The sequence below is a fragment of the Rhea pennata genome, chromosome 16 (assembly GCF_028389875.1).
Source record: "Rhea pennata isolate bPtePen1 chromosome 16, bPtePen1.pri, whole genome shotgun sequence".
NCBI classification, from domain to species: Eukaryota; Metazoa; Chordata; class Aves; order Rheiformes; family Rheidae; genus Rhea; species Rhea pennata.
This window is the reverse complement of record NC_084678.1, coordinates 6,155,901-6,300,079: the sequence shown is the minus strand read 5'-3', so window position 1 is coordinate 6,300,079 and position 144,179 is coordinate 6,155,901. Positions and strand designations below refer to the sequence as shown.

Below are 144,179 nucleotides of genomic sequence, written 5' to 3'. Positions count from 1 at the left end.
CCCAGCAGCACAGGGCTGATGAGAATAATCATTGTCAAGGCAGAAAATTACAAAATATCTCACTGGCACCACCAATTCTGTCAAATGTTGAGTTTACCAATGCTTACTGAGGGGTTGGGCAGGGGAGGGGATGTGGATTTTAACTTACTACTATTTTCTGTGAATGTGACACACCTGTTCCTGAGCAGGTACCAGGATTACGTGATGTTCATCCAATGCGTGTTCAAAGATCAATACCTGTTGCTCATATGCATGCTAAGGTTATAGAAAGGAATGGTTCACCTTCAAAGTGATTGCTAGGGCTTGTAAAATAAAAGTACACATACTCTTTGCCATGTAAATATGTTTGATATTTTCATCCTGTGATCAACCATGTCTTATCAATACTGTCATACTATGCTGGAAAGATGTTCTGAAGCTGGGATCCAAACCGCAGTGCTCACAGCTGCAAAGAGCAGCTCTGCAGGTGAATCCAACCTCAGGCTCAGGCAAAGGGAGCGCATGCCCTATCCAAAGCTGCTCTCACAGTTTGCGCACTTCATGCTGCAGCAGCAGGAATATCCCTGAACACTGTGCCATGGCGCTGAACAACTCGATGGAAAAGCCTGGGATAATCTGTGGCCTCTCTTTCTAAACTTTTTCATTACTGTTTGATGCACTGTAGCTTATGCAAGATGGAGAATAGTTTTATTCCAGCTGTATAAAGAAATAGAAGGAAGCATATAAATTAATAAGGGCTAGCAATACATGTTACAGTTCACTGTAAAAGCTACTCCTGGGGCAGTCAGTGCAAAAACACTAGACTCAGGGGCAAAGAGAACAGTCTGGTAGGACAAATCCAAGCTCTGAACCCTGTGTAATTCAGTGTCTTTAGCAGCCTGAGTAGATGCTGAATTTCATTATCCCTTCAAATTGCTGCAGGTTTGTTCAAAGGCATTTTCTCTTGCCGGTAGGGCCACATGAAAAGAACCAGCACGTTCATGTCTGACAATGATGTTAACCACCTTTGGAGCAGCAGAAACAACTGCCCCAGCCAAGCAGTGCCATCTGCCAGCCTTAGAGATACAGGAATCGCTGTGCTTCTGCAGACACCTGCCAACCCGGATCCATCTTCTTCTGCCTCCCCTCCAGGTGAAACTCTGATTCAGCATCTTAAACAAAACCACAAAACCTGCTTGTCAGTCTGGGAGCTCTCTTGTCTCTCCTTTCCCTCTGCACAAGACTCTACATGCAACAATCCTGCTGCCTCAGAGGGCTGCAGAGAAGGAGCAGGGTACTTTCAGTAACAGTCTCACCTGACACTGGCTGGTGTTTGAGAAACTGCTGGGCTTTGGCTTGCTTGCAGAAAGCAGTTGATGCTCCTGAGGCTTGGCAAAGCTGTTCAGACTTGCACTCCTAGGGAGCTCTTTTCAGTGCATCCTGGGCTTTGTCATCTAGACAGAACCTTATTGGCAAGTTTGTTGTGTTTTACAAGCAGAAGTCTGGGGGTTTGTTCCTACCCATTTTTTTTTTCATTTAATTTAATTGTTATCTTATTTTTGCTCAATGGCTTGAAGCAACAGTGTGGTAGAAACACAGTAAAAAAATAGTCCTGAGTCCAATTATTGTTCCAACTAGAGATGCTGGAGCCTTCCCAACCCCAAACTTTCCCTGGCCCCTGGGGAATCCTCTCTTTGATGGGGGTGGGGGGAGGTATGAATGAGAACTTTTTAGCAGACTAGAGTTGGCCTGAATTCTTCCTCAATTTCATATAACCTTTGCTGAATTTTTTATTCATGCCTGACTCATTCTATTCCTTGGATTTCAAAAGAAAGGCAAAAGGGCTTGCCATCCTTCCTAATAAAATGAAAAATCCTGGAAAAGCATTGTAGATATAAAGTGGCCAAGATTAACTTAACCTCTATGTCCTCCCTGCTATCCATTGAAAAAACACCCCAGAATAAGCATTAACCCACAACTTGATATTTAATTCTTTTTCTTATCTGGGTGGCTGCAGTGGCTGAAAACAAACCTCCCAATATCCCTGAATTTTCAGCTTGGATCTGAACTTTACCATTGCAATCTCTCTTTCCTCCATCATAAGGCTGCATCTAATAAAAACAAATTTTGCACCTGATGAATCTAGAGCCACTGGCATTTGAGTAACTGCTTCCAGAGTTACTTCCCAAACACAGGTCCAGAGGTCAACCTAAAACTTAATTTATCCTCTTCTGACCTTAATCTAGGTCAGTTTAAAGAGACTGTATGTGGTAGCTCTTGCTAATATGTGCTAGAAGTTACAGAAGCAGGGAGAACCTTCAGCCCCATCTACATCCAGCACCTGGCTAGAGATACACTGGGTCTAGAGCAGCCCTATAAGTAGCCACTTCTTACACCTTTCTTTCCCCACAGCTTTGCAGCTGTCAGATTTACTCTTTGGCTGTATGCAGAAATGATGACTCCCCTCGCATATGGCACTCCTCCACGCGTAGCAATGGTATGGGCAAACTATAGCAGGAGCCTGTTCAGGAGAGGCAAAGCTTAATAACATGTCATCTTAGGTCAACTGGCTGAATTCATTGCTCTCTTACTCCTACCACACCAGGAGTCATCTGTGGCTATGGGTTTCCCCAGAGAAGTAAATACTGGATTAAATACTACCGAGACATTGTTTCTGGCTCTTTGCAGACTCAAGTATATGCCAACGCCTAAGGTTCAGGTCCCGATTGCAGCTTGCAGGGAGGGAAGATGTTACTTCTGAATAACTGAAACTTAGTGTTCCGAGTTACATACATCATTCCCACCACTCTAATCCTGGGTATGGCTAGCTATGTAGTGCTTCCGCTTTGATCTCTCCTTTTAAGAGTCTCCATCTCCACAAGGAATTCTTTCCATATTAATTGCGTGTAGAGTCTATTCATTGTCTAGCAGTTTTCCAGTTCAGGTTCTGCATATTTTGGGTGATAATGGATCCCATGAAGTTTCCACGATAAACACAGTGACTAGTCAACCCTGTGGGACTGGAACCTTGTTAAATGGTTCTCTACAGCCCAAACCTGAACCTAGAATATTTGATTTGGACAGGAGCATGGATTTAAAATCTTAGCTTAAAAATAATGCACTCAAGAGCTCAGCCCAAACATCCCCTCATGAGACTACCTGTCACAATTGTGCTACAGTTTGGTTTATCACTGATCCACCTCAGCGTGCTACTAAATTTTGGTCTCCCACTCATGAGGCACTTTCTTCTCATTCACTTGATTTGTTTCTCTCAGAGAATGTCTTTATTTAACAGCTGTCACCAAGTCAATGTGAGGTGGAGCAGGGCTGTTTGGGGGAGAGGGTCATATTCTGCCTGGCCTGCTTGGGGGCTGCAGTGGTACACTGGCAGGACTTGATGGGAAAACTGTAGCCTGGTGACTTTGATCCTGCTGCCTCTTCTTCTGTCTTCCTTGTGGAGCCTGGTGTCTGACTAGTTGGAAAGGAATAAGACGTTGACAATGTTGACAGCGGCTGGAGCTCTGTTTCCTTTTTCAGTTGTTGGTGACTAATTGCAGCCCTCAGTAGCGAGCGTTTGTAATCAGTGAGCTGCACTTTTCAAGGGCTCTTCTGATCCTTCTACTGTTCTCACTGCAAAATACCTCCTGGATGGAGTTACTTAATCTGGGTTATATATGAACGCACACTTCTGCTCCCTTGGAGTCACCACTCCGTATTTTCTTTCGTATCCTCCCTTCCTTCTCTCCTTCCCGCATGTCTTGTTATACCTTGTTTATACATGCCTAAATCATGCTTTAAATAACAGCTGTCTCATTCTTTGCTTCATCTCATACGCAGCTAATTATTTTCAATTTATTGATTTTCCACATGGAGATTAATGGGTTATTCAGCTCTCAACGCCTGTATCTACACAGCTGTGAGTTAAAGCATGGTAATGGTCAGCTGGAGTTTATGCGGCTGATCACCTTTTCGATGAACTTGTATACCAAACTAAAGGGATTATTTTTTCCTTCCTACTCATTATAAAAAACCAACAAGTTTCAGACTCTTGCCAGTGAGTAATCACATTTCACAGGGAATAAAAAATAATAAATAAAAAATTGATAAGTTTACAATAAGAAAATTGTTACCATGTGTCTCTTCTGTTTCACCAAGACATTTAATTGCCCTGGCTAATGTGTTCTGGGTGTGAAAGAGCCAGGCACAATGGAAAAGTGCCACTGCAGACGTGTGGGTGGTGGGGGGTCAGGAGCTCCTCCATGAAATCCCCCGTGAAAGGCCCCATTCAGTCCCATCACTGTGCCACAGCTTGCTCTGACGCGTGGTGCTGCTGCATCAGTCTGTGACACCATGCTGAAACCAGATAGAAATGAAGCCAGTTACAAACTTTCCAACCTTTCTGTGTTTTTTTTTTCCTAGCCAAAATCGTCTCAGCAAGCCAGCATACAGCACAGCAGCTGCATCACACAACCAGTGCTCGCTGCACTCTAGGATAGGAGCAAGAAGCGTTGGCTTCACTACTGATGAAAACGTACCATGGAAACATAAACTTTCAGTATGGAACATTGACTCTGATCTTACTGGCCTATCTGACCATGAGATCTCATGGAATTATGCTAATTTAATGTATATTTGGGCCACATATATATATACCATTAGCTAATGATTTGGTGGCAAAAAAACATGTATTTTTTAATGTTTTTAATCTCTTCTATTGGAAGTTTTCACACGCTTCTATTTTGCCAGATCAAATGCTAATGAGATCAGACTTTAACTGAAAGACAGCAATTGCCAGTGGGCTTGGGGGAGAGCAGGGGAGAAATGGGAATGAGTGCCTCGAAGTGCAATCAGCAGTCAAAGTAAAAATAAACAGATTCATTGGCACGCTGGTTACTATTTATCAACCCTGTGCTGAATATCTCTGCTTTCCTGGAGCCTATCAAAATGGTAGCCCTAATTCTCTGCCTCATTAGGATCTTTTGGCATACTCAGCTTGCTGGGCCCTGAACTGGATTTATAGTTTGTAGCTAAGTGCTGCAGATTTCACTAATTTCAGGGTCTGTTCAAAATGTTCCCAAAGTCAACCACTTGTTGAGGTACGGGTTGAGATGGTCCGCTTCAAAAAATCTGGTCTCTGCAGCTATATCTTCCTTTAAACCTCTGACATTAACTTTCATCCTTATTCATATCAAAGCAAAACCTGCTTTCTGGACTTGCCCATTATCTTGTCAAGACCAGATGGATTTAGTTTAGTTTTGGTCAACAGGTTCCTCCCAGATCTACCACTTTTTTTTTTTTTTTTTTTTTTTTTTGAATATTGCTCAAAAAAAGCCTGTGTTGTCACAGGTAGGGCAAGTTATAATGACTGCCTCCCAGTTACAGAGAACCACTGGTAAGATTTGACTGGGATGGCTTTAGAAAATAGTGACCAGGATTCAGTTTTGTAACAGAGATTCAGTAACGAGGGGCTCGGTGGCACAGAGAACTCAGGATCTCTGAGAACCTGGAGTCCCTCTGACCTGAGAAATACAGCTGAACAGGAAGACAGAATTAGGCACAGGCTAGAGACTTGGGGGGGTTGTTTTGTTTTGTTTAATCAGCATAAAAAGGGGTGGTGGGTAGGCTGAAATGTGTCCAGCTATTACTCATTCCTCCAGCCTGCCCAGTGTTAATCTCCAACACAAATTAACCTCAGTCATGTTCCTCTTCCCTCTCTTAGACACACGGTTTCCCAAGCCATGTTGCCCTAACACTTCCTAGCCACCTGGAATAAATTTAGCCTGCCCAAGGAAAAAGAGTGCAACATGGCAGCCTTTGGATGAAGGAGAAAGCGTGTCTCTTGCTGACTGCAGCCTCTTGTGGGTCACTGCAGAGAATGTGTGTCCCTCTCCTGTTATGGCTTTTGTTGAAAATGGCTCAAGGTACAAAAAAAAAAAAAAAAAAAAAAAAAAAAAGAAAAGAAAAAAGAAACATCCTGTTAGGCTAGGAACGGATAAGTGTGGGTAAGGTAGCGTGGGCAGGAAGGCATGCAAGCATCTGGTTTGAATAGCTTCATGCATGCAGTATCAGCCAACTTTCTGTAGGTTTCACGGTTGTTGGTTTTTTTATCCCAGAGCTCTGGAGCACTGGTGGACCCCACCCACGCCATGCCTCCCAGGAAGGCTGCAGTAAAGCTCATCGAAAGGGGACAGCCTCCCCTGCTTACAGGAACTACTGAGGCTGGAAATGACTCTGAAAAGCCTGGACACACTCAGAAAGGTCAAGTGTCTCCTGTGACAGGCAGGAGGACTCAGAGCCCTGATGAACTTCTGATGGGAAAGCAACATGTGAGAAGACAGGCAGTCGAGTGGCCTTCAGGATGCACATTCCTAAACGTCACTTAGCCATACAACCTGCGAGGGTGGAAAAGTGGGCAGATGGAGAAATAATATTTTCATTGAAAATTCTCTACCTCTCAAATATTTCCTGTCAGGTTCCTTCCAAGGAGGGCCGAAGTGAGGGAGGAGGGAGGGGGCCGAGGTAGGATGTGTGGCAGTGGATACAAGTTTGTGATTCCTCAGATCTCTCCATTTTGAGAACATTTAACTCAATCCTTTTTTTTTTTTTTTTTTTTTTTTTTTCCTCCCTGAGAAAAGGATCATGCTAAGCATTACTGGAGCCGGAGGCAGTTTGGGAAGTGAAATAAACACCTGACTGTTCAATGTTAAAGGTTTACTCAACCAAAAATAAAAATAGTTCTGGTTTCCTCCACGAAGCTCTAGAATTACGTTCATCAGTGCACACGAGCTGGAGGTTTGCACAGGGGGAGTCTTGAAAGGTCGAAACTCTTTAGAGGGAAAATTTGGAGGCAACAGAACAGGCCTCCCTCTGTCCTGCAAGAGCCATTCTACGACTGAGAAAGAGCTGCAGCTGTTTTCTTGGTGCAATCTAAAAATAAATGCCCTCCTCCCTTATTAGCTGCTCATATCAGTTTCATGGGTGCCATCGCAGATCAAAGATGGAAAGTGCAATAGGCCACAGTCTCAAGGGCAGACATTGTCCCCTTCACACCATCTCCGGGGCAAAAGGGAGCTGTACTGCAACAGACAGCAGGAAATATTAGGGTTTCAGGGTGAAGTGCCAGTGACCTCTGGGGATTTTGGAACTGCAAGTGGGAAGCAAACCCCAGAACTTGGCAGCGTCAACATGCTCCATCAGAGGTTGCCTGCACAGCAGGAGTGGGGAGCAGCCCCTGTAACCAGCTTAGAGGAACGGTAGTGTAAACTCAGTGACATTAGGAATGCTCATCAGCTTCTCCCACAAATAAAAGATTTTTTTTGCTATAGCTCTGTCCATGGAGTTGAAGACGTATTACTCTAGATGATCTGTACTTCAGAGAGCTACACTGGAGCAACAAAAAGTTGCAGTATGTGCAAAATTATCCTGCTTGCATGACACCTACGAAACTCAAGATGGAAGATGCAGTGTATTAAGAAAGATGTTTACTGGGGTTGACCATATATGCCACATATATTTGCAATATGCTTCATTCTGTCAGGTCATCCACAGATGGACTAGGAAATATCATTTAACATGTATGAAATAGAGTGGATTCTTTCCCTGTGCAGTAAATGCCTGTTGATTCCCAAAGCCTGCCAACTTGCAAACTAGCGCAGAAGGGCTATATGTGGGCTAAACTACAATAACTATTGCAGTGTCCTGTATAGCCATTCTTATTCCAAATATCAAAATAAATCAAGCAAACTGCAATAAGACCACTCATTCTGGACAATTTTACATTGTGGGGGGAAGTATCACTAATGGGAGTCAAACTGGCATCTCTATTCAAGTTGGCTATTGCTAACAGCTTGCTGAAAAAGTCCACACCATTCCCTTTCTGAGCTGAGCTGAAGCAAATCCATGGAATCCAAAATTATTCAGGACTCCTAGACAGATAAGCTGAAAGTTGAATTGGAAATAAAAGACTCCCAAACTTTCATTTGGTCTTGGGAGACGGGAAGTCCAGAGGAGAAATAAATACCCAGTCGGAGCCAAGGTAACAAACAAAGCTAGATTAGCATACAACTGTTCTCGCTAAAATGAAATTTGCTGTAGTTAACCAGAAAGTTTTAAGGTAAGAAATTACAGAACAATTTGGGCAACAAGAAATGAAAGCCACCTGTTTAAAGTTAGCCTTTAACCTATTCCCTCTGCCTTCCCTCTTGCTTTCTCTCTCTTTCAAATTCTCCCAGTATCTCTGCTTTCCATAGAAGCAAATCTTCCCCAGGGAAAGTCAATTCTGAAGGCAATTTTCCAAAAACCATTTGGCAGAATTGGCCGGTACTTCAACTGCAAACATGAAAAGGCATTTATTCCACTAACTCAAACGTAGTTTGGAAGAGACATTACTGAACTTGTTTTAGGAATATACTTTGACTGCATCAGTTTTATTGCTTCTTGTATAAATGTCAAACTCAATTTGCCTCAAAGCATTAAAAAAAAAAAAAAAAAAAAACAAAGTACATCGTGATATATATATTATATACAAAAACTGGGAGGAAAAGAAGGGTTATCTCCATGGTTAAGTCAAGCCCATACAATGTTTATTGTGCCCATCGTGTGCACTGAGCATTTCAGTAGCAGTAAGAAAAAACAGGGTGTATGATCCTAGTATACAGTATACTGTGTGTGCAAGATTGTTAAGATGGCCAGATGATATAGGAGCCTGAAGAGCTGACATTTCTTACCTTTTCAAGTGCTTAATTTTGCAAACTAAACTTCTTCCTTTTCATTTCTTAAAAAGGTTGCTTTTCTGTTTGTAGCTTGTGGTAACTCTGTCCTTTGTGCACCATCAGCAGCATTTAACCTTGCACTGTTAGCACATCAGCAGATCATTTGAGATCCAGGATACCCAGCAGCAAAGAATTTTTTTTCTTGGAAGAGGGAGGGAGAAAAGGGCAAGTCTTCTAAATTACTATTTCAATCAGTACCTATTGCCAAATTTTCTAGAAAGAAGTGAATTGGCTATTTCAAAACACTTTATCTCAGCAAACTACAGTTGGAATTTCTTGGGGGCTAAGGAAAAAAGCAGATCTTTAATCCAAAGGTTATCCTGCTGCTGAATTTCAAAGACTTGCTACAGACAATTCAGGAGACAGAGCTTCCAGGGGAAAAGATTGCAGAATCTTTTATGATAAATAAAAAGCAATAAGCAACTGAAATAATCCAATTTCTACCATTTTGCTAAACCATATAATTTGCAGCTACCTTAAGTTTTAAGACAGCCAACATACTAGGTGCTGCCATTTGTAAAATATTACTGTGGCCATATTAGCTTTTGCAATGCTTTGATTTGCTTTTTAAGGTCTGATCCTGCAAAAACTTGACTTCCCTCATGTGAGTAGGTGCAATAGCATCAGCAGTGCTGCTTATCTACATAAAGTTAATGTCTTGCACAATTATTTGCAGGATCAAGACATAAGACTAGAAATGCAATTACTTTGTGAGTTAAAAAAAGAAAATGCTCCTTGGAATGGTAGGTGAGATTCTCCAGTGGAGTAAATGATATAAGACCCATTGAATTCAATGGAGCTATCCTGATTCACACCCGCTGATATGGCCCATTAATTTTAGTGTATGAAAATGAATCTCCGCTCTAAAAATACCAATTAGTAATAAGCTTTGAGAAAGAGGAAAAATCAATTTAAATTCATTTTATGTAATGCACATTTTCTGTTGCTATTTTAGTTAAATTATTATTATTCATAATAATGGTAGGCCAATAGGTGCTGTCACCCTAGGAATTTGCAGCTGTGATGGGCAGTATAAAAGTTAGCATTAGGGAAATTTCAGAAGAGTCCATCAGCTTCATACAACTGTCATTATTACGATTTGGATTAGGATAGCGTGTACATTTTCCCCCAGAAATCTCAGCCCTACAGTGCTGAGCACAGACTGAGAGATCACACAAGTCCAGAACAATTTCCAGTCTAACTACAAAAACTGGGCAGAGAGCAAGAGGGGAAACTGAGTCAAACAGAGTCTCCATAAGTAACTGCAGCTGAAGTCAATCTCAAGCCTCCTGACTTGCAGCCAGGTGCACGGTTCAACATGTTAGGCTGACCCTCAGGAAGGCAAGATTTTTTAAAATACATGTGCAAAAGTGACTATGTGCTTTGGCCAGTTTCAGCATTCAGGCTGCCCTGAGACAAGCATGCAAGGAAGCTCCTGTGCGAACACACAGCTCTGCAGGCATTGAAACACCCATTGATGCGTGGGGTTATCTGCATGTTTGTTTTGCTGCTGTTCAGCACTGATCCTTCATACTTCCATGCAAAAACTGTCACAGTCCTGCGCCTGAAAGTCAACTGTTGTCTCCGTGCGTTGCTATTCAGCACTGACATTGCACGAGCAGAGCCCTTCGGGGTAAGTGGCAGTCAACAAAGATTTGAAGCTGGTTTCCGCCTATTCCAAGCAATCTTAAGATAGTAATGAAACATAGTCATAGCTAGATGACTCACTGCTACTCATAATGCAAAAACTAAAATGAAAGAAAAAAAAGGTTTTGGTTCCTACAGTGCATAACTGAACTGTGGAACTCACAGCCACAGGACATTGCAAAAGTCAAAAGTAGAGGTGGGTCCAAAAGCAATTAAACTATCCCAGAGGAAAAATACAGAAAAGCTATGAGATATTATTGTCTCTACCTACAGATGATGTTGAGGAGAGCAACGCTGACTGACCTCCTTCTGCTCAACCTATCCTCAGCAATGCACAGGGGAATGCGGAGCATGTCAGGTCTTCAGTTCGCCTTAGTAAGGCTGAATTCCAGCTCACAGATCGGTTTCTGCCCCAATCCCAGTGATTGATATCCAAATCCTAGTGCTTCACCAGTGATTTAAGAAATTTAAATCTGTAGATGTTGAAATATTTAAATTTTTTAAGATGAGGGAAAAAAAACAGATCATGTGAATACACGAACATAGATGTTGAGATCTTTCAGAGACTGCTTTAGAAAGCTACTCAGCATCTACAAGTGCATTAACATTACAGAGTTAAGCATGTTTAACACCCCTCAGGATGACATTAAAATCATATTATAACAGCCGAGAACACAGGGTCCGGATGACTGCAAGCTGCTTCATGTAACCGGGCAGCTGCTCAGACCCTGATACGAGACATGGAAGACTGCTATTTTCATCCAACCTTTAGCAGCTGAGAGATCAACAGCAGCAGTTCACAAAGGTAAGATGTCCTCAGGACATGAGCTCCTTTCCTCCCTGAGCCTCCTCTCCTACCAGCCCTGGTTAATATTTCACCTTGTTGCGCGGTTATAAATGTCTCTCAGTGGCAGAGAGAGAGTGAGAGGAAAAAGAAAAAAAAATAGCATTTCTTCCTCTAAGAACCCTATCGACAGGCAGATCCTGTGGATTCCTCCTAGTACAGCTGTCTTTGAACTGAGGACTTCTTAAGAGAAGTTGAGGCATTTCCTAGGGTTTTACTTTTTTTTCCCTAAATTGATTGCAGAATTTTTAAACAAGGTTGGCGCCTCTGATCTTTTTCTCAGCAGTTGAAAAATCAGTTTTTCCCCCCACAACTTGTTCTACACAAACCAAGTATTGGAAAAATTAAAGGGGAAAGGACAGCAGCACCATTTGCAGAGCCAACCTGAAATGAAATGAGGAACATTCTTGTTGCTTTGTGAGCAATCAAATAACCAAAAGGGCTTTGATCCAGCTTGGGGCTTATAATATTTGTGGATTAAGGATAACTGCAAAAGTTTGCTCTAGATTTTGATCTGAATATTGGACACTCCTAAAGATCATTAGTCCACACTGTTTGGTTCAGATCCCCGCCTGTGCAATACAGATTAGTCACTTCTTGTGCACAGCCTGTATTTTTCCAAGTGCTGAACAAAGAAGTGTTATTTGTAGCTTTCCACTTTTCTTCAGTATACATTCTGTGTACTGTCCTGCAGCCTTTTACTGTAAGGATCTTATCGTCACCTGTCACAAGATAATTTGCTTTCAATGAACTGTAAGGATTTATGCCGTGCCTGGACCTGGTGCAGCATTTTTAATGCCAGAGCGCATCTAGAGTCACACGCAGGGACAATACGTTGCTGCAGGCACAGCCCCCTTCCCAGCTGGGGAGACGCAGAGGAGTATGGCTGTGAGACATAGAGGACCTGTATGGATGAAATGATGATCAGCTGGACCCCTGCAGGACCAAACATTTTCTGAGTTTTCTAAAGAAAGAGTGGTTAAAGGTATCATCCCACACACAAAGTTTAATTTGGGGCTGTGCTGTTGGGCTGTTTCTAGCTGGTAGAAAATACAAAAATGCCAAGAACCGTAAGAAGATCAATTCTTAAGAAACCTCCGCCCTTCTTAAAATTCGCAAAGTGCTAAAAATCTGTACAAAAGCATACTCTACTGAGATTCCCAAAATCAGTTTGGCAGGCTGGGGCCAGTCTGATAAAGCAAGGGTTAGCATCCAAGTACTTAGATGGCTTCTCACTCCAGTCCTTCTGAGGCACTTGCACCATCTACCCAATCACATTTATTTCACACTCAACCTTTCCAAATAATGCTGGAACCAGAAAGTTATTTATGTGACCAGCTTAATTGAAAGAGCATTTGCTGTCAGTGATCAAATAAACTGTTATTGATCTTCAGCATTGGAGGCTACTCACATGGAGCTTTCTGGTATGTATTTTTCATTAAGACACTTTTCGGAAAAAAAATCAGAATGCAAATGCAGCAAGAAAATCAAGCGGTTTGACAGTCGATCCAGAAAAAAGAAACAATGTAAAGAATAAATAGCAACAAATCTTCCTTCCAAAACACCACCAAAGATGGCCGCAAAATATAAGGGCCTCAATATACACAACATCCTGCTCCCTACACTTAGTAAGACAAAAATGCTTAAATTGCAGAGGAGTTGCTTGGGCCTCTCTTTGGGCCAACAGAGCTGAGTCTCGGGAAGAAAAAGGTGCAGTGCCCAATGGTGTTTTAGTTCTGTACTTTGCTGAAGCATACTTTCAGCATGTTCTGGGACATGCTACTTATTCTTATCCCTCATGTTTTCCGTATAGGTGGGCACCGTTATTCTTAACCCGTTTAGAAGTTTAAATCTGATCTTCAAAAGTTACTCAGTCTCCTAAGTCAGCTAGGGTGGGCAACAATAAATGGCATAATCCCTCGAAGATGAAAAAAAATCTGTGTTTCTAGGACTCATTTTCTTCTCTGTAAAAATGAGGAATAAATTTGTCCCTTGCTTTGAAATGGTGATTCAAAGAAAAGATGCAATGAAAAACGTGAAGAGCTCAGATACTATAGCAGCAGGGTGATGGCTGCTCTGTCTATTTAGTTAAACAGAAAAGAGCCAGGGAACAAAGTCCTAAGCCTGAGGCCAAGGGGCACAGGCCAGCTTGCACCCACACTGAAGTTAAGGCTGTGATAGCAGGTTGCCTTGCAGTGGCCCAAATGCAGCCAGGCATTGGGAGACAGACCTTGCTTTGATCCAGCAAGGCACTTCACTATTTAAAGGGAGGTTAAGGATATGTCTCATCTACCACTAATCCTGTGACAAATCTACTGCTTACATCATGTCTGGGAGATAGGGAAATGCTTATCTCAATTTTACAGCTGAGAACTGAGGCTCGTGTTTTGTTCCGATTTACTTCTCTAAACTCAGTGTGACTGAGATGAGTCTAGGAATGTCTGAATGTGAGTTATCTTCTCAGGATACCAAACATCTGAACTAACTTATATCCTGTAACAGCTTATTCTATTTTGTACTTGGGCAAAATATATCTTAAATTTATATACTTAAGATTATGAAGAAATCGAAGGCAGAAGTCAGCCCACTGTACGAAAAAACAGCATGAGCACTCTTCGCTCTCAAACTGTGAAAGCATTCACAAAACTGGAGAGATTATAATCTCATTCTTACATCCTTCTTAGGCTGAAAATTCACCAGACTGCAGAAGGGATGCGATCTTGTCATTCTTTTTCCCCCTATCTTTAAGTAAGTAGTGCCTTATTTGAACTTTATTTTTCATCTGGATCTTTACAGTCTCTTAGATCACGATACCTTGTATTTTCCTCACTGTGCTATAAAAAAGGGAGATTAATCATGAATACACTCTCAGACTACAGTCATTTTACTGATAGAATTACATAGCCCTAAAATATAGGGCTTATAATGGAAATAGTAACACAGTCTTGACTACTGCAGCCCTGCTCTAATATCACTGAACTTCTTTTGAGGGTGAAGCTTTGCCTCAGGAACCTTAATTATCTGATGTGGTCAATTACTCCAAGATAATGATGATTTTATCAGGTATTACTGCTCAAATATTTTATGATAGACAGGCTATTTAATTGCATTCCTGACCTACCAAAATGCTTACAGATGACTCAATTAAACACTAAGAGGGAAGGGAGGAAGGGAGGGACAACACTTAAAAACCCTTGCTTATAGTTCATCTCAGGAATTTTCTTCTTGAAACTCCTGCCCTCCATCCATCCAGCCATGCCTTCACCCATCCATCCATTTGAGCAAGTTCCATGTGTTGCCTAACTGAGAATTCTGGATAAATGAGCTTCATACTAATTTACAAATGGGAAAGTATGTCCAGGCTCTCTCCTGCTGAGGGACCGAGCAGCATTAGTGTGCTGCGCCTTAATCCTCAGTGGATTAGCAAAGTCATTTTAATATCCCCGAGTGTTCCAGTGTATACGAGCACGGTGAAATGAACTTTCTCCCACATTCAGGTAAAACAGACTCCATAAAGCAATGGTGAAATGTCTCTGTTAAAGCCGCCTCTGGGGATAACCTCAACTTCTGTGAACCAAATTCCCCCTTCCGACACGCAGGTGCAACCCACACTGAAGCCGATGGGCTGGGCCACCTTGGCCTCCATCAGTCAGGGAGTTCCTGGAGCTGGCCTGACGCGTGCCAGGCAGGCGAAGGTGGCCCCCCAGGCAAGACCTGCTTTAATTGGCATCTGCGCTTCAGGGGTCCTACCGGGCTGTTTCCTAGGCGCAAAGCTGCCACGTCTTAAGGATGCTCTGGCTGCAAAGGAAGCACTCGTCCGCCCGGGCCAGCCTCTGCCCCGGCTGCTCCCGCACGGGCAGCGCGGAGCATTGGCGAGCGCGGGAAGCTCCTCACGGTTTCCACCATAAGGGGACCAAGGGGTGTGTGTGTGTGGGGGGGGGGGGGCCGGGTTGCGAGGGGAGTCACTTGCCTAGCAATCAGTTTGCTCCTGATTAAACAGGATCTGCACACAAGATTTTGAGGATAGATTATTTCCCTGCTGCTTACAATAAAGTTACTGTAGCATTTTCAGCAATTGCGTTAAGGACTCGGCCAAAGGCTCAGACAACAACGGCAGGCCTGTCCCTCATTTCAGCAGCTTGCTGGAATTTCTATTGCATTTCTCCACAAAGGTCCGTTTGTCTTTCCACATTGGAAATAAAATGTATTGTTGCAGTCCTGTTGCAGAAACTGGCACCAAATTCTCCTGGGTAAGAATGTGGTTACCCACTATTGCATCAGGCAAACAGAAGTAAGAGATGGCATTATACGGGTTTTACTGCGAGACACTTTTCATGAGAAAATTATTTCCATTTTATGGGGTTTCACAACATAATTTTCATGGGCGGCATTTTGATCATTTTCTGTTATGCTTTCAGCCTCACCAATACTCTTTTCAGTCACATTCCAAAGCACAGCATCCACAAATATTCCCGAATATATCCTAAATTGCCCAGGAAGGAAACAATTTTCCTATCTGAAATTAGCACAAAATATGATTCTGAAATGTCAAATTTTAGCAAACCAAAATGTTGCAAAAATTGGTTTGGATAAGTCAAAACAGTTCAGTTTGACTGTTCAAAAATTACTATCATTAGTTTTCATATCAAGATGAAAAGTCATATTGAAATTTCTGTAATTCTTTCATTATTAAGAAGAGTGACAACTAACAGTCAAAGGAAACAGAAAAGAGCAGTAAAATCTTAAGCACCAGGTATTGAACCATTATTTATGTTCAATATTACCTAAGGAAGGAACAAATTTTAGTAAGTGAAACAGTGAACTGGTGCCAGAAAGCACGAGCACTGTACAAACCATATGTGACAACAGCATTGACCCAAAGAATTTCCTACTGAAAATGCCCTTTTTTTACTGCCCACACAGAGCTCCTAACAGGCACTAAGCTGTGCTTCTGAAACATAAACAACCAGTGACTTTTCACTAATTGACTATTTTAGTAAAAGTGTATTGCCAGAAATTTCTGTTTATGAAACTCAGGGCAGGTCACACATCATTGATTTCTTGCCCTGTGCTACAGTGTTTGCAGATGAAACCATTTTGCAGAGCCTTCAGGGTTGGACTTGTAGGTTAACTTTCCTTTCTATTTATTAAACAGGCTATGAGGTGGCGGCTCACTCAAATCGGTGCCTGCTGAGATTGCTATGACCACAGCAGCGATGCAGGAGAGCTGGGCAGGAGACAGTCGTACGGTCCCTGAGCAGCGCAGGCGCTCGCACCCCGAGGCACTGCGGCCCCCGCGGGGAGGCATTCCTCGCGCGCACACCTCCTCCACCTGCTCCCCTCGCAAAACTGGACCCCTCTGAGCCACAACGCGTTTTTTTTTGCACCAGGTTCCATACAACAAGCACTTCATCCAAATATTGCAAATCAAATTTTTCTGCCTGCAATGATTTAGTTCCTTCCTATAGCACATACATATTTCAAAGTTACCACTTAATACAATTATAGTTCATTTAGCCAGCAATTACAGTAATAGGAAGACTGGCAACCACTGTCATTCGGACTGTGGAAAATCAATGTTGCACAGAAGTACTTTTATTCATCCTATGGAGTGCCTCCTTAGTTAGATGCACGTACTCTGGAGTCACAGGGAAAATTTAAGATCACTCTGGTTTTTATTTTTTTTTAGTTACCCATATATTATTTGGTTTCCAGACAGAAACATAGTGAATTCTCACTGAGATCTCATCCAACCTGTTTAAGTCTGTGATTCTACGAATTATCCACTCTGTTCTTTCAGCAGATGCATTTTCTCTAGCATTTCACCTGACAGAGGACCTTTGACAATCCAGTTATTGGAAGCAACTCAAAATCTGGTTGTCCATATGCAGTGAAATACAAACTTTTGACTTTTGCCTAAGCCTTTTGTACAATATTTGCTTTTACTCCAGATTTCATAAACTTATGTCCAGGAAAGCATTTAAATAGGTGTTTCAGTTAATCCTTATTTTAACAGAGTTCTAAAGAATCTACACAAACATATGGCTACAGTTAAGCAAATGTGCACTAGACAGGAATGAAGTGCTGAATTACAGATGTAGTGCTTCCAAAAGAAAGCTAAGACTATAACCATGTCTCCAGAGTTTTAAATTCTCTCTCTCAGTCACTTAACCATACTCCAACAAACCTACTTTGGACTGATGGTTTAAATAGCTGTTATATTTGCATTTCATTATGTGAATGTCCTAAAAAATTAAGACTCACGTAAGATTTGTAATTGTAGCTGGAATATTTATTCCCCAAAAGGAGGTGACTAGCAATGGGAGGATCCCTTTGTTGTTCCAAAAAACTGCTTAAATCACTGCCATTACTACAAACAGTTGGTTCAGCAAGGAGAATAATGATGTTTTTGCATGGTGCCAAACTTTTGCTGCAGAAGAGCCTCTTGGCAGCAGATCCACTTGATTCAATGAGCATTACTGAATTTTCTCGTTGATCTGTTCATCTCTGCATGGTGCCATCTTTTGACAGTGTTACATTATAGTACCTTGTTCTTATGATGAATTATTTTAATCCATCATCAGAGCACACTCTTGCTCTAATGATGGATTAGTGTTATGCATCATCAGGGTGAGGAACATTGATAATGGACCGCAGGAGCCTCCACTGACAGTGGAAAAATCTGCCAGAAGAATTAATTTGCTCTGCACCAAATTGAAACCAGATATAAAGGTATGACTACATCCCACAACAAAAATTCCATGCAGGAAAACCAGTTTCCAGTGTTGATTTGGGGGAGGAAGAAAGATGGAGACATGTGGTCACCTAGCCAAACTACAAAGGAGGGCCTGGTCCAGGTAGCATGGATGCTGCAGTGCTGCAGCAGCCTTCACTCGTGCTATCAGAGCAAATCATTTTGGAGTGGACAAAGAGGAGGACGCAGAGACCTAGATTCATTGGAGTTATGGAGGGACCTCAAAGCTTCAGGAGGTAGGTGTAAATATCCCACATCACATTCTGTTCTCCTAGAGCCAAACTGCAGTGATTCAGCTGCCTTCTGGATCCCCCAAAGCCTGGTTCAGATGCACGGGAAACTAACTCCAGGAGGAGCAGAACTACCAACACAACAGAGTGCAGCAAAATGCAGGTCCTGTGCTAAATAACAATAAACCACTTTACAAGTACAAATATACATTTTAATCTCTGAATATTAAGACAGTTATTTGGCTTCAATCATCACTTCCTTCACCTTCAATTATTAGTATAAAAAATGGCAGGATATGTCTCGTGTATTATTGAAAAGTAGTGCAGTTGGTAGCATGTTTTTCTTCTAATTCATGGCTGTATCTATTCTACCATACCTCATGGAAAAACTGTGATGATAATGATCAAAAGAACATCAGACAACAAAGAAAACACACAGCAAATTGAACAGAATATCATCCACATTCAAGTAAATCCATGATACAGAACATTAAACAATACTGGCATCATCAGAGCTTGGGCTCAGCACAGCCTGTAACTTCAGCGGTTGAGGGGAATCAATGTATTGGCAACTGGTGTTGTGCTACACATCCTAACATGTCCTGGAACTATATAAGTTCCTACAGATCATTCTCAAATGGAGAATTTTCCTCACTAGGAGAGGGAAAGCTACCAAGCTCAAATAGTGAGCTTGAATTTTTCAAACATCCCTATTTATGTGATCAGCAAGGTGATTCTGGTTTCAGCCATCTGCCTTTTTCTCTAAAAACTGTCATACTGGCTCTCAATGCTAGCGCATCTATATCATCATTTTTTCAAACATTTTTTTCTACAGAAGGTGCAAGAAATTTTATAAACAAGCAGTGATGGAGTAAACTGCTATAATTTGACAAATTATAGGGCTAATATCTGAAGAAAGGCATCTGTTTGTTGCTAGCTGGGCAGGCAGTATGAGATGCTGGTAGAAGATTCAAGCAGGACAAGTCTCAGCACACAATTCAGGCTGCAGACACTAATGCAAGAAAAGAAAAGAAAGAAAATGAATCAATAGTACTCGCATGACAGCTGAGCTCCTAGAGTCTCTCTCAGTCAGCATCTCCTGGACATCTGAACTAAACCTATTCTGAAGGTGTCTAAACTTTTGTACCACAGCTAATAATACAAAACTTAACTTGATAGCACTTTTCTCACTCTTGGCCTGACCAGCATTTCCCTTGCTGCAGTGCACAGTTTAATCAGGCTCATGTTTTGTTAGGGAAGCAAGTCCATCTCGACAGGAGACACTTACTGAGGAGCTGTTTATCTGAGCTCTCTGCTCTCCGAAGCACACAGGTAAATACTGCAGCTGTGAGAGCAGACTGAAGATGCTACTCAGTGTCAGGAAAGGCAGGCATCTGAGAAAGGCAAGACAGATAGGGAAGAGCAGCACATGGACCGGCTGACATGGGACTGAAAAAGGGAAAGAAGAGCATGTGCGCTCATGGCTACCTTCCAAATACAGCTCAGTGGAAGTCACCGGGCTGAGCAGCAGCAAGGGAGCTGAGATTGATTCCTCAAGAGCATTGGGGAAAAATGGAGATTTCAAATGCAAAACCACTTGCACTGCTGTTAGAGAAAATATTGTCCCAGAGACTTACTTCTCATTGTGCCTAATGAATTTTTACACCACTCAGAGGTCACTCCTCTTTCACATTTGAGCAAGACGAGAACTATGCTTTTCTGCAGAACACCTGCACTGACACTACTGAGGCTGTCTACCCACAAATAACTGAACAAGTAGTGCATTGTTAATTAATTATTTAAGCGTTATTACATGTAGGTAACAGAAAATGAACAATTCCTCTTAATATAATGCCCTCAGTCAGTCACACAAGTATGCATCCAGCATGGATTTTATAACTTAAAGTAATGGGCTCCTAGTTGGTTTTACCAAAGTGCTCAACACTGGACGACTTGTGCTGCCATTGGAGTCTGATAAATCTCCTACTTGCTCTTTCAAGGGAAAGAGTAAGGCTGAATAGAGAACATTTGAGATGCCACTCGCCCACTTCCTCTGCACCACAAAAATAAAGAATATGTAAGGAAAGCGGTTATTTGCAGGGTGGAAAAGATTTCATAAGCTCTGATAGATGAAATTGATTCATTAAATTTGTTGACAGAATGGTGACTTCATTGTGGTTTGTGGAAGCTTCGTACAGGGAAAAAGAACAGTACATGCCCAAGTTAAAAGATAAAAGATCAAACCAGTGGTTGTGCATTAAAGCTAAAGATTTGCAATAGTTTTGGTGGAAGGAAGGCTTTGTTCTCATTAACTACCTTCAGCACATAGTCCAGTCAGCCCACTGAGCTTGCTGGAAATGGGGAAATTGATGCAAAACACAGCTCTACCCACACTGCTTGTCCCAAGCAGATGTTGCAGGATCTGGAGCTGCTTATGACACTGAGACCCTTCTCATCAGCTTTGCTGACCTTCACATCAGGTTTATGTCTCATTGGTGTGTGTTTATCCTGTGCTACTATTGAGTTGTGCAGAGAATGATCCCAGGCAGTTACCAGGACATTCAACTAATTATTCATGTAAGATACTGATGGACAGTTGGTCTAGGAACTAAACTTCTTGACATATATAATAATAATTAATGTATTTTCCAGTGCAGCTTCTGAAGAACAAGTCTGAGTATATCTCCTACCTGGCATCTCACCTGTGGTTACCTCTCCTTTAGAGTGGGTCTCAATGCTGCATTTGACCTGACAGCTGGAGAGGATCCAGACTGAGATGCAAATGTGAAGCGGAGCATGACACACAGCTACAGGTTTCTCCTGACTTCTGACTGAAACCTCTCTGCCAGTCATCCAGGGAATATACCGTAATGGCTGTGATTTATTGCTGTGTTATCATGCCTGTCTGCCTCATTGCAGACTCGGAATTTTACTGGGCAGCTTGTCCTATGGTGTCTGCTAACCAATTACTGTGGTCTGCAAAGAAGCCTGAAGTACTTTGCCAAACACTGCTAACAAACTGGGAAAGAGCCGGAGCAGAGCTTCAGGTTGCCTTAAGGAAATTCCAGTGAGCTGTTTTCACTTTATTGGCTAGTTTATAGTATGAACTGGAAATTATCTTGAAGAGTTTTACTCTACACAAGGCTAAACTCCCCTTTAAAGAGTGCGCCATGCTAGACTACTACATATGAACTTGCCTCCATCCAAGGACTGCTGAACTTAGTAGGAGCCTTTCAGATGACAACAGTGAGCACAGGACTCAGTCCACAGTCTAGAACCAAATACATCAGAAAAAAATGCAAAAAATCCTGTATTCCTCTTCCTTATAAAGAATTTAAAATTTGTGCGAAAAAACAGAGTGAACGAGGGCCTGCATGACAAGGATGACAAGTACCTGTTCCTGCATTCTTCTGAAAAATGACAACTTACACGATAAAATAATCAATAGTGCTTTGTGCAAGTCCTCTGCTCCAAAATGAACGTGTCATAAATCTGTGTGGTATGCTTCATTATACAATTACTATTTTCTCTCGGGGCCAGCTTGCGGTCCAAAGAGGAATGACCTGGAGTCAGTCTGCAGAAGTGACCACCGGCCACTCTCACTCAGCTAAAAATTTTCCTTTCATCTTGCTCATTTCTCCTGCCTGTTAAAGGACTTCACCTGTAGTCCTGCTGCTTTACAGGACATGGCTGGTATCAGCACAAAACTGAACCAGACTGGGAGCCCTGTCCTCTGAGACAGCTGCTTGGAGACTGCAGAGCAACCCTGTTCACCCACCCATGCATACATGCACACACGGTCTCTACTTTTCCACGCAGGGCAGTCTTCTCCAAAGTTTTTTTCCAGGTTGTAAAAGACCAGTTCCATAAAGGAATGGCTTAATACTGCAATGACACAATTTGTAGCTTCCAGGCTCCAATACTGCAATTTATTCAGACAATTAGCAGCAGCCGTGTATTCTTGACAAATTCTTCATTTGTGGGCAGTTACTACACAACAAGGTGCTTTTAAGAACTGTGCCTTATGGATTAAAAGACTTCCCTCCACCCCTTTTCCCTCTTTATTTGACAAGTTCTTTTCACAGTCGATGGAAATTAATACAGCAGGTTAGAGAGATGATGTACAATAATCCAGCCAGCGAAGAAAGCATTGTCTGAAAGGAGCAAGCTCAAAGCCTACAGGAATGTTCAATACACAAAAGGGAATGCCTCCGTGTTTGCCTTTTGGTGAAGTTATTTCACCCTTCACTTCACATAACCCTCCAGAGTTACTGTACTGGATGTCACTTTGATGCCTTTAATAAGTGTAAATAGTATCTACATGATTAGCTGTCCAAAAGTGCACATCTGAATATCTACTCCAGTAGTCAGGTGGCTTTGGCTAGCGCTTGCAAACTGGTTGAACCATCTCTCTGCATGTTGTGTCTGTACAGAGCCCTGTGCAATACAAGCTTGCTACTCGTGGAGGTACAAAATAAATCATTTTAAATCCTTTTTCGCACTCAAGTCTCAAATGAGACCAAGTTAGAAAATTCACTTCATGCTCTAAATTTTGCCTGCTGAAGTTCAGCCTGCAGGGGAAGTGAATCTGTGAAGCAGAGGGAAGATCCAAATCACATTCACGTTCCAAACCCACACACAGGTGAAGTTCACGCTGTGCCTCAGGCCTCACCTTTCAAAAGCAACAACTCCTCTAAGATTAGGGCTCTGCTTTCCAGGAGGATGGGAATCAGTTTTTTCTGGGGCTACCCCAAGAGCAGCGAGATGACTATCCAGCCTCTTCTCTGTCATGTTCTTACACTAACCTCTCTCACCGAAATGAAGGCAGAACAATCAAATCACTGTGGACTGCGGCAGCAAGCACTTTCTGTTCACTACATTGGCAAATCCTGAGTTGAAGAGCAGGACTGGTTTTCGCACCAAGATACTCATCTCCCTCCAAGAAATAATAGACCTGAGGTAAAACCTCAGGGGTGGCCAGCATAGCCATGTGGCCTGAGGGTGCTGTGTGCACCTCTCCTGCCCTCCCTGCCTCTTTCTCAAGACCTTCAAATCCTTCCTTCTAACACATTATGAGTTCTGTACAGTGACACAGGTGGGAAATGATATTAATTATCTATATTACATTATATGATACATTTATATTGCATTATATCATACAACCTTGTATTATGCTTTATAAACAGCAACATCTTGTAGAAAATGTTTTGCAAGATTGAAATTTGTTAGCATGAACTCTTGAGCAAACAGCAAGAAAATAACAGATTTATTTCATTAGCTGGTTGTGGACACAGAAAAGGAGATCCATCAGGCAATGTATTCATAATAAATGATTCATCTGGAGCTCAGATGCCGGTGCAAATGGGTATCGTAGAAAAACTAGGACAGATACAGAGGTCTCTATAAAAACTGTAAGGCTTGGCCTAGTATTGCTTTTGCTCTAAGTCAACTTTATAGCATTTGATTCAGTAACAGCAGGGCTTCACCCCACAACAAATGAAATTTCAAAGTATTTGGTCTCATGTGGCAAAACAAACTGTTCAGTGGAACTAACTTAAGCAAATTCTTGTAAATTAATAAACAAAAGAGTTTTCCTTCAACTAAGACAAGATTGCTATCAAAATATAATGAAGATCTTTTCAAAGATCTTGTTGTGTTTAAGAATGGATTTTTTTGTACTACATTAAGGGAAAAAATACACTAAAACACTGACAGGATCAACCGGTGTTAACTGCAGGTATTTTTCTATAGCGGAGCAAAACACATTTTAGAAAACAAGTTCACTAAGTTGTGGAATACCTTGAAAATGAGACCTATGGAAAGAAAAACACTTTAGTGCAGTAAGGTCTAGTGCTTTCCCTGGCTTTAACATATCACCCTGGGATGTTTCTGCTTTCCTGGACCTGGATCTTGTACAAATTGATGTAGTAACATTGTTTTCAAGGGAGTCTTGCTGATTGATACCTACTGGTGATATGACACCTCAGTGTGTAAACCTCAGACATTAATGAGAATCATGAAGGAAAAGCAAGCCATTTTCCTTTGCACAGTTAGGTCATAAAGTCATCAGGTTACAAGATTTTAAAGTGCTTTTAATTTTTTTGAGAGTGTATCTTAGTAGGATTCCTTCTTTTTTTCCTTAAATAACCAATTTCCTCTCTGCTCTCTTACTGTCTTCTATTTCAGGCTATCACTTTGTTTTGGGTTAATTTCCCTAAACAGATACATAAATACTGTATCAGATTTTCGCTCTCTCTCTCTCTCTTTTTTTTTTTTTTTTTTTTTTTTTGGCTGCATATCAGGCCTGCTGTGCTGTGAAAGCTTGTTTGAGCAGCAGAACCTGTATCTGCAACAGCAGCTGCAGTTTGTATGTGGAAAAGGAGTCAGGAAAGAGCTACCTTTTTTTTTTCAAGTCTTCATTAATCATATAATTTTACCCAGAGGAGGGAAAAAAAAAAGAAAAAAGAAAAGAGAGAGAGAGAGAGAGAACCAGGAGGGAAAAAAAAAAAAAAAAGGAAAGACAGGATGAATGTTCCTCATTAGTTATAGCTTTCAACATGTCCTCTGTTCTCTCAGATGGGAAAGCCACCAAAGAAGGCCAGCAACATATGTATGAGAGAAAGATAGAAAAATCTTTAAAGACTGTCTAAAGAAGATATACTCATTATCAGTCAGACCTTCTGGCATTATCCATCAGACCCCCAAGGAGTGGGACTTTGCCACTGTAAAAAGAGCAGTGACTTGCTAATACAGTATTTTGCTTTGCCATCAGTCCAAACAGGAACCATCTCTTTGGCAGGCATCAGTGCAAATGGAAGGACCCTCTAGGCAATATTCGTTAGGAAGTATGGAAAGAGGATTATATTCAGAAATATTTTAGGCATGCTTTATTAATGTAGAGAACATTTCATCTGCCTCTGCTTAACCTTGCTCAGAGCTCCCCAAAAGGCAATAGGACCCCAACAGTGAGGTCTGTTTACTTTCAGCTCGGTTGGAAAGCAGAGGTCCTATTACCGTTAAAGGGAGTTACAAGGATTCATCAAAGAAAGAAATGACCCATAAAGGCAGTTAAGTTAAAGTTATTCCCACTGCATAAGTCAACCTCTTTTCTATATATAAAATGCGAGGGTAGAAAAGGATATTCATCAGCCAGTCCACCAATTTGATTGGCTGCACTTCCCCAAGTACTTTATAATTTGTAGTTATAAATAAATGTTTTTAATAATCAATTGGTATTTAAATAACATACAATAGCTGTCTTATTAAATACCACTTTTTAGAATGAATAAGCAGTTAGACATTAAAGACGCGAGTCCCAAACAGCCACAGGATTCCAGACCATTTTCTTTTTTATATGCAAGCCATACATATCAGTATGGAATTACTTGGTTAGCCGAGGGCCTGGATGAAGCCAGCAGAAGACCCTGTGCTCTCATGCTGCCTTTAAGTGATCATATACTTTTAGGGTATGATGACTTTTTGAACAATAACCACACGTTATTTTCTTTGGCCACCCTTCATGTTTCAAAGGGGGCGGCCTCAAACTTCAGATTTGGAGTAAGTCATGCGTCCTTAAACCAGAGCCCAGAAAGCGAGGAGCATCTAATAGCAGGTTTGAGATACTTGGTCTCAGTCAGCTGGGTCCACAGTATTTCCAGCAATTAAGTCCATGCATTGCCTCAGGGGGAAAAAGAAAACCTCAAAAAATAAAATAAAAAAAGGCAGCACTCGGTCCTGCATGCACGAAGGTGACTGGCTTTGTCTCCCTGCAAGGAGCGTGCACACGCACGTGCACAGGCACCCTCCACGCACACACCTTTCCCTTGATTTGCCTCCTCCACGGGTGGGAGCGCGGGGCAGAGGAAGGGGGCAAAGCAGCGTGCAGCAGCCAAGGAGGACGCCGTCAGGGATCTGCCAGGCACCACCGCCCTGCCACCAGCTGCAGGGGCAGTCCCAGGATCTCCCCCAGCTGCCGGGCTCACCAACCATCAATGTGACCGTCCTCCTCCGGAGGATGAGGGCAAGTCACAAAGTTTACCACCACACTTGCTCCAGTAACTTTTCCCATCACACTTCTCCCCCCCCTCCCCCCCAGTTATTATTTTTTCAGTTCCCCCCCACCACTTACCCCCTCCTTATTTTATTTTAGATGCTTCTGAGAGTTCAACTGTCGCCCAAGGCTTCAAACTAATTTTCTCTTCAGAAATGATTGCAGAAAGCCGCATGCATAATAAATCCCGTTATTGCTCTTGTTATTAAAATGGGTTGTTAGGGATGTGGACTTGGAGGCCTTTTTGTCTGATGACAGCAGTTCTTCTTAGCTAGGCGCTTATGGCTTATTGACTAAGGCTGCCAGGTTAGAAAAATAAAAAATAAAAAGAATAAGAAAAGAAAATCAAAAAGAGAAGGAGCTGTAGCTGCTGTTCAGTAGTGAGAAAGTTGGGATGATCTGAGGCAGCTCTTTTAATCATGTCCATGGGCTGTGTTCGAAAACTCGGGGCTGTGATGTGGACCCACAGAGCCTCTCTGTAGAGATCTCTTTTCTAAAGCAGTGATTAATTAATATTTCTTGTGACAGAAGGGTCTGCATGCCCTCCTCGCGCCGGGCACCCAAGAAGTCCACAGTGAGAGTCGGCACCTCCGATGGAGGGTCTGCAGTCCAAAGAGATGAAACGGGCCAAGGGATTGCAAAGGAAAATGATAAGGATGGTTCTCCTGAGCAGACACGCAGCGAGGTGAAGTGACTTGCCCAAGGCATTCGGAGACCTAACGTCAGAGCTGGCAATTAAGAAACACTTGTAAATTCCTTTTTTTTTGGCACATTGGCCGTAAACTCACAGTTCCTCACCTTGCTCCAACAAGCTGCACATTCCATACAGCAACTTGAAAGCTTCATCAAACCGTGGCAGAGCCCCTTTACAACACAATGTGGTTAAAGCAACAGATCTCCTGTGGGAATGTGTTCTTAAACAATAAATGATTTTTTTGAGCAGGTTTGATAAAGGAAAATACACTGACCAGTCATTACATGGAAATGTTTTCTGGTTACCACATGAAAATATGCTTCATAAATCATTGATGTCCTGTGAAACGAAAAGCTAATCATAGATGAGGCTGTGCACTCAGCAACTTTCTTATGCCGGGAGACCGTGAAGAACAGTATATTCCTACACAGTGAAACCAAACATGTTGTATCCATGGAGCCAATACCAAAATTGGCGGGAGTGTCCTACAGAAACCTCCCTGGAAAGTGTAAGCCATGGGGTGGCAGTGCATACACCTCCTGCCAGTGGGCAGGTTATTTCCAGTGCACTTTCAAAGCAACTCTGGAAAGTCCAGATGCCTGCTCTGAACCATCAGCTCTGCAAGGATTTCTGGCATGAGATTAACTGTGGGGAGATGTTCAAAGGCCTCCCTGACAATCTGATACCTTCCTTTCCCTTCCAAAGGAAAGACATTGCTTAATTGTCAATACTGGGTCTGCAAAAATCTCCCTTTAAGGTACACGCAGCTGGTGATACGAAGTGGTTGAAAATTAATTATTTTAGCACCACAGAAATATGGGTTGTTTAATGAATTTTTGCCCAAGATTAGGATAGTTTTTATACTGTAGCCTCCCAAAGAGGACTCTCTGGAGGATTCCTTGTCAAAACCATACTATCATGGCAGTCCAGGGCTTGTTCCTGCTTTCAAGTGCCAGGAGATACCCAGATGACCACGCAAGAGTGAGCTCAGCCTCTAGAGCAAGCAAGCTACATGGTGACCACAGTGAGGGATGATAGGCATGTGCTAGGCAGTAGCTCACATGTGAGATTATCCCTTGGCACTAGATTGGACATAAGTAGATCAGGTTCTTCCTCGTGAAGGAGAAATGTAGTCACTCAAAAGCTGTCAAGACTAGCTAAGCACAATAATTCCTATAAAGAATTACTTTCCATTATTGAAAATACACAAAAAAATTGCATATTTAACAGATTGAGAGTCCCAATTTGCAATTTTTGATAAATTAATTTAAGGTATCAATTTGAGAGTGGGAACTGACACTAGACATTGGTAAATGAAGTCAGAAATTAAGTAATGCTTGAGGTGCCTAAATTGGAATCTGCATGCCTGGCTTTAGCAAGAAGAAAGAAATTTAGGCATAGTTTTTCATCTATATTCCATTTCTAGGTGGATTTTAAAGAATGCAATTCATGCCCTAAGAATATGAAGGCAATTACAGAAATGGAGAATGACCAAGTCATTTTCAGGTATTCATAGAAAATTGGCATCTCCTGACTATTGAATTGTAGTAGGTACTAGCTTTCTATAAATACAGAAGATCAATAATTATCAGTGAAATGCTTTGCTAACGTCTGAAAGTTGGCAACACTGAAATAAGAAATGCCATTTATGCACTACTGCCTGAAAGACAGAAATATTCTTTCCCATTCTTTCGGTGAATATACCACGTAGGCTCATGGAGAGGAGTAATTGTGGGCTGTCCCATTTACATGCTCAGGAAAGAGGTGAATGAGCAAATGCTGGCTACAGCTGATTTGCTGTTCTCCCTTTGATGAACCATGCTGTTCACGATCCCAGTATTTTGGTGCCTGTGGAGCTCCTTCAGCGTGCATCTTCTCGGAGCAGTTATAAGAAGAGACGCTTCAGGGAACCATGTGAAAATTCACTGAGTACTGAAAATAATTTATTACAATCCAGGGAGCTTAGAGCACTTTCCAAGGGCAGTAACATCACCAGCCTTATTGCATAGGCATGGACAAGCAAAGGAAATTGTTCAAGCTTTTAGAACCAGGGCAGAATTGGAACTAAAGGTGAGGCCTCCCAACTGGGATTACTGGACTCTTGCCTTTTGCCTTTCTTTGCTTGTTTCCTGTACCTTTCCACCCTGAGGAACAGCACAGAGGCAGCTGTACAACCCAAGGACAAGAAATCCAAGTTCCCCCATCCCATATTCCAGCATCTTAGGACTTCCTTCACTGCAGCAGACTTCAGAGTTTGGGAGAATAAAGGCAGAAGGGAATAAATAAGCAAGAAAACATATCATCATCATTACAAACATAAAAAGCTACAAATCTGTCACACTGCAGAAACTCTCACTTCATTGTTACTGTGATTTATTGGGGAGCTAATTTTAAACAAGTTTTCTTTTCCAAAACCACAACACAAAAACAAACTGAACAAGCAAGCCAGAGGACAGAAGCTAGTTGCTACCGGACAATTTAAGCAATAATCTCATTTGCTTTGTAGTATAAAAAGCAATAAAGGGCTGTTTACTGAGTGAATAAACACTGAATGAATCACAAAAAGCTCTTTATTGCGATTATACTCCAAGGCAGAGGAGATTATTGTTATTATACAAGAAGGCACAATGTGAAAATTTAACTCAATGCGCCAGATTTTCAGACTGTTTCAGTCGCACAATTGTGTTCGGAGAGTACATTGTGTCTAATCTTAGCACGCTGTTTTGACAATTCTGCATGCAAATCAGGTGGTGGGGCACAAATGCATTTAATTAACTATTTACAGCCAATTTATGCAAGCCTGGCAGCTGGACACGTGTTTTGTACAAGCAATGGCATGCTGAACTGGTTCAAAAATCAGTTGCCCTGCGTGATACATTTAGCCCTGTAGGAGACCTGCAAATGTACTGTAGCAAGAAGCCTTCTAACCACACTTAGAGCCGCAAGGTGCGTGATGCCTCCTTCCCGCTCGGCAGACTTGCATGCTTTTTGTGTGAAGTTGCTTTCAGAGAGATGGAGTAGGAGACTATAAGCAATAACAGTGATGAGTAGAGCTTCTTTCTCTTTTTTTCTCCCCTCACATGTTTCTAACACGTTTGTTTTGTCCTGTCAGGTAGTCTTGTCTTGTCTTGCAGTCCTGATAAAGTAGTTAGGGTGAAAAAAGTAAAGTAAAGCCCCAGAGTTTTTTTCCTGTATAGGCTCTCTTACTGTCAGACCATCAAAATTCGAGGGAGCTCTGGAGAACAGATCAGAAAAGTCACTGTGGCCTGAGCCATTTCCTGGCAGGCCAGCAGGGGTAAAGTTTGTCACCATCCAGGTATGCAGCACTCTCTCCTGCTGTGAGCAAACACCGTAAATGGGTGTCTGCCAGGCCTGCGTTCAGACTGCAGCACTGTCTTGTGTACAGGGATATTGGTTAGTCTTTTGATGAGTCCTCACATGTCCTTGCACGCTAGTGCTTCAAGCATTACTAGCCCCCCCATTTAACTGACTCAATAGACGTCATCTCCTTAAAATAGTTATCTACCTCTGGCTGTTGAGTATTTGCTAATTCTCCACTGAAGGCCTTTGAGTCCTGGTCCAATAGGAGGTGAGTAGGTTTAGCAGTAAGATAGTCGGTAGGATGTGGCCTTTCCCCATCACCTTGTCTCCCTGCGAAAACTGCCACCTTGGCTAAGGTACTGCAGGAGCACTAACAGGAGACAATGCTCAAAGCTAACGACATTCAAGTAGAGAAGCTTTTCCTAGTGGGACCATTACAGATTTAAATCCTACACAGAGCAAGCACAGAGCTAGATGATGAACACATGACCAGCAGTTAGCTTCTATTGAATTAGAAAAGTGAGTTAAGTTTTGAAGGTGAGATGGATGAAAGTCCTATTCTCTCTATTTTCATATGGCTAGACAGCTGCTGAGAACCGTCTCCACTGCAGCTTGACCCAGCATCTGAAAATCAGAACCGGTTAGATAATACATGAATTGGCCAATTTCTTTCTCTCACTCTGGTCTGGTTTGTATGACTGACTTAGCATTCATGGGAATGGAAGCAAACCCAGGCAAAGCAAAATCTTTTCTACTATATATTCATCAGGAAAAAAAAAATAAAATGCCTATAGAAGAAATAATATTATTTGTCAGACAGGAGATAAAAAAGCAGGCTTGAATTATCTTTAAAATATGTATAAGAAAGTCATTATGGGGTTTTTGTTTGTTTTTAATTGTCTTGGTGGTTTGCTTTTGTTTTCCTTGTTTGAAACGTTTTGGCCACACAAGGAGGGAACACAAACAGCATGATGTGATATAGGCAATCTCATCACACAACAATCATCCAATGCAGCAATGTGGATGCAGTGAAAAAATACTTTGTATTTTTTTCCGAAATTTTAGGTCTACTCCATACATTTGGTTTGAATCCTGAACTATCCAGTAACCAAGTAGAGAGCTAAACTTGCAGCAGTAATTTAGAGCAAAGAGTTCAAATTAGCTCTCGTGTTTGTCCAGACTGGGGGACAACTAAGTCGATCCCAGGAATGTAGGCTTTATTTATATTTTAATGCAACTCAAACAGCCTCCTGATTATGCTCTTCGGAAGGCTCACACCACTTTCAGCATTAACAGCACAGGGAACAGACACTGTAGAAACACTATAAGCAATGATATTTGAAAATATGGCCTTTTCAATGTATTTTATGCCAAATGTCCCATGTGGAAAAGAGACATCAATTTGGACCACTCAGGTAAAGTAAGAGGAGGGGTATAGACCTTTTGTCATCAACATTTCCTTACCTCACCTATCGTATTGCCCACATAAGGAAAAACCAAGAGTTGTAATTGCCAACAAGAGCAAATGATGGTTGAAGTAAAATAACAAAAAGAAAAAGAAAATATAGAATATTATGGGAAGTGTACATGGAAAAAGAAACCCACAGACCTTAAAAATATCAATCCCCTGAGCTCAAAGCAATGGATTTATTTTTTAAATTGTTAAATAAACATGAGACAGGAATGGAGGGGGCTGCCATGGATGAGAATAGAAAGTATTTTGTTGCTGATAGTTCTGAATCTCTTTTGAAGGTTTATTTTGCAAAGGCCGAAGCTTTCAAGATCCCAAATTCAATTCCTTTGGGCTGCTGGCCTCTGTAAACACGTTCACGGACTACCAGTGTGGAAAGAGGAGCTCTGGCCCTAGAGAACAAAGCCTTCATGTTCAAGACATGGTTTCTCAGAGTAAGATGTGGTTTTGGCTGTTCTGTCAAAACCACTTACACCTGGTTTACTTCAGCGGTGCTGTGCAGGATATGGTAAAAGACCTGGAGTGTGAGGACCAAACATACCAGATGTTCCTACACACACATGCCCTGTCACAGTGAAACTCCTAGCAACAGCCCTGTCCCCTGTTTCATTCCCTTGACCACAATTCAACAGTCTAAGCAAAACATTATTTTTGAAGTACAATTCTTTTTTTTCCATCTCTGACTCACATTACCCTTTTGGCCAAGGCCTGCTTAGGCTTAGCTCTCCTTAGTGGCAAGGCTTGGTGTTAGCATTTACTATATTTGGTAATTTGATGGATTTATAGATACGTTTTTACATTCAGACAGAGCGTTCTTTCCTGAGGAAAATAAAGGATTACTGCTGGCTCCCCTGTTTTCCAGTGGCTACACGTAGGGCCTGGGCTGTGTGTGCTCCCCAGGCAGCACGACTATGGAGCAATGTGACAGTGGTGAGCAGGGGAGGAAGGCCCTGCATTATTGAATAAAATCCTGTCAGATCAAATAGAAAAAAGGTAACATTCCCAGTGAATCCATCCAAGATTTCATGCTAATGTCTCCTGGGACACAACTCCAAAAATAGAGGGAATGATGACTCGTAAAACCTAAAGCTGTTAGGTGCGATCAATAAATCTCCTTTAGTAGATATAAACTGGTCTGTTTCCAATACCTAAAGAGCAATACGACCTCCAAAACTGACTTAAGTTTCCTTCTAGATCAAGAAAAACAATAAGCCAGGAGAAATACATGCAAAAGCTTCCACGTAGGGATCAAAACATGCTTTCCAGAGCCGGTGTAGTGGCAGCTCTCTCGGATTGCCTCTTCCCATTTCTCCCACAGACAAACAGAGAAACACTTCACCTTTAAAGGCGATGTGCCTTGAACGCTTACAGCTGCACACAGTCAAAAATAACTTGCTCAGGACTGAATACGACTGATCTGGTGAAAGACACCACCATAAAGCAGTGTTTCTCCTGCCTAGAAGCCAACTGTGTGACCAAAGCTGTATCAACGCATAGACCCATCTATCCACATGGCTCGCATTTTACCAAGAAGCAGCAACAGCCAACCACAGAAGATGCCCAGGCCTATTCTCACGCACTCAGTCGAAAGCTTAGGTTGATGTGAGTGGAATGTTACTGTACCTATAGAAGACTTCTGAATTTCTTCGGGTTGGGTATATATACATGTCTTTTTTCACACAGCCAGTTACCACATCATCTTAAATTGTGATTAAATTACGTCAACAGTAACTTTTTGCAGTTATTTTTAAAGGAGAAAGAAATTGAAATAAGATAGTGCCATTTCATTTTCTTCACTTTTTCTAACTTGCCCACCGAAAGCCATAAGCTCTTCCATGCATAACCTGCTCCTCAGGTTGGGAGCGCAACACCTGTGATTTCCCCATGGGCCTGTAGATGCTACAGTAATACAAGTAATACCTGACAGTGTTTAAATGCTGACATCTGGAGTTCACTTGTTGAGAATTTTATGAGGAAAAAAGCCCCACTTTATATGTAATTTTACATGTCACAGCTTTGTTTTTCATTCCCAAATATCATCTCTTTTCCTCAATTAGTCAGCCTTCTGTTGCACAAAATTACTGTCATCTTGTGAATGTTGTAATTGCCTTTTGCAAGATGAAAACCAGGTATTGTAGTGTTAAAAAAAAAAAAAAAAATCCAACCACCAAGTAGGGCAAATGCTGAAATGCTGCATATTTATACACAGCTTTGTTTAACTTCAGAGGTGGAAGTGGATAGGCTTGAAAAAAACCAGTCTGTATTGCATAGCAAAATGTTATTGTAAAAAAATATTTAGGCCCTGCTTTCTGATTTAAATAATAAAAACTTTACATCTTTATCACAAGTGATTTCAAAGGCCTTTGTGGTACAAGTAGAAACTACTCTGCTCACTCCTGAAATGCAGCCAGCTCTGGTGTGAAGCAGCACAGCTATTTAACAGTGATTTAGAACACCAGGTGAAGAAGAATATTTGACACAAATGAACTCATTGCATTATTTTTGCTTGCTAACATGACATTATCCTTCCTTGTACCAAGCCAACATTTCAGGCTTTAGTAAAAACAGCTATGATTTTTTTAGACAAAAACCAAATTTTAAGAAGTCTAAGAGCTTATCTATGTGGAGATGGGGGGAGGAATCGAATTTTGTTCAGGAGGTGCTCCTGAGATGAGATTTCACTTCCAATAGAAAGAAGGTTTTAAAAAATAACCTGTCTGGGTGGAACCTGGCAGAATGGCCTAGACAGGGGACCCTCTCTGCTACGCCGCACTGACTTGCCCTAATAATCCTTTTAATTTCATGTTCGCGTTTTTACACAGTTTAGCTTGTTCATTGCACGCTAGTACAAATCACATTTCGCTCCCTCTTCTCTCATCGTGCTCCTCTCTCACTGACAGGACCTAGCCGCTGCGGCGGTAACTTATGTGGTTTGTCAGCTGGGCCACTGGGATGCAAATCTCTCTCTGTCCCCTTGGGGTGCCATCGATACTTTATGGAGAGTTTGTATCTCTCTTTATCCAGGGAAGTGATAGACTAACTACATTTTCCTTCCTCCCTAGTAGTCTCAGAGGACAATAAATAAATAGATAATCTCTAAAAATGACTAGTAAATAATGGTTGAAGGAGAATTGACCCATAATTTATCTAGGTTTTCTTAAAACTAAAATCTGTTTTTAAAAAAGTAAGTTTCAAGTATGATTTCCTCCCTCCTTTTCCTGAAGCCATTTCATAAAATAACTTGGTGATACGTAACATAGACACATTTGCACTGAATATCGAAAACTCATAGTATGTAAAAGACTAACATATATACCCATCAGATTTTCAAAGTATAAGTGATATACCGTATTCAGAGTCAGAACCTGATTTGCATGCAGTAAGTCCTCCCTGCTTTAGGAGATGGTGGAGTTGTTGTTCAGTTGGAGGACCAAGTTCTAATAAACAAACACCTGACACCTCACCAAAACTTCAAAGCTAATTATTTAAGTTTCTCCAAACCTATGCTGACTCCCCTAGTTTGATAATGCTCAGTTTGTGCTTAACCATAAGTACAAGTAAATCCTCAGTACGAGTAAAACTAAACACATACTTAACTACTTTTTCTTGAAACTGTGACATCGAGTGCAACTTAGTGTGTAATCTTAGTGTGTCAGAAGTTGAGAAAGGAGGTCAAATTCTCAGGGGATATAAAAAGACTTGTTTCTCAAAGTACAGGGGAGATGCGAGACTTGAGTGATGCAGAACTGGTGTGTTGGAATACACGATTCTCGAAGCTTTCAACATAGAGACCTCAACACCAACTTTTGGAAATTCCCAAGATTTCCAAATGTTTGTAAGATCAGGGTTCTTTTGGAGTCGTATCTCCTGTTCTAACACAAAAAGAGGGCAGAATATGAGAGACTAAGTAGGCCCTCTGTTAGCTTTTATAGTTACTGTTATGGAAAGAAAATGACTCTTTTTTTTGGGGGGGGGGGGATTTCTTTTTCCTAATTATGTCAAGACTGTATCAGCTTCAGCTCTGTCATTAATTCCTTTGACTAGGCACAACCTGCTTCTGTCAACAAGTCTTGAGTGTTGCAAGGAACCAATGGCAAAATCTGATGCCCACTTTCTGAACTACACCAGAATGCTCCACTATTCAACAAAACTTCCAGGCCGACTCAGGCCTGGATTTTTCCTACAGGACCTCTGATAAGTAAAACTTCGCAACAGACCAAATAGGAAGGTATATTGTGGATCTCAGTACAGTCATTTTCAACACATCAGAAAAGGGAGAAGTCAGACCCAAACAACTAAAGAGAGCATGAGAGAGAACAGTGGATGTATTTTGGGACTTTGAGGCTGTTCTTTGGATGTTTTTTATCTCTGATTTCTGCTTCCTGCATTTCTGCAGTGTGCTGTCAGGGGTGTTGTGATGTTATCAGCTCTGTCCAGCACACTGAAAAACAGATCTGGCTCTTTGATAAAGCAAAATCTTCCAAGCCTCTCACCAGTTACGTTCCTGCTCTCTGCTCCCCAGCTACGTGTCCATTTTGCCCAGGAAATGCCTCCTTGCTGTTTCCTCCTACAAATGAAATACATGCTACCGAAAAACGAGAAGGCAGAAGATGTAAACCAAAAGGATGTACTTGCATACCGCACCTTGTTAAATGAATAAATTAATTGCAAAGGATATTATGGATGCTGAAAGTATTTACTACTCAGTGATTAGACCAAGGTCGAAAAAGAAAGGCCTATCATTCAACACAAGGATGTACATTCAACATCCAGCTCAGAAAGTTTCTGAACTGTAGGCTACTGGAAACTGGGAGGGTTGCCAGATAAATACCACTGTCTTTGAGCTGTACTGCTACCTTTTTCATCTGAATCTATTTCTGTGAACACAGGTTCAAGCTACTCTACGTTTGCATAGTATCTTACACTGAGCATGTTTGCCCAGGTCACTACTGGCTATAGTCAGAGGTCTGTCCCTCCCCAGGGCATGGTTTCTCTGTCAGCAGCTCCACCTTTCCAGCCCCTGTGCCTTTTCCAGCCTCTGTAGCCATTGCTTCACTTTCCCCAGTTACGACACTTTTCTTCTCATAGTTCTTAGTTATGGGAAGGAGAGGGAAGTTCAGCAGGTTGCCCTTCCAAGAGGAGCTTGTGGGAGGAGTGGCAGAAGGTGAGATGTCCCAGCTGGGCTCGCAGGAGGGAGCAAAAAGGAAGAAGCAGCACTCTGGGCCACTGGTGCATATGTGCGGTCAAACAGTCTTTCATTAAGTGATCGTATGCTATTTTTCTCCAAAGCCCTATCAACTTTTTCAGGATACAGGCTGGATGATGCTCTGAGAATGATCAGCTACTCCATATTCTATGTTCCTGTGCCTAAACACAGTGCTTCATGCATTTTATACAACTCACCTTTCAAACCCATCTTCAAGTACAGAATTATTCATTTCTTCTGGGATTTTTCAATAGTGCTCATCACTACAGCATCCAGGTGCTTTAGAAACATCTACAGTTGTCTCTTCAGAGCACTCTGATGAGGCTGTGTAAAGATGAGGTCCAGAGACACAAGAACTAGGGTAAGAAGTTGCCGTGAGTTTAGCATGCCCAGTGAGGTAACAGAGACACGCTGTCTTCAGAGTTAACATTTCACAGCACTTCCTAAGTTTGAGAGCCTGCTCCAATGCTTTCAAGCAGATGAGGTTACTCAGCATCGCTGCCACTCAGACCACAGTATGCCTGTTAGACCCCTAGAAAGCTGGGATCCCACAGTGCCTGATGCCACAGGAAAGCTGTGATCAGCAGACTTGCCCTGCCTCATTTCCACACTCTGTGGCAGAGGCAGGTCAGGTTCCCGTTCTCCAGGACAGCCTCCACCAGGAGATCAGCTTTCCACCTCCTGCAGCCCACTGCTGCATTCACTGCGTGCTTTGCACCTTTTGCAAAGCAAAGCAGTCTGGGGTCCCCCTGGCCACACGCTGCTCTGCCCTCCCTGCTGCTCTTGGCAGGGCTCTCACCCGCAGCCCACGCACTGAGCACTGACATTATGCTTTGGTCCACTCAGAGCATTCCTCTACTATCTGCTGTCTTTTCTTCTGGCACGTGCCTGCCAGAAGGTAATGTTTCCCAGACTTGGCACTTGGCCTCACTAGCCCCCACAGTGACCCATTCCAGTCAGGCTGCAAATGCTCTCCATCCCCTCATTTCCCTCAACATAGTCCTGGGTACATATTCCTTAAAACAGGGGTATCACTGTAATGAGATTCACTGTCTTCCTGGAAGGCATTCACACTGTTTGTTAGTCTCACCCAGATTAATTCCCTCTCCACCCCTTAAACCACAGAAATGTTACAGTAAGAAAAGTTCAAATAGCAAGTTGAACTCAAAGCTGAGTTTGAAGGGGGGTTATGAATAGAACAAACATAAAGCATAGCAACATAAAATTACAGTTAGGTCACTCTCTAGATTCCTTGGTTTATCTAGATTTCATCAGGCCTTGCCCTACACATCAGAGGGTGTACAGCTAACCTTGGGAGATGAATGCAAGTACTCTGCTTGAAATCAGGCACTTCATACTCTTAGAAGGTGAATTGTCTGCTCATGCCCATGAGGGTGAAAGCTGTTCCATTTCCCTGCATCGTATCGCAAGTAAATGTTTCCTTCTCAACTGCAATTTTCAAGCTCAGTAGAGCTTGCTGTCGGCACCCACAGACATCCTAAGTTATACCCAACGTATTTCACAACCCAAACATACCTTGTAAGACCCACCTAATTTCCTGCTGAATTGCTTGAGTGCAGCCACTGCACAGGCCCATGCTCCACATTACTCAAGGCTTCAGTGCTGTGTCCCATCGTGGACTCCTGCCCCAGCTTTTCTACCTGTTGAGGAGGACAGTTACCAAGAGGTCACATTTATCCCATGCCACACAAGCTGGCTCTTCAGTACCTTAAACTGTGGGCTTGTCTCTGGCATTTCACAGTCTAAAGATCTTGTTCCTTTCCTAGGGAGAGGGAGGGCCTGGGGCATGAATATTTGCAGTGCATCTTTTTCACTTCCCACAGAACTTCCTTTCAAGATTACAGCTGCACTTTCCCCATATCACCTCTTTTATCTGCACATGAGTACACATAGCACACAATATCTTAGGACTCATTAGCCTCTTTCTAGTCTGGCCACAGCATTCACTTACCAGCAAAGCAGGTTGAGTGTTAGGTGTAAATGTGCTGTTCTTATAGGATGAGGTTCACATTTCCCCTTGATACTCTTATCACTGGACACAATTGCTCCAGGCAGCCTCCACTGGATTTCCTTTGAAGAATATAGCGCTCTCTTCTCAGCATCACTTTTGATACTCTCACTCTAAACATAGGAATCTCTATCTTCTTTTAATTAACATGAGTTTCCTAATGTTGCTCTATTCTATCTTTATAATAAGATGTAGATCTTCAGTTCTGGACGGGTTGAGTTAATGCGTTAGGGAGGTTGCATTAATACAGTCTTCCTACGGTCCCCAAAAGCCACACTGCTTTTGGGAAAAAAAAAATCAACGTGATCTTGAGAACTCAAGATAATACCAAACAGGTTAGACAACTGAAAAACGATAGAGCTGATCCAGCCTTGAGGCAGGGAAAACTAGATGATGTGTTAAGGTCTCTTCCACCCCTGTGCTTTTATGAGTTTATTTTTTTATATAATTAAAGACTATCAGAAAGCACATTTATCTAATGCTATTTCCCAACTTTTGAGTATTTTTACTTTATAATCTTTAACAGTGTTCTTCTAGGGTGAGATTTTTGCACATACAGGCATGCTTAATGTCACAGAGGAAAAACAAATTTGATGGGAAACTGTTCTACAAGCTTCACTCCTGTGGCAGTAGCATTTGTTCTAGATGCTCTCAGATACCACTTGCAGCAAAAGAAGACTCACTAAATTTCTTGAAGCCAAATAGCCCTGGAGTCCAGCAACCATATTCCGCTCTATATACCTTGGACCTTCCTTGGCACCAAAGCAGTTAACAAAACATTTTGGTTCATCTGAAAACACAGAGCAGCTGCTTAGTTCTACACTTGGCACAAGAAACCAGGCTCCTCTGCACTCCTTGTCTTCTGCTGCTCTTGGATCATTGCAGAGTTAACCAGCTGTTGCATTCCACATGCCAGTTACACTAGTTTGGAAAAGCAAGAACAGGGATAATTTTATGGTCATACAAAAGGAACGAGAATAATAAACTACTGAACCAGAAAGGACAATATTTATATAATAAACGTTTTCAGGAACATAATGATTCCTTTGTCATCAAATTTCTGGAGTGGTTAATTGCACACACAAAAAGTGCACCTAATCCACACGTTAAATTGCTGTTAATATGTTCCCAAAGCGTCTGTCTAGTCACTATGGATCTGGCCATCTATACATCCCTTCCTGCAAAAGTCCTCACAAAATGGGGTAGTCAAATGCACATACACTTTTGAAAATACAGTTGCGTGTACGAAATGCCTCATTTTTTACGTCCTTGAAAACGCAACTGAGATGATTTTGTTTCCAAGTTTAAAAATGTCAGACTAATCCAAGCATTCAGGCTTTATTGCAAATATTTCATAGCTAGCACTGTGCATACTAAAGGAGTTTTCAGATATGAATTACAATTTGGTCTTGAAGTGATACAATGGACACAGTTGCAAATATCAACACCAGATCGAGACTCAGAACCTGTCTGTTGCTTGAGATGTCCAGTTCAGGCTAAATTCGAGTTACTGAGTTCTGTTTCTGATTAAAATCTGAAGCAAAAATACACATGCATCGAAACAGGTTTAGCGCGAAGGGTTTCCTAAAAGGGGAAAGCGTAGGTAATGTATATCATCTCAGGTCCGTCCTTTGCTTCCTAAACATGATAAGGAAACTCTCACACCAGTGAACTGACGATCTGGCAACCGATCAGAAACAGCACTCAAAAATCAAACACAGAAAGAAGAGGTCGTTACTAAAAACAAATCCATTTCTGTCTCGGAGAAGTTTTCAAAGAGAAGTCAAAAGGTTTGCCGAGCTCACTCATTTTTGATTTTAGCTCAGAAGAAATGTTCCCCCTATACAGAAGCCTATATTAGAGCTTAAACAGAATGAACAGACATCTTGTGTTTCATTATTTTAAATATTTCTAGTAAAGAGAATTTGAGGGCGTGAGAGGGGAAGCTTGTTGTTTGATCTCATGGTGGGTTAGCTCAGCCTACAGTCTTCCTGGAAATACAGCACCGACACGAACTCAAATCGGCAAAAGAACACTTACTCTGCGACTATATAATACTTCAGCAGCTTTTTCATCTTGTTGCTGAGAAATATCCCTTTCATCCCTCCTCAAGAAAGGAAGCTCAAATACTCTACCAGGTCTCAGAGTTGGTTCCTGTGGAAATCTGCCTCACTGGGAGAAGTCATGCTGCCAAGCAGCCATGCACCAAGTGCTACACGCACGTAAAACCAGAACAATAACCATACTCATTTCACCTATCCTGGCACACTCATCCTTCTGACTACTAAAACCTCAACATTCATTTCCCAGTTTTGTCTCCCACTTGGTATATCAATGCTCAGGCCCTGGCAAGGGAGACTCATGGGGCTTATATGGACCCTTCCAATTTCTGGACTTTTCTTGAGATTGAATTTATAGTAGCAGATTTCCTCCATTCAGTTTCCTGGATTGGAAGCTTCTAGCAACATTTGCCAGTAGCACAACACCTCAGTGCCCACTACATCGAGTTTTTTTTTTTTTTTTTTTTTTTGCCTTTTTAATGCCAATTAAAAATTTTAAAACAGAGGAAACTCAGCTAAATGTAAAAACAACGTTAGATGCAATGCATGTCCATTAAAGTAAGGAAACAGGAGGAAAAGATTTTCCTACATGCGAGACTGCTTGAAATTTCAAAATCATTTCTCTCACCACAAATTTGGAAAAAAAGAAAAGGGCACAATCTCAAATACTTTCTTTTTGCAATAATAATTGCAAATAAAAATTCTAATAATAGTGATAACAGGTCAATAAAGATATTGAGAAAGATGAAACATTACTGTTTCAGCATTTGCCTTTTTTCCTATCTGAAAAAACACGTCATTCAATTTTCAAACCATAAAATCACTTTCAAATGAGAAACAAAGCTGTCTTTACGAAAATGTTGAAAGGTCCCATCTCAGTAATTTTTTCCAGAATTCCTTCAAATCTCAGTATTCATCAAAGCCAGCCTTTCCCAGAGAAACTGGATAAATTTCACTAGGGCAGCAATCATGGAGTGAAACCAGCTTCATGACCAGCAGCAAAACTCTTTATCAAAAAGCTCTTTTCTTCACGTAGAGATCAAGGAGTGAGCTCAGCCGGCTTAACGAAGCACGTTGCTTCGTTTCAGAATGGTTGCCTCCTCTGGTTATCTTTTTGTATGCTGTAATGCACAGAGCGCTGAAACACAGCTTGCTTCCCAAACAGCATTCCCAGCCCCTTTTCTTCCCAACCCAGCCCAAGACACGCGGTGGCTGGAGAACAACGTTTCTGTAGGGCATCAGCACCTCACTCAGCACTGCTAGCACTTACCTGAGGACTCCCTCAAACACGTGCAGCTTTCTGCAGCAGAGAAACCTTTAGCTTTCCATCCTCAACCCTCACTTCTCCCGCCAGTCTAGTGAATTCGTGTCCTCGAGGCAGTGGCACAGCCGTGGGCAGCGGGGAGGACACCGAGCCCCTCTCCCAGCCGCGCATCCCGGCGTCACCGTGCTTCAGCCACGGCTCTTTGCAGAGCCTGTGGCCACCCCTCCCCGCCCCGGTTTTTGCTGTCGTGCCGTTTCAGAAAGGCTCGTTCTGCCACACGACGAGTGCCAGAGACGGGGATGCCCCTGAGCCGACGGAGAGGCCGAGGCGCCTTCGCCTCCTTCGCCTCTCAGCAGCAGCGAAGCATCCGCTAGTCAGGACCCTCTCCTTAAACACGGAGGAGCTCTTTGAAGCCATTTCCTTCCTGATTGCCCTTGTACTGCATGAGTATATAATCATTCCCCACTCTTACATATATATGAACTGCTTTTTATATATAAGCAATTTTCACTTTCACTGAAGCTGTGACCTGAACCCAGATCTCCTTTACCCCAAGGCTAGCGGTTTTTCCAGAGTTTGTCCTTCTTTGACGTGAGAAATAGTTTCCTTTACTCTGAAAAGGTTTGTTCCCAAGAATTGGCATTTTCCAACCCAAAGCCTATTAATAATGAAATTCCTGAAGAGCTCCAGTTATGCCCCCGACCCCATCTCAGGGACAATCCTGGTACCCTCCGTAAGATCAGGGGCTCGCACGCATCACGGATCGCTCAGCCCTGGGACTTCAGAGGGGAAGCGCTGGGGAGGAGAACAGAAAGTTGGCGGATTTGTTTGGTGATTGCGTGCTGCTTTTCTGATCAGGCTGGATAAATAAAATCCGCCCTGACCGTATGATCCAAGCAGGACGCCCAAGTGTTATAAAAGCAAGTGGCTTCTATGTGCTGCACATAGCAGGAAGAGGGGAGGACGCAGGAGTTTCCCTTCTTAAACGTCCAGCCTTAGCTGAAGCCTCCCTCCTCACACAAAACCACCGCGGGCAGAGCCAGGATCGGCCCGAAAGCCGCTGCCCACGGTGCCTCGTCGCCCGCCTGCTCCGCTCCGCACACACAGAGCCATGCAAGAGGTCAGGCGTGGGCTGCTATTGCCCGCCCATTTTACAGCCTGTCACAGAGCTCTGGAGCTCACTTTCTAAAGAGGATAATTATTATTATTACATCTACACATATAGAAAAGCCCCAAATACCCTTGAGGTTTCTTCGGATCGTCCCAGAAAGAAAATATTTGCATTGTGCGGGCCCTGATCGGGAACACATGGCCCTGCCGCACCCCGCTTCGCTCCGCACTCTGGCACTAACTACAAGGGGAGCAGAGCCTGGTGCGGGGGTTTCTTTAATTCCTCGGTTTTGGAGACTCAGCAATCGAATTACCTGAAGAGGCCGGAGGTTCCCTCGGGTGCAATCAGTCATGCAGCGCTTGGGTTAGGCTGGGGTGGGGAGATGTGGATAATATATACATGCTGGCAGCATGATGTAGCCACCCAACCGGGGAAAAAGGAATTTCTCTTAATTAATGGCATGATGTATGACACGTTAGCAACACAAACTCTTTAATAAACCCTGATGCCTTCTTTTACAATTCACCCAAGATGAAAGCACACTGGGTTACCTGTAGGAACTGGGTATTCAGAAATGCTGGCAGAGCAGCTTGTGGTGAGAGTGTTTTAATAGCTGCACATGGTGCTTTTGATTCTGCAGTCAATTTTAGACAAAGCTGCCTTGAAGCAAAGGAAGCAAGTTTCACTTTCAACCTCGCCCAAGGCTGCTACCCAGAGATGAAGCTATCAGTGAAGAAGAGTGAAAACCTAATTTAATTAAATATAACTCCCAATAGTACAAGCTTGGGAGGTTTGGTTCAGAGGATTATCTAAACCAATTGAGCTAAATTATTGGCTTTCCAAATTCCTATTCAGGTTTTGATTTGGCACGGGACTGAGGCACAGCCTAGATGCAAAGATCAGATCCACTCCAATTTACCCAAAGTACAAGGGTATTCAGATCTGGCTTATCTCAAAAAAAAACCCATGTTTACAGTTACAGTGAATTTGGCCTTCTCCCACACAAAAAGTTATTTATTTAAATCTCTCATTTTGATCATGGCTTTTCCATCTTACATTTCTTTCTTTCATTTTCTAGGTCAAAAAGAAAGTAAATAGGTCAAGTGACCATCATGAAGTACAGAGCAGATATAGCTAGGACTGAGACTTCAGAGCTCTAAAGTATAGCAGCAAACACTATTACAAATTACTTTTTATTCTTACATACTTTGGTGGTCTTTGTCCTCTTGAATGACCAAGAAAGGAAGGAAAAAGAAATGTCGCAGCTCCTGGTAACTGTGGAGATCTCTCATTCAGATAAGACCTTGGAAGATCTAAAATGTCAGAAACAAAGAGGCTGGCACAATAAAGACAAAATACAAATTACAAAGAAAATCTTAATCAGGACCCAGGGAATGTCCGTGTTCACAACTTTAGGTGTTTTTTTCCTCCCTTTTTGCCAGACTGAACAAACTCAGCCTTGACCTAGGCTTGTAGTTCATGTACTCTCAGTGCCTGACCACCTTAATAGCCCTCCACTGACCCCTGTTCAGTTTCTCCATTTCTCCCTTGTGGGGCAAACTTTGTATTGATATTGTATGTGGACACTGTATTTGAGGGCAAGCCTCATCAACGCTAAGTAAAAAGGGCAAGAACTTCCCTTGGTCTGTTGGCTATGCTCCTTCTTTTCAGCAGACAAAACCACCAATGACTTCCCGTGGCCTTTGGAACAAGCCCAGGACTCAGAGAAGGGAAACGGATCCCAGGTTGCACATATTACCGTAAGTAATATCCTACTCACGAGCACGGTAACAAAACTATTTTAGTACCCCTCTGTAATAAATTTGTGACATCCTCTGTCCTTATGCATAAAATAGGAAAACAAAGCTTGCCAACCTGATACTGAGACCAAGGTGTACTGGCAAACTCCACACCCCTGAGATCTGTACACAGCCACCCTCCAGGGACCAAAACTCAGCCTAAGATGTTTTCTCGTATTACACATCACATTGACTTTCTTCCACAGCTCCCCATAAGGGTAAGTAGGAACAAAACCCTGTCCAGTAAGTACAAATCGCACTCCTTGAAAGACAAAGGAGAGGAGAGTCTTGTTCCAATCACGCTTCCTCATTCCGTCGTTCCAGTATAAAACTTTTTGGTTTTTTTTAAGAACAATTTAGTGTGGCCAATAAAAGCCCAGCTAATTTTTAAATCAGCATGTAGCCAACTCAGCCACCCAGTAGCTCTGTCCTTGGGCAATATTATTGAAGCACACACAATCTATACTAAAGCGATCAGCTTCCCTCAGGCCTGCCAAGGGGATGTGTTAGGGGAGCCCAAAATATGACAGAAGGAAATTTATGTGCAACTTTTACACATAATATCTCATTATGACTCTCCCCAATCTTTCAATTTTAAAAATAAACGGCCTTTGTAATGATTTTACCAGGAGCATGTTGGAAGGGAGATTGAAAAAGAAAAAGGAAAGTGGCTTTGGCTACAGTTATTTCTTTTGCTCTTCTCCTCCTCTCAGGTTTTTCTTTAATTTTCCTGAAGATGTTTCCACTCAATTTAGGAAGAAATGGAATTTCCCCTCTGCCTGCCACCAGTCTTTCTCTGTTTTGTCCATGTTTTCAAAGAACAGAGTGGCTGACTTAATGAAGCCTCTGTCAATAGCAAAATCGTTTTGACTGGTTGGTGAATGATGAAAGTCTCCACTTAATGTGCAGCCCAGCTTACCCAGGAGACCAGTGCTTTGTCCCATTCCCGGCCAGCAAACTGTCATCCATTGCACTGCACACACACACAGGCCTGAGCGCGGCGCCTGCAGCAACGAGGAACAAGAGCGTTGAGCTGAGACTGGATTTAGTTGCTACTTTGTCAGGAGGCACATTCACTTTGGACACTGAAGCACTCATTGCACAACCACGCAAACTGATGCTTGCAGGATCTGTCCCAAAGTGGAACGGAAAAAGATAGAAATAATGCATGCACACATACACACACAAAAAAAGTAAAAAAAAAAAAAAAAAAAAAAAAAGAAAAAAAAAAAACCACTCTGGTGACTGATCTGAAAATATCTGATTGCCAGAGCTGAACTGTGCAACGCGGTTTGATAAAGGAAGGATAATGTGGTAATTTGCCCTTCTCCACCAACATCCAAATCATTGCACGATTTTCTTATGTTTCATTGTGGGTATCAGCAGGAATGAATTCATGTGCTATTCATACTCCACAGACCACAGCTAGCGAACCCACGGGAGGAACATATACCTGAGGCGAGGATCAGTTGTAAGCATTTTCGGGAACGACTTCCTCTTAGGGGGTAAAAACAACAAACAAAGCAAAGCTCTCTCAGCTTCTGCTGGTAGCAGAGCGGGTTGTTCTCAAAGTGGAAAGCCGAATCTCTGCCAATGTACACTGACTGGTGGAAAAGAGCTCTCCCGTTGTGGGCTTACGGGCAAACAACCATTATCAGGCAGAGAAAACTGGGGCAAATGTAAAAATATTCCAATCAGTACAAAAAAAGCTTTCTCTGCTACACAGCACTGTATCTCCCAGTTGTACTACGCTGTATTTCCCTTGCATCCCAGAATCCCAACACTTCTCCCTTTCTCAGGGGACAACAGATTTTATGCATCTTCCCTCTTCCCCCATCCCAAGTCCAGGTACTAAGACAGCCTGACGGTTTTGACCATATTTGTTCTACTCATTTACAAACAGCCGCTTGCTCTTCTGTGCGAATTTGTATTGCTCTGTTTTCATTCTTCATACTCTTGTAAAAACAGTAATGAAAGTATGAGCACAGAAAATCTTTGAATAGCTTTTGGGGAGACTCCTTTTTCTCCTCGTCAATCTCCACACCTCACTAGTGGGTCCTGCACCAAAGCCCATCAATACCTGACCCTGATGAGCCAGCAGGGCGATCCCTTTCCTCGGTGACTTCCAGCTGCATTTTTTCTCCAAGGCTAAACTATGAATAACTTGTGCAATTCTGGGGAAACCACAAGAAGCCTGGAAGCTGGATACTGAAGTAAATAAGTAGAATGTATATATATTTAGTAAATGACCAAGAAAAAATAACATCAGAAAAAATGGAAAATGGAAGAAAAAATATACACCCTGGAAAAAAGATTTGTATTTTTATTATATTTATAATGTATTAAATCTACATTTGAAGGGATCAATTGGTTTAAGCAGGACAATTTCACTGCATTTATTCTCTCAATGAAGAAAACAAAAAGATCGAGGCTAACGAGCTGGTCATCAGTAACTTATTCTGTACTAGCTTAGAACAAAATAACTGGAAGTGAAAACTGAACCAGGCTCTCTGCCCTGACTGATTTTACAAAATAGTACAGTTATTTCACTCATCCCACCAAGACCTGAAGAAAAATAGTATTTGACAGAAGGAGTCTCCTAATAGAGAGTGATCAAACTTGAACATGCTGAATTTGGGACTATTTTAAGGAGATTTACAGGTTTATGTTGACCAATGGTGAGTGCTGTAGTAGCTTCACTGTAATCGCCCACATCCAAAACACCACTGTGACTGTTTTGGGAAGACATGGGTGCACCACAACTGCTGCTATCAGTACGTGACATAAATCATCATCAGATGAACGAAACGTGGAGGGGCAGGCAGGAAATCATTGGCCTGGGGGTTGGTGTTTGTTTCTGTGGAGGGAGCTAATGCAATCAGATGAACTCTCTGGACCTCAGTTTCTCCCTCTGTAAAAATGGTACAAGCCATTATGTTAGTGAAAATTAATTTATTCTCATGTGCTGCCTTGAACGCGGCATCTGCCATGGACACACAACGAATATGAAAGAAAAGGCCTTTGGTCTGGGCTCCTTTTGAGAACCCCTGGTTCAGGCTTTACATGGTACGTGTGGCAACAAACCACCTGAACATTCAGCACCCAAGGTGGAATTTGTGATTTCACTGATTGCAGTAAATATATGTTTGTGTTATACCATAATTGCTCATCCTTGAAACTGAACAGCACAACAACTAGCACATGGCTGCTCTTCACCTGCTTTAACCCCCATCACTTGATGCCTTATATGAGAAATGTTTACCCCTTTGTTTGAACAGAGATAAAGTAGAACTGCCTCGAGTGTTTTCAAGTTTACCACAACTCCAAGTACTCCTTGGCAATGCCCTCACCGTGTAACACAGCACTGCTGTCTAAGGCTAGGAAAACCCTTTGGAAGTGAAGGTGCCTTGGTTCTACTGCTGCTTTCTTTGAAAAACAAAACCTTGGGCAAATCCCAAAGTCACATTCCCATCTGTAGAGTGGAGATACTTTTCTGCTGGATACTTACATTGGGATCCCTCACTGTAGAATCCAGGCATAATGTGAGCATATTCTCTAGGTGAGGTATAAATCCATGAAGGACTGCAAGATTAAATTATTTTCAAAAACCAAGACTGACAAGTAGGCTCAGAACTGAAGAACATCAAAAGGACAAGAAGCTGGCAGGGCTGGGGGGCTATTTCAGTCTCTTTTTTTTTACCTGCTCTTTTGGATGCTTCATGTCACAGGCCAGTGTCACCCCGTCGGTCCTGGCAGGCTGCGCGCGGCGAGGAGGACCTGCGCTACCCACTCAGTCACAACACAGCATTACCTAGGGCAGCCAAAAGTTCAGCGACCGCTTGTGGTTTCAAATCCCAGAACCCATAAAGCACAAATACAGGTTCTAAATGCGAGGCTATGACCTCTCCACTCACCAATAAAACATGCCCAGAGTCATAATAAACAAAACATTACAATTCAGGGTGGCAAGGCATAAACCAGTCATATGTATTTTCTTTCTGGCCACTTAAGCAAATCTTTGCCTTTACCAAAAACTACCTCAGTGAACTAAGTTAGCAAAACAATCCTGATTACAACATAGGTTAAAAAAAAAAAAATCAAATAAACTTAACCTAGGGTTTCTCATGGGATGTTTTATGTTCTTGTTGTTGCAAAGCAACATATTGGCCAGGAAAAACATGGAAGGGACACAAGTGTGATAATATAATGATACCTTTTATTAGCTCAATGAAGAAAAAGGAGTAACAGCTTTGGATACATCAAAGGACTTTTTTCTTCACTTTCAGGATGCAGAAAGGAAAAACCACAGCTTGTATATTCCTGACAATACTCATCCCGTTAGGAGCATGAACTCATGTTGTGGGCTTTTCATTTCACTGGGTAGCCAGGGAAGGAGGGGAAGGGAGAAAAAAAAAGAGTTGCTTTGTAGGAATTGAAGGAACTGACATCTGGTTATACAACGATACAAATTTCCAGGTCATACTTAACAGCACAAATAATAAACTAAAAAGAGTTGCTGGCTACTTTCAGTGGGACACAGTGGTAACTGTTAAGATGTTTTCCACCAGCTACCTATAGAGATGCAGAACATAGCCGTAAGGGGAGAAACAGAGAGAGATTTTTAGGAAATACTTATTCTTGCAGGAGACAAGGAGGATAAGGCAATTTGGGTACGTCTGTGCCTCTGCGATGGGTGTGTGTGACACGCCACAGAAGGACAAGAAAGGAAAAAAAACAAGCAAAACAACCACGACAAGATAACCCCGCAGATAGAAGTGATGTGCAGGCAGCCTCGTATCTGCTAGCGATTATCAGATCCAGCAGAGCTGAGGTAGACTAGTGATTTCTTTTCCACACTCCTACATCTTTTTCAGCCTCTGCCATCATTTATTAGAGCATCCTTATTCTGTTACTCAGATTGCCAGAAGGAGAATAAACTTTACCCTGCAGGCATTTTCAGGAGAAATTACCTTTTCCCCAGTATGCTAGATTTGGTGAGTTAGTTTGGTAGAATTTTTTCCCCAGCGGTCCATGACTCTGTTGTTCAAGATACTTTTTCCCTAGGTATTTCATTTAAACCCACTCACACTCTGAACAGTATTGGTCTCATGTGAACATATGTTTGTAAAGATAGAAATTACTCTAAACTCTCAGATTGGAAAGTATATTAAAAGGCCTCTCACCTACATTAATTATAAAGCATTAAATTTTGACATTTTTAGTGAAAGCAGACCAAGAATATTGAAACAGATTAATCACACAAGAAACAGATTAAGTCCGTTTTACCTTCTCAGAGTGGATCTCAGACCTCCTCAAGCAATCATGGCACAGTTTTCAAAGGATTAAAAAAACAAATAGGATTAATAGGACTTAGGGTGTTTGGAAAGAAGGAGCCTTCTGTAAAGGAGATTTCAGAACATAAGGAGGCTGAAAGAAGGATCTTTCCCCACATCTTGCTTTCTTGTTATTACCTTCCTACCTTGATCTGGTGCAAAATGGGATACCCAATCACCTGTGTCCATATAGAGAAAAATTACATTGCAGCAGGATGCAATTAGCTTGCTCCACAAGCTTGGAGCACATTTAGGAGACAGCCAGGAAAAGGCTGAAGGATCAGTTCAGCAGTTCTTCCACAAGCAGGGGATAGTGATGGGAAACACTTGAGGAATTATTTCTCACTAACATAATGGGTTGCTCCACACAAGCTGGGGGCCACAGCAGCCACGAGCTTCACAAGAACCTGCTTTGGGCTGCAGCACTGGCTTTGAACTAGTTTAGACTAGTCCAACATTTGCCCAGCCAATAACCCATGTCTCTGTTAAGCAACGTTTGATGAAATAAAATGCTGCATTTTCATAAAAAATAGATATTTTCCTCCCCTACACCAGCATTATTCTGAAGCAAGAGTCACATGGAAAAAAGGAGGAAGAAAAATATACGTTCATGCTAGAAGCAGTTTCTGTACTTTCCACGGCATGATGCACTTCTGGGTGCAGTCAAAGGCCAGGCATATTGCACGGGGCCGGCCATGCGCCTTGTATCACTGCTGAAGAAACCAGCTGCTCGCCGCCAAGCTCCAAGCCTCCAGGCAAAACCTTGATGAATTTGAAAAAACGGCTTGAGAGAATTTGGTAGATCTCCACTACCTTGCCTGGAAGCCTGGACTGTAGCACAGGAGGAGGTTAACAGCTTGCAAAGGACTGCAGGGAGAATAATTTTGCTGATGTGAGGCATGCCCCAGCTGATTCAAAGATACTTAGGCATTACCAGGGTGAGTGCCCACAGATGGAGAGACACCGGTGAAAATGTGCCTTCTCTTGCTGAGTGCTGGGAAGAGAAAAAAAGAGTGTCAGGCACAGAGTAAATCACCCTTGACCACCCAGCCAGCTTTCTGATAGCAAGGAGAGAGCACCAGCCATCAAAAGCCTTATCCTTTGCCTTCTTGAAAATTGTTTTTCTGCATTTTTTCTGGTCCCCTTCCAACCATTGAGCAAGCTATTGTTTGTTGAGGTAGTTAAGCTAAATAAAAACTAAGCCTGTTTAGGGTTATTTTGACGGATTGTACAGCTTTTATTTAACAATTACTCTGCCAGTAAGGCTACCATAGAAAAGATGGTCTGTTTTGTGGAAGACTCATCATAGGCAGATAAGTGCACCAAGAATGCCAACTTGCAAAGTGCCTGTTTAATATCCAGTTAACAGATGGGTAACTTTGTGGGGCACCTTGCATAGACTCTTTTTTTAATCTTATTTGCCACGGATAACTTTGGAGGATGAATGTTTCTGAAGACAGGAACGCTCCTAAGCCTAGCACATGAAGCTCAGCCTTGCTGAAGTGAAGCAGGTCTCTACTCAGGCCTAAGTTTACTGAAAACTCTTTGCAATAGACATAAGGACAAATAAGGAAAAACAGCTCCACTGCCCCCCGCCTTTTTTTCCCTTTACCTTTCAATCATACAAGACACCAAATAAGTCAATCTAGTTTGCCTGCCCTCACATTGCTGCATTCGTGGAGGACAAACCCTGTCTCAGATGACAGTTGCAATTGGCCTTGATCCAGGAAATGCAAAAGAAAATACACGAGTGATCTACACCGCTATTTATTGTAGCAGCTTTGGGTCATTCCACAGGTCACATATTTGCCTTCTTGGATTATCAGTGAACACATGTGTGCACCACACACACACATATACAGAGCAACTTCTTTTCTCTTTTTGGTCCTGGCTCATCAGCTGTTTCTCCTCTTTCCGTGCAGAGCGTTCAGGGAAAGCTCTGCCCCGGCTCTCCACCGGCCCGAGCCCATCGCCCTGTCCGGCCAGGCCAGCCCTCCAACCACGCGAGGGCCCGAACCCTCCTGGGCATCGGATTCACGGGAATCACCACTTCCACCTCTCCCCCTCGAGCAATACGGAGGGGAAACTCGCTACCAGTCACACCCCTGATTTTATGGGAATCAAAGGCAAATCTCCCTTTTCTGGAGGAATCACTGCCCTAAATCTCTGTCAGTAGTGCAGCTCTTTAAGAGCTCTGTAATTCCCCGCCAAATTGAATCTTCTCTGACAATTGGCAGCACATCAGAGACAATTTGCAGGCAGTTTTTTCCCCTTTCCTAACAGGAAATAGGGCTTGTGTTACATTTACAGTGACCTGGATCTCTAGGGGCAGACAGATTTCTCACCTAAACAGACAGACAGCATTTCTTCCCTGGTAAAGGTGGACGGGCTGCTTGGTGGCAGCCAGCCCAGTTCCCAGCGTACCAACGCTGGCACCCGCTGCCACCCCAGCAGCAACTCATGACACTTGGAGCTGCAGGTGACCTGGAGGAAACTTCCCCTGCCACAGCCAGCGTTCACATCCCATCTTTAAGTTTCGTTTTAAGGGGATGCCTGTTTTCTCATCTCATGTGGACCTTGGTGGGGTTCCCCCAGAAAGCTGCAGTTTTCCTCCAAGGGTGCATGTTGAGGGTCTCACTGCTCAACCCATGGTAGCAGAGAGAATGCAAAGTCTCCTACCCTCCTTGGAGTTTGCAGTGTTTTCCCAGCGCGCCTCCACAGGCACAGCAATCCCATTCTGGGCTTCCTTTATGGGGAACAAAAAGAGTAAACTCCACACTGTGCAAAGTGACCCTACAGACAGTGACTTGTAACAGATGTCATGATTGTTCAATGTCTAGTTGACAAGAGAGCCTTCAGAAATAATAAACGCCTACCTACGCTTGCTTGTAAGACAAATAAAATTCGGATATTGTTTTACTTGGATCCCCCCCCAGTATACTCTTGTATTTTTTTTTTTTTTTTTGCCCAGAAGTGATGCCCTGTTCAGCCCCTGTAAAATCAGAGAAACAAACCAGTCTCGATGGGGAAATCTACTGATTGCAAAACTCCACACCATGCATGCATAGCAGTAAGCATATATAAGAACAGGAGAAAAGCCCACTTCACTCCCATAAACCAAAGATACCAAAGGCACCAGGAAATCTGCACGTTTCAAGTGCTCGCCTGTCCAGCAGTAGGATTCACCTCCCTGCCACACCACCAGGCAAGCTGCTACCTGGAGCCCCATCCAGCTCAATTTTCCCAATCCAAACAGGCATCGCTCTAGGCTTCCTCCCTCCGCACACGGTCAGATCCCCTGAAAACCTCACGCCCTTCAAGATATCCAAAGAGAGCAGAGTTTAGAGCTAACGGCATGATATCTCTCAAACTCAGAAGTACTTTGCTTTTCCAAATATCACACAGAAACCATGCAGCCTCTCAAGCCATTGCCCAGATATCCAGGGAGCCAGGAAAGAGATGGAAGGATCCCACCAGCTCCAGGAAAGAGTTCACACCGCGCAGCCCCTCTGTTTAATGCCTCCCATCTGCTTTTAGCATAGAAGAAGTAAGCAAAAAGTTCCTGCGAGCTGAGAAGGAAGTGACATACTTTGGGGTACGCATCCTGGCTGTTTTTGTAGGCAACGAGAGTCTAGTGGCAGGAGAGGGTGGGAGGAGAGAAATCTTGTCCCCGGATAAATGTCTGCAGCAGGAGATACCCTCGGCAGGAGCAGCAGAGAGACAGGGACAGGCCAGGGAGCGATGCTGCTGGAACGATTCACTTTACGCTGTTGTTTTGGCTCTGTCAACACAACCACAAGCCTGCTCATGTTAGGAACAGGCCTCTCTCCCCCCGGTTATTTCCAGGAATCAGAATCACAGCCATCAACAGTTGACAGCTAGAAAAATAGCATAAGCACTGCGGTCGGGCAGTTTCAGTAGGTCGGAGGTCCTTTGTTCATTTTTGCAAGAGAAACAGCTGTTGATCTTTGGATTTTCTGTGTCACTCATTGTCATGGCACTGAACAGCGGGATTTTAAGATAACCATATCTGTTTACACTAACAGTTATGAAATACCCCCCGTGAATTTCACTGTTAGGTGGAAAAGCATTGCACCAGCCCCGCTACCACTGCTCCTCGGGTGAGTACTTTGCAATCACACCTCTCAATACTTCTGCAAGCTCAGGTTTGAATTTGGAAATAAAACTGAATTTTAACTCCCTGAGCCTGTTTTGGGGGCCTCAAAACCTTCTGCTGAAGCTCAGAGTGAAACTCTATGCCAGTCTCAAATGAGTGAGAATTTTCTGTGACTGAGTCCTGTGGTTTCACCTGGTTTTGCAATTAGGTTTGTGTCCTAGTTTCATTCTGAATTTCAGCTGATGCCATGCTCAGCTCAGATAAATCAGAGCCTTAAAATGAAACTCGAGCTTGTATGAGCACTCTCCCTCTGAATTAACTGTGCCCTGTGCTTCCCCCCCGCCCCGTTAATCTCATCCCCACTTTATTTCCAGTTAGGCCAAACCCACCTCTGCCGCTCACCTCCTTAGCACAAGTGAATGCAGCCACTCAGTGAACGTGGAGGAAGCTGGTAGACCTTCCCCTCCAAATACAGCTCAGCGGCTTTGCTTTCAGCCCTTATCCGTTTCTGAAAATAAAAAAGCAAGGAGTTTTTAGCCTGAGAAGCACCTTCTTGCTCTGTCAACGGTCCAGAGCACAAAGGAGCCGTAAAAACAAATAAGCATTAAAATGAAAGAAAAGGGTCAGGTGGGTACTCTAGGGCTTCACAGCTCTCCAGGAGCCTGAAGCCAAGCAGCCAAGATTTAGTCTAGAGCCGAGAAAGCAAAGGTCACACAAAAGAGGCTGCATGTATGTGCAAAAGTTATGTAGATGCAGTTATGTGCTTTTGTCTTCTCAGCTAAATGTGTTGCCTCCATCTGTGTAAACAAGGAGCAGAGAACGTTAACGTTAAAAAAAAAAATACAGTAGAGAGAAAGAGTCTTTAGCAGGTTTTGGCTACAGAGCAAAGAAACTCGATGAGATTAGGGCACCGGCTCAGTCGTGACCTCATTTCCAACTCCAGATGAAGAGAGAGAGGAACGAACGCCCAGCAAAAGAGGAAAGGGGAAAGACCTTTAAAGGACTATACCAGCTAGGCCAGCAACATGACCTATGAGAACCCAATTTTATTTTAATGCAGTGGGAAGTGTGCCCAGGATTCTAAATAATGCTCTGTGTTTGCTGTAATATTACACAGAGCTCCAGCCAGGCAGGGTCCTGAGTCGACACAGCTGGAGGGAAAACTCAGCAGGAGTCTCATGCTAAAGCAGCAAATAAATAAATAAAAAACTTCAGCACCATTCAGATATTTATAGGATTTTGTCATTATTGTTTAGGTGCATTAAACCCCCTAAAATGAGCCAATAAAGTCCTTAACTATATCTCCTTTGTGCAGCTAGCAATCTTTAAATATTACCGCTCTAAAAATATAAGAAAACTCATTTTAGTTCAGTTTGACTCATCTTCTTTGCCTCGCCTTGCCTTGCCTTGCCCAGCCCCAAAATCAGGATCATCTCCTTCCTCCTCCCAAACCCTTTATCAAAGCTCTGTCCTAAACAGCTTCTGGTGCACCTTACCCCTCAGGTGCGGGTGGGAAGCTCAGAGCTAGTCTTTGCCACTTATCTGACTCACTGCAGTCGCTCATTAGGCCAGGAAGTAATATGGTAAAAAGCTCATTAACATGGGAGCAAGAAGACTGCTGCTCTGTTCTTGATTTTCACATGTCTCAACTATTTTCTCTTTTGAGCCTCCGTTATTTGCAAACCGAGTTAGTTCTGTTTGCGCATTTATTTAAAGCATCATACCTATCAATAAAAACCTGAAAGATGTTATAATCACAAGCATTTGTACAGTTACTGTGATTTTTGAAGAAATTATTTTTTAAAAAATCAGATCTTGGGAAATCTGACAGCATTGCAGGCTCTTCCTAGACTGGAGGGCAAGCATGCTCCACCACGGGTGCAAAGTCCTGGAGCCCTGGCTGTTGGGCTAGGGGATGTGGGCCCTTGCTGTAGATCCTCTCCAGCTTGCCTTTGCCCCATGTAGAAATCAGGGACGAGGGAGAATTTACAGGAGGGAGCTCAGCTCTCATGTCTCCTCTCAGCATGGGGTCGCAGTGGGGCTGGGGCAAGAATCTCCACAAAGGCAGCTGGAGGCACCCCAGGGTCCCACAACGTGGGAACACCTGCAGGACTATAGCCAACTAACTGGCTTGGAAGGAAAATATCACCTGAGGACAATTTGTTAACCCTATAAAGGAGCTACAAACAACGGCCAGATAGAAAATGCATGTAGTATATACAATGATTAAAAACACCTGAGAAGGTCTCACAAATGATTATCATTGGTTCAGTCTATGTATTCAGTCTAGATATTAGAAATCTTCCCCCCAAGATTGAAAGCACTGTCAAGTCTTGTGAAAATACTTTTTCTTAGCTGCAAGCGTGGGGTTGTATATAGCTTTAATTTTTTTTAAAGCTATCAGATAATAATAGACACATACAGCTTTTGCTGTGACCCTCTCTCTCACACGTACATACATACGTACGCCACCCAAAGCAGACCCAAACCGGATGGTGTGGGCAGAACAATGGGAAGCAGATAGCATCTGGTCTTTAAAAAGAAAAAAAAGAAAAAAGAAAGAAAGGGAAACACAAGGGCATATATTAGCTAGTTAAGTAACTATCTGCTTCCCTCCTCCACTCTTTCTTTCTTTCTTTTTTTCTTTTTGGCAACTTGATTGAAATCCAAACTGCAAAGCAGATCTTTGGGGTGGGGAACAAGAGCAGGAGAGGAAGGAAGAGAAATGGAAGTAGATAACTTGCTCTGTCTGCCCAGCACCCTTCCCATACCCGGAGAGGAGCAAAGCTCTCCACGAGCGGGTCATCGAGGCTGGTGGACGTTGGGCAGCCCAGGCAGCCTCTCCTGCTGCACCGCATACTGCATCGCAAGGCTGACTGACAGGTTGGGATACATGTTTTTATGAGCAGGTCTCCCACCCTTATACACATGTAGTTCGGAGAAAGTTGGTGACTTCTCCGTACAGGTCTAAACACCTTAAAATCCAGGAGGAACATCTGCTGGCATCAATGGACTTCGATTCTGCTCTTGAAGTGAATTTGTTGCTGTTCCTTATTAACAGCAATTACTATTCTTCTGCTTCAAAAATTTGAGGCAACAAGTCACAGAATGAAAAAAAAGCCATGTGATTTATGTGACCTATCTCAGAAGGGCAGTAATCTAAGAGATGAAAACAATGTATTATTGTTGTCACTGCTGTTGGTATATTATTAACAGCAATCAAGAGTCTGCTAGATTCCACCACCATATCCAAGTACAACATCATTGTCTATAGAAAACATATAAATTTCAAAGGTAATTGAAACAATATGTACCCAGGAGAGGCTCACGGACTGCATAGTACCAGGATCTAAAGTCACCTTCAGGCCTACACTTTTATCTTTTTCTGTGTATCCAGAAAGAAAGCCATTTCAGTGAAAAATCAAAGCCTATTTTTGAAAAACTAGAAGTCAAAATAAGACCGTGTTTCACACTGAACAAATGCATGCAGTTTACACTGCCAGCATAAGCCTGTAAGTAACCAGCAGTGTGCTCAATTCCTTTTATACCTCTTTGCCATATAAGCTAGTCAAAACTGGAGGGCACATGTCACCTACACTGACATGCAAATCATTACTGCTTTGTCTGCCAGGAAATTTGTGTAAACCAATGCTGAGTTCAGGTTCATTATATTGACATTTTCACCAACAAGTAAATTGAAAGGCTACATTGTTGACATACCAGATGTTATGCAAACTGCTTTTCAAACCAGGGTTTCCATACATCTCTACAAATAAATAAATTAGACACTTACAAATGGTGTGTGAATCAATATATGGTAAATCACTCATTTATATACATACAGTGAAAACTACTGTGTGTAAATCCCGTATTTCACACAACGTCAAAACCTTTTTCACCCAGTACTTTTCATTTTCCTGAAAATAGCTGTCATTATGTAAATGTTTCCCCTCAAGACCAACTGCTCTTCGTGGTACGAACGCTGCTTGAAAACCTGGGTGCCTGGATTAGCGCATGGTGTTATCAACGGGAGGGAAGCACCCAAGCAGGAGCTTGGCAGCAAATCAGCCTTCAGGATCTGGGTTCATGCATCTAACAGTGGATCTGAACGTACTAACTTTAGGCACGCTCAGGTTCTTAACACGGATTGCCTCCAGTTTTGATTTAGCCTCAGGGTATTTTGACCCCTTCTTGCTGCACTTTCTTCCTCTTGACTCATCTCTAAAAACAAAAATAAGCTGATCTCATTTGCTCTTATTTGGGCCTGTTTCTGGTGTAAATCAAAAATAAGTGATCTCGTAATTCTAATCTCAGTGAAACACACATGGTCCAGAATCAAACCCTAAGGGTAAGCGTAACTTTAAAGCATCTTTGCACTCCCTCTGTCTCCGGACTAAAACAAAGGGGGCTGACACCAGCCCGCCCTCCAGATACCCGAAGCTCACCATTCCTGCAGCTACAGCAAACGCTCTTTCGTCTCTGGGCACTGACGTCTCCCACTTCAAACCATATGACTCCAGAAGTCTCCTGCAGTCTCAGTGATTTCTGCCCATGTCTGTTTTCCAATGTATGGATTTATCTTGGTGTAGATTGGGGCAAATCAGTCATTTCTTAAAATCTTCAGTTGTAGAGGGAAGAAATTTCTTGGAATGACAATGATGCCTTTTGAGAGTTGCCTTGTCTCCTAATCAAAGAAATGTCATAACAAATCAGCCTTTCTGTAATACCTTATATAGATGCAACATACAGATGAAGAATGGTTTCAATACACTCCAAAGGCTCCTTCAAGCTGGAAGAAGCCTTGATCAATTCAGACCCTTCTCAACCAGCTGAGACACAGGACTGTGTCTTTCCCACTTTATAATTCTTCGCCGAGTGCTCATATTGAAATTGTTTCATAACCGCATGAATTTGGAGTTTTCATTTCACCCTTGGAAGAAATGTAGAGCCTGGCACGGTGACAAGTATAACAGTGTGTAAAAGCACAATTAACTTATGCTTCCACCCCATTTTTTTACATTTCTAAGGAAGCTCTGAGATTTCAGAGTGATTGTTTTCACTTCAGAGCCAGCAGCACACGATTCCTTCACTTCATCAGCAACGTGGTACAAAGCCGGGGCGCTCGGTCACCGGCGCGAGCCCTCCCGTATCGCAGCCCCTGTCCCTGCGCCGCAGGGAGAGGTCACAGCGCAGGGTGCGCTTTGTGCCTTCCCCAGCAACCCGCTTCCTAAAAAAAGAGAAGCACCAAGAAAAAAAGTCAAACTGCAATTGCGTACGGCACTAAGGGAGTGAGGCACAGCAATCTCTTTGGAACTGTGAAAGCTGGGTGCTTCTCTCCACTGAGCACTAGGGAAAAGCGCAGCTGAAGTGCACAACTCGCCGTTCCGGACGCGTGAATCCCTGCTGGCTCCACGCGTCCTCGGGGAGAGCAAACTGCAAAATGTTCTCCCAAATTATTATTTTTTCACTGGGAAATGCTGACTTTAAAACTATTTACAGAAAAGTACCAAACTGACACTTTACCCAATCGATTAAAAAAGAGGGAGGAAATTATTTTAAAACTGCTAAAATATTCTGAAGTTTTGAGCAAAAGATTTTCTAGCACAATCAATTTTTCATTTCAAAAGGTGAATGTTTGCGTTATGCATAAAAAAGTAACATCTTAGAGATTAAAATTCAAACAATTTTTTTTCTGAATGATTAGCTTAAAATATGCCAAAAGATGTTAAAATTTGCCAAGTATTTTGAGATCTTGAATTCTCAACTCATCCTGGTATCAAAAAGAATGGTTCAAAAGAAAACTGTGCTTCACAGACAACCCTTATAAAGAACTCAACACTGCAAAGGCTTAATAACTTTTATATCTATCTGCTTTTCAAAGGCTTGGAAAGGACAGTTGAGATGAACAGAGTTAATTGTAGAAGTTCAGAATAGTGCCCCTTCTGTTGGTCTCTTAACCCAAAATGATTTGCCATGTGGCTGAGTCAGAGTGGTATGTGAAAGCGACAGTTCCTGAGCCCAGATTCCCTTTTTATTTGTTCGAGGATGTTGGATGAGTAATGCCTGGACTATCTGTGCTGAACATGGGTGCTGTACCAACCTAAAGCTATGAAACTTGGTTTGCTGATGATTTCAATTTACTGCCGCTTGCTTCCCTGAGACCACTCGGTGACACCATGTAGAATATTTCACTCATATTTCACCCTGTTCCTGATGACAGCAGGGCCTTGTAACATTGTCTGAAAAAAACTAGTGTTGATCTTCCAAAATACCCAAGCAGTTGTCTGTTATTCCTTTTGTCACCCTTTTATTGACCTCTCTTTGGCAGCTCCGTGTAGATACCTCACTAACAACCCGTGCTAGCACAGTCCAGAACTGTGTCCAGATTTAATCACTCTGGGTCCTAATTATCTCGAGTCAAAACAAAACTCCAGAGTTCATCTGTCTTAAATTCTCTTAAAAGTTTGTTTTAGGTCTCCTTCAGGCCTGCCAGTAATAAGGGAAAACAGTTTAAAACCAATATCAAGCAGACTGTCACTGCATAACCACCATCACTTGGATCATAGATGGCACTAGGCACCAGTCAGGTATCATATTTCCATCAGCGTTCAATAGCATTACATATGCTTTTCCCTTATAGCCAGCATCATAAAGACATTCTGCCAGACATAATCATCTGTATCTAGCCTGGCAATTTATAAGATATCCTAAGCACATGGTTTGAAGAGCCTGGCTGTTAAAAAGAGGAACAGCCAGCTGCAGCAATGTATAAAATTGCATCCACAAGCAGAACAAAATGCCACCCCAAGCCTTTGCTCATTCATTTTTACACGCCTGTGCCCAGATTTGAGCAGAGTTTTAATACTCTGTTTAAACAGATAAATAAATAAATACTCTGCCACTCCTAACGGTTGCAATTGCCAGAAATCAAAAGAAACACACAGACAGCCACAGGAAAGGCAATGGAGGCTGGGTAGGTTTTACACTGTGAGGTTTTGTTCCGAGGATTCACCTTTTTTTTTTTTTTTTTTTTAATAGAGTTCTAAAGAAATACCCTTAAGCTCTGCTGCAGTTTGCACCTATGGTTAACGGGCCAAGTACCTGCACGCTTTGTTTCACAAGTAGCATTAGAGATAAGAGAGGGTGAGATCATGTGTAAAACCATCCCCTGGTTTTACAAGGCTCTGGGGTACGTAGGGGCCACACAGACCCCTGCTTGGTTGCCTAAGGCCTGCTCTGATCACTAAATAACGTGAAAGGCTTATAACAACAGATGGTGACTGATACATTCCCCTTGTACGAATGTTTCATGTTTGTCACTGCAAGCACTGTGGAGGAACAGCCCTGCTCTCCTAAAGCTCGGTCTGGACCAGAATTTTTATATTTACCCAAAATCACACCAGTCAAAATCACATGAAGCAGCCACCGTTTGCCGAACCCTATCACACCACGATGAGAGTTTACATCCTACTGTAAGCATAAGGAAAAACTATCATAGTCTCAGGTTCATTAGGATATCAAGGTAAGGTAAAACTTCTTAAGCAGTAAAAAGAAAGGGTAGAAAAAGTGTTAAAGAAGCTCTTTCCCTGAATCTCTTGGAAATATACTTTCCACAAGAAGATATTCTCAATCCAGAAAAGGAAAGTAACATCAGAGTTGTGTGAAAATGGCAAAAAAAAAAAAAAAAAAAAAAAAAAGGAGTGCATTGTGCCTTGAGGTGCACCACAGATTTCACTTTCAATTCGTTTTACTTAAGCCCTCTCATGTGAAAATTACAGTTAAGGCCTGCCAGATATTAGCTTTCTGCTTTTCAGAAATTTAGCCATTTTTGCCAAATTTCATGGTTTCAAGAAGTAGCATATGAATTCAGAATGAGAATCACATGCACTAAGCGTGTGTCTCATGATTTCTATTGATTCAGTCCCACTGCCCTCTTACGAAAAAAAATGTTTTTCACTTTTGGACATCCCAGGACATCTGTGGGTGATCCAAGGTAAATGGTAAATTCTACTTGACTGAATCACTTCTCCAGACAATTCTGTGACTTACACAGTGAAGTATAACCCAACAGTGAGCATGAACCAGGACTTTACCTCAAGTTCCTGGAGAAGTACCAACAGCCTCCTCCTTCTAAAGGAGTTTTAATTGATCATCTTCCATTCTTTTTGGTCATTTAGTTCTTTTTTTACTGGCCTGTTTCCAAGTAAAGGTCCACCTATTAACCTTCTCTCCTTCACTTCAACTACCTTTCTCCATCTGCCAGGGGGATCAACACTTGCTGCAGAACAGAGGGAGGGAGTATTGCCTCTCTCTTTGGAAATGAACTTTTTTCCCTTGTATGAATGCATATGTACATCACTGCAGAGAGCACCCAAAACAGTACCAGTCCACAGCTCAGCAATGTGACCAGCACTGCCTGCACAAAGCAGAAGAGGTGGTTCTGGTGGCAACTGATGGACCAACCATCCCAGACTGGAGCTCCACTGCTCAAATTGTGCGTGTATGTGTGTGTATGTACATGTATGTACACACATATAAACGTGAGAAGATGGAGACGGAAGCTTTATGAGAAGCTGGATTTAGTTCAGCTGCTAAGCTCCGCAGTGCAGATTTCGCAGACAGGGAAGCCATCAGCCTTGAAGAGCGCACAGTTCACAGCTGTACAGAGCACAGCACACACACTCCAGTGCGTCTAGGACACATCACACCTACTCGACGTGCATAGCTACCTGTACAGTATTTGAACAGTCAATCCAGTGTGCCCATAATCCCATGTAGAAATACTCACACAATCCCATGTCATTTGTAGCACAGAGACCCCCATTTCAATTAGGGCTGTGTTTGCCTTGGGCTGTCCGCCTTTCCGGCTGTAGTATGGGCAGTATTTCCTTATAAATCCTTAGAGAGTCAAAGAACCGAAGCGACAAAGATGATGATGAGCTTTTTCTCTGCTTATACAACTTATGTTAGGACTAAACAACACTACAGCCACTGCCTAAAGTGAGACTATATAGTGTCTTTGGTATCGTCTTGAAGAGTTTATACAAGGAGGGAAAAGAGGCAAGATTGTGAGTCAAAATATTATAGCCAAGATTTTGCCAAAATCTCATCTCTGATAAACCAAAATATTACCATTGCTATATTATTAAATATTATTCTTATTATAAAAATATTATAATATTATATATTTTGTATCATTTTCTGAAAAATCTAGAGGTTTAAAATAACAATTTCAAACAATAAAAGTAGGTTACAAGCATTCAAATTGTTCGTTTTCCAATTTTCAGAGGAAAATATCTGCATTTTTTCATACATAATTTTTAAAACTGCTTTAGATTTTGTGTGGTTTTTATTTAGAACCTACAGCTAAACGAACAAAAAAAAAGTACTGAAATGAAGCAAAACTTCTCATTCAACCCAAAAAAGGAAGGCTGACAGCTTTTCAATTCATGCACTTCTAAAGAATTGTTTTTAATACACTCAAAGCTTTTTCAAGAATATTTTTGCTGCAAGTTTTCAGAATTGTCAGAAAACAAAAATAGTCCATTACACACACAGCTTTGCCTGTAAGCTCCCTGACTGTGAAGGACACAAACTCACGTGGCCTCCAGCAGCTGTATTCCATCTAATTCTCCAAGTTCAGCCTTGATTTCACATTGGTTTGGCAACTCAGAAGGTTCAGAATATCTTGGGGATAATGTTAGGCATGAGAACATAGGTCGAATTTAGGATGCCTGAAAACAGACTCGAATTCAATGAAAGTTTTCCATCTCCTGCTGCTCTTCCAGGTACAGTGCCACCCTACCCTACTCTCTCCTCTAGGATTGTTTTCACATGGCACAGTTCAACCATGCAAATGGCACTGAAATGTAAACATATATTTAGACTAGCACCAAGGAATAAGGCAGAGCTGGTATCAAATGAAGTGAAAGAGAAGCATGCCTAGGAAAAATCAAATTAGGAGAGAAGAGTCAACTAAATTCTTGGAAAGGGAGTGATGAGATAAGATGATCGTGTGAAAAAAGGAGATTTGATACATAGGAAATTCTCTTGAAATACAAACCCGGGCCCAAATGTGCTCTAATGTCCTCACTGAGGTATCATGAGGAAATAAACTTGGCAAAATGTGCGTGGTTACCCCTTGCCTAGAATATACGGCTGTCATACATGAGGGACAGAAAGAGGAACTAAAGATGTCTGTGCAAATTTTATGCTTTCTCATAAACTCTTAAAAAGTTGTATCTTTAAATTCAATCTCAGTTGTGGAGCTTGTTTAATGACTTACATTCAATACATGTTATAATCATAACAATTTGGTTCCAAATCACTGGCTCCTTTGAGATAATGACAGACTCTTCTAACACTGAATGCCAAATCATGCTCTGCCCAAGGAGCCTAATATCTAAATGTAGGACAAGAGACGGACAGAGACAAACAAACAAGAAAAAAAAAAGACCTATGAGACAACCACGACAACCAGTACTCTCAGCACACCACGTTCCCTGGCATTGCCAGCTCTTCTTGTAGACATCACAGCAGAGTAAAACTTCACTTTCTTGATCCAAAAATACTCTGTATTTTGAATGTTGTGTTATTAGTTTGTTTTGGTCAGCTCTATGATCTCTGGGATGAGAATAACAGACAATATCTTAACACACAAATAACTCACCGGATATTTCTCTTCTATCTGTTTTTCCGAAACAATTGTATAATCTACATACATGCATATTAACTGTATGCTTTAAATGATGAACCGCTGTGCCTTAGTCCCATTATGAAAACATATTTTCTGGATAGATGAGACATTGTTATAAAAGCAAATGTTTACTACTGACTATAGTCTTGTAGCTGTTTCTGGCTCATGACGTTATGGGGATCAGGTCTATGCTGTACCAATTGCATTAGTTCCTTCCTTCATCAAAATACAGTGAATAAAATAAATTGACACAGAGACATAAATGACATGGTCAAAAAATGATTTCTAAGGAAGTCATTCAACTCTAACTAGGTGGAAATATTCCTAATAACGACAGTAGAGGAAAATCCTACAGAGAGCAATAATGGTTCACAAAATGGATGGGCTGGCATATTCTATTTACATTGCAGAATTGTACATTTTAAAGTACTTGAAGATACTTAGATGCAAAGTCCAGTTAAAGTGCAAGCTATGTCTCTGAATTGTGACTAAACTGAATGTAACTTGGTCCTTCTTCCTATACCCAGGAACGACTGACAGACCATCCACAGAGGAAGGAGTAAAAGGAATCTATTCAGCACCTTTCTCCTTCAAGTAGAGGCTGAGATTGCATGTGAGGAAACAAAGCTCAGCTCATTTTTCTGGCAAGAGGCTCTCTGGCTGTGTGGGGTAGGAGACGGGAAGGTGAAAAGTCCTCCTGGGGTTAAAAGGCTACCAACAAATTACTGGCCTCCCTCAAAGTGGAGGAAGCAGGGAAAAATGTGATTACAAAGGACATCTAAATTAATGTTCAGATTAACCAAAGGATGATGCAGTTCCCACGCTACCTACTGTATTTCATGATACCTGTAGGCATAACCTAGAGCAGAGGGATACGAACATACCCAAAGGTTTAAAATTTAGGACAGAAGGCAAATAGGGAACCAAAAACCTCCATCCTGCACTTCAGCATGTGTGGAAGTTATTTTTAGAAAGCCAGCTGAAGTGGCTCCTAGAAATGATGGCGCTTCTCTAACACTGTCTCCATTACAAGAGCTTTATTGTTCACAACTAGGCAGCTCACAACGTTGAGCCTTTTGCCTCTAGGTCACTAGTTCAAATCAGGCTTGGAGTGACAAAAAATTAAAGTGTTTACCATCTAACGGCAACAGTTCAGTGGCTGAAATAAGCTGACTGTTGCACTGAATCAGACCCCTATTTGGGCACACTTTAAGAACCTGTGTAGCTCCCTGTGCTACAAGACCTATCAGCATAGTAAGTTCAATGCAGTGCCAGCAGTGTTACACTGCTTATATTGACCAAAGCAGGCTATGAAAGGACTGTCTGACTGCTGCTTCCCTGGGGACGCCCAAGGAAATGGAACGTATCTCATGAGCTTCTCAATCAGCAGAATTGGGAACAAAAACAAATAAAATAGTTGGTGGTCTCAACTGTGTTTCTTGTGGACAGTTACCCATGTTGCAAAAGCTTTCCATGCAATTGGCACTAATTGCCCCTCCTCGCTGAGCTCTTAGCCAAGAAGCCAGAAATGGAATTACAACTGGGAATAAAGGTCAGCCTGAGAAAAATTTAAGTACCTTGCCCCAAATAAGGCTCCTAAACTTCCACTGAAACCAACGGACATGTTGGTCCCTATGTAGGAATCATGACCTGGACTCACTCGACCTACAGTTAGTCACCCCAGTGCTTACTTCAAGATGCTGTTGTCTCTCTTGAAAGAGAAAGGCACATCCAGAAGTCAAATCAGAGCTTTTAGGGGACAGCCTGCTCCCCTGGAGGTGTTTGTCTCACTCATTAACCAGAGAGGACCACGGAGACCCCTAACTCTAACACCTCAGATAACTGCCTAATCCAAGATGAATCCTGGCCTATGTTTCTATGTCATTCTGTGGACCAGCGCTGAAGGCAGGATTTCTCTTACTTCACGGTAGTCATGAGAATATCAGCAATTAGTCTAAGCTGGTCTACTTTAGGCTCTTTCTGAAGAGGCATCTCTCCATCCATCTAGAGGGACTCTCCAATTCAACCTGAGGCCTCAAGTTTCTTCTGACCAGCTCTCAGATTGCTCTTTTTCTCTCCTGCAGCATGGATGAGCCTCAAAGGTGCTGCCAGGCCAGGCCGGGGAGATCAGTACGACTGTTACATACACTGCAATGGGAACACCGGCTCTAGCCACGCTTCCTCCCTTACACTGTTCATTTCCAAACACAGTAACAGTAGTGCCACACCATCAAGCACACCTACTAAGTGACTTAGAAGCTTGAAAGTCATCTTGATAGTCAGATCAAACTACTAGTTTTTATTCCCTGCCTTTTTCCTATTCATTAGACCCACATTTACTAGAGCCTGTAAATCCATAGCCAAGCCTAATCTATAGTTAAATCAAGTATTTGGGAGTTATCAAGGGTACTAGTAACTAGCAGGCTGAAAACAAAGTGGAAAAGCAATTCTGAAACTGCACATGTGGTAAAAAATCTAAATAAAGAAAGATACACAGTGATTCTCGAACACAATCGAATATTAATTCTCTAATCAGAATGCAGGTCACTAAATGAATGCCTGCCACAAACAGCACATCTCTGGTTATGCAGACCTTAAAGGCATTGCTAGCAAGTTCAGTGTAAATATGCTTCTCTGTATCAGTAAAACTTACTGAAGAAAATACAATTTTCCCTGCTTAGATTTATACTCCGAGGCCAGTGTCTGTTGGAATAGCTCTTAGCTATCAACTCCACTGCAGAGATATCCTCAATACATTAAATTAAGGAGTTCCCAGAAACCACAAACATGCTACCTTGAGGAAGCAGGCAGAAAGATGGTACGAGGTACTTGGCTTACGGACAGACAGCGATGTTTGGCGAGTGACAGATCAACCTGTTCTTTAACTCGGTGCTCCTACTTCTCCCTTCAGAGGCACAATCTTCCAAAGGTCGTATTCTTCTTTATGTTTCCTGCAGGCATAAAGTGGCAAATCTTCAGATAAGCAGACTTATGAATAGCATAGACTTATGCTGTGCAGGATATCAGAGAGCATATTCTGGGGGCTATAAAGAAAACTGAATCAAATGAAACATAAATGGTCCGATTATGCAAAATAAAACTGGTTGTATGGGACTCTAATAAAATCAAATTAATATTTGCAGGACAATAGCTGGGTTTAGTGGGAATTTTCGTACATGATATTTCAGCACTCAGAAATGTCTAATGTATAGAATGTCGCAGTTTCAAAACAAATAATAGTGTCTCAATGGAAAATGTTAACATTTTTTCACTTGAACATCCCTGATTCTTGGGGAATATTTCGCTATACAAAAACTTTCAATATTTCATTCACTTCTACCTACAAGTCTCAAAAGGAAAGTAGAAGGGAAAGGGGAGTTCTTAGCAGAGCAAACACTGTTTAGGATGATGGGCTCCTCAGTGCTCACTGGGAAAGTGAGTTTATGCAGTAATTGCTCCGATGTGAAAAGCAATGTCCAACCCTGTCTCCTTCTTAACTTTAGCTTGGAGCGAGTGTCAGATCCCAATGTAAACTTTCCCATCTGTGTTATTCTATTAACTGAAAGGGAAAGGGATTAGTATGTGTACTTGTCACATCTTTTGACCTGTTGCATACTGAGACCGAAGGTAATGTTAAAGCAAACAGCATTCTTCTCTCTTTGCCAGGATAAGCAGGGTATGGGGGTGGCGTTTCGTTAAAAGAAAAGAAATCCAGACCACGTAAAGCAAAGTATGTACCCTGTGCAAAAATAAATCTTGAAAGCTGTAGACTTCCAACGGGTATACCTTAAATAGAGCAAGAGAGAGAGGGAGAGAGAGAGAGGAGAGAAAACATTTGAGAGGAAAGTTCCCCTCTTTGCCAAGCACCAGATGGAAGGCCTTCCCACGGAAATAGTTACAGAAGACAGATCGCTGATGGAAACCGTTGCCAAGTGAAGGAGGTCCCACTCGTCGTGCTAGTAAGAGCTTAGTGGACGAGAATATAATACTCTGATTAAAACACTTGTTCCAAAGAAAGGGGCTGGAATGTGGCAAAGCACTCTCGAATGCAACAGGGGGAAGCCAGTACGCCCAAAAGGAGTGTAAATTTTGGAAAGCAGTGTGGCTTGGGGCTTTATTCTTTCTTTTCGTACAGATTCCTGTTTTTCTTGCTGTAAGTTTATAAAGCTCAAGTGCATGCAACCCAACATGCAAAAAGGCAACAATAATCTCCCTTTCCCTACCTTCCACAAGTCCATTACAGTGATCGGGGCAGGATGAAGTGCTGGAGCTGATGCTGATAGAGCATTTGGGTATAGAAGGTTTAATGAAGCCAGGCACCAAAGAACCTCCTTCCCAAATGTTTCACAGTTAACTTGGCACTGAATTATTAGGTGGTTAATAAACAATATTAACCACATCTAGAGCACACTCAGAGAACACTGCTTAGTTTTGGACCACTTCCCCCCATGCCCAGTACAAGAATGATATGAACAAACCAGAGCAAGTCCAGCTGTGCACCCTCAGGATGGGTGAACATAAGGCGAACATAAGATTGAGGGACGGAATTTGTTCAGCCTGGAGAAGGTGAAGGGAGGGGATCTAGTTGGTCCCTTCAGCTAACTAGTGGATGGCTACAAAGAAGACACTTCAACTTTTCTCAGGTATATACATAGAAAGGAAGAGAGGCAACCATCACAAGTTGCAGTAAGGCAAATTTCCATTCAATTACAAATTACAAGGAGGACAATTAAGCTCTGAAACAGGCAGCACAGAGAAATGGTGAAATATCCATCCTTTAAGATATTAAGATCCTTTAACAGTTGGCAGCACAAGGTCCTGAGCAATGTGACCTACCTTTGAAGATGGCCCTGTACTAAGCAGGAAATTGGATCAGATGGTCCACAAAGGCCCTTTCCAACCTTAATTATTCTATGATTCTAAGAATATCTAATATTTTTTCCATGATATAGGCATTCACTTTCAAAAAGCTCCGTCTCCTAGCTCAACTATACCGTCCTCCTCTAAATCTAAATCTTTACTTTTACTCCCACAATCCAGAAGACAAAATAAAGGATCTCCCACTGAGGGAGAAGACACCGTTGTGCTAGAAGGTACAGAAACATGCAGCAAATTTGAAATCTTTTTGTTTGGTGCTTAAGAACCCGTGGTACCTTCCCCACAGCACCATTTGTGGGTGACCGGGACCTGTTCTGTATTGGCCCATGTTCTGTCATCGCAGGAAGTGAACGAATCTCACTCTTTCGCTGTGGTCACTAAGCTGGCAAACCCCCGGACATGGATACTACGCTTTGTTAGCTTAGCTTACGTGTTTCCAGAAAATGGTGTAACAATGTGGATAAAAGAATTGCCGTTAAAACATGATGTATCTGCTCTCAGTGACACAACTGTAACAGTAGAGAGTCTGTAAAAGACAATTAAAAATGACTTGCGACTTCCCAGTAGTGACAATTAGTGGTATATAAATCAATCTACTGGGCTGTGCCAAAATGCAACGTTATGATTTCCCCTTGACTTCCATCTAAACAAAATGGGATTTATATCCCTGTGCTTTACAAAACATTAGGCAAACTTGGGTTAAAGTTGTAAGAAAACATGAGCAAGACAGAGCGTGGCATGCTCAGGGCAACACTCAGCTTCTCCTGGTCTACATAGCAGAGATCTCAGCGACTGCTGCCACGATTCTCAGCACTGACAACGCTGTTCCCAGAGCAAGCATCAACCCCTCGCAGAACAGACTATCTGACCAAAGTTTACGGCAGGCCATAACGATAAATGCAACCGTTTCGATGCAGTGACTGGGGAATGTTTACAGGGTGTAACTCTTGGCTAAACAAAGAATGCATTTTTGGGAGGCCATGTGGCATGGGTCACTGCTTTACTGAAAGATGGAACAAGATAAGAGCCCTCACACTTCACCAGATTTACTGCTTTCCATTTACATGACTAGAAGGGTCCAGGCTGACAGCACGAGACAGTGTTATTTCAAATTCCCTCATACAGCTCTCTTCCCTCCCCTTTTTCTTCTCAGCTCCTGAATCATTTTTACGGATTTTGAGTTAGAGTAGCATATAACTGTTGCACCAGCAGGCCAAGGCCGCATTGCACTGGGTCCTGTGCAAGCACAGAATGAAACCCTGCCACCAGTTTCAAGGTGCCTTAAAGACTCTTATTTCAGCAAAGGTGTTTATATTGATATTTATATACATTGACAATCTGATTTTGCCAGCTTGCTTGCAATTTAGGGAGCATCTAAAATGATATTTCCCAAAGGCAAATATATTAGCTCACTTTATATATCTGGACCTAAAGAACATTATTTCCAAAAATGGAGTGTGATACTATCCATGTAGAAGTACCTGGACTTACGTATCTCTGAGCTTAATTATTAGAAAAGCGCATTACCCAAAGTCCTGTGTGAAGCTGTCTGAGTTCTGGGTTTTCATATCCACACAGACCATCCTCTTTATCAAGCAATTAACATATGTTCCTTCTCATGTGCAAGGACACACACACACACACAAATATAAAGGCATGCGCACACATGTGCAATACACACTGACAGATGAAGAATCCACATTAGGGCACTGGACCAATGGTCGCTGGGCCACTGGACCTTTCCAGACATCTGTAGTAGGATAAGGTGCAGCTGTACAGCAGGAACGCCCGTGTCTCTCCACTGTCTGTGACGACAGCCCTAGTCAGATGCTTTTGTGATCAGAAAAGTTCCTCCTATGATTCAAAAAAAGAGCACCAGCATTCACTTTACATGAGGAATTTGTAGTCTCCTGAAACGGAGAGACAGTATATGCTCTCCTCAGGATTATTTTGTCTGTGGACCAAGTTAGTGTCTTTAAAAAGACTACCAGCTTGCTCAACAAAACTTCCTAGTACTCCTTGGCAGCTTTTCATTCTAGTTCTATACTGGCTAAATAATCTGGCTAACACATTTTAATTCTTAACTGGATTTTGCTTACATTTTTTCCACCTGAGGAGAATATTAGCTCAAGGACCATGTATTTATAACCCACTTGATGGTGTTCGGACACTGAAGTGCCAATGTTCTCACTACCGGGCACTGCTAAGGCCTAAGGACACCCATTCACCTACCCACAGGCACAAACAGGCGGACGCACACACCATGTACATCAAAGCTCTATAATGCCAAAAGAAAGATATCGGATCATTTACCCTTACTTTAGCATTAGCAAAGCAAAAGGAAAACGTGGCATGGAATATTTAAATATCTTAAACAATTTTATTTACTTGTTTAAGCTATGTTCAGCTTTTTCCAATTAGGATATTTTAATCTATTTCCCCCCTCTATTTATTTAACAGCAATGTATCTGTCTTCTAAGTCTGTATATGAAGTTGTTTGACTTCCACCTTATTCCACTAACAATTCCAAACTTCTGCTTTTATGTCTTAGTTGATAGGGCCTGAAAACCATATAAGATGGTGAAGTTTCTGATAAGAATAGCCAGTACTTTTCTATTTTAGAACAAGCAAACAAAAGGAGCCTGAAAGCATTACTGCGCCATCCTTTTTCAAAGTTATGGACCATTCTTTACACGGATAATTTCAGACCAAGTCTCTAATACAGTGAGTAACAGTGAATGGCACTTGTAGGATCTCATATGTAAAAACTGCAGGTGTCCATAACAGCAAATGCCAAATCACCCACTGGCATGAACGGAATCAGGGAGAAAACTCAAAGCACTTTTTGCTATCTGAAGACCTATATATCCTTTAGTTAGCTAAGTGATACCCATGTAGGTCATGTTTGCACTTGATTGTGCCTAATTTCATCCATCACTTGCCAGCCATTAGGCATTTACCAGCCATTTACCTATAAACCCTAGTAACTGTCCTGTCACCTCATCACTGCCCTCTCTGCTATCAGTGCTATCCATAAAGCAGACAGAAGTCATGATTCACATTACAGAGCTTATCTTTGCCTTCAGCAGAGGCACGCTGCACCAGAATTAAATAATTTCAAATTCGTCCATCTATACTTTGCAAATGTCTGTGTGAGCAAGCATATCAGGACCTGCTGTTAGTCAAATAAAAATAAGATCCACTCAGTTTCAGTTGAAGTTTTGGACCATGGTTTATCAGAACCTAGATGTGAGCTGATCCCTACCACTTTGCTTGTTCCTTCAGTCTAGTAAAGTCCAACTCTGCTAACACAAAGTACTCAGAGAAGTCTATAGAAAAAAAAATCAAGCTAAATCAACTCTCAAATTCCCATGTAAACTAGGTTTAAGAGTGGAAAATTTCTTTTACCTATTCTTTGGGTGGTACAAAAATCTAAAATTCCTATAGCCCTGCTTCCCTGGGCCAAGTCAAACAAGGATATTGTCCTTTTAATGTCTTAAAGGCTCTGTTTTCTTGTAATGCCAAATGCAATATTTTTTTGAAAACACTACACCAGAAGTTTCCCAGCTGAGAAAACAGGCTGGTGAAAAATGGTTTCAGAAAACGAAATAAACCATGCAAAAGCTGTTCAGGGTGTGTGTATGAAATGAACATCTGGATTTGGCTTGTTAAACTGCCTCCTTTTTTCTCCCCCCCCCCCCTTTTTTTCTTTTTCTCACAGCTGTTCGAAAAAGTCCTAAGGGCAAAGAGATAGGTCAATGGAGTGGGTTACACCTTTCTTTCTTTTTCTTTTTTCAAACCTCTTTGCACCTACGCAAGGAATCCAGGCCACATGTGTGTTTAATAAGTAGGCACAAACACAAGAGAGAAAAAAAAAATATCTCAATTCCTGTTGGTTCTTAGGAGAGACACTGAAGGAAAAATAAACTCCGGATTTAAAATTTTCTCAAAAAAAAAAAAAAAAAAAAAAAAAGGAAAAAAAAAAAAAGAAAGAAAGAAAAAAAAAGAAAAAAGAAACCTTATGGTTCTAATAAAGTATTTCTTTAAAAACCCAGTAGATTTTTGTTTTAATCATGGTCTTTGCAGAGTGTATCACTTTCTCTGCTTCTTTAGAGAGGAATAACAAGGGGTTAATCCATTACCTGCTACAGTAAGAGAAAATTAGAAAAGCCACTGTCCTGGGCTCATTGAACCGAGTCTTCCTATACCACAAAATGAATATGCACGTTTATATTCAAATAGGTCCATATTTAATTTCAGGCTGCAACTTCCCCAGCTAGATTGGTCAAGAAAATTAAAAAGAAGAAGAAGAAAAAGAAAAAGAGAGAATAAAGGGAATTGAGAAATTACTTGGAGAAGATGTTTTCTGAGAAACAGATGATTCATCTTTTTCTCCTGACAGGATGGCCCTCGGCTTTGCTAAAGCCTGGGCCAGTAACAAAGCATCCTTCAGCTGAGCCAGCCTGCTGCTGGCAGAGCTATAGGGAGTTCCCTGTCACACGCCACTTCTGGATGGCGTGGAAGGGCTCCACCAGGTCCGACCCAAATCTTGGATCAGATGAACACACTGGGGATTTCAGCTAGTGGTGCTGGGCTAGTAAAATAGACCGAGTCAGACAATAAGCTGCACAAAAATGCTTGATTCCCTTTGAAATACAGCCACATGGCACTGTACCCTCATACACACGCCCCAGAGTACAAGGCCACCAAACCTGAACAGATGCTGATGACCACCATAAGCAATATGCCCAACTCCCGTGCTTGTCAAGGGGAAAGAATGCCCCAACAGGGAATTTCAAATCTGAACACCAGGATGCAAGCACACATATGTGATTTTAAAGCTTGGTTAGACCCAAAGCAGGAGTTTATTTCCTTGCTCTAGCTATAATGTAAAATGTACTGACAAAAAACTAGAAGAATTGACGAACGTAAATAACGAAATAGCTCGTGAGATCCCAAGACCTTCCAAAGTCAAGCCAGCTTCAGATTCAAGGTCTAAAAGGTTGCCTATGAGGACTTAGGAGTTAAAACGCTATTTTCAGTCCATCTATTAACAATTCCTGTGCTCCCAGTGCACATATACACTTGACACACAGGTTTCAGGCCCAGACACAGGTACTACACTTGTGCATAGGTCTACATAAAAACACACTGCTACTTCTTAAAGGTTTTGCATGCACAAATGAAAGCTGGTGAATCTCAGAATAGCAAAACTGCACCACATCTACTTACCACACCACATTTTTCTGTTGCTCCTCTGAGTTCTGCTTGGAGCTGGTCACAAGATTGCAGTGCTATATGAAAAAAAGCCTCCAAATCCTTGAGTTAATTTGAGAAGTCTTGCTTTGGCTAGAAAATTAATGTTGAAAACCAAATACTAGAGTATACCGCCCTTTGTAAAATACAAGGTCCTAATGCCAGGAAAGAGGTCGTATTCCTTAACACTAATACTATAACTCAGGCAACAGTGTGTTATTTTCTGGAAAAAAGCCTTTGCACAACGGCCTCTGTCAAAAAGCCAGCCTGGTTCAATAGGTGCTGCATGTTTGGGCCTGATCATACAGCCACAGTATTGAGGTTTGGGAAAGTTTCTCAGAGAGGAGAGGACTGTTGTTGGTTGTCGATGCAATGACCTGGTATTTTAACTCTAAATTATAGAAGGAAACCAAAGGGTATACAGGAAAAAAAAAAAAAAAAGTCACGCTGCTAACCCAGCAGTTTCTTTCCCACCCACCCTTGGGCTGCAGGTGATCTCTAATGGACCTGATCCTGCAGCAGCAAAGTCAAGCAAGGTTTGTGTCTAAAAAGGAGGAACAAGCCTTGAGACGGGGCACGTTTCCAGACAGGGACTTCCACCTCTTCCCAGTCCCTGAGCTGCCTGTTGCAGCTGCGTCCCGGCGATGGGACGCCTGGCACAGCTCCACGCAGACACCGCGGAGCTGGAGACTCCTAATTCGTTTCAATTGTCCAGAAAAACTTCCATGACAAGGAGACAAATCTAAATCTGAAACAGAATCTTGCCTTGTGTTAAGTCTGTCTAGTTACGGTTACAAGGAACGATGTTCAGTCTACAAGGAACTAATTTGCTAGTATTTTCCGAGCTCAGAGCTGTTTCAGTATGATTGAAAGGCAGTATTACCTCAAAATCTAGTTGAAGGCAAAGCTAATTCACTTTCTCTCTTTTTCTCCTCCTTCCCCTCCCTCTCTTAAAAAAAAAAAAAAAAAAAAAAAAAAAAAAAAAAAAGACCATGAGAGGAGCATGGTAGTGAATATTATTTATGGAGCACCTAATAAAAATGCTATGGGGAAATAATTACTGGAAACATCTGACTGTGTGACTGTAAATGCCTAGGCCCCACTGCGCTGATTTAATGGACCGCTGCTTTAGTCTGTTATGCCTTGTGCTACCGACTTCAAGCCCCCTGCCCTCCTATTAAACTGCTTGCATCACTGCTCCATCACAACTTTCTTCTGCAAGGTTTCTGGCAACTTTCCAGAGAGCGATAATGTCAGCAGGGGCGATGGCGCTCGCAACGAGGCCTCGGGCTGGCTCGGGAGGCAAAAAGGGCTCTGCTGCGGGATGGGGCTTCATGGAGAAATCACGGTGAAATGCTGAAGATTTTGCGGTTCTGAGACTGAACAATATTTAATAAGCCAGCGCTAGGCACTTTAAGCATTTCTGAATGACATAGGTTGGATTTGAATTCTTCCTTTTTTTTTTTTTTATCCATTTATCATTCACAAACCACCAAACTGTTTGTCTTTTTTATAATATCCTTTTATGATCTTCTGAACCCAGTGGTATGACAATATGCAACCTCCCTGCACAAAAGGTGTTTCTTACCGAGAAGAATTACCAGTGCTCATCTTTTTTTTTGCAAACAGATGCAAAAATTTTGAAATTCACGAACACCTTGTAAGGGATATGAAAAACACCAGGATTTGAAGTTACTGCTTTCATTTCCAGAGACAGTGCTGAAGAAAGACTGGAGGGCTATCACTTAACTACTGCTGCTGACTTGCTAAATGAAGAGGAGAAGGTAAAAGACAGCTCACCACCACACTGACAGCAAGAACAAAATCATCTCCACTCGTTCTGAACCCAGCAGTCAGCACGCTTTTTCATTTTTTTATTGCTAGTTTTAATGTAATATTTAAGTTGGAACTAAAACAGACCATGGAACATTAAATCACTACCAAATGCAAATTTACCCAGATTTCTAAACTAAATTTTCTCCTACATTTACAAAGCAAAATTCCAGCATTTGAAGTGTGAGCTCCTATGGCATTTAACGGGAGGGAGCAAACTCCAGACATTACTTGGAATATACATGCACTTATCTTGTTGTTACAGGTCTCCGTCACAGAACTGAAAGTGAGCTTTAGTAACAGACAGTATCTCTCTGGGGTCAAACCCGATGAATAGTGTTTTTTGAAAGGATTATTTCAAAGGAACTCTGAAAAAGAATCTAATGACTTGCAAGCTACAGAATTGCAGCATGGGAGGAAGTAGATAATGGAATATGACAGCAATGCATTTTTCATAAACCCAGTGATTTCTATCATAATGAGAAACTCATCTATAATTCGCAGAACTACCCTCCCCCCCCCAAAGAAAAAGGGGGAGGGAGCCTACACTGTTGCAGAAAGTGCGCTGGAGTACGAAATGAAACAATAATGATGATGATGTTACTGATGAGTCCCATAGCTCTGCCTTCCCTTCTGTCTCGCTGAGGTTTCACTCATGATTCAAGAGGAGCAGTTGCAATCCCTCCCTGCCTCAGCATCACTAACCTGAGGAGCTTGCAGGCATACATCAGAGACCTCATGATAGATGCTAAACCCTAGAGAAGAGGTTGTTCTTTATCTGCAGAAAGTTAAGGCCTGCATCTGCTCTCAATTAGCAGGCAATTAGGGGAGTTGAAAACAAACCTGTTTACATTGGCTATGAAGTCTAAAATAATTTGTGAGATGTCAGGACAGGATATTAAGATGTTAATGATCTTGTTTCTTTACTTTTTTGCATGCAGCGTAGTATCACATCTTCCTTTCTGATCTCCATATACAATGACAGAGAGATTGACTTCAGGGAGGCTACAAAACCACTGGAGGCTGCTTTGGACAAGAGGGAAAATCTGCCTTACAAATAGTAGAAACTGGAGACCTGAGAATAAGATGTTCTTTCCAGAAAAAAAAAAAAAAAAAAAAAAAAAAAAGAAAAAGAGGTTGTTGTTCATTCTTTAATTGTGAAGTAAATATATGGCATGGATTACAGCACTCAGAGGTTTCAACCACAATTCCCTTAGTAAAGGCCCAGTCGGCAACCTCAGTCAAAGTCACGACAGTGACCAGTCAAATCCAGAAAAGACTGTTTGTAAACCTTTGCTGGACTTGTTCCAGTTGCAGTTGTTCTGACCTCGTTTTTACTCATCAAAATCCAACAGAGGCAAGTACTCATGGTACAAGGAGATCATTCGCTTCCCTAGCAAGCATCCTGAATGAAATGTCTATGCCAGAATGTCATCTTTGAACTTTGACTACAGAACTTGGGTATGAACTTATTTCTGTGTTACTCTCTTCTAGATATCTACTTACAGCTTTAATTCTCTCAGAAGAATACTGTATTTTCACCAATGACGACTCAGTTTAGCAGAGTCCGTTAGAGTGAGGTTGCTTAGGCTTCAAACAACCTGAGTTACTTTTGCTTGGGCCATGATCCACCATATAAAAGGTCATTGTAGAAATAGTCTTCCTTAAACAAAAAGTGAAAAGCAGCATTAACATCCTTTGCTTCTGAAATTACATAGTTTCTATTAGTACGATAGGGTAGAAGAATAGTGGAATAGATCAATAAAGCTGCCGAAAGCCACTTTTCTGACCTTATTGGAGAACACACTGGAGTGCCAATCTTACTGACTCCCCAAATTCATTCTGCCAAACTTACAATGGGACTTATTATCATACTACCCTCAGATGATATAGTCATCACATCTTACCTCTGAACCTCATTACTCACCAAAAACATTTCTAGTAAACAATCCACATTACGGTTTTACCATTCCAACTAATCAACACACTTGCTGTAATTTTAGCTGCTATACAGCAACTTCCTTAAAATGCAAATAACTTCTTATGTCACGCAAATGAGGCCTAAACTTGCCCCGCATGCATTTCTGCAAAGCTAAAAGGCCTCTACAGAGCCAACATTTCAAAAAGCCATTGGACAAAAAGTGCACCACAGGTGCTGCTGTGCCCTCTTGTGTTCTCACTTGGGCCATCTCCCTTCTTGTCCTCTTCTTTCACCACATGCTATGGATCTAGCTCTAATAAGAGCCAGGTGCTCAAGCCCCCGGGCTACAAAATAGCCTTAATTATAATATTAATAGCATTCTGCTAAATCAGAAAAAAAAAACCAAATAGGTCAGTATTCGTGGTTACATATTTCAATGCCCTAGTGTTTGTTTTCTTTCCAATTTTATGTTTTTCACTGGCATTTCTAATGCCTGAGAGACATTCCAGAGGCCAGAATACAAGCGATCCGATCTTTGCGTGATACTCCTAACATTGCACAAAAAGAAATAGCAGGAGTAGATCTGATCTGCATTACACCAGCCCCAGAGGTATACCCTTGCATCTTGACCTCCTTTGATGAAAAGCAGAAGAACTTAGTATTATTAGTATTTATTGTTATTACCTTAATTGCTACTATTATTAACCAGCCCATGAAATATATTAATATAAATAGCACAAACATAGACATTTGAAACGTGAAGCCAAGAACAAAGAAAAGATTCCTCCTATTTACCAAATATTAAGCCAAATTTATTTAATACTTTCCATTAATAACTCTCTCAGGTGCATGTTGTACGAGTCAGGTGATAGTAAAAGCTGGGATGAACGTGTACAGTATAGGAATGCCAGCTGGTCTCCTTTATGGATACGTACTATTTAAAGACAAAAAGTGTATGTGTGTGGGGGGGGGATCTGTTAAAAGGGAAACTTTATATTGGCCCCATAATTTAGTCTCTGCCAGTATCTTTCAGATCACATCAGTTCTGCTTAGAAGTCTAAACAAACAAATAAATAAGTAAATAAAAAGGGAGTTTGCCAGTTCATTTCCTGATGCAAAAGAATCTGAACTGCTTCAGGAGAAGAGAGAACCAGAGGAGGACAATTCCGCTTCCTTGCATCAAGACTCAGAAACATGCTTTGGTTCTGCGTTGTGAGGGAAAGAAAACTGTTCACGTTTTTTTACAAAATAGGAATTGGTTTGAGTGCTGCGGGCCCCATGTCCCTACTCTCTTGGGGTGGCAGGGAGGAAACCCCACTTGCTGACATCGTTGTCTGACACAAACCTTGCAGACAAACCCTTCCCCTCTGGTTAAACGCCTCTAGGCTCAACATCTGCCGGTCAAAACGTGCCCCTTCTGCTTCTTACGTCACTCACATCAACAGCAAGCGCTGGATGTGCACCGAGCCCAGTCATTCGGTCGGTATCGTCTAACGCAGTGAGCTCAGCTCATTCACTCCTAGCTCCATTGACTTCCAGCAGCTGAGAGTAGTAAAACATGTTTTTGTCACTAAATTAAACTCCTGTGACTCAGACATTGACACACAGGGTGAAGTTGCAGCGTGTACAGTAACACGGTGCCATATTTAGAGTTTCTAACCATAACCACACTCGCAAAAACTGCATTAGATCAGCAGCCAGCTTCCCGGACTACCACTCCTTGCTTTTGACTTTAGGACTTCAGATTATTTGTCTTCTGCCAAACAAAGTTGCTCAAGAGATAAAACAATAAGAAGGAAAAACATAAGGGCCTAACAATTAATTTTAATCTATTCTGGCTTGAACAGATAATGCTTATGGTTGAAAATAGCAGATAGCAGAAAATAGCGGCAAATTGAAACCTAACATGAAAATAAATCTTTTTTTTTCCATTTTTTAGAACTTTTAATTTCATCATTAGTAGCACATATTCAATTTATAGAAGTGTCGGCAAATATTCATTGACTACATTTGTCTTCATTAAGACTGTCTGTGAATATCAGCCTATATAAAGTGAGAAGACTCCCAGAGGAAGGTGTTTAGGTTCAGCATTCTGCGACTACTATTACTTACTGCAATTAGCCATCAGAAGGGAACATTTTAACAGTCTTGGTTCAAGATTTTTTTTCTATAGAGAGCAGGCCTGGTGCAGTACAAAGGCTCTCACTTAATTAGAAAAAAAAAGAGAGAGAGAGAGAGAGAAAGCCAGGTATTGCTAGTAGGATGAAGAAAGTTGACAGCTTCACACAATTGGACAGGATGTTTGGGGATTAGAGCGGATCAGAAGCCAGGCTTTCACTGAAAGAGAGGTTAACCGTTTTACCGTTCCACTGTTTAACGGTGAGAGCAGCCAAGATCAAAGATACCTGTCCTGGGAAAGAAAAGGCAGATAAACATCATAAGTCAGTGAAGAGTACAGGAAAAGGGAATCTGGGACATATCAGATAACTCAGACTTAAGTCCCAAAACATCTACCACTTGGTAAGGAGGAGGAGTCAGTTCTATACAAATGTATTTATTATTTTGTCTATACTCATTTTATTCTCATGCTATTTAAGAATGAATTATTTCAGTACCATCTTCAGCAACATCTGAATGTACACTGCTCCCAAAAACAAGCACCAAAGGAATTAAGCTGTGAACAGAGAGCACCCACAGGGCTGGGAATCTAGGAAAAGTGTGGACTTAAGTAGAGTCCAAAAGGTCGTGGCTGGGCCTATGGTCCTGTGCCACAGCAAGTTTCCCTGCTGCGAGCATGCTACAAGATACGGCCCAGGAGCACCCAGCTCCTGGAAAGCTGCCCTGGGGAACGGCGCCCAAAGTCCCATCCGTTCCCATGCTTGTCCCGTTAGGACAACACGAGCGCGTCCTACTCAGCGTGGCACTAGGTGACCACTGCATAGCAGAAGTGAATGAGTGTCTAATCCACGTGTCTGGTTAATCCACTGTGAAAGCAAAATTGAGCTGGAAAACTGTTTAGCATGTTGTGTTCTGTCTTTTTTTGTCAATGACGATGAGCTAGAGAAAGACTTTTTTTTTTTTTTTTTTAACTAAGAGCAACTCTGCTCTTAGGAAGACAAAGGGCAACAGAAAAAGTGATCAAAATACTGAATCAACTATTGCACAGTTCAAATTAATTTAAGTGCTGAGGCCTGAAATGCCCTCTTCTCATGACAGTAAGTGCTACTGACCCTTCTGATCCATTATGGGGGCTAGGAAACAGAAGGAAAATCAGTTATCCAGGACATAACTGAGGCTAAAAAAGAAATTAGAACTTCTCTGTGAAAATTAATGCACTTAGCAGTGTTGCTATTTTACAGTGGACTCCAGCAAGTCCCTTAGGTTAGGTCCCTCTCCTTAGTACATACTTCTCTATTGCAAATGGCTTAGAATTGCTCTTGATCCATTTATCACCTCTCTGGAGGCTGGCAGCACAGGAAGAGAGGGGGCTGGCTGGCTCGGCTGTAGCTGTTTATTTTCTGGGAAGTCAGACTTGGTCAAGTGGAATGAATCTTGTGTTCATTTTAAGAAAGTTTATATTTGACTCTGGTAGGGCCGAGGAGGAGGTGAATGATAGGAAGAGGAGGGAATGATGAGAGATCTTGTGGGGCTGCCCTCACCGTGGCACAGACAGCCCTCCCTCCGCTCCCAAGGCAGCAAGAGTATGAAGCAAGGCCCTAGAATCAAACATCCGTGATTTATTTTTTTTCTTCAAAGCTCAGAGATGGCTCTACAGATAAACCCATCTCTAATTCTAGAGCTGATCTTGTGGCCTATAAAAAAATGTAAACTAAATCCTCTGCTTTTAAAGTTCAACTACTAAACTTCAGAAGAACACTTCCTAACCTTGCAGTGTATTCTAACTCATCCCGAAGCAACAATCTACGTTTGCTGCCCAAATCTCAGCAGGTCTATGAAGGTCTCATTGGTCGCTGCTGCCCTGCAGGTCACCAGGCTTCCCGCAGTTCCCCGAGCCATTCTGCTGGCACAAGACACAGCAGTGAAAAGGGAGAAAGGAGCTGATTCGGCATGGGGAATCACGCCAGTTTTGCATGGTTGTATGAAGCATCTCTAACCACGCTGGGCTGCAGCCCATCAGAAGGACAGGGGAAACAGCCGATGCAAAGCTGTGGCTTTTGCAGGGCAGATGTGCCAGTCTTCCCTCTCTAGCAGCTGTATGCAGAGAGCGTGAGTGATGCAATCTCAGCTGCCCTGTATACGGAGAAACCGGTAAACAGAGATGCTTCGTGCAGACGGTGTTCCCCCATGCAACATGAGCCAAAACCAGTCCCCTGCAACACTCTGTAATAATAAAGCAAGCTTGCTGGCTGCTTCTCCTGTACCTCTCCTGTGGGTAAAGGCTCCTGGCCTCTGAGGCAACCAAGAATGCTCTCCTTCTACATCTATAATCACAGAGATTTAGAAAATACTGTGTTGTTGTTTTGTGCCTTGAAGTGAAAGGGGAAAAATAAATAAATAAACTATAGGGCATTGCCGCTGGGGGGAAAAAAAATCTGATCTCAATCAACCAACCACACTTACTACTCTGCAGCTTAGTAAGATGGCCAGGCTTACTAAATAAACCACCACTATCATCCCTTCATTCTTCTCAATATTTCTTAGGGGCATCCCTCTTCTTTAACACAGTGTCCCCGAATTCAAAAGCCAGACATAAATTAATTCCGGGAATCCTACAGTGGGGAGACATTAAAACCCATGTAGAGGCTTCAGTGGAAGCCTCTATCCATGCTTATTTGAGTCGACGCAGACCAGCACTGTAGCATGTTGGAGCCAGCCCAAAGGAGCAGGAGGTTATAGGTCTGCGGCAGACTGCAGGGACACGCAGGCTTGGCTTATGAAATAACCAAGCATTTTGGTTCTGTGGTGGGGTGTTGATGGTGCGTATGTGGGAGGAGAGGACTGGGCAGAGCTCTGCTTTAGGGAACAAAATTAAATATTCCTTTTATTTTCGTTTTAACTCTTTTGCTCTTAGGCAAGGTATTAAACCTCTTAGGTTTCATTTCCAGATATCAGTTGCTATCAAGAATGACGTGAAAAGCCTTCTTCTACAGCTCCCCTAGCCTAGGAAAAAAATAACCGTGAGAGAACAAGGAGCGGAAGTAGAGCCACAATATTCAGAAGAAATACTTTTAACACATCTCCCAGGGTCTGCAGATGGAGGGAGGGTTGCTACAGGTTCGGGGGGGTTAAGTTACCCCTCTGGGTTAGGCGTTATGCAGCACCTCTCCCTCTAATATGCAAACATTTACATTGCTAAGTGTCTCATGTGTTTTGTTTTTTAAAGGCTGCTTTAAGAAACAGCTAAGAGAGAGGGCCAGGAGAGGGGATCCTGCCTCCTGGCTCACCTCCTTGCAGGCCAGTAGCATCCCCAGATGCCCATCAGCTGGGGATCCACAGCCCCACAGCCGTACTCTTAGCCACCTGCACCAGGGAGAACACTACCGAACATTTTATTTTCTCTAGCTCATAAAAGTTACACATTTTTTTCTTCCAATCCCTCCTGTTTTTATATTAATTTTTGTGGGGATTTTTTTCCGGGTATTGTCAAACCTTGCTTCAGACAATCTGTTGGTAAAATAAACATTTCCTGAAGATACATTTCCTTCCTTTGTGCTTCAGGAGAGGAGAAACACCTTGTCCTAAGCGGATGTAATGAAAGATTTGGGTTGTTTTAGAGAAGTGACTGTCATTCGGAGCTAGGCTCTCATCTCAGGATGTGGTGTACCTGCTACTTGCAGAAGAGCACAGCACAGCACTCACCCCAGGTCCTGTTTGCAAAGGCTCAAATGGGCCAGACCTCCTATCTGCCCTGTCCAGAGCCACATCCAGAGCTGTAACTAAAGTTTGTGAATATCCCCCACATTCAGCAAAGGCCAAACCAAAAACTCAGCTCTGCATTACTCCCCAGTCTCTGGGAAATGTTGATCTAGCCACTAATATTATGATTATATTGCTTTCTTCTCTGTGAGAAGAGCAAGCTAAAGCCAAAGTGGTCATTTAGCACCAAAAGAAAAGAACTGGTGATAAGAAGATAAGAGTCGCTGTGTTGTATCCAACATCCTTCTCACACTTGTGGTGAGCGTTTCGGGGGAAGATGGCAAAAATCCCCAGGTGTACAGGCTTTGGGAGAAACTAGGAACAGAGCCCTTTAAAGGCATCTAGGGCTGTCAGCCCTGTGACAGAGACAGTGAGGATTAATTAGGGAAGGACCAAGTACGTTCTGGAGGGTGGTTCTCGTTAGTACTTCAACACCCCATAATTTGTATGAGATTTCTGCATCACACGAGTTTGCAAACCCAGACCGCAAAGCCCGAGAGATTGTCAGGTATTTCAGGTAGGAACAGTAACAACCACAACAGCTTTCTTTCACAGGTGGAGATGGACAAAGAGGTGTTACTCAGAACTCCTTGGATGTTGGGATTCAGACAGAGATTATTTACTAGTTTTTAAAGCTCTATTAAACTTTTTCTGTGTGTTCATTGAAGGAGAAGATAAAGTCCGGCAGACAGCAGACCTGTTCTTGTTTACTATATACACCTTCTGTTTGCCTTTGGCAAATCACCTTTAGTTGGTTATACCTCAGTTTCCTAACTATATAATGAGAAAATAGAGGTGTCTATTTTGTTATATACTTAGGGCCACAAGGAGAACTTTCTGGCCATAAAAGACATGAGCTACTATTAGAAAACTGCCTAACAGACAGGGTCTTTAAACCCATGAGAAGACAGGCTCAAAAGCAGCATTTCAGGGAACAGAAACTAAATGCAAAGGAATAGACATGAAATTCCTTGAAAGATCTATAAGAAAAAAAAATACAACAAGCACATTAATTATTTAACAAAACTCAGATATCCATTAATCCATTAGACAGCGTTTTGGCAGGATAACCTATCTACTGTATTGCCGTCATATCCCTGTAACTGCGCATTTTGCTTCTGTAAGTCCATGCGCTATTTCCCTTGCTCCTGCCAAGGAGGGCGAGACTCTGCACTTCCCCAGCGCATTACCAGTGGTCTCTATTACCACACTCACTTCTAAAACCAGAACCCCAAAAGCCTTCCATGGACTGTTGAACAGCAAAATGAAGTCGTCAACTCAAGGGACAAAGAAGCTGTAAGTTTTTGGTTTTTCGTTTTTTCAGTTGTAAATCACTGAAGCCTCATTTTACTCAAATGTGGGACCAGATTCTGACCTTATCTTTATCAGCCAGCAAAGTTTCATAAGGTGTCTGAGATCAGAATCTGACCGATAAAAATAGAAAGCTTGGAGAAGTCATATTTCGTGCTCTTGGGTGCCGCCTGCAGGTTTTAAAACTGCAGTTTACTAATAACTATTCCAAAACATCATTGAACATAGACATTTCTGGAATAATAAGGGGACTTACTACACTCAAATTGCTAGAAAAATCAAGGAGTGAAAATATGACCATTTTTCATTCAGTTTTGAGTAAGCAGAGGCTGAGATGTATTTCTTTTTTTTTTTTCTTAACAGTGAGTTTTAGTAACGATTTAAATCTAAAAGGTGAAATTCAATAAACAAGCCAGAGTGCCATAATACTCACAAATCAACATGGGAGAAAATAAGTAAAGCAATTTTCACAAAAGTTACATTCCCTCGCACAACATTGGCTCCACAGACTTATAGCCACATAAATGCCTGGAGTGAGGATCCTCATTCCAGCCCCTAAAGTTAGGCTACATACGGAGATGGTCAAAATTGCTTTCAAGCTAATACACAATATTTTTTTTTCTTTTACTCATTTTGGTAACACCTCACTTTCTTTTCAGCGTGATAACATGGAGCACAACGGCAATGCTGGGCAAAGCCTTGTCACAAAGCTACCTGCCCCCAGAGAACAGCTCTCCTGGAGGTCCGACATTATTTGTGCCTTCCTTTACCTCTTTGTTCTCACACTTTTTCATAAGGCCTAGAAATCGTTTCCCAAAAGGCTCTGCATTTGTTCTGGCAGCAATCCATATTTTGCTTCCTTGCATTGCTCTGGGTCTGAGGCTGCCGCCGTCTACCCTTCTACTGCTGGTCCCACCACTTCCTCCCCATGTCCCATGCTTGAAGTACAACTCAACTCATATTGACCCAGTTAAAAAAACACAGGTTATTTGTTTACGGAGCACATTACACACTAGAAGACACAGTCAAAAACAGCTTAAAGGGGATGTGGGGCCCTCCTAGGTTAAGTAAAAGTCATTTCTGAGACTTAGCTCACTTGGATGGCCTGAGCATGGCTGCAGATAAGGGATGCTCCCTCAGTTCAGTTCTGAACACGGTGATAAATGGGAATTAAAGGGGAAGGGGGAAGAATACAAAATGATTTCAAGAAAAGAGAAACTAAGTAGCCTACCTGTTCTGAGGCTCTTAGACCTGGCAGTGGATTCCAGCTGTACTGACTTGGGAGTTTTGACGCCATTGATACCATTAAAATCAAGCCTTTTAAGTTCTCTGAATTTTCTTTATAGAGAGAAAAAAAAAGGGTTGGTCAGCCATCTAGGAAATGCATATTCATTTCTGCAAAGAAACTCAATAATAGTAGGTACTTTCTCAAAATATTCTAAAATGGTTTTCAGGTTTTTGCCAAATTGATTCAAATTGAAAACACTGATTTGGTTTTTAAAATTACCAGAATCAAAATAAAGACATCCGAAGGTTCTGAGATTACTGTTTGACTCGTTTTATTTTAATACTTATTTCCTGTATAAATATAGAAGAGGAAAAAATAAAAGGAGGGAATGAGAGGAAGAATCAACCAGAAATATAAGCCTGAGAAGTCTCCAGAAAGATTGTATTCATTCTGAATCTTTTTTCCCAAAAAGTGAAGCATCTTATCACTGTAAGATTTTTTCATGAAAGTTGTTGTATTGTCCACACAACTATATTCAACTAGAAAAAGGAAAAAAAAAAAAAACTTGAAGAATATCTTTTAATTATTGCTCATAAAATATGCTCTTTTCTCCTTTTCAGCGCTTTCTCTCATAAGTCAAAGTCACTATCAGAAGTTCAAGGCCCTTCGCACTGAAAAGAAAGGGGAAAAGGAGAACGAGACAAAAGAGAGCGCAAGGGAGGGAAGGAAAAAAGGAAGAGATGAGGAGAACAACCCTGACACAGTAGAATTTGTTACAATTCTGTGTCCTGTTGAAAATCTCAAGTGGTAGCCACAGAAATCCATCAGTGTCCCGAACGACTGCTCACTTGAGGTTTATATGGCACCGCATATAACGTTGATTAGAAAGGGAGCCAGCTGGCAGGACAGCTAGCACTGCAGAGCTGCGGAGCCCAATGCTGCAAATACGTACGAAGGAAATCCAGACCCCCAGGCTTTGCATGCCCAAGGTTTGCAAGGGAACGGCGGCAGCTGCGGGAGGAGAGGGGAGAAAAGGGGTACGAGATGTTCATTTGGCTATTGTCAATTAGCTTTCAAATTTTAATAGGGGTCTGCCTGATATTTTATTTCTGGGTTAGACTGAAGCCTCTCTCTGTGAGGTTGGCTGCTTCTTCCTTTAGAAAGCAAATGTTAGCCAAATCTTTCTAAAATATTACCACTCCTCTTATTAGCAGATTCTTCTTCTGAGGAAGGAAGAACTGACCCTATAAAAGATGTAGGGAACAGCACAGTGATTGCTTTCTCCTCTTATGAGTGCTGAATGCTAACTTTCGTGTGAGAATGTGCGGGAGAACAAGCCTATCTCTAGGGAGCCGTTTTTCATCCAAAGGATCCCACTGACCTCTATACCATCAATAACACTTACCTTGCTGGAGAACTATGAGCACATAGCAAGCAAAGGATAGCTAAGACCCTACAGAAACAAGGTTCATGGGACCCAGAAAGGTCAAGAACTTCATCAGCTTCAAAAGTGAAGCTCATATTCAAGAAACTGGGAAATCAGAGCTCCTGCACTACTGCTACCCTATAACCAACAACCACTAAGAACAGGCAACCAATAGGTACATCCGCCACTTCTGAAATGTGGACATCAGTTGAGTGGAATCCAGAATACGGTTTGATAGCATCACTACGTGACAGACATCAGGAAATGAAGACTGCTGTATCTATTTGAAACTAAAGGTGATATCTTGAATGGCAGAAATTATTGTCAACAAGAAGAAAAATAACCCAATGGTTTGCATTTCAATTATCTGTGGGGATAAAAAAGGCATTTAGGGAAGAAATGGAAAGAACTGGCTTTCTTACGTATAGAGCTTATTTATGATTACTTCCACACTCTAAACTTAGATATGTAAAATAAAGGCCAAATAGAGGAGGGTGAGAAGTCAAATACAGACTCACTGAGAACACTTCCGGAGCCATTCTCACTCAGCACTTGAACACAGAGTTCTCTGTGAACACATGCAGGCAGTCTTGTGCTTGTACCACTGCCACTCCAAGCCAATTCCAAACCATGTTCCTGCATTAACATGGTGCTATTCCCGAACTGTTAAGCTCAAGTCTCCCCAAAAGGCTCATTAACAGAGGCATCAGGCCATGGTATGGACTACATGGTGCATGAACTGTAGCTTGAGCAGGTATGACTATCTGTACCCATTCGGCTAAACACCCCTTTGGACTCAAACAAATGCAACGCCCACTTAGGCTGCCCATAAAGAACATATTTCTTTCCTAGTGGTCTATGCCCTATACTCTGACCTTCTGGGATATGGCTGAGAGTCTCACAGAAGCTCAGCCACCAACCTTCTGCAGCCTCCCACCACATTCTCTCTTTATGTGCCCAAACATGTTACTTTAATGTCAGTGGCAAACCTCTCTTTTGCCTCAGCTTATTAAGGATCTGGTCAAGCCTGACCTTGCTCCTTTTGAAGTCAGCAGGAAAACTATAGGAGGGGTCAGGATAAAATCTTTTCCTATTCTCTAGCTTCTTTCAAATGTCAGATTAATCTCATGCAATGCAACCTGAAGTCCTTCACTCTAACTTGTCCCACTCCTTTAGCCACTATGGTTTATCCTCTGGAGTTTGTATCCTGGAGTCCCAGCGACAGCAGCAAAAACAGCTGCCAACATCCTGGGAATATCTGCTTTGGAATCTCAACTACTGTGTGATGTTGCTGCTCTCCAGTTCGAGATTTGTGTTTGCGAAGGAAATCTGTCCAACAACAACATGGGGGAGGGGGGGGAGAGGAAAAAAGGCTTTATATAACAGAATTAGCAGAGCTGTTGCAATAGTAACATGAAGTTAACAGGCAACTTCTCCTCCTCCTTCTCTCCCCCCACCCCAGCCTCCTCCTCTAACAGCAGTTTCATTTGTTTTTGTTTCCAAGCTTCTTTTACTGGCCACTCACACAGCCCAGCTCCCCTTGTCTAATTTGGATCTCGAGCTTCCATGCAACTGACTCTTGCTGTAACTGTAAATCTTTTTATGGCCCTTCTGCCTCTGAACTGTAAAAGCAATGCCACTGTAAGCTGCCTAAATGGGTCGTAAATCCACTTAGTGCACTGAATGAGGAAAAAAGTTTTTAAAGGAAAGAGGCAAAAAAAAAAAAAGACAAACTGAGGTGGCTGGAGGGACACAAGGGGAAAAAAAACTCAAGAAAGTATTTGCTAAATGGAACTGAAATAACAGGAGTCAAAGGGAAAATATGAATGCTGGGGAAAAAAAAAAAAAAAGATGAAATAATGCATCCTGGTGGTAAAAACAGAATGCTTCTGAAGAACTGGTCAGTTTATTAATGCTCAAAGGTTTACGGGAGGATGTCGGTTGTGCTGGGAGGATGTTAGTTGCCCTCCACTCCTGTTGGCATTGATAGGACCCCATAGTCCTGGGCAGTTCTGAGACTGCTAGCAGCCAGTAGCCACTGCTACTGCTGGGTGGTCCAGGCGTTCATATCTGGGTCTAATTCTAGCTCTGTTGCACTGCATGACTGACACGAAGGTTAAAGCGCAGCTCGGTGCCTCAGTTTATTCATCTGTAAATGGGAGATAAAGATATTTCCCTGCTTTCTAAAGCACTCTGAGAGGTGCTGTTGTTAACCATAAAGCTTAAAGGCCACCACCAAAGGACTAGAACCGACTCCAGTGGCAGTCAATAGCAGCAGTTTCATTTGTCTCAGCTAACCCAACATGGGCAACTTTTCTTTATAATTTATTTCATTTATCACCGTGGTATCTGAGCTCTACGAGTATTATCCAAATTCCACTGAATTCAGCGAGTGTCTTTCCACTGCTTTCAATAAGTTTTGGATTTGACCCCAAAGTCACAAAAAACTGAGGAATATGTCAAAAGAATGTAAGTGGGTGTGAGTTGAAATTGAGGAGTTTGGAGACCGGAGTATGCTGAACAGTAGCTATTTAAAGACCGAGCAACGCTACTGAGTGTTCCCTTTTAATAGGGTTATATAAATACATTCCCGTCTCAATATACGTGGAAAAACAGGCAGTGAGGTGAGACTCTACTGCTATATTTCTTATGGGAAATGCTGTGCATAGCTAAACCACCTCTTCCCCTTTCCTCACCCACCACCCACAGTCCCTGGAAGCATTCAGCAGCTGTGTACAGTGTGAAGAGTCACATCCGGGAGCACTGCTAGAGTTAGAAAGTTCACAGCCTTGCCTTTATAATAAAGCCCCTGTTTTCATTGCGTTCTCACTTCGCCTTAAAGGCTTGATCTGAATTTTGGCACTCAGCATGTCAGAATGGGAGGCGAGACTGGCTATGCCTTTTTTATTATTTTATTGCTTCATTCCCTCACAAGGAAAAGAGGAAAAAAAATTTTTAAATGTTCCTGCTTGGCCCTTTGCAAAGAACAAATGAGTTTCAGTACAGTTCCCTGCGGCCAGGTGTCCCCTTCAGAAAGTCGCTGCCAGAATGGACACTAAGTGGCATCTCAATTACCAGTTTAATGAAAAAAGATAGTGGCCAAAGAGGACTGAAAACCAAGCTCCTTCCTTGTTTCACCAGTACGGGTATGTGCAGTTCACCAGTCAATAGTTTAGGTCTAGGGATGCTGATACTGTGACTTAAAAGAATCCTATTAAAATGATGGAAATCTTTGAGTATCAAAAATGGGTCTGCACCTGGACAGTAATTATGTTTCAAAGAAAATCCATCTGGTATTTTATTGCTTATTCTCTCTGTGCACTTAGTGTGCAAGAACAATACAAGAGCTGGAAAATTTCATACCAGAATGCTTCCAAAAAGCTGTTTACACTTTGTCAGGCCAATAAGCTACATGGATTTCTGCAATATTATTTCAATTAGGGGTAACAATTGAAATAAGCATTTTTGTAAAACCTTCCTAAAAACACTGGCGTTCATTCTCAGAGCAGGCAAACTCCTGTAAATTCCACTAACCACCACAGAGCCTATATATCTGATGAGCAGCTAAATCTTCAGCATCTGTAAAGTTTTATAACTACAACTGAAGTCAACTTAGGCTAATTTTTGCCATCAGTAGGGCTACAGCCATCAGCCTGCACTGTGGATTGAACCCTGTCTGTATTTACGTTTTGGAGAGGAGGACACAAGTGCCACAGGGTGCAGAACAGCGCAGTGATAGGAGTTCCTCTGGCCAGACGAGAACCAGCTCCAAGAGGATCACTGTATCCATATGTTAGCAATGCCAATCTTGAGCTAACAGATTATCATGGCCATTATTTCTTACATACCTTGACTTTTTTAGTGATCACATGTTTGAAGGCTGGAGTAGACATTACTGGCTAGCTGATAGCAGGAAAGTCATCATGAATGAAACCAGCGTAACAGAATTTGGTTACAATACACATTTGCTTTAAATTTGTGCAACCTTTAGTGCAGAATTAAAATGGAAATAGTCACAGATTCAGTTTACTTTTGACTTCTGATGCTTCTTGCTTAGTGTAGGGGTTTTGAAATTTAGCAAGGAATTTGCACTTATTAGCACACACAAATTTGTCAAGACTGTTTGCTCTTCCTGTTAAAGCCCAGATCTAGAACACAGGAATATGTGAGAATCTGAAGATTTTCATTGAGAATTTCATTTCCAAATCTTAGAAAACATGTATTTCTGGTGAAAAACTTTTGCAAGTAAACCAGCTGCACCCAAGAAGCTGAGAAAGCAGAAAATAAGTAAACATATCCTGAAATGTTCTTTTCAAAAACCTATTTCATTATTTCTAAGATTTGGAAAGCCTGACTCACAATTTCTAAATACTTGGAACTAGAAATACTGCCGATACCTGGTCATGGTTGCTTCATACTGTGTCACTCAGATTCAAGGACAGATTTTTATCTCCTCAACTAAACCTAAGAGAGCAGATTTATTGAAGTAACTTGCAGACTCATACTTTAACAGCTTAAATTCAACACTACATGTTGGCGCTCGGTCTCCCACCCATCCAGTCTCTGCAAGTATAACTGCAGACACTGAAAGGCAGAGCATCCCAGGGCACTGGGCTATATTTTGGAATATTCGGTAACAGATTTTGCCATAAACTGTCCCATGTGACCCTGGCTACTGCAGGCAATGCTCAGACCCCTTAGGTGAATTAGGTGCTGGAGGTCTGTGCCTTGGCCTCTTGTGCTTGAATTCCCCAAATGTAAAATAGAGATAACAGCACTGCTAATCCTCATAGCTGAGAACCATTAACAAATATGTAACTAATATGATAATGGCGTCCAAGGCACCGCTACACCATGCTTAGAGAGTCTGGTGAAGACTCACTTTATCAGAACCTGAATTCTATACGAACCGCAAAAAATTCTCAACAGAGATGATAGCTCAGAACATGCACCAACATGGCATGGAAAAGTGCAATGGGGACACTTGCAGTCGTGAGCTGGCTCCGCTGCAGAGGGCTCGGGCACGTCAGCACGGTGCGTCGCCTTGCCGGGGAGGAATGGCTCTGTGTAGCGTCATGCTGGAGAGAGCAGAACTATGCTTTCACGAGATCATGAAAATATTTCAATTTCTGAAATTTTCAGATTTAAAAAGGTAACTTTACTTTCTGAGAAATATTTACAGTTCATCTGACAGCCCCATTTTCTTTTCTTAAACAGGTGTGGAGGGGAGATATAGACAGAAATTTGTGACAAACTCTGAACTATTTCTTTATTTCTGCTTGTTTTGCTTTATTTTTCTGACCACGCTTAGGATCAGAAGAATTTATTTTGGAGTCAGTATCAACTTTTCTGCTTGTGTCAGTTTACTTTGGCTCAGGTTCCTAAATTCACACAAATAATCAACCACCTACACCTACGCACAACCTAGCCAGTCCATTAAAGACAAAAAAGCCTCCTCTCAGCTTGAAGAGAACCTGCTGTCGACAGGCTCGCTCCCCTCTGAACCATAACCTTTGACTTGTCCTGTGGGGGAGAAGGCAGAAATGCAATCAGGTGCAGAATGCCAATACTTCCCTCTGGGGTGACAGTCATCCAATTTCCAAGCAACCATTAAAAGGCCCATATGGAATTTCATGTTTAATATGAACCTACAAGAAATAGGAAACCCAACAGCGAGCTCATGCTGTGCGTTACTTCTGCCTGCAAGCACGCATCAGCGGCTGAGCCTTTTCAGGTGCTCTCCTCTCCATGGACAGAGCGCTACGGGGGTGTTCAGTATACTTAAGATGCTCTTTCTTTATTTTTTTTAACAAAGAATGTAGCTGTTCAGCCCATCTGAGGAAGGTACAGCTTTGAGAAAGATGCGGGAATAATCTGAAGGCACGAGGATCAGGCAGAACATCTCCAAGACTGTATACAACATTAGATGAGTAAACAGGGAACTGATTTTTCACCTAATATTCCACAGCAAACTTGGATTTCTCAAGATTATCTTCAAAGCCACATAACAACTAAAGACTAATTGCATTTTCTTCAACAATCTTCCACAGATAGGAAAAAAATTCTATCCAGAGGCTCTCCATTTGTACCAAAATGTTGTTTTCCCAACCTCTGGCATCAGAGCAGTAGCAATGGAGCCAGTGCGTGTACCAGAGAAAGTGCTGGGCTAGGGGGAACTGCTGCAGTCCATGAACCTGGGGAAATGAAGATGAAATGAGGCTCAGTCCTGTGCAGCACATTGATAAGCTTTTGGCCCCCATTTCAGCGTGACCCAATAGGTTTAAATTGCTTCATTTCTCAGCCAGCCAGGAGCAAACGGGTGGTAGATGTAATATGGCTGTTCACAGGAAATCTCTCTTGACTGATTTAGTTTCTCCTCCTCAGTAGTGTGCGGGAGTCATATGGCTCAGGCACATAAATTACCTAAAGAACACCTTCCACGGTTGGGTAAAGTGTACACGTTGTTTCCCCATCAGAGGAGAAGCTTTTATGAAGCTCTACGAATATACAAAAGAGAAATGAAATGACCAGTTTTAATTGCTCCACACAAACATGGTTTCACTTCAAAATGATAAATTTAGTAAAATAAAAAAACTTTGATTATTTTTAATTAAACAAAGGAACAAACAGAAAATGCTTTCAGCTGCAAAATAAGTGCATTTTTAGGAGTTTTGTTTGTTTTTCTGGAAAATGGTATGAGTTATGAAATTCAACCAAGCTTTCAGTTTTCATTAACCAAAAGATTTCAACAGTTTGGGCAGTGTTTTTGACCTTTTGAAACAAGAAAATCCAAAGATGCTTCATTTTTATGAGACTGCCTTCACAGAAGAAAATTTCTACTAGCACTGCTACATTGTTATGTCAGGGGGATGAGTAACAAGATACTGGAGAATTATTCATAAGAATTATTTACACGAATTATACACCTTTTCGTGATTGGAACAAGGATCTCATTGCAGGCTGCAGTACTCTCAGTTTCTATCCACAGGTAGAGGTACTGAGGAGGAGAAGAATCACTTAAATCTAGATTAAAGACAGCAGAGATCAAAATCAGTCAGTAGTTACTCACGAAAAGGAGCCTTTTTGTCTCAGGTTTCCACGGCCTGTGACAATGACGTCCCAATTCAAGATTGCAATTTCCCAAGTAACACAACAATGACAAAAATACAGATACACAACAATAAAAATTAGTAAAAGAACAGGCCTCGTCTCCAGGATGACTTGAATACATGTAAGAGCCAAGCTTTTGCTGGAAGAGGAAGGCTGTGAGAAGAAAAGAGAGGGAGATGTTCTGCAGGCCTATGCTTAATATTCATATCATACCGCAAGAAAATTAGGTTTTAGACCAGGTCATTTGGACAAACATACGACATGAAATTTTTAGAGCGATTATCCAGGAGCCTCGGTTTTTAAGAAACCCACAGTCCATCTAGCTCTAAATAAAATGTCTCAAAGTTGTTTTCCATCTTCAAGCTCAGAACATCAGAAGTACCCCAAATGGGAGGACTTCTCTTTCTGCTAACAAAGCCAATTTCCAATGCAAGCTTTGTCCCAAGTCCAACATAGAGTTACAAGATTCAGATTTTAATATATTACAGTGTCTTCAGGCCTGAAATCTGCTTTGCTTGTCTGGCTGCTATAAGGTAAATAGCACATAACTGCTGACTGCAGAAACGCTGGCAAAGTTACCATCCCAATCAACCTCTGGTATTTAATACTCATTAGTAAAATTTCCCTGTTCATATCAGTTTGGGGAGAGAAAAGGGGAAAACTTACATATTTTAAGCATAATATATTACTCGTTCAACACAATATGAACTCCCGCAGCATAAAGAGCATCCTCAAAGATGCCACTGCCAGAAATCCGCACTCATCTTGCCGGATCCCAGTCATCGTGTCCCCAATTTTCCCAGCCAACGCTACGCACTCAGCAAAGCACACCTGCCATAAATCTCCAGGCATTACCAGCTTTCAACGAAAACCCGGAACATTACGGCTGGGGGATGATGCATGGGGATGCCCCGACCCCCCGTCGCACGCACGCGCCCCTCTCCCCGCGTGCGGGCGTTTTTTGTCGGCTCCCCCGCTGCCAGGCAGCTTCGCCCCGCGCTCGCCCGCCCGCGTCGGCCGCGGCTGGGCCTGCGACGGGCCGGGCGTCATTAACCGGGCAATCGAACGGGTTATGCTCCTCTGATTTCAATTAACCTTTGAACCTCCCGGTGACAAGATCTCATGGTTACCAGCTATCTTCAGTAAAACCCAGATGTTACGACCAACCTCAGATAGCATCTGGTCAGGATTTGATGAGCGTCTCTTTTCGAATCACTCAAAAAATGAAACAAGTGCAGGAAATGAATAAAATTTCAGACTTATTTAATGCTGTTAAGCGGGCGTTGGGTTCTGATTCTGTTCCCATTTTGAAATCAGCTGCGGAATTCACTAATGGGAGGAAAACGAACTCGTAAGACCCAAGGAAATATATTAATGACATTAAGGACACAGACATCTGGGGCCTGCAAAACAAATTACTGTGCACCTACAGAATAATACAAAGATAATTTTTCAAGCAAGATTGAGATAAGCACAGAGCTGACATCAGAGAATAAACCAATCCACTTATTCATGTTTTTTTAAGAGAACACTTCTTAGCTTTAAAATCCACCCAGAGACTTAAAGGTTCTGTACAAAAGATTCTTCCAAAATCCTGCATGAATTACAAAGATTTCTAGCTCGCAATAAAGCTACAACTGAAAATTAACATTAATCAAAAGAATGCAAAATTTTGTTATGAAAACATCTTTTGGATTATTCCACCTTTTTTAAATTCAGAAACTGGAACAATAAATCCTCTTTTTGTCATCCTTCATTTTCAACACAGTTTTGCTACTTAAAATGTTGACCAGCTCTGAGAGGGGACATAGCTTTAATTCTGCCATCGTTTATATGGCTGTGATGGTTAAACAGGATAAACTGTTATCACTCTGCCTATTGGCTTAAATGAATTTGCTCCTCATCTTTAAGCAGCGATAAATGAAAGCCAAATTTGAATTTATGACAGTAGACCCTGCATTTCCATATTGCTGCAAACACAGCACAGGGTATGAGACATACAGACGTGTGTTAAAGCAAAATTGAAGGCTATCATGCTTAAAAGAATATAAATATCAGAAAATGTGGCAGACTAACGTTTTAACTGTATATATCATTCTGTAAGAAGTTTCAAGACAATTTCAAGATGAAACCACAGTTGATACAGGTAACAGATCTTTCTTCAAAAATGTATTAAGAAAATATCAGTTTGTAAAGAAAAATTTATGAAGATTAGGAATTCATTAAATAAAATGTGCTGACCTAAAAGCATAGATTATTGTCAACCACTGCTAGGACTTTATTATACAATTCTTCATGCTTTAAATAATACAAGTCAAGTTCATCAAAAGCCTAAAAACCCTTTATTCAAAACAGTAAATGATTATTCCTATTGAGTAACTTCCTGTAATGTAAATCTCACAATTTAGCCTAATATTATCAATGTTTTCTATCATAACAGAAACTTAAAAATCTGCACTAAACAAGTCAAAATTCAAAGATTCTTTAAAACATCTCACATCTTTTAAGAAATTTTAGCGGATGCATTTAAGAAACTCCTGTTAGAAACCAGAAGATTCCTACATTGTGGCCGACTGCAGGAATGTCCTTCAATTTTGCACATATTAGTAGGCGTACTTAATAAAGTCTAATGTCCCAATGATAGAAGCATCTGGCTCCTCTCTCCTGATCAATAATATTCAGCAAAAGTCTCCTCTTCCAGCAGCAGCATAAATTTTCAGATATATGCAAATAGACTCGCTAATGTTAATTGCCAGGGCTGATTGGTGATTAATTTTTTGATTATGATCAATCATTCCCCAAGAATCTTAATAAGACATTCAAGGCAATCTGCAAATTGACAATAATTAGGGATCCCAACTGGTAACGCATCCATGGCCAGCCATAAAATGCCCCTGTGACAGAGCGTGTTTCAGTGAACCAACTTCCTCCTTTTGAAGACCAGGAAAGGGAAGAATCAAAGCGTCTAGAACCTGCTGGGACATTTAGGCATCCTCCAACAGCAGTATTCATGTTGACTTCTTTGTATACATCATAAAGGAGGAAATTAAATGGGGGCTTGTTTACATGAAAATGCTTTGGAAATATTACTCCAACTCACCAGTGCCTGATTAACAGCCCTTCTAACCAACGCAAAGAAGTGATCCACCAGAATGCAGCATCCAGAAGGATGAAACCTTCGCAGAGGTCAGGACACTGCTGAGGGATTCCTGCTAGATCTGCAAAAGAACACACCAAATGGCACATTAAAACAAGAATTTTGGGTTGTGTAAATTTAAAAAGACCCAAGCATGATGTTCTTTTGATGTCTTTGGTCTAGTGCGGACCAGGCAACTGCATTGTGTTTCTAACGATGCATTAGAAGAGAAATGCTTTTCCAACGCAACATGTGGTTGTGCACTTGAGGGTGAAAGTTCAAGAAGTGGTTGTAAATGTTGTAGACTCTACTCAAAATACAGTATGATTTATAATATTTTCTTAAAAAGTAAATTCTTTTACATAAGATAAATAACCTCATACAGTGTTTTAAACCCAAACATTAAGCGCTCATGTGTACAAACCAGAAAGTCAGAGTGCCTGGAACAGGACGCGAAGTTTGCCAAAGGAGCCAGCAAAGGCCCACGCTCACAACTTCCGCTCCCCCAACACAGCCGCACGTGGGGCTCGTGCAACGCCGCTCGCACAAAGCCGCGTGCACAGCAAGTGCCCAGTTCTGCTCTGCGCCAAAGACCGGACAGGCAGATCGTGGCACCCGCTCAGAAGAGCTGAACATTCGCCGTCTGCTGTCAAAGTTGAGTGACATGCCGAAAGTGAAGAATACAGAGGAGAAAAAATTAAGAGCATGTAATAAGCTCGATACCGGCCTGTCACGTTCTACTAATATCCAAGTTACGAAACTCCTGTCTTCATGGCTTAATTCTGATTTGCACAAAATATTCCTTTTAACATGTCAAGAATGGTGTAAAGGAGTTTGACTGCAAATGCCAACAAATCCCTGAGGTCTACAGTTCTTTCATTCTTTCAGTGTTGCCAAATGTACCATTTTATGATGAGTTCCAAGGTATTTGTTGTTTTATTTGAAGAGCTTGCAGTTAGTACTATGCAAGTAGCTCAGCTTTTATCAGAAGCACACAGTGGGACCTGGCCCCTACATTTTACGTTTGATTTTCTGAAGAGAAGTTAGGTTTCTGCTGAATGCTATTTTGCACAGAAAGTGTCTTTTTCCAGAATATGTCATCACTTATAAGAAACCAAAACACACTTTTAAAGAAAAGTCCAGTTTTACATTAATACTTTTACACAAATACAAAAATATTTCATTTTTCTCCAAAAGTTCCAGTAAGAAAAAAATCTAAAGCAGTGTGTACTTCCTTTCCCATAGAGTAAATAAGAAATGTTTAAAAATATGACACAAACATAGATATGAGTTTTTAAACTGTAAGATGCATTTTTAAAAGTCTACCTCCACTTTTATTTCTCAGCCAGTTTCAAGAATTGTAAACACTTATTTAGGCAATTTAGTGGATTTAGCAAGCACAGAATGTAGCATGTAGCTACAAACCCTTTCACTTCAGACAAAACTGGCCCAATTCTTTTCTCATCCTTCCAGATCGAGAACAACTCATCTATTGAGAAGGAGTGATTTTGTTGTTAAACTGATGTCTTCGATAAACGAATTAGGTCCATAATTTTTAAGTTAACATTCCATTCATTTTTTTTTTAAGAATGTCACATATTTTCCAGACTAAATAAATGAATAAATGTTTAAGTTATCTTTGCAGCTGAGATCCCTCACTGCTCCCTTTATAAATCTAGCTCAGGAAAACTGAAATGCTAACACGTTTCTTGGATTTGGTCTGTCATTCCTCTCTAGCTCCTCGCACTTTTATAATTCACAAGGTCATGAGTACAAAATGTGCTTGTTAACTTACACAAGAATAAAGCTGTCAGATGGGCTGAAGCCTCCTTGTGTACCAGTTTAGTGAAATATGATTATCCAAGCTGTAAAATGGATAAACCTATTAAATTAATAAATCTGCTGCCCTGTAGCCTACCACTGATGTCACTGCCTTACCTACAAGGCACCTCTTCTTAAATTAGTACTTGATAAAGGAATAAATCTTTTAAAGACACATGCTGAAGCTTTGCATTTAAGAGTTATCTTTCATGTTACAAACTGTAAGTATGTTTTACTGCAATAGGGCTAAGAAAATGCAATGAGAATCCCAGCCAAAAAAAAAAAAAAAAAAAAAAAAAGAAATCTTAGAAAAAAATAGTATTATCCAGCTAACACTGTGGGCTGCTTCTCACCTGTACACAACTAATCATCTCCCTGCTTCTTTTTTTATTCTAATGTGTGAGTGGATTTTAGCGCTCATGAAAGCGAAGGATAATTAGTAGGGTAGCGGATAAAGTGGAAGGGCACTGCCTTATCAAAGACAGATTGGGTCAGCCACAGACAGGCGAAAGAAATCATGATTCACTTCTTTGGACTGCTTTGATTTATTACTCTGAAGACCTAACAATGAAGTTTCGCATCAAGGGAGAGCGAAGGAAAAAAGGGTTTCAAAGGGCTCGCTACCTTCTTAGAAGGCATTTAGCATATTGTGATTGCTGCTGTACAATATCATTGTTCCTTACTATTATTAATGGTCATCTATAACTCACAGACACCCTCATGGAAACCAGAAATGAATGTATGCTGCAAGGCAATGACCAAACGTATAGCAAGGGAAAATCGCTGCCTCTATGATCTTACAGGCTAAAATACAAGAATCAAAACATAGAAAGGAAACAAGCAGACTGATGAAACGAGTTACTTTAAGATCATGACTAGCAAAAATATGAAATCAAACACTGATACCCTAACCCCAGTCCAGTGCCCATGGATAAACTAGTATTTCAACAAGGTTAACATGAGATAAAAATGAAACCCCAGCTCATCCAGAAGCACCCCAAAATGTGCTCAAAACTCAAAAGCGAATTAGTAAAAGGAAACAGGAAATGAAAAGTAAAGAGGGCTGACATGATTACAGGGTGCTAATAAGAAAAGACATAAGCCAGGGGCCTTGATGTACAACTAGACAACAAGAGGTTACGTTTGGAGTCAGGGCTATGCTAATTTGCAAACGTGGGCCCATTTCATTAAGTGAGCTGAGAGACAGGCTGTCTCAGTCCAGCAGAGAGGGATCTCATTATCCATGTAGGGAGCAAGAGATAAGAATCTTTTAATAATTGCTGGGAATTTTTTTATGATGATATGGAATGCCAATTTATGCCTCTCCACTCAACGCGGATAAAAACCAGCCTCCTCCGCAGTTCAAACCTGGCTCCCCCTTAACCCCCCCTGCTGCGACCATTAGGACAGGGAGGGAAAGCAGAGACTAATACGCTTGCCCGGGAGACCAATGCTGCAAAACTCCATTAAATGCACTTCATAGGGGAAACATGTTTGTTTACGGTGGATGAAAAACTTTGCCAACCCTTTCTACTTAACTATTAATAGGCAAAGCTGTAGGATGGAGGGCCCAATCCAAACCCCAGTACAGTCAATGGGCAAAACTCCCAATGACAAGCAGTCTTTGCCGTCAAATACTTTACAAACGTCTTGTTAAGGAATGGTCCTGATTTGACACCTTTGGAAAAAAGCCAAAGAACATGTACTGCTTTGGCAAGAGTTGATCACGTTTCCTTCCCCTTGTCCCTCTCTCCAAAACACATCCACTGCAGCCATGAGAAAGGATCTTTTCAGCAACCAGAGGTTAGTGCAAACACTCGCTCCCTTCCTGGCAAATGCAGCAAGTATTCCACTTCAGACCAAGCAGATCACAAGTTACGTGGCAGGAACAAATTTAATTGATAGGGAATTAATTTTGAGAGACTTGCATCTTTCACATGACCATCCCAACACTTCTGGCTACTACTCAAAGTATTGGCATAATAAAACAGCAGTAAAGTTAGACAAGGTCTCGTGTTCATGCTTCACTGTATAACATTTACTGAAGGCTAAGATAGAGGACCAGTAACTTACCGAAATCACTCTAATAGTGTTAAACCTCTAAGAATTAAGTTTTCCTGCTCTCCAAGCTTCCACTGCAAGGAAAGGAAAAGCACTGAACTGTCAGCAGAGCCAAATCTGCTCTTATTTGCTTTAAGTCACTGAGTTGGATTGCACCTTAGCGTTGGCAAACACTGCCCAGGGGTCTCAGAAGCAGTCCTTATCTCTAAAGCTGGCTGCAGGATTTGCTTTTATGCATAGGGTCAGCCCTAGGATTATGTACAACTTAAATATTTTTGCACAAGGAACAAAATTGTAAGGACCTCTTCAACTGACCTTGTTTCTTTTCCAATTTTTAGTTATTTGTGAACACTCTTTAATTTTCCCTGTGTCCAATTTCGATTTGAAATGATTTGGCAAATAGCTTTTGTGAAAGACGCTCAGTATTCACTTTGTGGGCAAGATCATGGTGCTTCACATTTGAAATGGAGCTGGCTTTTCTGGATAAAGAGCACATGTTCTAGTGCCTTAATTAGATAAGAACAACATTAGAATCAGTTATGTGGGTACAGCTGCTCCCCCAGGATTACAAATGTGCTTTCTGCGAATACTTTCTGATATTTATGTTTAAGGAAAACAACTCTGTCTCCACAGATATTTCTGCCTGTAAATCCATTCCCTGGAGTATTCCTGGAAAGCAGAGTTCAGGCCCCCGTGACAGCCAGGTTCTGAGCAGTGCAGTGAGGTTTGCTGGAGCGTAGAAACAGCCAGGACTCAGTCCACCAGGCTGGGGATGGAAGCGACGAGAGGAAAGGAAATGCAGAGAAAAGAAAGTACGCTCACAAGCACTGGGCCGGCAGAGGGAAACACGAAAGACTGGGAAGGAAGAAAAAGGGGCAGGGACAGCAGTGCTCTAACGCGGGGCCCGTTTCCACACCAAGCCGGTGCGATTGCAGCGAGACAGCTCTCCGCAAATGCCGCGTGAACAGAGAGCGTCGGATCTCCGACTTGGCCCTTGGTGCTACTGCAATACAACTCCTGCTCCTCCTGGTACGTGCATCGCTGGAGGGAAAGAGCAGGAGGTTCACACAGAATACCTTCTCACAGACACACCTAAGCAGGGGTCAGTTGTACCTACGTTCCACAAGCTGTTCCTGAGCAGAAGTTGTTCAGTCCTCCCTCAAAATAACAGCACCCACTTTGAGAGGTGAGAGAGACCCATAACCAAACATCATTTTCTGAGCTGCTATAAACTAAGTTTCTTTTCAGAAGCAGTCGATCCTGTGAAGAGGAGAGAAACAAAACAAGAAGCTACAGGAAGATGGCTCAGATAACTCACTGGTTCCAACTCCTGGGAGGAATCCCAAGACACGTGAGTTGGGAGCTTGGAAGTGGCCACTGCTCAGCAAAGAGGCTGCAGAGCACTGGGCTTACCCACAGGCTTGTTCTTGACCTTGCAAGGACAGTGCTTCACATTGTCCTCCAGGTAAAGCTCTGATAGAAGCTGCAGTCTCAATTCTCCGCTTTTCCCTCCCCCTTTGCCGCCACCACTAGTTGATCCCATGGAGATAGGAAGAAATATGAACAAAGGCTGCAGCAGATCATGTCAAGCCAGTATTAAATGCCTCTAATGGAGCTCAGATTAGACCAGCCTTCTTAAATGTCCCAATGTTGCCAGCAAATACCCAGGGACTCTGCAAGTGAAAGTCACACTTGCTGGGGAGGAAGGGTCAAGCACCACCTTTGCCCTTACAGGATGTCTCGAGTTCTCGACGTTGTGAGACTTACCACATAAAGTGATGTTTGTGGGCCTCTCTCGCTAATGGCTTTTGACAGCATGGAATCTGTATGCATTAATGAAAACAAAGGAGCTTTGGCTAGTGACAGCACGGCAGATGCCGTGTACGGTTCCCTTACTGTATACTTCAAACTACAGCTGAAGTACCCAAATAATTTAGTTCTCATCTTTGAGCAGGATTCAGTCAAGTTCATCAAGTCAGATATGCAAATTTTACTACTTTTGTAGCTTTGGACTCCCCACATATATGCAATCACTGTATTGCACCGTATTTCATGCCAGATAGCTGTGGGGATGATGTAAATCAGCATTCAGTTTTAAAAGTTTCTGTCTACCAATCCTCTTAACCAAGAATATTCCAAGCATTACTTTCTAATCAGAGACCTCATAATGTTAAAATATACGGTGATCTTTTCAACTGGATAAATGATGTCCACTAGGGGCTTGTATGAGACCACTAAATTTACTTTTGCTTTTGATTAAGTCACCAGATTTCAGCTGAGGTATTTAAAGATGAAAAACTAAAATTCAAACCCTGAAACTTCATGCTGGTTGCTTTGCTCTGCTCTCTTCTTTTGCCTGTCTACAGGTTCCTGATGCCAAGTTGGGAAACACATAGCCAAGCTACCTCCAGCTGAATTTATTTGGAGCGTACTGAGATAAAAGTCCTGCTGTAATACCATCATTATTTGGTGGGGTAATATGCTCCAGATTTTTTAAAACCCGCTTTCTATTAAAAAATGATTTCTCTCTCTCCCTCTGCTTATTTCTCATAATCATAATATGAACTTAAAATGTAAAATTAATAGTACACAAACTCTAGAGACTGAAGTCTCCTATCCACTGCAGACAGACAGCCTGTCCCTGACACTGCCCTCCAGCTGTGACCATAACTGTATACACGATAACAACTGTTTTACCTCTAGGCCAACTCATTTATTGACCATTTCAGATGGATGTTAAAAGACCAATTGAAGCTAATAATATGCACTGCTTTTTGTGAGATAGATTCTTGACTATACAGAGCTTGTTTAAAACCACCCAACTCATTACATGCAAAAATGCCATTAAAAAAAAAACAAAAAAGATGCGGAAAATTCACTTTCTCCTACTGATGCTGTAGGGAGATTTGAAAGCCGGGAAGCGCAGATACAGCCAAGCCACCTTTAGCCTATGATGGTCTGTTTTGATGTTTTAAGAGGCTTCAGTAAACGCGAGCAGTAAAATCGATACCGAGCGTCCCCTTGTCTTGCCAGGTAACGAGGCCCCAGGAGCGTCGGAAGGGGCCGGCGTCGGCGCAGGGCCGGGCGGGAGGGGGGACCCGGCAGCCGGCTGCCCCCGAGGCCCGTGGATTGCACAAAGGCTCTTGGAGCTCTTCCATTTGCAAGTTCTCACTCTAGTTGTTAATTTGGCAACGACAGCCCGGAGAGGGGCCCGGGCAGCAGCAGCAGCAGCAGCAGCCGCCGCCGCCGCCGCCGCCGCCGCCGTGGCTCTGTGTTTATCAGGAAGGATTTCTTCCCGCTGCCTTGCCTGTACTGTGTATCCAGATCCACTGGGGAAAAATCTGATGTTTTCTCTGCCCTCCTTTCACAACTAGGTGTGGCGACGGCCGGAAGGCGGTGGCTGCGTACCGTGAGCACGCAGCCTAAAACGCGGGAGAAAGAGGAGACAGGAGGAGGCTCCCGTTCCCGGCCTCGGCCGGCCGCTGCCCGGGACGGAACCACCACCTTCAACTGCGTAACTGTGATATGCACAAGTAAGAGGCAAATTTTACGTAAACACGGGCATATTTGCCCAAGTGTAGGATACGATATAATTAGACCCAATTAAATACTATTTTCCAAAGTACTTTTTTAAAAAATTAAGTTGTTATCTACTCATCAGATTGTCAGCAAACACACCTCTTTCACGAACAACATGTTTAACTTCTGCTCAGGTTACTGCACTCCTGCCTGAGCCTTGCGGCCATTCACAATACGTCAACCAGATCCCAGCTTTTCAAAATCCCTCCCAACAAAAAACAGTAATAACTTGAGGGAATGGTCCTTTACCCATCTGAGACCTCCTCCTCCTTTTTTTTCCCTCCCCCCTGGAATCTGGTAGTATTTTCCGAGACAACTACTGTTGTGGTCATATATGAATAACGATAGATTCTCTGGATCCAGAACTACCACTAGGTTGCTTTTCATATTGAGAGTAAAGATCTCAGTGTCCTGTTTGTATGCTTTTGGGGGGTACTTGGGGGGGTTCTTTTTGTATCATGATGTTTATGGCAATGGCATAGCTAAAAATCCAGCGTGCAAAGTTAAGGGGCTGTTTTAGCCCCTCTACAGGAGGCCTGGGCCTTCCTCAACATCTACCAGCTAGTCCCATTTTAATCCTTCACAAACAGCTTCTGTCTTTATCCTAAATAAGTCATGAAGCTTAAACAATGTTTTTTAACCTCCCTTGCCCTCTCCCCATATTTCTGCCAGTGCCAAACACACGTAAATTCATTCCAAAAAGCCACACGCTACCCAACCAATGCTGCCTAAGGAAAGCATTCATGAGTGTTTATGGGGCAGCTGAAGTGTAATGATTTAGTAGATGTTTATAAATGTTTATACTGTACAGATTAACATTCCCCAGGGGGGCTGTAATGAAGAGAGGGCTCCAACTGGAATCAAACCAGCCAGTCTGGGCTGAAAGAGTATGAATGAATCCTGCTGGCCTACCCTCAGAGCTGTTTACTTAGTTTGAGAGGATTTCCTCTATCCATGCTCCTCCAGCATTTTGTTTTGGGAGAGGCAGAAGAGGCGCCTGGTCCCAGAAGGAGCGCAGCTTGGAAGCAAGCTAGAAAATCCAGCACGTCACTTGGATCGCAGTAATTACTCGCAAATTGCATGAAACAAAAGAACAAGCACCCAACCCTTCTGCTGTGGAAGTCAGAACTGGGATTCCCAGTGACTTCAAAGGAGGCTGGATCTCAGCCTCAGAACACAAGTTTTCAATATTTGCACCCAACTATAAACACTGAAAATCATGTTGAGGCAACCAAGTCCTGCTATTGGCTAAGCACAAATCCATAGTTAGGCACTGTGATCAGGGTCTTGCTATTCACAGCTTAGGAGTTTCATGTTAGGTAACTATATTCGAAAAACATGATTTCAGCTGTGCTGTGATGCAGTGCTGGAAGGTAGCAGCAACAGACAGTGGGGTTTTTTTGTTTGTTTTCCCTAAATCACCAGACAATAGTGGTGGACAGCTTCAATGAATGTCTTGCTGAATCCAATAGACATCTTTCATGAAGACTAAATGAGGAAGCAATTTCAACATGTTCCGTGATGGTTCAAAGAGGAAAAGCGTTCACTGACAGTACTGGGAGGGACAGAAGAGTTCTGAAGAGGATTTCCCATTGCCACGAGTTTAACAGCAACACCAGTGACAAAATCTAAAAGTAAGGTTGGTGGATGAAGCTGTGCCTGTCCTCGTGCACCAGAAAAAACGAGCAAACAGGCTTTGAAAGACGCCCAGAATGAAGATGACCCTAGGAAGTATGTGAAAGAAAGACTGTTTCTTTTGGCACGATGACAAGTAAAAAATCAGCCTGAGAAATCACAAGTAAGGAAACAAACCCCTCTGGATTTCTGCTGTGGTCAGGAGAGTAAGACTTTTTATACATGACACACACATATATTCAGATCATGAATCATGTGAAATGAGCCACAAAGGGGTAGGAAGAAATTAGAAAGGATCATGGCACAGCCCCAGCAGGTACTGGCTCATAAAGGTGGCAAGAAATACCAAACATGACAAACTGTATCTCCAAAAGGGATATTACCACCAGGGGACTTCTGCAGTCTGAGGGCCTACAGTCTTCTTGGGGCCATGCAAGCGAGGAGATTCCTCACTTCTCCCCAGTTACCTCTATCTGCCTCTGTTAGGCCCTGAGAGCTCAACGTCTACTGGGAATAGACAGCTGCATCAGATGCTGCTGGTGTTGTCAAAAGACGACAGGAAATCTTCCTTCCAAACTTTCTAAACCACAGCCCTGAAGTGAGCTCGACTCCAAATGTCTACTGTGCTTCTGCAGCCTTCCAAACAGGTCAGCCAGATGTGGAGGGCTTGACACAAAAAACCCACTTGTTTCAACGGGTTTCTGAGAACTGTTTTTAAAGGCCCCAAACTTAAGTTTGCTCTGAATCTTGGGCGGAGACGTGGGATGAAGGTAATTTTATCTGCAGTGGTTTATTTGCCCATCTCACGAAGCTGTCTGAGCTAGTTACAGTGTTTGGCAAACGCTCCTGGTACAAGTCCTACACAGTAACCCCACTTGGGTCTTCAGGGTAGTGGAAAAGACAGATAGCTGAAATCTTCTCGAGAGCACTGTAACCGACAGGTAATTAGCCTGTAGCAGATTACAAAGTAGGAAAGGCTCATGAGGGCTCTGAAATGAAAGCACAAAATGCCTCCTGGAACTAATTTTAGAGTGGCTGGAGAATTTAATCCTGCAAATTATTGCATGTGAGCAAACATCAAGGTACTGCCGGATCTTAAGAGCGGCAAACCAGCAGGAGCAGTTCACCCTAAGCCACGTCCTGCTGACGGCTGAGCAATCGGACACGCTTCACGTGGCTCACAAAGGACGAGGTGCTGCGGCAGCTATCTTTTGCTGCCAGCGACTTGCGAAGTGGCCTGTACTGTTCCCCATCCTTGTGTCGGCCAAGGATCCTCGATCAGTCGTGCCAATGCAGTTCTACTCTGCAAATAATGGAGAATGAGGAAGAGGAGGACAAGCACCGGGGGTACGAGCAGTGCCCAACCACTACATGGTGCTAAATCCTATGCCTGTGGACACACTCCATCTTCAGAGGGTGGAGATGGGTTTATAGAGGGGTACAAACAGGCAGCGTGCTTTACTCTTTTGTAATTAAGGTCTCTCCCATTTGAAAAGAAGTCTTTCCAACTCTGTGATCTGCTGATGAGTACTCATTAATGAGCTTTGGGAGACTGGATTTATCCTTTCATCCCTCTAGGGATCAGTTTCTCCATAGGTGAAATGCAGAAGGTAAATGTTAACCTTCTGGGGGCTGCTTCTGGGAATAGGAAAAGACAGATAGGTGATCAGAAAAAAGCTTCCTGGGTTTTAAACCCAATGTGCTCTCATACAGATCTTCAGATCTGTAATCTCATTCTTTCTTTTTTGATCATACATCACACAAAAGAACTTTGTGTTTCTTCCCACTGAGAAGCCACACAAGAATCCTGTTACTGCAATGGCTAAAAAGCTTCATTTAATTTCCACCCTGAATTTAGTCAGAGTCAATTAATACTCATTTGTTCTCATGCCAAAATACTCTTTTAGTTTAAATAAATAGTTGGTACAGCTCTGTGAAACCAATACACTTGATTGCTACAGAATCCAAGATTTTCCTCCTCCACAAGCCTTAGGAAGAGGTGTTAATAAAAGAACCTACTGTAATACACCACACACATTTTGCAGGAGCCCAACCAGTTAAGGGTCTGTGTACTAATTTCAGAGTCATTTCCACTACTGGCTTTCTCAGATAGAAAGCTTTTTTCATCTCTTAAAAACAAAGGAGAAGTAACAAGCTACAACTGCTTAACTATGCTTAACCTTTTCTCGAAATGACTATTTCCCCAAAAACATAAGCTGCACTGTCTCTTCCCTTCCAAAACCCACCAGCACCAAGAAGTAACTCATTTACAAAGATAACTGTTATATTCCTGCATGTCTGTTTAACAACAAGCAGTTTGGTGCACAGATTTTCTTCCTTTTTAGGCACAGGAATCCTTTCTCAAATGTACCATTTATATCTGTTTGCAAAACCATGGGATCAAACATTAGGAAATGTCAGAACCAAAGCTACCCATGAAATTTTATTCATCTGCATAATGATTCACCCTCTAAATATAGGATCATGTCTTATTTTCCACCAGATTCTACCTCAGAATGGACAGCGCTCACTTAATAAGCAGATATTCAATATTTTCTTATAGTGTTATTATTCAGCATGTGGCTTGAGGCCTTTTTTACTGCATAGTATTCAAAACCTGCTTGGAAGACCCAATTGCTAATTTTCTCATGAGTTTTTTCTAGAGCTCTTATCAGTATGACATAAGAGTGCTTCACAACGTTAATTTCCTTTAACAACTCCCTATAAGATGAGATGATACTATTATTTCTATTAATAGATTGGAAACTGCAACACAACGAGATTCAGGTCAAAACATTCTGCTTATGTTGGGTACCCAAACTGAGATGCCTAGGAATTGATTTCTGAGATGTTTAACACTGCATGACATCTTATGTCAAGAGACATATCACTGACTTTTCTATATACTGCAAATTGGAATGCCAAAAACAAAATAAAATTAATAGCCAACTGTGAAGGACTTAGTTTAAAGTGACTTCTCTAACACTGGATATGAGTTTTGAAGTATTCAAATGCCTCAGTTATGAGACCACCCATCCTCTTTCAGTGCCGTCTCTTACTACACATATTCCAACTTCTACAGCAAACATAGAGTTTGAGAGCGCTGGCTTCCCCCACTACCCAGCCCTGACTCATCTCCTGAGCAGCTCCACCTTCTTCTGCACTGAATGAGACCAGGGCCCTGAAGTTAATAAAGCACCAGGTCATGTAATTAAAGGCTACACCAAATGCACGTACAAAAGGAGGCCATACAAACTTTACACAGGAAACCTTTATTTCATGACTTGCTGACAACCTGTCCCAAATACTAAGCTTTTCAAGAAGAATACTATCTCCACTTATACATACATACACAGGCACGCACATATGTATGCCTATGTACTTACATTCTTGCTCCTGAATCATATCAGCTGAACTTTTCCAAAATCCAGAAAACGTACCCGGCATAAACACTAAGCCCAAATAATACAAATTTTCAAGTCGTAATTAGAGTTGTTCAAACTCTGCCTATATGTTGTAGTTCTGCACTTCGTCTATGTCTTTCTGTTTCAGGGGATCAGGACCCCAGTACTTGGCTGAATCAGGTCCGTTATAATTGTGTAATGTTTGTTGCTGAAGAAGTACATGGAGGTATGACTCAGAGTTTCAAGCACGCAGGAAATTAAGTTGCTTCATAATTTCATTTTATTCTGAATTGGAAGAGCACTTCACTCCTCCTGCCTCAAACTTTCAAACTTCCCTCAAAATTTTATCATGTTGTGTTTAAATTGTTCTACATAAATCAACCTGAGCTGATACCAACACAGAAAATTTCATTGTGAATGTTTAAGAGTTTGACAGAGTTAAAAGGGGAGGGTAGGAATGGCTGGAAAGTTTCAAACAATCTTAGTTATAGGTACAAATACATATGACCAGCTGTTTCTAAAATAATAGAACATTTTTAGCAACCATCTTATTATGTACTAAGTGTTACTTTTAATATACTGATACCAAAGTAACTGTCAGCAGAACATGCCCTCCTCTTCCAGATAGTTTTACTGCCTCTCCCACTTAGGCAGAGCAGAGCTGGGAATGCAACCCTGTTCTCCCATCACCCACAGGCATGCCTCGTTTCAGACACTTGTGAGAAAAGACCCAAATCTTCATCCCTTTAACTTAAAAGAAACACTGACCTATTACAGATTCATACATGAAGTATCAACTCCAAGTTTTCCATACAGCTCCAGCAACTCCAGCACGCAACACTGCCGACAACAGCCATGCCAAGCCAGACACTCCTGCACATGGGAGCGCAGGGAACAGCACCTGTAGCCGGATAGAGAATCCTTGTAAAAGGTGAAACTAGGGTTTGGGCTCACCAGGCATTAAATGTGATGGAAAGCTGGATAGTTCAACTTTTACACCGACTGATAATTTGCCTTTTTGTGTTTTGTTATTGAGGAGAAGAGCACAGTGCAAAGTGCAACGCGCAGTGACACAGATGCCTCCAAAGGTTACTCGAGTGGCTTGCTGCTAACCTAGTTCACAAAGGATCAGGCAGAACTGGGTGAGAACTCTTTTATCAAAAAAGAATGTCTATCAGGACCTTCTATTTTGAAGGGAGATGAGAAACTGGAATGAAACACTCAGCTGGGAACGGATCTTTCCATCTTGCTCAGGCAGTGAAAACCACCCAGACCTGAAGCTGCCAGCAGCCAGCAAGGAATTCCCCTGTCATGCGGGAGGTGACTCATGCAAGCCCCTGCCATTTCTCCTCCTCAGATGTAAGGGCCATGTTTGTGGTCTGGGATGTGTCAGGAGAAAGGACCTGGCAAAGCCCCACTCTGTTACACAACTCCTTCCTCAAAGTGCAAAGTACGGTCCACCACGGGTAAGGATCCAATGCAGGTGATAGAAGATCCGTTAGCAGCTGGTATTTCTTCTCTCCCATCATTTCTGTTTTTCTTCTTTCACAATCCCTCCTGAGTAATCGGAGTAGCTCAGTAAGCTCCCAAGTAATCCTGATACTGCAATGTTATAAAAGTCAATGGAATTTTTAGCATTGCTTTCAGTGGTGTAAAATTGGGCTCCACATATAGTACTGCTCAAAAGGCATTCAGGTCCTTCATCAGCTGGATTCAATAAATTAATAGCAGAGCTGCTGCTGCAGCATGAGCAGTCTGCAACATTTGTATTTGAGCTTCACATATTTATTACTGTGCTTTTCATAGGCTCTTTTAATGCCTCACTGAGTATTTTATGGTGACAGAAGAGCATGAAAAGAGCAGATCTCACTTATTTAACTATCTAGATGACGAAAATCACATGAAAAAAGCAGATTTCACGTTGCTTCCTCTCCATAAATGACTTTCTGAAGTAGTAAAAGCCATGGAAAAGCAAACATAAACATTGTACAAACACCAAGGTATTCAGGTTTGTTTGGGCTTACCCAAACACTGCATGGAGATCTCAGGTTTATTCAGGCTTGGCCTCTGTTTTGCTAACCTATTCTACAAAAACTTCGCAGGATTGTCAACATAACTAGCTAGATACATGTAATAAAATTTTTTTAATTAAATTTATTACAGTAGAGGATTACTTTACGAAAACACAGTTCTTAGTATTAATCTTACTATTTTTCAGATTGATGAGTAATCTGTACGACTGTGGTGGTTCTTTTATTTTTTTGGCAGATTTTACTACTTCTGTTCCAGAGTATGAAACACACTGATCTAGACATCCAGGATGGTCCAAGTTTCCAGCAACTGACATGCTGGTTATTTATTTTATGAAATAAGCAAATTAGTGAAGCATGACTAATGAACTTTTTGATCCAGGGACCACCAATCTGTGCAGGCACATTAAGAATCCTAACCTTTTAATGCTAAGAACAATACCAGTTCACTAAGTTTTCCTTTTAATGCTGGGCAGTGTAGTTTTAGAGGTATCTGTTATACATAAAAGGTTTACACTGGTCAAAGTGCAACAGGACATGTCTGAAATAAGTAGAAATTTGTCTATGTAAGGTACATATGCATAATAAAGAGGTTTTTTTCACTACATCTTTTCCCATTAACTAACACTGTGACTTCCTAATTTCCAGATAAAGTCAGAGACAATAAGATATAATGTTTGTCTACTTCAGTTCTACTATATTTCATGCTTTGCCTCATGAGACCCAATTTATTACAGTGATGGATGTAATGTAAGAGTATATTTTAAACAACCGTGATTGTACCTGCCTGGCTGTTCATTTTTCACTAAGTCATTCCAGCAAGCATTTAAAAGTGAGAAGACTATCCCAGAATTTGTTTGAACAATCCAAGCTCCTTGATTCTGCAAGACAGCATAGAAACTTAACTTGAGAAGTTTCCTGAGCTTCTAGTCACATCAAAATGCCATGCAGGCAGCCTGATATGCAACACTGTTCCCATACCACATCCTGAAGTGTAGAGGTAGCTGAATAAATGATCTCTGTTCAAATCCTAACCTAGCCCTTAATCCAGAAAAAACCTGCACGCATGCTCAGCTTCATCTACTGCTGCCTCAATGTAATCAGTGGAAATAATCCATAAAATATAAAGCTGCAAAGAAGATTTTGCAAGTCTTTGCAAAATCACAGCCACCACAGATCTGAGCTTTGGAAAGTTGTGAGATTATTCATAATTTCACTAGCCTGATTCAGCAGAAGGATTGTGGAACCATTTCGAGTCACATTTAAAGCTGCTTATGAGTACTGGGAGAAGTTGTGTCTCCTAATCAAAAGGTGGCTTTCTCCCAGTTTCTCTTTTCTTCTCTGTTTCTAGGTTTAAGGAGAACTAAACCTTTCTGAAACTTGCTGAGAAAAAGGGGGCAGAGGGGATGGAGAAGGATTTATCTCTAAATTGCATTGCGCTTCAGAGTAAACCACAGAGAGCTGTAATGGGACAAGTAATTTTTTACATGGTATAATTAATTAGAACCCATAAAACCCAATTAAACAGCACTTTTGAGACTATCAAGTGGTGCACGTTTGAAACTGCAAATATGACAGTATAAGTACATTTTTATAGCCGAGCATACTCCTCAGGATTATTTCCAGTGCTCTACTAAAATGGGAAATGGCACCAGTTTGGCCCCTGCTAATAAATCGCTCGGAAACAGGTTATATTAATAATCTTTATAGGGGGTAGGACAGAAGCCAGATGGGGCAGGGAGGGGAGCGTGCAGGTGGCATGATATACTGGCCTAGAAGACATAATCCCGGCCAAAGCAGAAATTTAATCTTGGTGTTTATCTGAGAGGGTTGAGAAAAGAAAAGGAGAGGTAGCGGGCAGAGAAGGGAACCGCCCTGAGAGACCGCGGAGGGTATTTCCAAGGTAAAAACTGAAGGTATTAGACTAAAAGGCAAGCGCTCCTCTATCCATATGCGAAAGGAAACGGAGAGCAAGGCCGTAAGCAGGCGTTTAACAGCGCCAGGCCCGGCAGAGCTCGTCCCCTTCGGCTTTAGAGGAGGCTGGCGGCGCGCCGCACCGCTGCCTCGCAGGGCTGCAACCGTCGCTCTGCGCCGCCTGCCGCCCGGGAGGGGCTGTGCGTGCGCGTGCGGGCGACGGGCGCTCGTGCGTGCGTGCGTGCGTGCGCGCGCACAAGCTTGATATACAATCTAGTGTGAGTAAAAGCTCACTTTCCCCTTGTTTGTTTACGCGAGGCCCCATTTCTGTTTAACTTGGCAGCCAGGAGGTCCGCGTCGTGTGCCAAGCACTAATTCCTTGACTGCCCTGACAGGCCCTGGCGTGCACACCTGAAAGTCATTAGCGCTCGGACCCATTTTGTTCTCACATTTCGAGGCAGTGACCCGCAGCCATGTACAGCTTCGGCAGACACTTTATCATCTCCCCTGTCATCGGCTTCGAGCTCAGCGGCCCGGGCACTGCCAGACCACAATGAGCAATGAACTAATGAGGGCTCCAGAGAAGGCTCTGCCTTCGCAAAGGGCTGTCTCGGAGGAGTCGTGACTCCCCTCTGCAGCGCAGGAGGCAACCCATAGTCGGTAGAGTCCTCCTTTCTCCTTGAATTACGAGTTTGTTTGGTTTTAGAACATTTTATCCTTCAGAAAATGGTAATACAGTGCGATAACCCAACCATGCGTGACAGCGGAGCATCAGTGACAGCATCAGACAGATTAAATTCGAAGAGCCCCATTCAGCTTTACAATGCTCTTCGTGCAAGCTGTTCCCCAAACAGGTCGCTTTATCTTATCAGTCACTCAGATAATTCCTCCAGAGTCAACTATCAACACAGGAAGAATATTTAATCCAGAAATGCAGAAACATATACTTTCAGATGAGGTCTGAGAAAAAGAAAGGTAGTGAACAGCTGGCTGGGGTAGAAGGCATTGCAGTAAAGACACTCGTACCATCATAGCAAGGACAGAAGAGCACAGAGGAGATGGTGCTTTCTGCAAAATTGCTATTGCCCTGTATGTTCTCCTCTGTGAAGGTTTGCAGAGTGCCATCATATTCTTTATTATACATGGAGATGTTATTCACCTCTTAGTTTTTAAGAGTACATTTACTAAATTACAGAATCATACGATAAATGTTTGCATTTCTTAAGTCTTAAACCATTTCACCTGCACTGAGACCCCTAAGCTTTCTCCCCTACATAAGTTATTTTAAGATTTCAGTCTCCTCACTAGCTCCAAATATTGCCTTTTTAACTTGCTAGAAACATTTCTTTTGCTTCTATTCTCTCCATGTGGAATTTTTGTCATTTAAAACTGGTAGCAACTGAGCCTCTGACAAGCTAACAGTCAGTCTCAGACCACAAACAGGTTTTGGACTAAGTTCTCATGACCTTGAAAAGAAAGGAATGGGGGACTGAAACCACTGGAGAGCCCCAGATTTCCATGAGGGGAATAGCATTACATTTTTCCTATGGCAGTCTCACAGCGATACGCTTTGAAGTCATCATTTAGTATATGTTTATCTAAAAAACAAAACAAAAGCAGAAAGTCCAAACAAACCAAAAAACATTTTGGATTCTTCTGGAGGCTTTTTTATGGTTCTTCTGAGCCCTGCACAGTTGGACATGTGGTAAATCAGCACAAGACCTTACAGTCAGAACACAACTACAGATCAAATGAAATGTTTAAATGCATTCACATATTAGAAAAAGCAGTATTTTCTTTGAGATACATGAAGTGCATGCTGGAATTGACATTTTTCCAAGCATCTGTATAGCTCAGATGTGGCTTCTACAAGCTTTACACTTCGTGTCCCTCATTACTATGCTATTTAAACTATTGAGATTTTGAACGTTTTTCGTACTCACAGCATCCCTATAAGATAAGGGAGGGCAGTAGTTCCCCTCTGAAAGACGAGGCACTGATATGCAAGGCCTTAACAGCCAGAAGTGGAAAGGGACATAAGCATGCACAACTGGGATGCTGTCGTCATTCATTTTAGGGATGTGGTCCCAGAAGCAGAGCAAGGAACCCTGAGGAAAGCACCAGCACCATCAATATGTATGTGTGAGAAGACCTGGGTATCCAGGACAGGATCTGAAAGAGCTGGGCCTGGAGGTATCCTAAGCGACACGCTGGCAATGAGATCATGACTCCCCTCTGCTTATGGAGCTGTACTGGGCATTGCAGGACTGGCATTTAGTAGAAATGCACACAGATGCATACAGGGCCAGTGCATGGTGAAGGAAGGCCAGTAAAGTTACTTCAACCTTCAGTCCTTAGATTTAGATGTCTAGATGTTTCAAGCACATTTTCCTGAAATTGGAAACACAGGACCACAGCAGCCTGCTGGTTTAGTTAGAGGTATAGGCATGAAGAGTAGCAGCAACCATCAACAGGATGGCAAATGCCATTTGTACAGACATGTGTCATTCCTGTACTGCAGCCAAGTGAAACTACAAACACTAATAAAATTATAAAGCAACTTTAATTTACATTCCTGTCAAGAAATCTTTATGCTGAAGAATATTGAAGTGGACTCTCTATATAAAAGAGAATCGGGCCTTGGACTGAAAACTGAAATACGCACACAGACCAACTTGGACTCATGTTCTGATTCTCTCTTCCACTAACCTAATATATCTCACAGACCAAAACTGGGGGAAAGGATATGACTTCTCATGTACTTAAACTGCACAGTACCTTCAATGAGCAAAAGTGATCAAAATACTCATTTCATGTGTTATCAGAAATAGTTCTATGCAGCATCACATACCATAGCACTATAGTACAGCTAGAAATACCATATGGATCATCTTGGCCCCACCATCACAGCAATCCTGACGCCAAACGCAGGAATTTAACTGCAACGTTCCCTTCAACGCAAGCCACCCAGGAACCTCCAGTACCTTATAACAAGCTTAAAACTTCTAGTACAAAAAGCCAGAAGCCTTGAATATCACACCAGTGCCTTAGGCTCCTGGATTCCAGTAAAATCTAAGAGTTTGTTATATGAAATTTGCCCAGGTGGTCATAAAAAAAACCCAACAAGCCTATGTCCTACGCTAGAGAAAAACACAACAAAAAGCACAGCGCAGTGATCCCTGCCAAGCCGACCTGGGGGCAAACACACGCCAGCCAGGCACTTAGGAAGCTTCTCACCACCACTAGGCGCATCTACATACATGGTCTAATAGCCCATTTATAGCAGTGGCCAATTCCTGATGCATCAGCGAAAGGTGGAAGAACAAACCAACCCAGAAACCAAGTTATGCATCAAAGGGGGAAAAAAAAATCTTTCATGGCCCTGAGGAAGCCCTGGAGAAAAGGAATGAGATGTGGCACTCAGAGCCAATCATAAAGAGAGTGGTCCATCAAAAAGAAAAGATCATCATATAAAAGACATACGTGAGCAAAAAGGTAACTCCAACCACATGTAAGCAAAAAGGATAAAATCCTAAGACCTTTGAAATCAATAATGAAATTCCTATCAGCTTTAAAGAGGTCCAACTTCCAGGTTAACACATCTAAATAGTTTCCTACATTTATTTCCAAATAAGATAGCTGTAGTTCTTGAAATGCCTATTAGGATGTGTTAATTTTGATAAGAAAAGGAAAGGTGCTAATTTGCCCTTGTCCCTGTACAATATTAAACAGTTAAATGTGGTCTGAGTTGGAGAGAGCATATAGCAGACATCCTCAGAAAATTCACTCAAAATGCATTAAAAGAATAATCTTTTCCAAACCTGTCAACAAGATCCCAGCCACTGTCCCTGGCAAGAACACCCGTTTAATTTGGTAAGGCAGTTGCTTTTACTCTTGCAAACACTGTAAAAGAACTGAGGTCATGGAAAGAAAATGGGAACATTAAAAAGACCCTTGAGGAGACCCTCAGCAACATGCTGCTGGGTTACAGCAAGGAATTTCCAAGGCAGCACAGATTTTAAAAGTGCAAGTAAACGTGGAGGGTGGCAGGGAGGTTAGGTCCCAGCAAGGGCTGAGGCACTGCAAATTCAATTCAGCGCGTGGTTTTGCTGTGAATGCTTTTCCAGCTCTCACACCATTACATAGGATGTAACATCATAATGATGTCAACTCTTGGATCTGAGAATGAGCTGATTTTAAGTTTTACGAGGGGAAGAATGAACACTTGCAAAGGAATGGTGAGTCAAATAATGCAAATCTGGTAGGCTCACAGTTCAGGGAACTCATGGTTGTGCTTTGAACTATTTTTAGTAAGGTAGTGCAAGTTCAGGGCTAGTCAGTATAGAAAGGGCCTACACAGCTCAAATGAAGCACACCCTCTCTTAGAGCACTGACAATTTTATATCAGTTCTGCAAAGAGATGGTCAAAGCCTCTCTTGCCTTTCACTGAGGGAGAAAGGTGGCTGCTTGTGAATGACCAAGTGTGTGTGCGGGGGAATGACCATCAGAGCCTGTGCACACAACCTTTACCTCCTGAACCGCACCTAAGGATGAAGGACAACCCTGACCCTGCACCCGGAGCAGAACAAGTCCCACACTGCTTCTCTGGGGATGCAACAGGTCACGGCATACCAGGAAGGGTGCTGAGTGCAGGATCCGGCTTCTTCCTCTTCCTCCCTCCAGCCCTTGCTTGTTAAACACCACCGCTCTCACTGGGGTGCTGCAGCTTTCTTCCAACCACCAACGAGGTACTTAACTGACTTGACTTTAGCGCCAGCACTTCCAGCCTGTAGGAAAATACAGAAACACCTGAAATTCAGGTATAATAAAAGCATACGCAGGCAAGTTTTCAATCCAGGTTTCAAAGCTATCGCTATTCCTGCAGTCAGAGCATGTTAATAAAGACCCCTCACCACCACCACTCCCTTTGCAAAGTCACTGCAGATGTTAGTTCCTGCCAGCTCTTGTTAGATTTTCCTTTCTTTAAATGAATACTTAAGAATATCCAGTTATTGCAGATCACTAGGAATACACAAGGAATGGATTGCTTTGTAAGCTTTACTGCAATTATGAATAATGTTGGAAACATATACTGTACATTTCCTATATGGTAGGATTGCTACAAGCAGAGAAAATCCACATTGAAGGGGATTCCTATGCAAGCTATGCAGCAGATGAAGATTGTATTACAAGCTTGGATTACTGATTCAAGCCTCTTCTCCACCTCCCTACATCTCTGATAGCTTTTAAACTTAAATAGCTACATAAGTTCAAATGTTCTTTTATAGGGTGAAATAAACAGCTTTTATGGTTCAGAAACTGCAAGCTTAGAGATCAACACTTTACCACTAATTTGTGCAGGTTCAAGTTAAGGAAATGGCTCATTTTCCTCTCTACAGTTGTTGAGATCTTTTTCCCCAAAAATTCAGGATGCACTTTAAATTAGATGATATAAAAACTGTGGATGCAGACAACGCTTTCTCTTGACATGCTGCATCTAGTCTGCAGTTCCTGTGAAATCAGAGTGAAACTGCTGATGGAAACCTCAGAGAAGTTGGAAGTTGGTACAAAATATTAGAACAACGTTATTGACAGCACTTGATTCTCTCTCTCTCTCTCTCTCTTTTTTTTTTTTTTTTTTTTTTTTTTTTTGACAGGAAAACCTCGAGAGGCCACTCTGGCAATACAAAATGTCTTAAATGACTGCAAACATAATTTATATTGGCTTTAAGCTTCTTTTAAGTTGTCAGAGTAGTGTAAAGAGCATTTAGCTCCCAGCCCATTCTGTGTAAGCTTTTCCACCAGATTAGTAAGAGATATTAGTTCCAGCTCTTCCAGGGAACCTCAGTAGAAGCATTACTTTAGAGTCCCACATCTTATCCAATGCACTTCCATAACAAGCGTCCATGGGACTTCACAGGTACCACTTGTATTTCACTGAGGTGGGGGAAAGCAGTGGGCTAGAGATGCGAATTCCAGATTCCTGCAAAAATAATAGTGTGCTATAAAACCCAAGGAGGATACACTTTAAAAAGCTCTGTACGATCATTATACAAAGAAAGGCATTTTCAAACCCAAGAAAAGTGAGGGCTGTATTCTGCTGTGTTTTGGGAAATTTCTGCCCCACATAAGCTTCAGAAAAATTGCAGTGCCCCAAGATTTTATCCTAAAACTTGCAATAAACACATGTCCTATTTATCCATCTATCTAGTCATTTATTCCATCCTCAATGCTATCGTTTTGAGCATCTGATAAATCCAGCAACACCAGGGGACTATTTTTCCTCACATTTATGAGTTACATTAACCAGCATTTAGGTGGTTAAAACAAAGGGTTTTTTTCCAAGCAAAGACAATCCTGCTCCTGAGGACACCAATAATGCTGGCATATGACAACATAATCAGCAGCACAAGGATATAAACAACTCCCAATTATCCCAAACCAAAATTTTTGAACATCTTGTTACATTTTTTCCTTAGGCCTTAAAATTACTGAGTTGTTATGGTTGGATGCTTTGTGGTGAATAAATCTAGAATAATTCCCTGGAAAGAGCGAAGTGCTGCCGATGTGCTCTTAGCGCAAAAGACCACAGTACCAAGTTTGCCCTGACTTTGCGATCCAAGGGGAAAAAAACATCCAATGTTCTCATCATGCGGAGAAAGGAAAGGAATGGGGAGGAACCGTGGTGATCTGATTTCTAGAAAGTGGGAAGCAGTTGCACACGGTAAGGGAAAAGGGCAAGAGGGAGAGGACTGTGAAAATAACACACTGTGCTGGGTTTCTTAGACACTCTTCCTTGTGTCAAAATGCCACTAAAAACAATTAAAAAATTATTAACTCCCCCCCCACACACATACACTGCATGCAAACACCATCTGAATGAGGATCAGCAGGTGTCATTTCCCACCCAAAGCACACCGAGGCAGTAAGCAAGGCTAAGAGCTCTCTCATAGAGATAGAAACACCAGATTTTGTTCTGGAAACAGAGATGTCACCAGACACGGCACGCAGATCTGAAGCCAGATCAAAGCAACTGTGCTCTGAGCCAAATCCAAGCTCAGGTTTTGAATGTACCTCCAAAAGCTGAATGCTTTTGCATACAGAGTTTGGGTTCTGTCATTCATCTGATTTTGGAATGGGTGGATCAAAGATCTTCAGTCTGAGGCTTAGCGAAGTGCTAACAGACAGTTTTGAAGAGAAATGATTTGGTAAAATGCTTCGAGCAAGGAATGAATTCACTGACGGACAAGTTGTGAACTGAAAGAGGAGTCAAACTGGCCAAGGAAATTACTAGCTACCAACTGATTTCTCAGATATGTTACCTTGCAAGGCTGTTTTTTTTATTATTATTATTCGTGTTTTGTTTTGTTTTACAAGAGGGAATAAGAGGTACAACATTGTTGAAGAACTGGCCCAGAAATTCAAAAACTTTCTGGCAGTGCTAGAAAAGACCGAAAATTAAGGAGCTCTCCAGTGGTTTGAGAGCTCACTTAGAAACTGGTAGCAATTGCCCAATGCTCTGTCCCCCATTTCATCTATGGATTTGGCCAAGCCAGTTAGTATTTTGGTGCCTTAACTTCCAAACCGTGAAATGGAATCAATAAACCTTGTAAAACAAACAAACAAAAAGTCTCTGGGGGGACAAAAAGCTGCCCCTTTGCAGCTGCATGACATAGAAGTGACTTGATATACTCAAGGAATAAAGGAGATCAGAAGGACTCCTCAATTATGCCAAATAGGAATATAGAAATACAATTACAGGAATGAAATGATTGCAAAATACTCAAAGCAATAGGAAAGGTCTAGTGATATGCTTTCTGATGCTTACGTGCTTTAATGAAGAAGCTATGCTCCTGTTTAATCTACAGGAAAGACTATAGACACCCCCCAAAAAAATATTTGCTCTGTTCAGGTTGGCACTAATGTTTGCTCTGAAAACAGCATAAATGGCAACCCTACTTTCTACAAGGTTTATACCAAATGTAAAATAGGGAAAACTTTTTAGGACACAAAGGAATTAATGCTGACATTCTCACATGAGATCTGGCCACAGCAACCATACTGTTTGCTGGAGGGGGGGGGTACTTACAGGGAGTCTGTCTAGTAATTTTGGACTGAAATAACTCATTGTAGCTTCCTCGAAGCATATCTTGTGTCTCCTTGAAATTGGAATATATATTCCAGGAGAATATGTTTGAGAATAAAACTTGCTGAACCCCGCCTCCTGTAGGAAGGTCACTTTGCAAAGGCATGAAATGCCATGCATTTATCAGACCAGGTGCAGACACGGTATTTTCATTTTCCAAGCAATGTGTCGTTGTATACCACTAAAAACACTGTAAGTCTCAAGTGCTACTAATCTCTTTAGCCACAGAGACATAAAGATGCATACAAGAACGTCTTCACAAATTGCATGCGTCTTTATGCAATAGTAGGTAAAGCCAAAGTATTCCTCTTCAGAGTAGAAATTCCTGTAAAAATTACATACTTTATTAATTTGAGAGTAGTGAGCTTTCCTCCTAGTTTATAACAAAATGTCATGTTATTAGTCAGGTTCTCCAGCATCTTTTGATAAAAATGGTGCTTTTATTGCCGTATAAAAAATACAAGGCAAGTTAAACGTTCAGTATTTTCTTATAAAATATTCAGGTTTATAAACTGTTGCAAACAGGCTAGTGTTTATATAATATTCACAGACATCTATAATGCCTCTCATGAAAGTTAATGTTTAAGCTCTTAGCTACTGCAAAAGGGTTTTAAAGATGTTCTGCCCATCTTAAAGTGCAATCCTGCATAGTTTGAAGAGCTACTCTGATAACAGAATGTTTGGAGCTTAATGTTTATTCCTTTCACTGCTGTCTAGATTGAAATTTGCCTACTTTATGAACGAAGGCCCCAACACATTTAAAATTTAAGTACCTGGCTAGGACACCCTTACTCAGCAAAACACATATAGACGTAGCAAAACACATACAGATGCCTAATGTCAGGTACCGGCTTACATCCTTCTGAAGTCCCAGGGCTCAAATCATAACCCCACATTATTGGCTTTAATAGACAGAAAAGCTGTCAGGGCCACAGGCATTTTTTGAGGAAAGAGACTGTAGTTCATGCAGGTAAGAAGCTCTAATGACTTGTTTTCTAGGTATTGCCTAAGTACTAACTAGTACTAGTAGTGACTAAGAAAGGCTGTTCACATACAATAAAAAGCAAAGTAGCAGTGGGATTCCTCTTTTCCCACCAACGGATGAATGCAAGATGCCAAATTTCCATCACATGTCATTTTGATGTCAAACAATAGGAATCGTCAATAGTTTTTATCATTTTGAGTATGTTGTTTGAAACAGAACAAGATCAGACAGCCTCTCCTTGGCTTGCTCCTTCAGCTAATTTTGAGACACCATAGCTGATGCAAGAAGACTGCAAGTCTCAACCACACAAATTCAATGCCAACAGTTGGACAGCACAGTGCAAAGACACTTACGGCGTTTCCCTCAAACCTATTTTCACCACTCGTCAAGTGTAAACATTGATCAAATGTGGTTCTGAACCAAAAAGCTGAAAATGAGACTCTCATTACGTCTGTCTGGCTCCATTCAAATGTCTTCCTAGCATCCCTGCCAGTCAAACGCTTGATGACTTCTGCAGCTGGAGCATTTGCAGCATTTCATATTTTGAGGGACAAGTGCCTGGTGAACCGAACCGCACTGTTAGCCCCACCGATTGACAAACTTCTTGTTTCCTCTAACAGACCAGAGAAAAACAACATGAGATGCCATGACAGTGACACCCTATTTTTAAAGGGAAATTTCAAAATCTACCTCTACCTTTCCATATCTACCTTCTTTCAATTCCAGGACAGTAGGTACCCATGTAGTAAGTCACAGTCATATCTGTGATCTCAGAGCAGGGCACTCATCCCACAGCAGATGAATACATGTGCACTTGTATACAGGTGAAGGCAACACTATTGGATGCAGCTGCCACTGGCTTGCAGGCAGGGCTATGTGGTCTACCGGGGCTTCTCTGACCTGCTAACAAACAGCACGTCTTTCCCCTTGGGGAGCCCACATGCTGCGTACCAGTGGAGATCCAAGGACCAGCAGCAGTTCTGTCTGGGACTCTTGGGCAGGAAAAGAGCAGGTGAGTGGTGCACAGGTTCAAGATCCCGAAACAAGGGCCAGAGGAGGCCAACTCAAGCAGATTCCCTAAGCCTAACAGTTCTGAGGTCCTAGCCATGAGACCTAGGGGGAAATCCTAGGCTTAGTTGTGAGGAAGCGACTTGCGTTATACACAGCAAGCTCCTAGCAGCCCTCCTCTATCAGGTAATGATTTTTATTTACTTGCCTGTGCTCTATCCAAACTCATATCATAGCCAATACTGCAGTGACATTTTGAAAAATGTATCTGCTCAGGGAGCTATTGCAATCCTCAAATTGAGTTGCTATACATCGGCATACCATGCTGCAACTGCAGACTAGTGTACCAGCACTTCAGATGGATATATCGACATTTTAAAACAATAATCTGTACACTAGGTAAATAAGGTGCATACTAACCAGCTTGCCAACTTCTCTCATCCTCAGACTGGAAGTACAAGATCTTTCACTGGCCAGCTGTAATCACAGATTGATATGGTGGGAGTCAGTAAAATGCTACTAGGAAATTTTATAACTCGACTCTCCCAGCCAAAAGAGCTAGTAAACGGATACCCAACATGGCACCAGACCATTCTTTTGGACAGCCATAATCCTAAATAAAAAACATCTTTGTAAGAAAAGGGGCATGGGCAGATGCAGGATTCTCTGGGAGAACATTTTTTTTCCCCCTAAAGTACACAGATGGCTCCAATCTCAGCGCTTTCTCAGTTTATTTCTGTTGACTGATGCATAGTTTGTACTTGATTTTTAAGGCAAGTTACAAGTAAAGTAACTTACTGTGCTGTTTCCCATGAAACGTGACAGACTGGTATTCATCAACGAGGAGCGCACATAACATGGAATCTGCTGGATCGTAGGGGAAAGCACTCAAACACAAAATGAAGTCAAGACAGACTTTAAAAGGAACTAAGTGATCTTGTACCACACATCCTTACTTCAGCGGTTCACAAACGCAACTCTAGACTCACAGTTGTACCACTTTATTTTAACACAGCTTGTCTTTCTTTCTAGAGTGTGAGGAAGTATTTGGCAGCCTCTGCTGTCTACACCAGAGTCTATAGATAATCTGGGGATTTTCTGGCTTACACGTCATGTATAATAGCTATAAGTGTAGGGGACTGGAATGGACCTGGCTGTTTACGCCCACAGCTCTGTTCCTGAAAAGAAAAACAGATTTTTGCTTTGTCCCTGGTGGAATTTCTAGGACCTGGGCTCGTGGAGGGGAAGTTACACAATACTAAAAGATCTACAAGAATCCTGAGAGAAGAGCTGCTATCCTGTGGAAAACCTTTCAGAGGCCTAAAGTATATTTTCAGTAGGTTCAACTTCTGCCTTAAGAAGTAGTAAATTATTTTCCCCCATCACCGGGCATATCTCTCATCTTATAAACCTCTGTCCTTGGGAAAACTCATCCTTTACAGTAAATGTAAAACCTCCCCCAGTTCCTCACTACACTTTTGCAGAATAAAAGACAGAACAAGCCCAGCAGAACTCCCCAAAGGGGGTTTCCTTCAAAGATCCAGCCTTTCTGGAGCCCTTCTGCTCCTTTAGGGTGGTTACCACAAGTAACGGCCTTCTTCATAGATCAGCAAGCCAGGCCTGAGGAAAATGACAGCTTCCTTTTACTTTTTTTTTTTTTTTTTTTTTTTTTTTTTTTTTTTTTGTATTTTAATGTACAAGAATTTCATCTCTAGCATACAAACCCCAATGGGCAGAAAGGTGCCTACTGTTTTGGTACATAAATGGCATCTGGTACACAGAGCAATATGGTGCCACAGAAATATCTGCACAGGCAAACAGCTATTCTCAAAGGTACTGTATAATGCTAATGGCATTGAGTATGACCTTCAAAAAATCTTCACAGAGTGAATTAACCCTCTGCAATGCATGTATTTAGAGAAAAAGGAGAAAAAAAGACAAAGCCTGAAGACCTTTCATTTTCAAGATGAGGAGATTCTGATAAATTAAAACAAAGTTATCATTTAAAATAAATTTAAATAATTATAAGCTGAGCAACACCTTGGAAAGATTCCCCTTCATGTCCTTTTCAGTTTAATTTAATGAGGGACACTAGTTAACAATGCCAGTAATAGACTGTTGTGGTAACTCATCATGGCCACTACAACTCTGCTCTAATCAGAGAAGTATCAAGGGCTGGCCAGTGTAATCATTACAAGAACGAGGTTATTAAAAAAAAAACACAGAGAAAGAGAGAGAGCGACAGAGAGAGACACAGAGAGATTTAAAAGAACCTTTTTTATTTGATTAACTCCTTGCCATCTACTGTAATTCTTTCCTGTTCTTCGCGCAGTCATTTTCCACTCATCCCTCCCAGCTTCTCTCCTTACTTTGCTCAGCCATATACTTATTGCAAGCACTTAAAGTGATTCATGTGGAACCACAGATATTCATGCGTGCTCTAGAAAGGCAGGACTACCCTAAGAAGGACTCAGAGTCAGAATAAGATGCAATATGAGTGGATCAAACAAACGCATAGGAGGCATCCCAGTGACACAATTATGATAAACATAAATAAGCTAGCAAGAAGAAACATCATTTTGGCTTCAGTAAAATTGTATGTTTCAGTGAAATGATTCTTGGGCACATATCAGTCCTCAGAGAGCTTTCATTATGAAGATTTTTAAGACCTAAGACAGCCGGATCATGTGTGAGCTAAGACAGCAAGATCCAAGATATTTTGACCAATCTTCCCTGCATTTTGCAAAAGCAAGTTCTGAATGTGAAAATTGCCATGATCAGACCATCTCACAGTGTGAGGTTCACAAAAGTCTTTCTGAGGAAGGAGAATATTCGTAAGTCAGTCAGTCAGTCCGTATTCTCTCTTGGTTTCACTATAACTCACAGTGCAATGCTATGCAGAAGTAACCAAGCTAAGACTAACTATGTTAATGTGAATATCAAAAGCAGTGTAGACATGTTAATATGGCAAGCTGCACAAACGAGTTAGGCCAAATTCCACATTGCATAATTGCAGGTACGGCATTCGAAACAGCTTGCTCAAGTACATCTACACAGCACTACACAGTCTCCTGTGGACATAGTACACCTGTCTGCCTTACCCTCAACAGTCACAGATATAAAAAATAATATCCAAAAATGTACAGACCCATGTTTCTGAGTGACATGGCAGAAGCAAGTCAGACAAGTAAGAATCTATTTCCAGCTGTCAAACTGGTCGCCTGACCACTGACAGTCAATCTCATCAGCAGTGACCTACAGGATGAAAAACATCCAGTATACTGCAGTAGTTTTGTTTTGAGGTTTTGGGGCTTTTTTATTCTGGTAGGGAATTACTGATTGTTCCAAACTTCTGTTAGGTGGCTTACAGTTCCACTTACGTTGTCAAACTGCTGGTCAGCTGGCAGGTGCACCACGCTCCCCGGACAGATTTATTTCACAGCTGGGATTTGCAGTCTGGAAGTTCCTTCCCATTTCCAGCTCTGCAGTCCTTACAGGCAGAAGGGAGGAGAGAAATACAGATGCCTTTTCACAAAGATGTAACAATCAAAGCAGGTTCTCAGCACGGTAACAGCAATCTAATTAGGCTGTATTATATTGAAGAGAAAATGAGATTTCTAACTTTGCCAGAACACTTCACACATCCGCTTACTCTTAGGAACATACTCCAGCTTCCAGATGTAGATAAGGATAATCACAAAGTGGAAAACAATCCAAGAACTAGTCTGGCCAGTTCCTAGCTGGACTTCAGCCTCCTTCCATCTTCTCTCCTTGCTCTGGAATAATGATTGTTGCCTTGTAAATTTAATGAAATTTCATAGACAACTCTGTTGAGTTTATGGCCCAGACAGCATCCCATTGCTCACCTAAAGGTAAAGCATCAGGTTTTTCTCCTGCTCAGTGTAATTTCTGCCAAAGCTCCCTCCATGGGCTGGACAGACCATCCCCAGATGACTAAAGTTAACCTAAATTAACCATTGGCTTGTAAATCAGACAGCATAGATCTGAGATGGGAGATCTGCATTTTGGCTTCTTTCTCCACAGGCCCTGAGGCAAAGATTCATACCCAGTAGCAATCTGTCTTTTGTAAAAAAAAAATAAAAATAAAATAAATAAATAAATAAATAAATAAATAAATAAATAAATAAATAAAATAATACAGTAGGATTCTTATTCCAGATTCACTGCCTGGAGGAAGGAGGACGATATTTTCTTTCTTTCCTGGATGATTACCTAAAAAAAAAAGAAAAGAAAAAAGGAAAAAAAAAACAGCTCCAGTGAATGAAAAAGAACCTTTTAGTCCAAAAGCCTCAGAGTCAGGTCATCCAAATTCCCAGTTGCCTTGATCTCTTTTCCAGCCAATCAGCTTCTGTTAAGCTCTGACTGATGGTGCTGTATGTTTAAAAATGTGTTTATTCTGACAATTTGCTATGCTTTTATGTAAGAGGACAGGCAAGCAACCCATCCCCAAAACCTCAAGGAAACAGCACAAGTCTTGGCTGCTAGACTAGTTGGCTCCCTGTAGACTGTTGATTCTTGGACAAACTGTTATTCCATCCTTAAAATATGTACTTACCCTGAAAAAGAAAATGCACACACAAACATACAACTAGGTATTAAGAGCTTTGGTAGATCTGTGACTGATCTTGTGACTAAGGTGTCAGCTGCTTCTGCAGAAATGGACATGGTAGTGGAAAAAAAAAAAAAAAAAGAAGAAGAAGAAGAGTGAACACTGAACAGCCCACAGCTGGACTGAACTGAACTTCCCCTGCTAAGTGGCTAATGCTAGGTTTTCCTCATTGCTTCAGAGTCAGTGAGATTATGGAAACTGAAGAGACAAACAAATGGGAATTTCTCAACAGATCAAGATCTAAAGCTAAAGGAAGGGAAAAGGGGGGGGCATATTTAGAGAATATTCATTCTGTGGAAGGTTGAGTTTTTCTCAGGGTACCCAAGAGAAGGGGAGATATGGATACAAGGGAGGTCAGCTGATATCAAATCACATCACCTCTTTCCTCTTTCCTTTGGCTGCCTTTTAACATTCCCTCTTGAGTACATTTCCCTTTGGTTGTGGGAAACACATAATCCACCAGCCCTCTTAAAAAGCATGTTGCAGTGGCACAGCCTGAAATAGAAACCAGACTTCTGCCTCCCAGTCCCCTGCTTTACCCTCTGCAGATCAGACCTAGCCCTAATCCAAACAGAAGAGAGAGAGAGGATTTTGCCGTCAGAGACAACCCCACCATAAACCAGGAGAGCACATGCATTACTCCAAACATGGCTGATCGGGCTCCTCGGTCCCCCTTACTCCCTTCCCCTGAGAAATTCACCCCTAGTTTTAATGAATGCCTGCTCAGCCACTGGGGAAACGCACTCCCAGCTTTGCATCTATATGTTCAAGGGTCAACAACCCTGAAAATGATGCCCCCATAGCAGCATGACAAATGGAGCACAGGGACTAGATTAAAATAGACTTCCAAACGCTGTTCAATTTAAGTAAATAACCCTATTTTATGTTGCCCCTCATTAGCTTAAACTACATTTTGTCTCTGCCCTTCTCTCTCTTTTTTTTTTTTTTTTTCATTTGTGGTTAGCAGAGATAGCCTTAAAAGACTAACAGCAGAGAGGCACACGAGTTCACCATCTCCTAGGCTACATCCCCACACGGGATGACTGTGTCATTCCCATGGATTGCCCCAGTGAAGGGCTGTTCACATCCATACCACAGTCTCCTGGGATGTTCATCAACTGCCCTACATTGCATATCAAAGTCCAAAGTATACCCTGCAGCTCTTCCACACTCACTTTTATCTTACACCCCATTTGCCTATTCCCCACGTTACTCCCAGAGTCGTAGTACACAGCAAATAGCCCTACACTGGGAGTCCCTTCCCACCGCTACCCTCCAGCATCCACATCAGGCCCCACTAGTACCCTCCAGCAGTCTGACACTCCTGCAGCAGGACTGGCAGGACTAGAGAGATGGGGTTGAAAGTTTCACTGAGGACCAGGCAGGGGAAGAGACACAGCATACATCTGGGTGGCAGACACCCAGCACCCAAGGGGCTACACCAGCCAGGCTTGAGTCACTGTCCAATGCAGCTGAGTTGCTGGAGGACCCCTCTGCTGAGTTCACACCTGGTACGTCTCAATAGTTCACTAGCATCCACTGGGAAGACTCACTGACCTCCTACATGAGCTGAGCATCACCAGGCTGCTAATACAGGAACGTGAAAGGATAAGAAACTCATGCCCAGTACTGTCAAGCGGTATGCACTTGTGAGAGCTGCCAGACAGCCATTTCAGACTAGAAGCAATTGGGCATCAACCACTAGATGTTGGACAAGACAGGACTTTTTTTTAGCTGGGAGGCACAGCAATTTGACATCAAAACCATTGTTGCCATAATAATGCCACTGCCAAATACCACTGTCAGCACCAGAGATACCCAAAACAACAGTAATGCATGTAGATTCCCACACATGGTGCATATGTAGGACAAAATTTTCCATCCAAGATGACCAGAAAGAACCTGAGATCATCACTGATCTATGAGATGTCATACAGTAAAGCTCCAGGCTCCCACAGATCACCAGGGACAACGCACAAACACTTCCACGAGCTATACAGCCATAGGAATTATGTGGCTATGCATGTTTCAGAACTTCTGAATCTACAGTCTGAGACAAGCAGACATCTCCTTTCCACAGCACACCAACACACATAATATCTACCTGTATTGCAGTGAAGATGTTTATCCTGTTTCCCAGGTATCTGCAGCCCTATGGGGCTGACATACAGGGACTACTGGTGACCCTGCATTATTGGACCAGAAATGTAATCAGTGAACAGACAATTACTGTAAAGTGCAAAAAGACTCTGATGCCAACAAATAAAACATTTTTCTGCTGTCAAATAAAAGCAGAATAAATTGGCCACACAGAGAAACTACCGGCAAAGAGAAATCCAGCCCTCACTTAACATCACTCAAGGGGACAGCCTGCTCCATCATAAGTCCAAGAACCAAGGAAAATCATTTACTTAAAGACTGGCAAGCAGCATTAAGAATTCACAGTTGCAAAGTATTTTCACCCTTAGGTGTTTTTTTTTTTTGTTTGTTTGTTTTTTTTTAACTAGGACCTCTTTGACAGTCCCACGCCTAATTACATAGATAGTTCTTCCCCACTTCTGCCCCATTTGCTGTTGCTGTATGAATTCTCTGTGAAATATTTCATATTAAAGTGCACAAGGATATTTTATCTAAGTTCAATATCTCAGGGAATTTTGGGAAACAAGCACAGACAGTCTTCTGGCTTAGACTTCACAGGCATTTCAGAAGTACACTGCCTCACAGATACTGTGTCCACTCACGCACATGAAGAGTATCCATTATCATGATCACTGTTAACAACCCAGTCAGCTCTGCTTCCTGCAAAATAAAAGTCCACTGACTTGAACATCAGAATATCCTCCCATCGCAAAAGCACATGAAACCCAAATATCCTGATGGCAACCCTTCTGTCTAGCAGCTCTTTGCTTCCTGACCCACAATGACTTGTTAAAAACCTTGGGCCAGAGATAGCTACTATCAAAACCGAGGGAAACTTGTCTCCCTTTCTGGCCTGTTGCCCACAAATTAAGGTGGTTGACTGGATTCTCCAGGTTTTAGCAGTTTGGATGCATACAAAAACAGCTAGCAGTCCAGTTTGTCCAGTCAGCTCCTAGGTGCTTGGAGGCAATGCAGGGAGATGTGTGGCCATTGTAGGGTAGCGTGTCAGAGAAGCCCTTCTGCAGACAGCGACCAACAAACCATCAGGTCCTCTTTGGTTCTCCTAGTGCTAATACTTGTCTTCATGGCACATCATTTCACCGACCAAGCCACAGATGCTGTGCAGGGTAATATTTTGCCCACTTAATTCCTTTCTGCTTGCTTCATCATGGTTCGGTGTAAATCATTATGGGCTCACTTTGCAGCAGCCAAATGGCCCCATAAATCCCAGAGGTGGCATACTGCCGGCAGCCTGCCCTCTGCCACAGTTATGCATGATCAGAGGCTATGAAGTAGCTTCCTTGCCAAAAACTTGCTGCAAAATCTCCTACTAGAGGCAGTCCTGCACTTCCTACTCACATTCAGGAGTTGACATCCCAATTTCTGAAGCTATCTCTCTCCAGTTTCTCCATCTTAATTCAGTATTACTCACCAATCCACCCTGGAGGCCTGTCAGATGAAGTGGGCAGAGTTCTCCCCATACAAGTTACAGGAGGCTTTAATAAAGTAGTTGTGGAAAGTATGCCCTGATCATACAGAGAGGAGGACACATGCCTGCTCCCATGACGAGGGAGCACCCAGGATCAGGAGCTCCTGGTTGGGGTGGTCAAGCTGGACTGACCGCAAGAGAACTGTATCTCTTGAAAGACAGTCTCAAAGACATGTTGAATGGCTTTGCTGAAGGGGCCTTGAGCTATATATGGGCAAGCTGTGGCTGAATCTGAGGATGCTGCTGTTAGGAAGGACCAATAAGATTGCCTGAGAAAGCCCTCCATGGAGCCCTGAATGCATTAGACCCAGCTTCCCCCAAGCTATTCCAGATGGGGCACATTCAGAAAGCACCGGAAGTGCTCAGCAGCCTTGATCCTATCAGCAGGCTGGGAACGTAACCTCAAGGGCACTGTATCAGGGCTGCACAGATCCCATTGATCTCATCTCCTTTCACTCAGCTGGAAGCTGAAGTTTTCAAAAGTGATTCTCTTTAACCTTTGCGGAGAAGGAAAGATCTCAAGGATTCGAGTACTGATGGTCTTAACACTGCATTAGTGGGTGAAGGAACTTGTTTGAGATTCTGATCCGCTACGTACAGCTCAGAAGAGCAGGTCAGGAAACGTCAAAGACGAAACAACACCAAAGAAGATGGTTCTGTTTTTCAACGAGCTCTGCTGCTAGAAATGTGAGGGAGCAGTGGGCTTGGAGGGAAGGAAAGGGTGTACAGTGGCATGGAGGGAGGGAGAGAAAGCCTTAGCCAGCAAGACGAACATCCTGAGTCACTCTGTCGGGGAGGTTAGGGCCGCTTTGCCAGGGAAAGGCTGACAAAGTAGGACAGATGCCTGGATCAGTTCCACAGCGTGAAGAACGCTCTTTAGAAACAAAAGGTTAGTGCAAACCCAGGCATGAGCAGAATACAAAATGCCACTAATATGAGCTCTAGTTGCCCACCTCTCTGGCTGCTAGTGCTTCTCCAGCCTGCACTGGGCATACACAGAACCGCAGTCCGAGCCAGGAGTCAGAGTGAACTACAACGCCTGCTTGTGCAGCAGCCGCCAGATGAGTCAGTGATGAGCAGCAGCATCTGTGCACGAGGCGAAGTTATGCAGCGAAGCACATGCGTGCGGCACTGCTCCCAGGACAGCGCTGAACCCACATCTCCCACAGCCAGGACAAACTTGCATCGAGAGCAAGCGTGTGCCAGGAGCCGCATGGCCAGTGCGCAGCCGAACCGCTGCCAGGAGCTGCCAGCTTCTGAAGTCATGTCGCACCCGTTCCACTCTTCCCGCAAGCCTTGCTCGGGCTTGGAAATGAGGAAGCTGTGAACTTCTCTGAGTTGAAAATTTATAGATGAAAGAGGATCTTGTTTTGCTGACTCACGATGTGATTTTTATAAAGTAACAGTGAATTTGTTGAACTCTGCTTTTATTTTGCCCACATTTGCATAACTACTTTCTGCAGCTACAAGCCATCTAAGTAAATTCCTCATTTTTTCCTGCAAAGCCTTCCACCTTTCAGTGAGCTTTTAATTAGAAATGGAATAAACAATGGAAATCAGATTGTTCTTATAGATAACCAAGGCATTGTACTACTTTGTAAACATGTCAAAATTAGCCTGCTAGCAAACTTCAGTCATTTTTAAAATGACAAATTCAGAAGTGAATACAAAATCCTGAAAAGGGAAATAACTTCTTTTTTCCACCATCTGAGCACCAGTAAAGCACAAGATTTCATAGTCCCATGAGAACTGAGGTAAAGGTGGGACCATCATCAGGAAGAAATTTTATTTCTCTTAAATCCAGCAAACATTTTTCTTGTAGTGCTTTACTTTAGCTTTGAGAGTCTAAGGACCTAGGCAGAATGATATTCATAGACAGAAACAATATTTTTCATTAGATCTACTGGAATAGCTGTAAAAATTAGACAAGGTGTTTCCTAACCAGTCTTTCCTGCAGTCACTAAGACAAGTCTACGAAAACTCCTCAAGCAGGAGGAGCCCAAGGGCTCTGCTTGGGTTTGCTTTTAGTACTTGTTCCCAGAAGCTTAAGGGCTTTTTATAGCTTACTTGAATGAAAGGCAATGATGAAGTCTCCCTACTCTCCCCAAAGCACCTACCCGTCTCTCAAGTCAGATAGACTGATTCCACTTGCTTTAGTCGCTTCTCTTCTTCTCAGGCACCTTCCTCTTTAATTGTCTGCGTACCTACATACGACCAGAAGAGTGATTCAGAAAACAAATGGACAAAAACACACACAAAAAAGCAAAAACGAAAGAAGATCCCCCTTTGTGATGCATGGTATCTATTCCCTTTATTCCTCTCCTGAGTCAAACTCTCTCCAAAATCCACAAAAGGGAAACTTTTATTGCTCCCAAAGCAGTGACCCTGTGTCATAGCTGCTGGAGAGCAAACTAGACTCTGCAATATTTCATATGACATCAACAGAAACACCAGCTTAGTTCTAACTCCCTGAACTTTATGAATAGAAAGGGAGGAGGATGGTAATGCACAAAACGGCATACTTTTCTCAGGTACCACAAACTTCCCATTCTGTGAACTCAGCAGACATGAATGGAAATAATTGCTGAAAAGAGGGATGTTGGAGAACACAGAGCCCTCTTTCTGATCTTAATCACAGTTTAGTGGTGTATGGGAGTCCTACACAGACACACTGCAAGCATGGCTGAAGAAAAATAGCACTCTACGCTGTTAAAGATGGTCTTAACCTTTGAAAGTAAATACACTGATTATGAAAGAGATGACAAGGTTGTTCTGGATATTTTAATTGAAAATTGCTGCCATCTTCCTAGCTCCTCTGGATGGGTGGCTTCAGTTAATCAGAATTCAATGATAAATGGTGCTGTGAATAAGAGTGGTTTGGGGATTGTTTGCTCTGAGCAGAAGATGGTCAGCAAAAAAAAAAAAAAGAAAAAAGAAAAATGAGCAACCACCACAATGTTCAGAGCCACTAACGCCCCAAAGCAGCAGTGTGCCCCAGCACACATCTGCCCATCACACATGATGAGCAGAGCTTAGCAACGGGGAGGTGCTAAGATGCTTTAGCAATAAGCACTGCAGAAACACCAGGAGACTACTGAATCTAGCACCTTCCTTTGGAACAACACAGGCAAAACCATCCAGCCATGATTTGAATCAATAGCTGGTCCTGATATTATCAACCCTGAGGACTGCTTTAAAAAGAGAAACAAAATCACAAGATATGTCAGCAGATTTTCATTACAAAGAAGCTGAGGTCAACCTTATTTCTGAATTAATTTTCTAGTAAATATTGGTTAGGCTTTAGGTAATTCTCTCTCCTTCACTCCCCCCCCCCCCCTTTTTTTTTAAAAAAGCAAAATTTACTAGAGTTGCATAAAACTGAGTAATACATTAGTTTCACTTAGAACCAACATGAAATGAGTCGTATCTTTCCAGCACATGACCAGGCTATTCTATCTCTCCCAAGTATACTGCAGAAAGATAAAGATGGTTTTGCCTATAAACAGACACTCTAAGTCTTCTGATTCTTTAAGCGACGAGCTCCTCTCTCGAAAATGTCCATTTGAAATGCACCTTTTCCGGTCATACCCACATCCCCATGGCTTTGGCAAGCCCTGGGAAAGGAGCACTTACTTTGTTCTCACTCAGATAACCCATGTCTGTCTGTCTCTGGCTGACAAGGGAAAAAAAAGTCTTTTTGACAACGGGGCCTGGGGGGAATAAACATGGTACCGTTATTTATAGATCCAAGGCTGATAGTCTCATCACTAGATGCTCCCTCCCCTTCAGGCTTTGTGTAACCAGTACTCATTCTGACCTGTTCTGGCTTTCCTACCCCTCTCATCTTTCTAGCTCTGTACATATTAGACAACCTCTCTTTTAGAAAGGTAGCTGATTCTGGCTAGGACTATTAAGTGGAATGTTTTTGTAGATAACGTGATCACATTGAAAATGCTGTTCTCTCTTCCCCAGGCTCAGCTCTGCACTTTGGTTTTATCCCTTATGTTAGTGCTAGAGCAAACATGGTGTAGGCCAGATGTCCCTGATCTTTTCATAGTCTAGGCTCAGTTTTTTTTTAAAGAAAATCTCTTATAACAAAGAGAATATCTAAAACAGAAATTCCCACAACAATAAACTAGAAAAAGAGGGCAATTCTTTACATATATGGTACTCACATGTTTTTCCTGAAACAGTTCCCAACCTCACACACTCATTCCTCCAGAGTAGGGTACAAGTCTTCTACCTTTCTGCCCCACTCCCCACTTTCATCTCCTGTGTTCCTACCTCAAGCTTGCTCAAACTTATCTCCCGCTTCTGGACAACATATGCACAGAGCAGACAGATGTGAAGTGCAGGTGCTGCAAAGAGGACATTTCAATCGTCCCCAGGGCAGCATGTGCTCTGCAGTACTTACTGGAACTCAGCAGGGTTTGAGAGCTACCACCTTCACAGAAACAACACACTAGTTTGCTTCCATGCTAAAAATCACCGCCATACAAATAGGCAAGACATGGCTAATCAGCACTATCGTGCTCTGTAGTGGCAGCAATGTGTCTGCACAATCTCTGTCTTGTTGCACTGAAATTAATGTAGACTCACTGAACTTTTTTTTTTCCTTTGCTAAATTCACCTCTGACTAACCCCAAGGCAAACTCATAAATATACTTAAATAGAAATCAGGGATAGGATTAATGTTCTTTAATAGTAAAAATCAAACAAGTTATTAACCTATTTAACTTCCTGACAGGAACAAGTTATTGCATCTAAAAATTCATCTTAGGGAAAAGCTCTTGTACTCATTTCACACGTCTTTTGTATCTTCTTTGGCCTATTTCACATATGGATTTACGGAGCATGTTTTAAACACACAGCTGATTATTCTAACTATCATTTTTACTGACTACTCAAAGCACAGTCAACAAACGGATACTGCCAAATATCTCTAGTACTAGAGTGTAATCTAACCTTGCCCTTCACAGCCAGCCAGAAACCAACCCATAATTGACTAACTACAGAATGCATCTTCATTTTCTTTTCCAAGGAACAAATAAGAACTCACCAACCACTCTAATCAGGAGACTTGGAGCATTTTAGCACACTCATGGTTCAGCTCGCTCATGTCAAGCAAACATCTTAGGCCAACACTCTTTCTGCTTGCATGTCCCCAAAGCTGAAGTCCTAAAACCTCAACAAACTTATAAAAGGGAAAACAGGTATCTCATCTCTGTCAAGGCAGCAGCAGCTCCTGACTCCACCATACAGACATTGTGGGTTTGGGGGGGCAGGTTCCACTGCTCCACAAAGGGGGAAGAAAGTATTGGTACTTACTTCAGACCACCTGCAGGGCCCCAGTTAGAGCAGACAGGGCTGCCTCGTGGGGATGCAGGACTGCTGGTCCTGACTGCAGGGACAGCCTTCAGCTCCAGCTGAGACCCACAGAGCAGGCTGACTCATACAAAGTTACAGTCAGCAGCATCAGTTTAACAAAATCTGGAAGAATCTGCAATGGGGCAGCTCTTGAGTGTCTTTTACCAATGTGAAACCTCTAATGTAGGCAATGGAAGAACAGCCCTGCAAGCTTATGAAGTTGGCTTCAGGCTGAGTGGTACCTCATTAAAACATAATAGTCACACAGTGCAAAGCTCTGAGCTGGTGCAAAACCACTCTGACACCTGTATCACTAAGTGAAGACCCAAGCAAACATCCTCAATATATATCTGCTTCACTCTATGCAAGTAGTCCGTGCCTTAGGAAATAAAAGCATTCCCCAAAGGAATATCCCCCATAGTGTTTTGGAGAAATGGTAGACTCTACCTGTGACTAAGTTCTGCATGCAAAAGGCAACTTCATGAACCATCCCACTATATCATGCACATGGTCCAAACTCACCAAGAACCTGCTTCAGAATATTGCTGCATGTAAAACTCTTAACAGCATAATTACTCACAAGGAACAAAACCAATCTCGTGAATGGAAGGTTCAGAGCAGAGCTAGGTCATTTTTTCAGCTGAATCTCCACTTCCTGTAAAAATAAAAAAAAAGTAATATTTTGACACAAAAACTCAAAACAAACAATAACAAAACCCCAAAGCACGTAATTCTGATCCTCTCCAACAGATGAGACAGGCTTGGCAGGGAAAAGTGATCTCTTTACCAACCAGTTCAGTAGGAAGAGACAAAATACCTTACCTGCTTCCAAGAATGTTTCGACGTCAGGAATGAAAGTAGGAGATTTCTCAGTGAAGCACAAGCATTAATTTGTTGGTTGATCTCATATCATTGTATCTTCCATACTTCCAAATCCATATGCAACTCTCAGTTCTCTTAAAGCAGTAACTGCTCCATTGATTCATGCATTTTCTATCAACACTAAATGTGAATGTACAATGATATTCACAGTAAACAATCACAATACTTATTATGTGCATGCATATACCTTACTTTGACCCAGTAAAGATATTTCAGTGCCATAAGATGAACAGGAATTTTGTTTTATTTTTTTTCTTCAATTTAAACTTATTTTTAAAGATGACTAGGGAAAAAGAAAGAAGAAAAACCTCTATCATTTTGGGTCACAGGCAGGCACAAGGGAATCGCCTCTCACATTTTTGGTTTGGTCAATAACATGAGAAGTCATCAATTCTACACAGGAGAGTTCTGTTCCTCCAGATTTACACAAAAATGATGAAGATCAAAGTGCTGCTCAAGAGTCACAAAAGTTGCTTTCCTGTCTTCACATCTGCAAAGCAGATCTCCACGACACTTCAACACACTCAGTTGCCACTCACTCCATGGATGGGGCTACAAATAGGCGATCTGTAGCTCCTTTTCAGATCCCCTCTCCAAAGACCTTCTTTGAACTGTTCAAACTGGGAGCTGGCAACACCAAAAATCCATTTTTTTCTTTTTTTATATGAACTGTGTATCACTCTCTTTCTCACTTCATGTGAGAACCAGTTTAAAATCCATTGGCTTTTTCATTCCAGCTCCTTAACCCTCAGAGTACACTGAGGTCATGTTGGCAGTATTTTCTTTGAAATCACAAAATCTGCTGGGGGGAGGAGACGGATTTTAAGATCTTCCAGAACTCAAGAGCTGGAGCTGTAAGAAAGGACTATGCATTGCAGCACTGATGATCAAATCACGAGTTGGCAAGATTGGGTTTGGATTCAAGTGAACCACAAAGTCACTTGGAACAGTGACTTGCTTTCCTCCCTTTGTTTCCAATCACCCCATCATATTTCCTAATACAAAGTGACCCAGATCATTTCTGCTGTGAATCATCAACAAAGAAGGAATAGAGGTGAAGATATCACATTTTACATCTTCACCCCACAGCATATTCCAGAAGGTGTCCAAGGGCACAATTTGACCATAACATCTCTTACTCTCCCATGACCTTTTACAAAACATCTCTCCCCAAGTTCTCCAATCAAATCTGCTTCTTTCACACTAAAAGTACACACACACAAACACAAGCTCTGTGATGCCAAGATAAAAAGCATCCAACAATCCACAGAATTTCAGCTTACCTTGAGAAAAATGATCCCTCAGACACAAATAACATGGTCTATTTACTGGACACAACTTGGCAAAGGTTATGGGGAAATCCATATGAAGGAGAACTCAGATTCTTCACCACTGTGCTGCTTCAGCAGACAAGCGGGGTTCTCTGCCATCACACAGCGTGTTGTGGGTACCAAGGCTCCACAAGAACTAAACTGCACTAGCACTCATCCAAGGGGCCTCCTCGCCTTCCCAAACCTCAGTGACAGTCATCAGGCATGGCTACACTGTGCAGCCATCCCCAGACCTGTAGATGATGCATGCACATTGCAGAAAGCTAACACACACCTTAATGCAGTGTGACTAAAGTAATTAGCTCAGGTGCGAGCTTGCTTCTTGCTGGAGCCTCTGTAGGAAAGAAGCTAATGAATGCCTGCCTGGTCGGGAACATCTTTCCTCCTTTATTTTCAGTCATATGGATACACCACTTGAAGGGTCTAGCTAACTGTAGCCAGGACTGCATCCTCAGTAGGAAAAGCAGGCGCAACATCGCTGCATCGTTTCCAGCCATGGTCTTCCGTTCATCTCTGCCCTTTGCTCTTGTGGACACAGCCTTCAGCGTTCCTTCATTGCCTAGCCCTCCTGTGCCGCACCTCTGTCATGTATTTCCACGCACGACAGAGATGTGGCAGTGAAGGGAAGCATCAAGCTGCTGACCATCACTGGCATTTCAGGCTCTGTTATACCAACAGCAACACTTGAACCACGTCCGGATGGCAGGTTTAGGCGCTCTCTAATTGCAGAGTGTTCCAGGAAAGAAACTACATCTTAAACTCACACCAAAGACCAAAGACCTCTGCCAGCTGTCAGACTCACACTGATCACAGCTGAGGAGGGAGAGACAAGCAGTATGTTACACTTTTTTTTTTTAAGACAACCCTTAAAAATTCCTGTGTTTGACTACTGAAAACAGAAATGATACGGTTGTTTTAACTGATCACCTTGGCAGTGGTTTAAAAAGAAATAGAACCAGGAAAATCAGATTTATAGAACTGCAACCTGCACCCCAGTAGTGTGAGGAAGAAAACTCTGCCTGCATGCACATGCTGTTCCACTCCCCAGGTTCGTCATCTGTGCTGGCTTTACACTCTGGGGTATTTCTCGAAAATGTCTCCAGCTAAGATGGACTGTAATCACGACCCTCTTTTGTACAAGCCAGAGGGCACGAGGCAACGGCAGCCAAAGCCAAGGGCCAGCCCTTTTGTCCTCCTCTTAGAAACAAGCATTAAGGTCGCGGCTAGGAGACACGCGAGGCCTGTCCCTCCTCAGGACACCCCCAGATCCCAGTTTCCAAATAGCGAATGACACACGTCCGAAGGCTTGGCAGATGGGACAGGCACCTCTGCCGCTGCAGACTTCCCTCTGCTCGCTGCCTTCACCAGCTGCCTTACTGCGCAGTCGCGCCGTCAGCAAAAGCGCATCACCTTCTCCGGACACGATCGCCCTTGGGAAGCCAGGGCCCGTCAAACGCGACGGCTGGCATTAAACACGGGGAGTTATTGTCAGGCTCCCTGCCCCTGCGAAGGCTCGATGTGGGCACAGATCAGCAGCACAAAACAGAGGCAAAAGCCTGCGAAAGCAGAGAGAAAAAAAAAAAAAAAAAAAAAGAGGTTTCACGTGCGAGGCAGGAGAGCAGGGAGGGAAGCGGCACAGAGGGGACTGCTTCGTAGGCTGTCGCTGCTACTCACAGCGAGCCACCCTCACCAACACCGCTTTGCTTGGCAGGTTTTCAACAGGGAGAAAAAGAAAAGAAAAGAAAAAAAAATCACACTCCCCTTGCACTGCAATTGCCGCGTTCCAAGAGGAAATACAGGGGTGAGCAGTAACACGGCGAGCCGCGTGCACCCCCCCGCCCCCGGGGCACAGGCACTGCCGCTCCACCCGCAGCCCCCGGCTGCTGAACCTGCCCGTCGCCGGCACAAGGTGATCTCCCGCTGCAGCGCGCCGCCAGCCCACGAAACGAAACAACTGTGGCTTCTCGCCGCCTTGCGAGCCGCGCTCTCCCACCCCCTTCCTGCCCCTTCTCCCCGACACGTCTGAAGCATCCGCACGCCAAGGTAGGGAGATAGCACGGTGCGAGTCCTCCTCCTCCGCCTCCTGCTCAGCTGGCTCCTGCCACCGGCCCCCTCCACCCCTCCTTCCCCCCGTTCGCTCCCGCTCCGGAGCCGCGGCTCCGGAGCGTGCCTTAGTCCTTCTCCTGGAGCCTCCAGTCTGGAGCCAGAGCCGCTCGCCTGCTTCCCCGGCTTCAGCTAATAAATTGGGATCAGGGGGTCACCCAGCAGGGGACGTGGAAGCCTGAGAGCCTCTGACACCAGTTTTATTAGTTTTTACTATACATACCATTTCAGGAGCCGGGATGCCATCCCAGTGGGGCCCTCCCCATTGCTTAGTAACTAAGATTTTGTAATCTAAGTTTTGAC

General features: G+C 42.3%; 2 long non-coding RNA genes across 5 annotated transcripts; both read right to left on the bottom strand.

Annotated features, from left to right (window-relative positions):
- Window positions 1-49,426: 49,426 nt before the first annotated feature.
- On the bottom strand, window positions 49,427-55,182 carry LOC134147790 (uncharacterized). Its single transcript, XR_009960071.1, has 2 exons — window positions 55,083-55,182; window positions 49,427-51,557 (listed from the first exon to the last, which is right to left on the bottom strand). It is a non-coding gene; the product is annotated as an uncharacterized LOC134147790 (long non-coding RNA).
- Window positions 55,183-59,129: 3,947 nt separating this feature from the next.
- Window positions 59,130-142,415, bottom strand: LOC134147788 (uncharacterized). 4 transcript variants are annotated; one of them, XR_009960067.1, is made up of 8 exons: window positions 140,383-142,415; window positions 140,141-140,215; window positions 136,311-136,397; window positions 129,316-129,425; window positions 120,429-120,583; window positions 99,317-99,434; window positions 68,171-68,327; window positions 59,130-59,364 (listed from the first exon to the last, which is right to left on the bottom strand). It is a non-coding gene; the product is annotated as an uncharacterized LOC134147788 (long non-coding RNA). The 4 variants fall into 4 exon arrangements; XR_009960066.1 differs by having other exon boundaries at window positions 140,141-142,415; XR_009960069.1 differs by having other exon boundaries at window positions 68,215-68,327; window positions 140,141-142,415.
- Window positions 142,416-144,179: the final 1,764 nt, after the last annotated feature.